Here is a 102,500-nt window from a genome sequence, read left to right as displayed (position 1 = left end):
TTTGAAATGGAGCTGTGACAATCCAAACTGTTGAAGCAATGACTGGTGGAAACTAAGCCTTTTTTTGTTTGCATGCAAGAATGCCTTGAGTACTGAAGGAATATACAAGTTAAACATTTGATTTCTGTGGGACAACTGAAGACATTGTGTTGTTATCTTCCTACACAGCTGGGATTTCTCCCACTGCTAAAGTTGGGAAAAACAAAGCTGTAAATTAATGTTCAGGGACATCCCAAGTTGGTTGGCGATGTCTCCTCAGTGCTCCATTCTGCACATTTTATGGTTAAGGTAAGATTGGAACAGATAAGAGGTCAGAGGTCACTTTGGTCCCACGGAACGTCAAGCTCTGAGTAAAACCAGTTTTAAGCAGTTTTGGAGACAAAGGAATAGCAACTTCACCATAGCAACGCATACATCACGAGGAACTGACCAATGTGAGGTTGAGGTGTCGTATGCAAATGTATAAATATGAACCCCGCGTTGCAACGGGGCCCTTCTTCATTGTAAACCTGGCCTATATACTTGGGTCTGCAAGGAAGAACGGTCCGAGCTCGTATAGATGTAAACTCTGATATATGGAATTTTGTAGCATTGTATAATCTGATATGCTTTATTGTAATCTCTTGTTTGTGTGATTATTAAATGCATTATTGAAGAAATTAACGCTCTCTTTCTGCCTCTCCTGGATCAAACGAACATGCAGGAATTCAGGAGAACACGGGTACGAATTCCAACAGTACACACAGAAAACTCCCCTTTTGCTATTTAACAGAGTGAAATTTAATCCATGTACAAGGGGAGCTGTGTGCAGTGTACACGTGCTATTTACAGCGAGAAAACCTTGTTAGAGCTGACGTGGCTCAGAATCAGACATGATGTCCTACTTCAGGACAGTTCACTATTCCACAGCAGGGTTTGTACTGGGAGTACTAGTGGTCTGGATGTACTATTTTCTGTCATGTTTTTCCGATTTATCAATTTTCCTAGGATATTATGTTTTTCTGTGGTAATGGAAATATTCTTGTGGGAAAATCTGGCATTAAAAACATTACATGTAAATTCACAGCAGCCATCAACAGGTTCTTTTCTTTTTTTAGATGCTGATTTGTGTGATTACTGGGTTTCCATGATTCTTAATCAAACCGTACTCTTTTCAGTGCTGGTAATGGTTAATTTCTGGATAAAATATATTCACCTCAGTGTGGTTTCTTCATTGATAAAATTATTCAGTCTTTAGATTTGGTCTATAAAATAAATGGATCTACAAAATTTGGCTGCCTAAACCCAACTAAATGACAATGAATATTGTACTTGTATTTTTTGGTATTTATTTGGATGAAAGGTCTCTGTGAAGTTTAGATGTTTTCCCGGTCAATATGTGGGTTTTCTCTATATGCTCCACTTTCCACTCACAGCCCCCCACCACCCCCACACCCACCCCAGCCAAAAGATTTCTAGTTTGCCCAGGGTGGAAAACAAGCCAGGTCTGGTTAAACTGGTGATATTTTACAAAAGAATGCTTTTCGAGACAAAGCAATAGTTCCCTTGTTAATTTATATGTTAAGTATAACTTATATTAACTTGAGCTCCTGTTGATGAATTGAACAACTACTGTTGATATCTGAAAACTGGAATCTGTCCGCCAACCGTTTGTATTACATAAATAATCACACATAAAATGTAGACGATGCTGATTAAAAAAATTCTACCAAATACAATTTTTTTTAAAAAGGAGCTACTTTTTGCATAATTTATTTATGTTGATCAAGCAAGATTGTTTTTTGATGAAACTACTTACTTTTCCCCTCTTTTTCCAACAATACTAATTCCAAGCAAATTCCTCAGGACCTATAGATCTATCTGATGAGCTGGGATGTATGTTTGATAGGTTGTTCGTAGTCTATTTTCCACTAATATAGTATTATTTTCCCCTATCACTTTGGGTATCTTCATTCTATAACTGTTGCGCTTGAGAATCCTGATGGATTATGGGTATTGTAGTATTTGGTATTTTGAAATCCTGAGTAAACTACAGTAAGGACAGCCATGTTGTTTTTTGCTGAGTGGATGAATTAAAAAATATTAGCTCACATTACATAAATACATAAATTCTTGTGTTTTGAAGATATATTTCTTACTTCAATATGAGATGTATTTATGTAAATATACTGTTAAATTTACTTTTCAGCTTAATTTGTATTTCTCCAGTTTAATTTAAAAAATCATCAAAAAACTAGAAATATATAAGTAAGAGACAGCTTGTCAATGTATTATTCTATAAAATGTGAAATGAAACAGAAGGACATCACGAGACAAATGGAATCTCCCAAATTAGATGTCATTATTGATTAAAGGTAAAGCAAATAACATTTTTCTTTAATTGCATTGTCGGTTATATAACTATGCATTCAAAATGTACTCCAACATACCTTAGTTCTCAGCCAGTCGAGGTCAGCAGTGATCACAGGTCTACGTCCAAGACTGATAACCAAAATCCTGTGGGTGGGGTTTACCTGTTCAACCCCTCTAAAAATCAGTGCTCATCTCCACTCCTCCCTACTTGATAAAAATCAGCCTTTCTTCATGCGCAAACAGAAGGTTATATGTGATGCTTCCTCTCTCTGTTGGGTGTGTGCTATGTGATGAGCTTCTTCTCACAGAGCTTCAGTCCTGACATGTTGCGATTTGATGAGCTCAGCTGCTGATTGACGAGTCTGTCAAGATGATGACCTGCACCCTGGATCACAATTGCAAGAGATGATAGTTGAAGCTGCTGAAAGTTTGTCTTCCAAAAACAAAAACAAAAGACAAGCAAGTGGAAGCATGAACCAGGACATTCCACTTTAATTACACCACCCACTTGTCTGAGGAAACCTGAAGCTATTCATTCTTATCTTTTTTTTTTCCTGTTGAAAAAAAGTTTTTTTTTAATTAAACAACATGCTAAACGGCTGTACATTTTGCATTCTTGAATTGGTTAGAACCTACCATCATTATTGATTTGTTTGTTGTATTGCTATTGGAGACGATGAATCTTCTTGCATACACAAAAAAATAATGCAGTCAATTACCCCACAGTTCTTTGAACAGGAGAAACTAGCTGTGCTTGCCTAACAAATTTATTTTCCAGCAACTCATTCCTTGTACCAGGATTTTCAGTCATATATTTTCTTACTCTAATGACGAAATACTAACGTGAGATGCATTACAAAAATCTGTATTTAAAAAAACAAAAAGAAATAGAAAAAACAACAACGACAAATATTTTATCAATCAGACAATAAGAAAGACAATGAATAGTGTTGGAATTATCATCAATTCCGCGCGTCCGTTTGGTTATGAAGAAGAGTCAAACCGTTGTCTGGATGAATTGCAGGAGTCTTTATTGTACTGAATGCATTCAGGGCAACCATACATGCACTACAAGAGTACAGAATAGAAGCCTCGTACTTTGACGGAGCATAAGATTTATACAGTTGAACCTGACCTCTTGACCTCGGCGGACCCCTTATTTGGTCTCAGAAGGTATTTCATGCTTGTGATTGGTCACAGTCAGATAGTGGTCTCTACATGAGTCAATGCATACGTCATGGCAAAGGTAAAGTTTTTGGGGAAAACAAGAGCTGGTTTGAGCCGGTTCTTCAAACCGAAAGTACCTGAGGTGAATGTGAGGACAGAGGTTAATAAGAGGACAGGGCTCTGATTATAAGAGGTAATACTGTGTTAACCCTTTCAATCCCCCTTTTGAGCTTATCAAAGCTCAACACAAGGAAATGTGCCTAAAAAATAAAGATACTAAAAAAATATATATATATATCCCTTTTTGGGCTTTGTCCAAAAATGTAACAATCACAACTGTCAAAACATCATTTTGAGACCTTATATTCAAGTAATTACTTCAAACATGATTATGATACTTCAATAGCGGAATAAACAGCGCAAATGTGTAGAGAGAGAGAGAGAGAGAGAGAGAGAGAGAGAGAGAGAGAGAGAGAGAGAGAGAGAGAGAGAGAGAGAGAGAGAGAGAGAGAGAGAGAGAGAGAGAGAGAGAGAGAGAGAGAGAGAGAGAGAGAGAGAGAGAGAGAGAGAGAGTACTATGGAGGTGGTTTGGCACACCACTTGTTGGAGAGGAGCACTCCTTCTCGCTCTCTTGGTGAAGGGAGGTCTTGCACCTTTTCCTTCCTGGGGCGTCTTCCGATCTCTCGTCCCGCCGAGGATCAGGGTGGACTACCTGATCCTTGATGAGCCACCAGAGGATTATTCTGCCTCTTTTGTTGAGGTGGTCTTTGGTTCCTCAGCCGAGGAGGTCCGGTCCTGCTGGTCAGCAGGTGTTTCACGGCGTCCGGTCTCTTCAGCCGAAGAGGGAAGCGCCGTTGTCGTGTGGGATAGATGGTACCAGGTGTCCCCCTTTCCTTGGAGTCGGACTGCATGGGAGGTTCTTTCGGTGACAGCGAATGGTCCGGTCCAGCGAGGTTCAGACCACTTTCGTTTCAGGGATTTCAGGTACACCTGTCCTTTGGGCAGGGCTGGTTGTCCTGTGACGTCAGCGACTGCAGCCTCGTCTGGTTTCGGGTCACCTGGAAGATCAGAGAGCCTGCAGAATTGATTAGCAACTTCTCTCGCTTGTGCATTGATTTTTCATTTGTGTACGTTACCAGTCGAGTCTGGGGACCTGGAAAAGGTCTACCCGTGCATGCCTCAAAAGGCGTCTGTGTCCTTATCCCACTTAGGGACATTCTGACTGACATAAGTGCCAGTGGTAAAGCCTGCAGCCAGTTCATAGAGGTGGAGTGAACAATCTTTCCCAGTTTGTCCTTCAGAGTGCGGTTCATCCGTTCCACCAGTCCCTGAGACTGGGGATGATAAACCGACCCGAACCTATGTTTGAGTCCCAACATTTTCTCCACTAATTGAAGATGTTTGTTTTTGAAATGAGTTCCATTGTCTGATTGTATCACTCTGGGGAACCCGTGTTGCGGGATGTAATGGTTCACCAAACACTTGACCACTGTGCTGGCGTCTTCACGCCTGGCCGGATATGCCTCTGGCCACCCTGACCAGGCATCTGTTAGTACCAGAAGGTACCTTTGTCCATTAACTGGAATGAGCATGTCGGTGTAATCCATTACAACAAGTTGTCCTGGTTCTGTTACCTGGGTCTGAGCTCCTTTACCGGGCTCTGGTTTAGTCGTTGGTTTGGAATTGTACAGTGCACACGTCACACATTCAGACAACACATTTTGACATACTTGCAACATGTAGGGATGCCACCAACATTTTTCCAACCTCCTCCGAACTTCCTTCAGGTTTGAATGTGATGGACTGTGTGCTTCATGTATCAGTGTTATCAATGTGGATTGTGGGACTGCAATCTTTCCGTCTTTTCTCCATATGCCCTTCTCATCCTTCTTTGCACCTTTTGATATCCAGCCGGATAGTTCCTCCGGGGAAACCTGGTGCTGTTCCTGTTCAGGTTCTAATTCAGAAAGTGTTTCTGAGGTTCTTAGAACCATCTGGGTGTCAGCTGGTTGGTACCCGGCGGCCATTTTGGCTGCCTCATCAGCTGCACGGTTTCCTCGGGTAATGGGATCTATCCCATTTGTGTGTGCTTTACATTTAACAACAGCCACTTCTTTTGGTAGGTTTATCGCTCGTAGAAGTCGGTGTATGTCTGGGAGATGTCTCACCTGTTCACCTCCAGCTGTAACAAAATCATTTCTGATCCATTCTGTCAGGGTTACATGTATTATTGTACAAACGTAAGCTGAGTCTGTGAAAATATTTACAGTGCAACCTTCAGCTAGCTCCAATGCTTCGCACATTGCAACTACTTCTGCTCTTTGAGCCGATTGTTTCCCTTCAATCTTTTTGCTTACTTTTATGTACAAATAGCCAGTGTCTTGTTCCTGTTCTACCACTGCACATGCTGAAACTAGTTCGTTTACTGTAAGATCTCTGTGACAGCACCCGTCGGTGTAGAGTGTGAGGTCAGGGTTTGGGATGGGTGTCGTGTGCAGTCCGTCTCTGAGTTTGTTTTCTCGTAGAGTCAGTTCTGTACAGTTATGTGGTTTTCCTTCCAACACAGCGTCGGCCATATTGATTCCTTCATGTGTCCATGTGATGTGTGGTTGTGTCAGCGCTTTGTCAATGTCTGTTTGTCGTTTTGATGTCATTGTGAAAGCTTTGCTGTCCACTAACTGAACTAGCTCATGTGAGCAGTGTATAGTCAGTGGATGTTGCATAACAACATGAGCTGTTTTTTTGTAGTAATCGAGTTGTTGCTGATGCCAGAGCTTCACACAGGGCGTGTCATGCCTCATATTGTTCATATGGTGTGGAGATGTACATTAGGACCTTTCTCTCTCCCCCTTGCTTCTGGTGCAACACACCAGAAGCACTGTTTGTTTTTGCTGAAACATCAAGGTGAAAAGGAAGTGTATAGTCAGGGAGAGCAGCATCAGCAGCAGAAGAAAGAAGTTGTTTAAGCGAGACAAACGCTCGTTCAGTATGTATGTCCCAGTCCAGCTTAGCAGTAAGGTTTCTCATGCCTTTTTCGTTTACCAGGCGCCGCAAGATATGTGTGCGTTCCGCATAGTCTGGGACATGGAGTCTGGAGAAGTTGCACAAACCCAAGAAAGAAAGCATTTGTTTGACATTTTCAGGTTTAGGATGGGAAAGAACAGCACAGCGGTGAGATGACAACATGCCAGAGCCGTTACAGGAGACTTCTCGTCCTAGAAAAGTCACGCGTGTGCGAGCACATTGCAGTTTGTCACGGGAACATTTCAGACCTGAAGCGTTAAGATGAAGTAGGAGATTGTGAGTTGCAGTTAGAGCAGATTCTTCAGTTGGTGCAGCCAGGAGGATGTCGTCCACATACTGGATGAGGAGGACACCCTCCGAGAGTGACAAAGGAGACAGAACCTTACGGAGAACCGCATTGAAAATGCCAGGAGACAGAACAAACCCTTGGGGCAGACGCGTGTAGGTGTACTGAACTCCCTCCCACGTGAATGCCACCATGGGCTGAACCTGCGAGGAGATAGGGACCGAAAAGAAAGCATTAGCAAGGTCAATGACAGTGAAAAATCTGTGTTCAGGGGTCAGTTGAGACAAGGCAGTAAATGGGTTAGGGGTTGGGAGAACAGGCGTGGTTACGTGCGCATTCACAGCTCGAAGGTCATGGACCATCCTGTACTTTCCTGGGCCTTTCTTTACTGGAAGCAATGGCGTGTTCCATGGAGAAGGCTCCGTCGTTGGTTGGAGTACGCCAGCCATCAAAAGGTTATCGATGGTACCTTGAATTGCTAACCTGGCTTCATTTGGGATCGGATACTGACGTTCCCACACCGGGGTGGGGTCGTGTTTCCAGGTCACCGGAGTAGTCTGGACATGTCCGACATCGTCTTTTCCTGTGGACCAAACAGATTCGGGCATGGAAGACAACAACGTTGCAGTGTGTTCCGAGTCAGTGGTTTCACGGCCATGTGATCGTGGGAGAAGATGATGTTCATAAATTACAGAGAATGTTGTGAGATGTGGGGGAACGGGGATGCGATAAGCCTGCAAGGATTTAGAATACATAAGGTCCAATCTGGTGGTTGTACACCAGTCTGTGGCCTTTTCACAGTCTGCTGCAAAAGGCCCTAGATCTTTGGCGGTGTGTTTGGGGCTAATTAGCAGTGTGACGTGTGGTGCACAGGGTACCATGGGTGGGGGTGGTGTCCGCATCATATACCACTCCCGTTGTTCTGTTGTGAGCGAGATGGATAAAGATGCACCCGGCGGACCTACTACCAGGTAGGTCGGGGTCATGGAGTCCATCGAGTCTGCAAGAGATTTGTCAAATGCATCCAAATAACAAGTGTCATCACATCTGTCATAGTACATAGTGCAATGCAGAGGGTCAGGAGGAGGTCTCAGGGGAGAGAGAGTCATCATCCATGGCGTCCAGCTGTTGACAAAATCAGTGACAGACCTCCAGTTTGGTGCGGTGATCTGCACAGCAGCCCAGTAGATGTCAGCAACTTGAGTCGAGTTACTGGTTTCCCACAACGGGAGCATAAGGGCAGCCACATCATCTGAGCAGTTCAATACAGTTCCATCAGGCAATGTCATTTGAATGCCAGCAGAATGGCATTTCAGCAAAGGTGTGAACACGGCCAGCAGGTCTCTTCCCAGGAGGTTTACTGGACACTGAGGAGCATATACAAAAGAACAGGAGTGTGTCTGTGCACCCAACTTTGTGAGGAGGGGTTTTGTGAATTTGCAGGAAGTTGATTGACCCTCAAAACCAGTGAGTTCAATAGATCTTTTGGAGAGAGCAGCCTGGCGTGGCAGTTCGTTCAGAGTGGATGTTCCAGCACCTGTGTCCACCATAAAAGAAAATTGTTGTTCACCGACTGTCATAAGAACTCTGGGTTCCTGCAACCCAGGTTCCAAAACTGGTTCCGGGCCCCGTCATTGTGGATAACTGCCTCCTCGCGGCGGTTGCTGTTGCTGCGGGGGCATGTGTTGTTGGGCAGGAGCCTCCCATGTGCCTGTCGGCCATGACGGTTGTGGTGGCATGAAATGAGGTTGCATCACCTGATTCTGACCAGCAGGTGGCGGCATCCGTGGAGGACCTCTCCAGCCAGATGCACGGCCTCTCCCCCTTTGCTGGTTGTTTTGCGGGCAGTTCCGGGAGATGTGGCCAACCTGACCACATACCCAGCAGACGGCGGTGCTGTAATCAACACCTCCAGGTGTCATCTGTCGTTGTGGCGCCGGATAACGACCTCCTCCCCGTCCACCAAAACCTCCGCGACCCTGAAACATCACACTAGACATCACAGGTATTATTGAAGCACTTGAATCGTCAATTTGGGTCGGAGGGGATTCTTTAGGCCTAACTGGAGCCTGTACTTTCTGTTCCTTTTTTAGCTGCATGTGAAGCAATTTTTTCTGAAGGATTTCAGTTTCCTTGCCTTCCTTGCGGTTTTGATCTACATATCTTTTTAAATGATGTGTGACGTGCAACTTCCATGTTTTCAACGGACGGGCGTTGTGTTCGGGGTCGTCTTGTAGCTTAGTAAGAACCTGTAACGGGAGTCCCTTCTCTACTCCTAGTTTATACATTAGTCCGGTGGTTGCATCCTTTGAGGGGTGTGAACCTGTTTTACTAATAAATTCACTCTCCGTTCGTTGTATAAACTCATCAGCGGACTCATTGTTTTTTAGTTCAAAAGTGAGATCCTCCACCGAACAGGGAGGAACAGGGAAGACGTCCTCGAGGGCTGCTGTAAGGGAAGTGAAGAATGTTGTGGTCAACTGAGTATCGAGAGACAGACTTCCTAAGCCTGAGCGGCTAACCACTGCTTCAAACTGTGTCTGAGTGCAAGCTCTGCCTATGGCTCCTTTCATGTCCCCCCATGCAAGTGTCATGCCGGTGCAATGTTTCAGTACCCCATTCAACCAGCGGAGGCCCCCCTCCGCGATGGGAGGCAGGGCATCCACTATGCCCTGTACTTCTAAGAAAGTCCAGGCCTTGTACGTGCTCACCTGACCATTGGGTCCCATTTTTGTGAACAGCGGAAATTGACTACCTTTGTCGCCTGCAGGTTGTTTTTTTCTGAGACTCATGTCATGTCGCCGTGGTGTGCGTGATGTAGATTGGGAATCGTCTCCCCATTCTGTGCTTTGTTCGTCGTTGTCGCTATCTGCGTCAGTCTCCAGCTGCTTCATCCTAACCCGTCGTTGCCGCAATGACTGCTGTAATGAAGCAAGGAGTCCCTGTGAGTCTGGTCGATTACGTGGAGTCTCAGTCTGGGATTGTGATGGTGTGAGCGCTGGGGTCAGAGGTGGTTGTAGTCGGCGGGGGTTGTCAGAGGGAGTCAGGGGACGGGAGGAATGCGCAGGGAGGGGGCACGGGGGGAGGTCAGGAATGCTGTCAAAAGACGCTGTCGGGGCCAAAAAGTGGTCAAGAGGATAGGAGGTCTGGGGAGAAGTCAGGGTTGATGGTTTTCTGTCTCGTGTTTTGGGTTTGGCATCTGGGGTCGGTGCCAGTAGGTATGGGTAAATTGGATCGGCTGAAAGCTTTGATCTTGGCTGAACTGGTGGCTTTTCAATCACGTATCTACCCGTGGGAGCCCCTTTGTCATGAAGTTCTCCTTTTAACACTCCACTCGTAATTTCAAATGTGGGCATGCAGGTGGTTCGGAATGGATTGAACGGATTGGGTGGAATGTCTGACTGTGGTAGTTCATACTGAGGTGGAGGATCTATGTTGACGTGTGGTGCAGGTAATGTGGGGTACAGTCCAGAGGAGGAAGGCATTGCATCAACATTAAAAGCAGGAATCTCACTGAGACAGACAGCCGGCGCGCTGAGGGGCCCCCCCCTCCTTTCTCACTCCGTCTCTTTTCCTCTCCCCCTGAGTCTTCAATTTTTTCACTTCTGCATCTGACTTTCTCTTATAATTTTTTTCACACACCAGTGCAGTCATGTATAAATTCCTCACAATGCCCTTCCACTCATTGATCTTACTATGCGATACTCTCCTTTTTCTCGCACCCCGAGAGAATCCGACCAGTCCCTTTTCTTCCAAAGATTTCAGCTTTTTCAAGTAACATTGTTCAGCTTTACCGCATATTCCCATCAAACATTTACTTGAACTCTTCCGAGATATCCAACCTCCTTTACCCATCTCCTCAAACCAATCTTCTGCATTTTTTCTAACCTTATCTCGTTCTCTCTTGGTATAATTACCCACATATATATTCACCGCATTCTTGAATTGTGTTTCAAGATTCTGTCCATTCTCGTTTTCTGCAACATCATATATGTCGAACCAGTCCTCTTCCCTGTCAAATTCACCTTCCATCTTATCTCTCTTTTTTTTTTTTTTTTTTTTTTTTTTTTACTTCACGAGACCCAGCCGTCACGTAACTTCAAGCCCAAATTTCTACACGAATACAATTATTTTGAGTCTGACCGTGACTCGCAACACGGATATCTTTTCCTGCCCTCCGCGTACGGGCCGGTCATACAATAATCTGGTCAAGATCTGCAGTTATTATTCCGCCCACTGCTGGGCGACCCATAATACAAATTATTTCACACAATAATCTGGTCAAGATCTACAGTAATTATTTCCTGCCCACTGCTGGGCGACCCATAATACAAATTATTTCCCAATTTCCCATTCAAACAGACAACAGTATTTTATCAAAATTACAGATTACTTATCTCAACACACTGGAAGAGGACCTTGAATTTTTGAAGGATAATACCTTCTTACCTTTTATTCAGGTGGCCGGCCCAAGATCGTCTATCAGTGTGAAGAAGATTTTCATCCGAAGTATTTACCTCTTCATCACGTCGGGGTCACCAAATTGTTGGAATTATCATCAATTCCGCGCGTCCGTTTGGTTATGAAGAAGAGTCAAACCGTTGTCTGGATGAATTGCAGGAGTCTTTATTGTACTGAATGCATTCAGGGCAACCATACATGCACTACAAGAGTACAGAATAGAAGCCTCGTACTTTGACGGAGCATAAGATTTATACAGTTGAACCTGACCTCTTGACCTCGGCGGACCCCTTATTTGGTCTCAGAAGGTATTTCATGCTTGTGATTGGTCACAGTCAGATAGTGGTCTCTACATGAGTCAATGCATACGTCATGGCAAAGGTAAAGTTTTTGGGGAAAACAAGAGCTGGTTTGAGCCGGTTCTTCAAACCGAAAGTACCTGAGGTGAATGTGAGGACAGAGGTTAATAAGAGGACAGGGCTCTGATTATAAGAGGTAATACTGTGTTAACCCTTTCAATAGGTACTATGTGTATCAAACTCTTTCAAAGGACTTTTAGTACATTTTAGTAGTATACAATAATATTTGATATGGACCCTCAGGAAACACTTGCATTTAGATGTGAAACAGATGGACACCACATTTCAGATGTGGATTTTGATGTCCCCTGTGCATCCTGGTGCTTTGCATCACCCTGTGCTTTCAGCCATGACAATCCAGTGGGCTGTGGCATCCAGGAACACACCAGGGACTAGAATATGTCTTCTTCTTCTCCTGCTTCCTTGTCCCACAGTGACTGGAGGAGTCGGACGGCTTCTCTCGTGCTCCTTGTTCTTTTATCTTTTACACCGACTTTCTATGACGTATGACTTCAGTGTGTGAAGCTTCATGTTTTCTTGGCTCATCATACTACTGTCATTGTAATCTCTGCAGCAAGCAGGCGGCCACAATTCTCATGTCAATGAGGTGGAACACGAGCCGATAGTATCAATTTGATTGATAATCAATCTGATTTTGTTGTGGTACAGCGCAACGAGGGAATCCTGAAAATCCACTCAACCCATGTTATTGTTGTGCTCTCTCACAACTGTGTTACTCTTACTGTTTAATTCACACTATTGTTCACCAAAATGTTATATTTAACTTATCTATACATTATGGTTATTTATTTGTGAACTTATATCTGTAGTTCTATGTAAAACGTTGCTCAAATAAATATTGGTGTCACTGTAGGTACCCATTATCACATCCAAAAATAAACATCATTTTTAAAATGGAGCTTTGAAAAGCTGTTTTTAAAAAAAAATCTATTTCATCCTAAGTTCTGCTGGTGTATTTGGTCAAATGCACATTGATGTATCCCATAATTCCATTCTACTACAAAAACAGACAAATGGGTCACACATGTAAATGTTTATTTGTGTTTTTCCCATTGACAGAAATATGTTATCAGTAAAGTAATCACTGTGCAATATGTTACCCTGTACCAACCATCACAGATCAAGTGTTACTTAGATTTGACTGAGCATTCATAATGCAAATGAAAGTAATGGGAAATAAAACAGATTCTTCATATGAATGTCTTCTAACGTTGCCCTGAAAATCATGAATTCACTGATATGCTGAAGAGGTATGACACATTTACAGTGCAGCAACTACACAAAGAAAAATCAGTACCAGTTACAAAATAAAATAGATGACAGCCAAATAAACCATTGTTGGAAATGTAAAGCGTTGTAGAGCTGCTGTCTCTCTGTCCTGCCACTCAGCCAATAATTAGATTCAGCAACAAGCATGAACCAAAGCTGTGGTCCCAGTGATTATACCATATTACCATTATCATTTACTTAAGAGCTGATTCAATATGAAAGAGAGATCCCTATAAGTAACTGAGCTTGTATCCACACCACCAGTGAAAAATCAACAGCTTTGACTAACTTCTTTAGGTTTGTTCATCTCAGTTGTTTTTTTGCTCTTTCCTCTCCATGTCACGAGTTCATGTCTACACTAAACTTCAGCTGAACTTAATAAGTGAATAAAACATTAGTTTGACCCCTGCCGTGCTGATAGCTAATATATCTCTGTGTTAACTTAAAAACCATAACAGACAGAAGAGTTACTCCCTTAATTAACGGTGTAACTGTTCATTTACATGAATTTCATCACCTCATAAGGTGACCGTTTTATATATAAATGCTCACCTGCATCCCTGAAACTCAAATTGTAACCAATTTTAAATAAAGCTGCTGAATAGAATAGTTTGGAATTTACAGAAATGCAGTTCCTGTGCAATATAGTGAGAAAGTTTGAACAGCAGAAAGGCTCGTGATAGCCGCCCTTCTATAATACTTGAAGCTGAAGCCATGAATCTGCCCTGAGCTCTGAGGCGGTTCAGTCGAACTCAACCATCGGGTGGTCGTCCCAGGGTGGCAGCTTGGAGACTTTCTGCTCAGTGGCTGCCTTGATGGGCCAGCCCCAGGCCCTGAAGAAGCCACACAGGTTCATCCCCACAGTCTCTGAGAAGGTCTCGGCATACAGGTTCATCTTCTGATCTTTGTTGTTGGGAACATCGGCCATCTTTCGGTAGGCAGCATTCACCTTTTTATAGGCGCCCCAGCCAAACCGCTCCTGAAGCTACACAGTAAGAAGTAAAAGCAATGTTAATTTACCTTATTATTAACATGCTATTTTCATATGATGTGGTTGTTTTGTATATATTTCTTATAGGTCTTACTGGATTAAATAGACAAACAAACTTTTAAGAGGAAATGACCATATTTTGGGATTTAGTAGCTTTCAATTTGAATGCTTTGATGTTCCTTTCACCTGCAAGTAGGTCTCCAGGGCCGTCCACATGTTCCATTTGTTCAGACGCCTGCCTGCGTTTACAAATGCTGCTGCACGCTTGTGTCGAGTTTCTTTCAAGAGGGTTTTGTGAGCCTGCATGAAACACAAGTAGAGGGGATGATTTTAAACACGGCCATGGTGTCACACACTTTCTCCTCACAGCTGAAATGTCTAATATTTATGTCCTGATATGCCTGTCTAAGCAGAATTTGCATGTTTCTTCCATTGTATGTGTGGGTGACCCTAGCTTTTTCTTACATTTGGGGCAAATTGGTGTGCGACTGTCTGTCTTAAGAGTTGGATTAAATCGTAGGCATTACACGAATATACACATTTTGTAAGGTAAGAAATAATTTCTGTAGCCTGCGAAAACACACTTTTAAAATGCCTAACCTTGGCCCTGGGGACTCCCAGCAATTCCTCATTCACGTACACGGACCACAAGTTGCATGTGGCCTCCGTGGTGTGTGGTGGCAACTCCCACTTGCGTTGCTGTTGGTTGTGTCCAAGTTCATGAATGACGCCCCACATCCCTTTTTCTCTGATTGTGTTGGCATTGACCAGCTTCTTAGCTACACCACTGTGCGCCATGATGGGATAACCTGCATGCATGAAGCCTAAAGAAGGGACAGAAAAAAACAAACAAACAAATAAATGCATAATTCCTGTGTGACAATAGCAGGACACAACAAATAACACTGGACCATCTCCTGTTTATAGCTATAACAATGAAAAGAAAATGGCTTCAGGAAAATGTGTGCTGGCTTCAGTGAACTTATAGACAAAGCAACTCACCGTGAGAAATCTGCACGTCTGTTACGAAGCGCTCCTTACGCTTAAATTTGGCCGGCTTGGCAGACAGGTCAGCGATTTTCCTCATGATCTCATCCCACAGCGCCGCCAGCTCATCGGGTCGCTCCAGATCACGAACGGCGCTCGACGGTACACTGAAGATGATGTTCTCAAACTCCAGCTCTGCCCAGGGCGAGGGAGCTGTACGCAACAGTGACCACTCCTCTGGTGTGGTCACACCTGAAAAAACAAATGGATGATAGATTCATATCAGAGAAACTACTAATTTCTCATCAGGATCTGAATCTGGGAACAAAACGTGACTTTGTTTCATCCCTCAATCGCTTGACTGCTTGAAAATGAAACACTCATTTCACACAACCTGAGAAAAACTCAAGATTTAATCATGGCGTTAAAGACATTTCTTTGATAGTATATGTTGTACACACTGCATGTTCAATATTGACGACCAACCTAAATCGGAGTTTGATTTACTGCATTCTTACCAGATTTGTAGTATGGTGCTGGTACACCCATCTGGATTGTGACCTCCGCCCCCTCTACTTTGGTTTGTTTCGGAGACACCAAGTAGATCAGTCCCCCCCAGAGGTTGGAAACCTGTGTCATGTTTGAGGTGATGGGAGTACTACAGCAAACTTTCCGGGGTCTCTTTAGCACTTCCCCTTTCAGTGTGTCTGTCTGACAGCCTATCTGAATCTGTGGATGAAAAACAAAATTAGCATAACTGTTTTGTGAGTGGGTTTTCAAAAGTAATTCATTCAATTTTGGGACGAGTACCTTCCATTGTTTGTTCACCAGCTCTGGCGGAGCGGCAACATAGGTCTTCATGCCGGGAGAGAGGTAGAGGCCAGTACTGATCCACTCACGTCCTGGTGACACACACAACCACACAGAGAGGACATCATGAGCTCAAAGACGATTTATGATCTACAGTTTACTCATCTTAACTTTTTCCTTTGTAATATGTAAAGAGCTGACTCGTGATCACTTAATGGCAAAATATTTTAAAACAATACAACAATGATAATGATAATGATAAAACTTCAATACCCATTTAAAGGCTCCTTGAGCAACTAAGCAGCTAATTCAGCAAAATGAAGAAGGACTGAATTCTCAGGAATGAGGATGCTGTTTTTCTACAGGGAACAATGTTGTTATCAGATTCTGATTTAAATATCTGTCAAATGTCAGTATAGAATAGAATAGAATAGAATTAATAATTAATAAATGGTGCTCCTAAGCCCATGCAGGAATCACTGCATGGTCTTAGGAGCACTTTTTGAATACTGTTGTCTAAATACACAGGTACCAGTTAAAACTAAACAACAGCAAAGGTGGAACATACATAAACAAAATGCAGCAATGTTGCTGTATTTATCAAATTGGACCGAGATTATCTTTTCTTTTTCTTTTTTTTTAAGTTTAAGATCAAAAAAGCCAACTTGTAAATTCATGAATGATCTTCCCTCCTGGCTGGAAAGGAAGAAAAATATGCAACTTTTGCTGAGTGTGGATTTAAAAAGCCAGCATGTGCCATGGTAATGTGATGAATCTCATGACATGTCATGTGTGACTTCTGTATGTTTAGTTGAAGTTTATTATATATATATATATATATATATATATATATATATATATATATATTTGCAGTTTTGGAATTCAATGCATTGTTTTTAAATGATTCCGAAATGATTTACTCATTTCGAACCATTCTGACCAAACACAGAGAGCTTTCAGACCGTTTGTGTCCACATCAATCTTGATCTTCTGGTTGTAGACCACCGGCATCATTGGATTGTCCCCGATAAGAGAGGACAGGATCTCCTCTTGATTTGGGCAAATACTGTACAGCGATGTGCCCACAGAGTGGATCAGATGTTCTTCGGGGTGCTTTAAAGGGCATTTGCCACTCACCTGGACAAAAGAAGAAATAAAATCCTTTATCACAGAGATGCGAGATGCTGACTACAGCCGTGTCCTTTTTATGCAAAGCATCGATGGAACAAAGTGTTTTATTCCCCCTCCACCCACCGGCTTGATGTGTGACTTCTTGAAAACGTCAGCGAGTATGGACACCACCTGCTTATAAGAAGGGCAGTCGTGTGCCTTCATGCTTAAGTAGATGTCGCAGTGAGTGCCCATCTTTCTAAGGCAATCCTCCTCATGCTTGGTGAGTTTGTCACCAGCGTTCACATGACAGGCAAAACGGTGTAGTAGATGGCGGAAGTGATACGTTTCCTGAAGGGCGTTCCTGGGCTCAGGGGCCTGGTAAGTGCCTCCTTTGAAGTGTTGCCCCAACAGGCTCAAGCCCATGTGGTTCAGGACCTTGTTTGCTGAAAAATTGCAACAAGAATAAATTATTAATGGAAGTAAACCGGACACCACAGCACTCAAAGTTTGAACCACATATAATTCACGTAACCCTGCAGCCTTTTCATGTCACGCCACTCATGGATATTTTCTTTTGCGCCTTGCAATTCTTGCACCCTCCCTCTTGGTGTCCTCAGTGCCTACCTAACGTCTTGAGGCTCTTCACAGGAGGAGTTTCTCTCCCTAGTGTTACTGTGTTTGTGCAGTAGCTTGCAAGACACTCCCAGTCCTCAAAACCCTGCCCTTCTCTTTTGCGTCCCTTTATCATAATAACTTACTGTCTGGATGTACTTCTGTTTACCTTTTATATAAGACTCGACCTCCTGATTTTGATCTGAAACATCCAATCTGATCCAATAATTTGCTGATTTCATGAAGTTCACACTGAAAAAAACAAATTCACTATTTCATGCCTCATTTTTGTTAAATTCCTCTTCTTGCCTTTTTAAAACTCATGGTCCAACCCTAGAGTTAATCTTCTTGCTGAGCAACATTTTGGATTTGCTTTATGTTTTCTCAGCCACACCTTAAAACCTGTCTAGTCGGTCTAAACCAGACACGGGAATCCACGGGCCACATCAGGCCTGTGAGAATATTATGATGCAAGGAAGAAGATCATTGAGAAAGAGCTAAAACCCATCAAATCAATTTCAAGTAATCTGTGATTATTATGTAAAACTTACAGAATTACAAATGGGAATTGATCAAATACATGCATTTTGATTCAATGAGGCGAGCAATCGGTATTGTGACACCACAACACATACAATTATTGGCTCAAGTCATTCTTATTTGTTAAATAGCCTGTTACTATTTGGTTCATAAGGTTTAACTTTGAAGAAACATTAAAGGAATGCAAGAATCAGTAAGCATAATTTCCTGCACCACCAAAAGGAAACTCTGACAGGAAGAGATGTGGCAGACATAAAATCACAACAAAACCCGAGCTTTGTCCAGTCAAGCTGAAATAAAGGTTGCCCTATATTGTTTTTGGAACCATGTCAAATATTTCATGACTGCACGTAAGCAAGGCTTGAATTCAATAAGAATGCATAATTAGTTTCAGAGAGTGTTTCTCCTGTGAAGCAACAGTATTCCTCTTTTAGCTTGATTGGATGTGTGTGTTGGATGTACGCAATTAAGTGGTCATGTTGCAAACAGCGAGCCATCACTAAAAGTGCAACATAAGTAAAAGAAGTTTGTTAATAATAATTTGGTTCTTTTGCTTTTACTTAATTGTTCAGGCAGCTATATAAACCAGTCACTCTCTTCCTCTATAACTTCTGGTTATTCTTCCTTGTTGTTTTAAATGCACATTTAATGGTAATGATGTTAAACTTTGTGATTCAATAAAATTGTTTTGTTTCTTTTAAATTTCACCCATACCACTTATTGTTTCTATTGAAATCACATGTCCTTATGCTGTTGAATCACACCCATTATGTGGCATTTAGAACCTGATATAATTGGCTTCATTAAACTGAAGTACTGCTGTTGCCCACTCCCATCCAAGAACAGGAAGTCAGACGACCCCTTTTCCTCGTCCTGCATGGTATTAGTCTTTTAAGACCCATTTTAAAACCAAATTTTTTATTTTTTTATTTTTTAGATGCATCTTCCTCTTTTAGTACTACAATGGCATATGATGATTTGCCTTGACAGGTATCAACATTATCTTGCAATAAATCATCATACCTGGGAAGTCATGCATTATGTGATGATTTTTGTGAGTTGTCGCCCAATTCCAGGCATGTCCTGCCACCAGCAGTCCTCCGCCCTCCGCTACGAAGTTTACGATTTTTTTGGGCTTGTCAATCTTCGGTAATGTCACATACACACTCAGGCCATCCTTGAAATCTGTCTTCTGGCACTTTAACCCTGACCGGTTCAAGATTTGGCGCCCATGATTGCCATTAATTCCAACAACACCATTGCGGCCTTCGTCCAACCAGAGAACAGCGTTCTTCCAAAAGGGAGCCAGCTCCTACAGGAATAAGCATATTTTGATACTCGTATACTTTGATAAAGATTCCACAATACTGTATTTCTGTTGTACTTTAGACAAATGGAGGCAAACACGATGCTGTTTGACTGACTGAGACAACCTTTTATTTTCTTTTTAACAATAATGAAATGTTGGATATACCTCTTGTTTCAGAAGACCTTCATGTGAAGCCACGATGACTCGTCCCTGTCCATAGTAGCCTCCTGCCAAGAACGTTCCCTTATTTTCCGTGCATCCAATAGAAAACGCCAGCGGGCCGTGGACCAGAATATCAGAGACTGTGAAGTTCGATGGGAATTTAAACTCTGAGACTCCCTGTAGCAGGAAACGCAGGTCATCCTCAAAATCCTTTCCAAGTCTGAAAAGAACAGAGACACAGAAAGCTGGTGAAGTACCTCCATTCAGGCAATGGAATCCTGAGACTCAACACCTGTGGCAGCATGGTGCAAACTTAAGATTTTTATGTTTTCCTTTACAAAAATGGCATCTGTCACACACATTTTGCTTAGAATACTCTTCTTTCAAGCTGAGAAGAGATGTTTCAAGACTACAAATATCATCTACACATTGCATCCTGCCTTAATAACCAAACATGAAGAGAAAAGGGACTAAACACTCACACAACGGCCATCCAGGAAGAAGGGATCTGTGGGTAGACTGGCAGGTTCTCTTTCTCAGCCGTATGATCAGAGAAGTAGATCCCTGTAACGCCGGCCACTTTATTCCCATCAAACTCATGCAGTGTGTTTCCCTTGCGGTGCTGTGATGCCCAGTTGAATGCTTGCCCCGCAATCAGCACTCCTCCACCATCTTTCATGAACTTCACCAGGTCTTTAGGGTTGTCGCCCACGCTGTACGCATCCGTCACATACACTGCAGCCCCCAGTAGTTCACTGAAGCCCCCCACAACTTCTACTTTGAAGCCAGACGTTTGGAGGTCATTGGCGACCGCTTTGACGTTCTTGTGCACCCCTACGGTGACGTTGTCAGACCCTTCACCTATCAACCAGGTCACTGCGTTTTTTATCACATCAGGAAGAGTATTCAGGTACGTCTCGTGTCCCAGGACGACAATTCTACCCTTGTTGTAGAAGGAGGCAGCCATCGGGATCTGGCCCCGGCTGTTCATGGCTATAGGAAAGGCATGGTCTCCAATCAGCACCAGGTCACATAGAGCTGGGTTACCTCGGAAGTCCAGCTCCTTCAAGCCTTGCGTCAGAGACAGATAGGCCTCTTCATGCTGGTCTTCGTTTGGTTGATGAGACATGTTGTTTCAGCCCTGTCCCAGCTCGTCCTGTAAAACAACAAGATGGAAATTAAAGCTCTTAATCTTCCACAAGGGGCAGAGGTGCGTCACTTCATGACATCCAATGAAAAAAAAGGATGAGAGCAAACTGATGATTACCACACAGGAGCTGAAGAGAGCAGCTACCAACAGGGAAGAAGAACAGAAATGAGAGCAGGAATGGGTCTTCAGCTGAGACAACGACAGGGTGGATCCTCCTCCTGGCAGTGTTTTAATGAGCACCTGTGTTGACAGTGTTGACAACACTGTCAGTGCACACATCTCTTTTTTACTGGCAGGCGCAGTAGAGTACACACCCCCACTGAGAATTTGCTCATCGTGTTATCTTTACTCAGCAAAAAGGAAGTTAAAAAACAAAGAACAGATTAGATGTTCCAAAACTAAAAAAGGGCAAGTTTTATTGTTCATTGAAGCCTTTTAATAATATAACATAAAATTAGACATTTCTATATTACAAACCTGTCCTTAAAAAGCAGTTTGTTATATAAGTATTTAGAACGGCAAAATAGACACAATTCAACTATGAGATAATATGAATTTAAACACAACTTAAACATGACTATAAATGTGGAAGCAGGAGACATCTTTGTCAAAATCCTGAACAACTGTAAAACCTGAACCGTCAAATAATTTCCAGAAAATTATTTTATTTTTCTAACTGGGATTTTAAGGTCAAATAAGAATTGAACCTTGTGACAATTAAAACATCTATATATCAATTTGTATATTTAAATACATTTTTTAAATCATGTTTGATACAAGCACCATTTTGGGGCAATATATTGCTGACATTTGTCTTTGTTGAACCAATTAAAAACCATTTAAAACCCAATAAAATTAGATTTTCCTCTGATAATTTTTAAACAATGAAGAGGAATTTTTTTTATATATTTTTCTACATCATGCAGATTATGTACCTGTTGCATTAATCACACAATTAATCACATCAAATCAGCAAAGTTGAAGATGAATGTCTTTGTCACCACACAAGCTGGAGTTAAAACAACAGTTGTTGTCATGGGATTTTAATATACAAGTCAAAACCATTTACCATTACCATAAAGACCAGGCCCAATGTTCACCAAAAACATGTGATGGGCGTGTGGAATAACTTGTTCTAGACAGTGAATGTCAGTATAGAAATAGCAGTGACACATACTGCTAAAATTTAAATGCTACTCCCTCTATTGTATTTCCTCCAGGACAAACCATTGAAAGTATTAACTGCAGGTTTTGGTACAATCAAGCAACTCCCTTGTAATTGCTTTGTATAGCTGTTGTGGTTGTGGTTGTTCGGATGAATAACACACATGAGAAAATCCTTTTCTCATCATGTATGCACAATGCTGACTGACCTCTGGAGCAGTGGTCAGCCACCGTGCATTACCCATGGGGCATCCTGGTGATCAGGGCAGCAGCCAGAGATAATCAGTGATGGGATCTGAACCCAGACCAGCCTCTCTGTCAATAGGATATCTATTTATTGTGCTGCAGTAACATCTATTGGTGTTAGGAAACACGGAAACCACTCCACTTTCACACACCTGCAGCATTACGCACTTTGTGCTTTCCATGGGAGAGTTGATTTTTGCCTGTTCGTGTTTCATATACTGTAGTTTTACCCGCAGTATTTATGCTTTTCTTTTGTATTCTCCATCTTTTGCCTATTTTGCCATTTTTTTCGTGTTCACAGAGCCTGGTGGACAGTCACTGCATTTCACTGCCATACTTCGGGCTGAATTTCTTATTAGTGTGAATATGAGTGTGTATGGTTGTGTGTGTGCGTTTTTTTTTTTGTGGATAGATTGGTGACCGGTCCAGGTTGTACCCTGCCTTCACCTCACAACTCTGAATTAAATAACGAGGATTAGAAAATAGATAGATGCAATAGAACCGGCCCAAAAAAGCTAAAAAAAAGAATGTTTTAAAGAATTTTGAGCACAGTTAACACATACGTTTTCAGACAGATATTGGGAAGGATGTGTGTGTTGAAGTAACCCAGAGAAAAGCTTTCACACACAGCTAAATGTATCACGACATGTGTGATGGTAACATCAGTGTACTCATGTCAGTCATTCTGAATACGCCTTTATTTACCTTTGGAGTCACCCACACTTGAAACTAATGACAGACAGATGAGTGAATACATACATCGGAGGTATTTAACAATCTACCAGGCAATGGTTTTTTTCATACTGATTACATTTGGGAGACTAAAAACTCAAAGCTTCCCAGGTGAAACCAAAGAATTAGCATTTTGCAGTAAAAAAAAAAAGAAACAATGAGACTGGAGAAGTCAAAAAAGGTGATGCTATTGCTGAAATCATTTACTCATGATTAATTTCCATAGTCATAAAGAAGTTAAAGTCAGTGTAAATGTGTTTTTTCTTTTCCCCTTTCAAAATATTTTAAAAGAAAATTCAGTGTGATACAAAAGATTCTAAAAATTTAGTTTTTTTGCATGACGTACATTTAATTAGCAGAGTTCATTTTTTCATAGCAGCATATATTTATGTCATGACAATGAACTATGAAATTCACTTTCAGGATTATGTGTTTCACTGAGTGTGAGATATTCATATAAAGACCTGGCAAAGGCTGAAAAGGAACCAGTTAAAATGTCAGATTTCAAGTTAAAAGAAGTGCAATGAAGATCGATTTAAACAATTGTTTACTTTACAAAGTAGATGACGTAGTGTGTCTCTCTGAATGTTGCAAATAAATATAGGTAAAGTGCACCACCAGCAAAGCTACAGTAAAGGCATTAAAGTGAATTCCCTGTCCCATAGTTCATGCAATAGCCTCTCATTAAAGCCATATTAGCCAAACTGGACCAATGGGTGGTCGTTCCAGGGCGGCAGGTTGGAGAGTTTCTGCTCAGTGGCGCCCTCGATGGGCCAGCCCCAGGCCTTGAAGAATCCACACAGGTTCCTCCCCACAGTCTCCGAGAAGGTCTCGGCATACAGGTTCATCTTCTGATTTTTTTCCTTGGGAACTTTGGTCATTTTCTGGTAGGCGGCAAACACTTTTTTAAAGGCGTCCCAGCCAAACCGCTCCTGCAACTATACCAAATGAGAAAGAGTTAATGATGTTATAATTACACTTTTAGTCTAATTTGCTTATTTTAAGTGTTGTTAAAAGAGTTATTGTCTTCTACCTGCAAATACGTCTCCAGGGCTGTCCACATGGACCACTTGCTCAGTTGTCGGCCCCCCTTAACGTACTCCTCAGTTCGCTTGCTTCGACTTTCGGGCTTCACAGCGTTATGAACCTGCATCAAACAACAGGAAATGAGAGGAACTGTAATTCCAGGTAAAACTTAAGAAAAAAAAGATTGGTTGGAAATGATGTGGGTTTGACAGGCACCTTGTCCCTTTTGAGCTGCAGCACCTCTTCGTGCACATACACCGACCACAAGTTGCACGTGGCCTCCGTGGTGTGTGATGGGAACTCCCAGGAGCCTCTCTGTTGATTGTGACCAAGCTCATGGATGGGGCCCCACATGCCTTTGGTCCTGGCAGTTTGAACGCTGACCAGCGTGGCTGCAGAGGACTTGTGTGACATAATAGGATAACCTGCATGCATCCATCCTGAGGGGAAAGAACTAGGTCATTAAAAATAAAACAAAAGTCGAGCTGTGACTAGAAAAAAACATGCCAGATTAAAGGAAACTCGTCACTCATTTGTTGAATTTTTGTTTAATCCACAAGCAGTGTGATGAAGCAAACAGAACATCTTGTATCCTTGATAGGCATTGTCCAACAATTAAACATCTTAGCTAGTGGTGGTTTATTTTGAGTTAAAACTGCTGTACCTCATTTAGCAAATGACTGACAATAAGCCAAGTGAAACATATGTCCAGTGTTTTAGTTTCCTTTAGTTTTCGAGGACGAAAGCCCACTTCAGTTAGACAAACGGGTTCAGTGAGAAGATCAACATCAAAGAAAGCATGTTTGTTAGGTATTAGATTTAAAACCATGCTGCACCCGTCTCCGTTGACGTGACTGCCACAAACATTTGTGCTCTGATTGACAACAGGGTGAGTCACGCAAGTTTGACCGCACACACACGCTTAACTTCTAGAAGAAGAAGGAACACTGGATTCATCTTGCTGGGATTATAAAAGAAAAAAGGTGTAAGTAGTTACAGGTACTATTCCTACCGTGAGAAATCTGCACATCGGCAACAAAGCGCTCCTTGCGGGGAAATTTGTGTGGTATGGCAGCCAGGTCAGCAATGCCCCTCATGATCTCACCCCACATCGCCGCCAGCTCGTCGGGGCGGTCCAGGTTACGGACGGCCTCTGACGGCACAGTGAGGATGATGTTCTCAAACTCCAGCTCTGCCCAGGGTGAGGGAGCGGTGCGCAGCAGCGCCCACTGCTCTGCTGTCGTCACCCCTGAGATGACAAAGAGATTTCAACCTCATTGCCTTCTCGTCTTATTGTTCAATGCACTGAAAATTCTACCAAAAGGTTCTCAGAAACCAGCTAACCCTAACCCGTTTAGACTGTTTACAGGACAATACGTTTATTTTAAGAAAAGCTTGATAAAGTGATATTATTTCACTTTAAATTTCAATGAAAACTAAGGAGATTCTCGAGGTCTTACCAGACTTGTAGTAAGGAGCGGGAACAGCCATCTGCACGACGACCTCTACCCCCTGTACCTTTGTTTTGGGAGGGGCCACCAGGTAGACGAGTCCCCCCCAAAGGTTCCACACCAGCATCATCTCGGAGGTGACAGGGAACCTCTCGTGAACGCACGGCGCCCTCTTCAACTCATCAGATTTCAAAGTGTCTGTCTGACAGCCTATCTGAATCTGTGGATGGAAAATGAGGTGCATTGAAACAGAACTCAATAAAGACGTTTGGCAATCAGAAAGACAATAAAGTCAATATCGGTTAGTGAACAGTACCTTCCAGCCCTTATTGAGGATCTCTTTTGGTATGGCCAAGTAGGTTTTCATACCAGGAGAAAGGTAGAGACCTGAACTGACCCACTCAGACCCCTCTGGAACACACAGACAGCATCGGTTTCAGACCAGTGCATGGACGAGATCAGTATAAAGTGGTCTCCTCATCACTAAGAACAGCGAATGCCGACCTGCCGTGTCGACATCAACCTTGATCCTGTAGTTGTAGACAACTGGGAGCAGTGGGTTGTCCTTGATGAGGCAGGGCAGGAGCTCATCGGGATTTCTGCAAACCTTATACAACTCTGTGCCCATATGGAGGAGCGCTCGGTCCTTCGCATTCTTAACTGGGCAACTGTCGCTGACCTGGAGTAAAATACGTCAATTTCTGAGGTGCGATAACTTGGTGTACACCGTGGTCACTAACAGCATTGTTGTATTGAAAGTAGTAGTTTTAAATAATTCAACACACCTGTGGCATACCCGACTTCTTGAAGAGGTCGGTGAGGATGGACACCACCTGCGCATAGGAGGAGCAGTCATGTGCCTTCATCTGCAAGTAGGTGGAGCAGTCATGGGAAAGCTTTTTCAGGCAGTCCTCCTCGTGCTTGCTCAGTTTTTCGCCCACGTTCACGTGGCAGGCGAAACGATGCAGGTGGTGGCGGAAATGATACATATCTTTCATGGCCTGGCCGGGATTCGGGGCCTGGTAGTTACCTCCTTTCAGGGTTGCCCCCAACAGGCTCAAGCCCATTTGGTTCAGAACTTTGTTTCCTGGAAGACATTGAGGCAGAGAGGACTCATTCTACTTTTGTAATTAGAGTGTGGTGTTAAATAATACGGACGACGAGATAGGGAACTAGGTTGATATGTAGTCGAGTTCGTGGTTTGTTTGGTAGGGGTGAATATCAGTTGGTTGGTCAGTCAGTAAGGATGGTACACAGTTAGTTGGATAGATCTGTTGGTAGGCTAATACTTTCAGATTGTCAGTCGATAGGCAGATCATAGGTAGGTGGGAAAATCAGTTTGTAAACTGATCATCTGGAGAGTTTGTTGGCCAGCCAGTCAGTAGCTAGTTCTGTGGTAGAACGGGTCGTTTGACTGGTAGGTTGGTTATACAGTAGGCAAGCGGGTTGGTAAGTCAGCAGAAGGGTTAATTTATATACTTAGAAGAAATAAATGAGTAGCTATATCTTGAATCCATTCCTTGATCCTTTGGATATATTCCTGTGTCCACGTAATATAATATCCATTACTTCTCCTTTTGATGTTCACAGTGGATTCCTGTTTAATGTATTAAACAAATGCAATTCCCCTTCTTTTGTGGTCACAGTATAAGCAGATTACTAGTTACCTCTTGCCAGTATATCTTTCATATGGCCAGCTGTATTTACTTTCTTCTCTGTGTTATTTTTGTTTTGGTGTGGCCAGCAGGAATAGACCAGTTACACCAGTTCAGCCTTTTCACAACAAAGAACTCATATGCAAATTTCTAAAAAATGGGGTTTCTCAAAATCCTGTTTTTCAAGGTAATTTAAAGAGGAGTTGAAGCGCTTCCCAGTTCAACAAGCTTTTAATTACAGCTTCTTAACTCTTAAGCAGCTTTTTTAAAGTCATCTACTGCTGCACTACTGAAAAGTAGTGAGAGGAACATGTCCGACATGCATCACGCTATGTTAGCATGGGGTAACTTGAAATAGAAATAGGTGAGTCATCATACCTGGGAAATCTGTAAGAGGACGTTTGTCTTTGTGCGACTGCGCCCACCACCAGGCATGGCCGCCCACCAGGAGGCCTCCGCCCTCTGCTACGAAGTCAAGGATTGCGTTTGCATGTTTACCGATGTTTGCTGGGCTCACAAACACACTCAGATGTCGCTTGAAGTCCGTCTTCTCACACTTCAACCCGGACTGGGTTAGGATTTTGCGGATTTTATCATCCTCTGCGCCGACAACCCCATTGCGGCCTTCATCCAACCAGAGGAGGGCGTTCTTCCAAAATGGAGCCAATGCCTGCAATATTAGTAGATATTTTGAGAAAGGCAGTATTTTTTCAATCCCATGAAAGAATGTATTTTTAGTGCCCTGGAGACCGCCACTTCCTGACAGCCAAATGAGTAGCTCTACCTCATGTTTCAGAAGACCTTCATGTGAAGCCACAATGACTCGTCCCTGTCCGTAGTAGCCTCCCGCCAGAAACGTCTGCTTATCGTTTGTGCACCCGATAGGAAAAGCCAGTGGGCCGTGGACCAGAATCTCAGAAGCTGTTAATCCTTTTGATATATCAAACTCTGAAATCCCCTGCAGAAGGAATCGTAAGTCGTCCTCAAAGTCCTTTCCTAGTCTAGAGAGAGAAAACAAAAAGTCTCAAATTAAAAGAAAACATTTTTGAACTAATTCCGACTGTTTAAAGAAACAGCTAACTATTATTTTTGACAGTTATAATATATATGTATTATTAGTTTTATAACTATGAGCAGTACCCAGTCTGTTAACGATCACATTTATTGTCGGATTCAAAGGTAAAAATACAAACTAAAATCTAAAAAACAGTCATTGAATTTATAAATTGAATCATGCTGTTTTATTACATTCTATCAACTTCACAAAACTTATTTTGCACTAAAAAGAGTGGTACCTTCAGTATTGATACTAAAAAAGACTGTGTAGAGATGTTTTCAGATTAAATATGATCAGAAAAATATCCAAAAATGTGCAAAAAGAACCAAGCACTCACACTACGGCCATCCAGGAAGAAGGGATCTGTGGGTAGACAGTCAAGTTCTCTTTCTCAGCCGTATGATCAGAGAAATAGATCCCTGTAACTCCGGCCACTTTATTCCCATCGAAATGATGGAGTGTGTTGTCTTTGCCATTCTTGGAGGCCCAGTTCCACGCTTGCCCCGCTATCAGCACTCCTCCACCTTCTCTCATGAACTTCACCAGGTCCTTCGGGTTGTCGCCCACGCTGTACGCATCAGTCACATACACTCCAGCCCCCAGTTTGTCACTGAAGCCCCCCACAACTTTTGCTTGGAATCCGGACTTATGGAGGTCATCAGCTACGGACTTGAGGTTATTGTGCACCCCTACGGAGAGGTTTTCAGAACCATCGCCTCGCAGCCAGGTCACAGCGTTTTTTACTACATCGGGAAAGGAACTTAGGTACCCTTCATGGCCCATGACCACAATCCTACCCTTGCCATAAAAGGATGCAGCCATCGGGACCTGGCCCCGGCTGTTCATGGCTATAGGAAAGGCATGGTCTCCGATCAGCACCAGGTCACAGGGGACAGAAGGCCCTCGTAGGTCCAGCTCTCTCAAGCCTTTCATTATAGACAAGTAAGCCTCTTCATGTTGGTCATGGATGGGTTGATGAGCCATGGTGGTGTCAGTCCTGTGGACACAGAAAGACACAGATTCAACATTGAATCCAATATTAATTAATCAAATGAAAACAGAAAAGGAACAAGTGCAGCTTTTTCTATTTAAAAAAAAAGGTACAGCAGTCACACACAAGTCCTCAAGTTTCATGAACAATCAAAACCTGAATAATAAAGCCATGTTTTGAATTTTACCTGCACGATTTCAACTCTCTTCCTTGTGATATGAGCAAACAGCAGCTGAACAGCAGCTTTCAGACAGGTTGCACATTAAGAGCACAACCCAACTGGACAGAAGAATAGAGGAGGAGGAACCTGAGGAAGGACAGCCCAGTAAGAAAACAGCACGACTGAAAAGCAAACAGATCTTTAGAGTTTGTGAAATTATGGTAGTGGAATATACAAAGGCATTGATCGTGATAAGCAAAGAAAGACACGTTTGTGAAAACAAGAAGTGAATCATCCTGAACCAGAACATCAAGTCACTCTGTTGAACTCATTGAAATAAATCATAATAAATAAAGTAATAAAATATAGTTTTATCTCGTTAAGTAAACATTACTAGAGCAAAAATAAGCATTTAGTTAAACCAGATACGTGTGTGATTATAGAACATACCAATTTTCTGTTATTTCCGCACTCCTCCTGGATTGTCATTCTCAAGTCTCCACCGGTGTTTCGGATTAAGTGGATTCCCTGTTAAATTGTGACCTTTGCAAGAGCCCCGCCCCCTCGTTGTCGTTTCCCGACGTTGACTTCTCGGTAACTGAGCGCGTACAGCTGCGTGACACTCACAAAATGCATAACATTTCGAAACGTCATTAAAAATGCAGTGAAACGGTGTTCAGCAAAGCAGCTATGGATAACTTACAAGTTTTTATGAGTACTTCTTTATGAACTTTATGAACGTCGAAAGTAGTCGGTCACTAATTACCAGGGAAACCAGTTCCGCCGAAACACCAACCCAAAGTGTCACTGCGTACTAAAATGTCATCTGAAATATGTGACTTATCAACACACTATTAAACGAATAACGTGCATAGTCGAACCCTCGTAAATAACTCACCGTTAGTAAAAAAAAAAAAAAAAAACTCCACAAATAAAGTCCTCAAATTTACAGGAAGACTCTACCTATTGGCAGTTCGGATAGGAAAGTTTAGCGGGAACGCGTTTCTACACGGATATATTTTTCTGATGTACCGCGGATACGCTGGGAAACAGTCTGTTCCGGTTTGTGTTGCGAGAAAACAATCGCTCTAAAAGACTTTAAAAGGAAGGAAACTAATCTAATATTAAGTTGATCTCGTAACGCCACGTTCACCGCAATCTCCACCATCTGTTTCTTTTTCCTTCTGTTTACTTTCTGCTCACAAACACGCAGTTTGTTGCTGAAAGTGAAGCCCCTACTGATGTCCTGTACGCTGGTGTCCCCCTCGGGGGTCCGGGTCCCTCTGGAAGACGGCCGAGCTGTGATTCTGGGCCGGGGTCCCGACACCGGTGTGGCCGATAAGAGATGCTCCAGACACCAGGGTGAGGCACATGGAGGATCTTTTTGATTGTTCAGTTTTCTGTTTGAATTATTATTATTATTATTGTGTTTTTTTTAAGGAGATCTTACTCACACATTGTCTTGTCGATCATTTTGAAACAATCAGTAGCAGTCTACACACACACACACACACACACAGATATAGATTGATACTTTATTCACAGCAGCCTGTCACTGAATGGATGCAGTGGGTTGTCCATGATTGACAGGAGCCATTGCCAGCGCCTGTCGCTGAGATACAGATGTCAGACTGTCCAGTTCTGTGCCAACCATAGAGCCTGCCTTCCTCACTATTTTGTCACTATTTTGTCCAGATGTGTGGCATCCTTCTTCTTGATGCCTCCCCAGATGGGTGTGTCCACACCCATTTGTTAGCTGTTACACTACTACTACTGTAATACTCAAAATATCATAAAAAGAATTATCTTCTTAGCTGCCTTTGAATAACATGTCAGGTTTTTTGTTTTTTTTTACACTCCTTCTGTTTCTTTTAGTTAAGGTGGTGGCTTGCTATGCAGACCAGGGTGTGGTTGTTACTCAGGTATGAACACATTTTACTGGTGCCTCCTCGCCCAAGATATAAACCTCTATAAACACTGTAAATGATTCAGTCCAATGTCCATATGTGTCTCCTCAGCTCGGTCCCAACCCCTCGTCCCTGGACGGTGAGCAGCTCAGCCGGGGCCAGTCCGGGAAACTCTCCAACGGCTGCACTTTGTACCTGGTCAATCAGAGTCACCCTTTTAAAGTGAGCTACTCCGCAAGCTCCAACAGACCTGCTGCCTCTCCTGCGCAGGGAGGGCTGAAAGCCACAGACAAGACAAAAGGAGGGAGGAACGGGGAAGCGAAAGACACACAGTCCAGCCCGACACCCAAACGCAGCATCAAGGATTTCTTTTCTACTTCTCCAATGAGGGTAACTCTGTCAGGACTGTTTTGATTTTAACATGAAACCTGCATAGTTAATTTGAATATTTTTCTTTTTCTTTTTTTTCTCAGCCAAAAAGACGTCTGTGCCCGAAGGAGGAGCAAAGTGAGGCCAAGCGCAAAAAAAACGATGAGGAAGAGGAGGATGAGGAGGAGAGAGCAAACGAGGAGAAGCTGAAGCGACTCCAGGAGTTTGCCGAGAAGTCGGTGGCCGGGGAGGGCAGCAACAGTAAGCCTGCCACTTCCTCGTCACATGTGAAGGCGTGTCCTCAGAGCAGCTGGCAGCAGGTGGGAAACCTGCTGCTTTACACTGCCGCAGGGGTCAAAGGCAGTGATAAGGTGAAAGCTCTTGATTTCATACAATTCTCCATCTAACAACACTTTGTAGTTCTGCTTTTTCTCAATCAAATCTGGTCAAATAGTTTCATTTTAGGCTTCAGCATAGAAAGAACAAAAAAAGGTTTGAATGCATAAAGACACTCACGCTGTAAAAAGTGTTTTCTACCACTGCACACTTCTAACATAATGACTGACAGAGAAAGAGCGCTGTTAAATTGTGCCTGTGTTTTATGCTTCACTGATCTCCTGAATCATATTTTCATTCATATTAATTTCTATTTGCACGGTGGTTTGTTGCTCTCGTGTCATTGGTTGGGGACCGCGCAGCTGATGTCTTCACACTCTGCCTGCAGGTTGCCGGGTTCGACATTGACGGCTGTATTATCACCACCAAGTCTGGCAAAGTGTTTCCAACAGGACCGGATGATTGGAGGTGAAGCTGCTCTCGTCAAGCCAGCAAAAGCCGAGAAGCCTTTTCTTCTTCTTTTTTCTTTGGTGACATTTGTGGCTTATTTCACCTTGTTTTCGCTCACCAGGATCCTTTACCCCGAGATTCAGCCCAGGCTGGCCAGTTTGCTCAAAAAAGGTTACAAGGTAAAGAGGAACCAAGCAAATTGTGTTCAAACCCGGTGAGATACAAGCCAGCTAAACATAGATTTGTTCCCGTAGGTGGTGTTTTTCACTAACCAGATGGGGATCACGAAAGGCAAACTGAGACCAGAGGTGTTCAAGTCCAAAGTGGAGGATATCCTGTCCACCCTGCAGCTCCCCGTGCAGGTTCGTCGACGTGTTGCAAGCTGACCGCCGTCGTCTCACCTTCACACTGATCGTTAAACCGTCTCCTTTTCTGCTGTCGGCAGGTGTTTGTGGCGACCGGTCCCGGTATTTACAGGAAACCTGTGATGGGAATGTGGAATCACCTGTGTGAGAAGGTAAAAAAAAAAAAGCCAAGGAAGAAATTGAAACACACATATATTTTAAAACACCACACCTCATTTAATGTATTTGCGCTGATGTATTAAATATTCAGTACTTATGTTTTCTTTTCAGGCCAATGATGGCGTGACTGTTGACAAAACCCAGAGTTTGTACGTGGGCGGTAAGAAATCCTGGTTGTGGAGCTTTTTGCTCCTTTTATTTTATAAGCCTGTAATTACACTGAACATTGAGCAAACAACTACAAACCTTCCGCACTCTTTCAATTTGAAGTTGCCTTGTGCATGATGTTTATTTTCTGTGTAATAAAAATTGTAATTATTATAACAATTAAAATAACATCACTAATGAAAATTTCTCTGTAATGTAAAGTGATTAAACTTCACCAGCAGACCGGACAAAACATTTCAAATTTGAAACTTACATTAGTTACTCTAGACAATAGCTTTGTTCCTCTACACAAAACTGGACCAACCAGTAATATAAATCAAAAAGAGCTGCTATTTTCATAAACAAAATCAAGCTCTGTTTTCCCTGTAATTTTCACCCTGTTAAAGGTCAACCAGCAGACTGGGTTGAATCCTCTTGTGAGCTTGTTTTGGCCTCCGGGCCACATGTTTAACACCCACGCTCTAAATTCGCACACATTATCTTCAAACCAATAAAGACGTTGAGTTAGATTTTTTTTTTTATTTCTTGTATTTTCACATTGTAAGATTTTGTTAATGGCCGACGCACCTGAAACATTTCTTACGGTTTTGCTTTTTAGATTGTCTCCATAACATAATCACATCTACTACATTTATTTTCTTTACTGAAACATGAATTTGGAACGACATTTTAGCTCTTTAACCTTCTATTATTTTTGACTTCCTGCCTCTGCTCAGACGCTGCAGGCCGACCAGAGAACTGGGCCCCTGGGAAGAAGAAGAAGGATTTCTCCTGCAGCGATCGACTGGTAACACTTCAATTAAATATGTCACGATCACTCCGATGCTTCTCGGTGATACTGAATGAGATGGTCTCATAAACCTTGTTGCAGTTCGCTCTGAATATCGGGCTGCAGTTTCACACCCCAGAGGAGTATTTTTTGGGCTGGAAGAGCGCCCCCTACAAGCTGCCTGAATTTGACCCTGTGAGTACCGAGCGGTAAAGCGTGTGTGCAAATGAATTAGCCAGTGAGGCGACGTGGTTTGAGATTTATTTTCTTCCGGTTCGTCAGAGGAAGCTCGACTCAAACGCCCGACTGTACGACCCACCGTCCGCCTCTCTCACCTCCGACAAGACGGAGGTCATTGTCGCCGTGGGCTTCCCGGCATGTGAGCATCCTGCCTCCCTCCTTCACGTTTCCTCTCCTCGCACCGACACTTTATTTATTCTCGGTCTGATTCTTTCATCCACAGCGGGTAAATCCTCTTTCTTCCAAACCCACATTGTTCCAAAAGGCTACCACTATGTCAACAGGGTGAGTGGATCTTTTAGGAACTGACTCCAGGCCCTCCACAACACCCGTACACCGACAAGCCATAACAATATGACCACATGCACTATAATGTGGAGGTTCTTCTAATGCCGGAGTAGTTCTGACCTCTTAACCTTTCACCAGTGACCAGATGTGGTTATTATCTTCGGTTTCTTTAAAACATACTCTTAAACTAACTTGATTACAAAATACACAAATAATTCGGAAACTAACAGATTTTGCTCGAAACTAGTATTAGTAGCCCTCAAAATGAGAAAAACTGTTTACTAACATCCAGTGAGAATTATATTCAATTGGAAGATGTTGTTGATTATACGTTTTGAAAAAATGTGATGTTAGACAATTTCCTTTTTATATTATTTATAAATAACACATTGGTGCCCCCATAACATGAGATAACACTTTGTTCATCCCACAATGGAAAATTGAATAGCTTGTTCACACCAGGTATGATTTTTTTAGTGAAATATGGATTTCAGTTCAGAAAATTAGGACTGATTGGCCAAATGTATTGTTGACATGCTGAGCCCAAATGCACACTGTATGGAGACTTAATTCACTTCGATATGGTTATTATAAATTTTGATATTGCAGTAACATTATCCAGACATGATACTATCATCGAGACATCTTTATCTATTAAAACGCACTCAAATACTCACATTTGCAATTTGTCACTAGTCAACTTTTAGGGCAAAATGTAATGTCATAATATAATCGCTGATCAGTGATCGCTTCATTGTATTTTGCAGTTTTTGAAATAATTGATCCACTTGGATTTGCTTAATTCTTTTGCATATTCCATTTATTTCTGGATGTTTTTGTTTTTATTAATTTGATGATAAATTAATTTAGTATTTCCCAGCCTCTTCATTTCAGTTCCATGCCTGTCAGCTATGTTCCTCAACTCTGTTTGTGTTTCGTACCAGGACACCCTGGGTTCATGGCAGAACTGCGTGAAAGCGTGCGAGCGCGCGCTGCAAGATGGTCACAGCGTCGCTGTGGATAACACCAACCCGGACAAAGAGTCCCGCAAACGGTGAGGCACAACTGTATCAGGATTGTGTATGTGTGTGTCTGTGTGTGTGTGTTGGCACTGGGTACATCAACAGGTTTATATTTACAGGATCTGCTTTATTACTTTCTGCCTTGTTTATCTTTGAGTCACGTACAGTTGAAGGGAATTACACACAGACCGGCAAGTAAATTTACACAGAGGGTGGAGGAGTTCAGTCTTTGAGCTTAAGTCTCATTTTAAGATTTGAATACACCTGCAGACTCACTGGTTCTTTCAGCCCTAATTCAAGTCCACATTTGGGGCTTCTTCTTTTTTTCTGTGACATTTGCATTAATGCATGACTCTTCTCCTTGTACTACAATTTCTCTTTCTTCTTGTTGTCATGATTTCATCAAAAGTGATGGTCCCGCCGGGGGTTGGGGGGGTGGTGGGGGGATGGCCCCCGGGGGTGCGGCGGGCTCCGCTGTCGGGGCCGGGGGGGCTCCCTGCCCGTGTGGCCTGGGGGCGCTGCACTGGCCGGTCCCGGCTTGGCGGCTCGGTCGGGGCCCGGGGCTCTGCACCCTTTATCCTTCTCCTGTGGGCCCCTCTGGCCTGGGGGGGGTCCTCTCTGCGCGCTCCATCTGGTGCCTTCCGGGTTGGGGCGTGGCTCTCCGGGGGGGTTTGTCGGGGCCTCCCTGGATCCGGCGGGTCGCTGGGTGCCGGAGTGGCGGCGTCCGGCCCTGGTGGCCTTGGGCTCCGGGGTGGTGCTGCGGCCCCCCCACAACAGTTCCATTCACATCCAGAGGACAAACCACACACACACACACACACACACACACACACACACACACACACACACACACACACACACACACACACACACACACACACACACACACACACTTCCACTCCTCATTGACGAGATTGTTCTGTTAATTATCAAAACCAAGTTGTTGTTTGCTTTTGTTGTTGTTGTGTTTGTTTGTTTGTTTTATTTATTTATTTTTGTTCTATGTCCTTTTTGTTTTTGCTTTTGTTATAATTGCTGTCATTATTTAGGTCTTTTGCTCTGTTGTTGCTCAGGCTGGTCTTAATCTCATGGCAGTTGGAAAATATTTAGATCACTGTGGTTAATGTATTATCAAAAAAAAACAACAACAAAAAATAGTATGTAGCACTAACAAGGGTATTGTATGTATTTTGTATTTTGTATTTTTTGTATTTATTTTGTTTCACCAAGCCTTTCTCTGTCTCTCCTCTCCTCTCTTCTCCTCTATCCTCTCACCCCAACCGGTCCGCAGAATGCCGCCACCTCTGAGTCTGGTTTCTGCAAAGGTTTCTCCTTGTTGAGGGAGTTTTTCCTTTCCACAGTCGCAAACACACCTGCTTGCTCATGTGGATATGTTGGGCTTTTCTATTTTCTCTATAACAGCAAATTGGAATGACTGTAAAGTATTTAAAAAAAAAAAAAAAAAAAAAAAAAAAGTGATGGTCCCGCCCCACACTTTGAGAACTGCTGCATGTTTCCCATGATGTTACGTGCTGCAGGTTATGCACGAGCCTGCCGCTAATCCTGTGTGTTTCTCACAGATACGTGGATGTGGCTAAAGCGGCGGGAGTGCCGTGTCGCTGCTTCCAGTTCTCGGCCTCCCTGGAGCAGGCCAAACACAACAACAAAGTACGAGTCACACTTGCGCTCCCACGCTGTTTGGGTCTGATCCTGGATTTGTGTTTTTTTTTTTCTATTTACTCATGAATGAGAGTTGTATTCTCGTTTAGTTTCGCGAGATGGCTCCGTCAGACACCAAACACGCCAAAGTCAACGACATGATCTTCCACAGCTACAAGTGAGTGAAAGTTAAAGAGGAACCACTGACGGGACAAACGTTTGAATGAATGCATATTAAGTCAAGAGTCACTGGTGGGTTAGTTGGGTTTTTTGATGCATTTCTGGAACCTTTTTAATAGTTTGCCCTGTTCTGTTGGAGTAACATTGGAATTACCATATTATATTATTATATCGAGGACTGATCACTGTCATCCTATTTTGAGTTTAGAAGCCTGCTGCTCCTTCTATAACGCTGCGATGTGGTGGGCTTCATTGTTCTACACCCCGGATCTAAATCTGTCTTCTCCGTCTCCCTCTGGACAGGAAACACTTTGAGGCGCCGGCTGTCTCTGAAGGCTTCTCCGAGATCCTCCAGATCCACTTTGTTCCAAACTTCAAGGACGACGCATCAGAAACTCTGTTCAGACAGTTTTCTGAAGGCTGATTGGATGAGCTCACATTGGTGAATGTTGTTTTAATAATCTGACTGTCTATTAATAAAGAAGTCCGAGGTGAGACTGGAGACACGTTCTGATGAACGTCCAGGTTGTAGTTTAATTTTTGCATATTTGTTTAGTTTACAAAAAACAAAGTTGATGTTTTTTTTTGTTTTGTTTTTATTTCACAATAAAACTACTGAAACATCCTCGGTGTTGTTGTGTGTGTGTGTGTGTGTGTGTGACTCTATTGGGAGAAGATATTGTGCGTGTCGTCTCAGAGGACGCCAGGCAGGAACTGGACCTCCTGACTCAGGTGCTCCTTCAGCCACGGCATTATCTTGAAGACGTCAATGTGAAAGTCTCGTGCGTCGGGAGGCGGACTGTTGTTGCTGTACTTTCGGGACCTTGAGGTGGCGGTACAGGTGTCAATGTTACCCCAGCTCACAACGCCCACCTGAGAAATCAGAGCGAGATGCAAAAAAAAAAAAAAAAAATGCCCATGTGACTCAGATTTGATGAGGTGGGATTAGGAAATCCAGGAGTTTTCGCGAGCCATCACCCATAATGAGACGAGTTCATCTCCAGCACTGGGTTAGATGAAGCCGAATAGATGGATGGACAACACAGCAGATCACAAAAATTAATGTCAACGCACACAGGTTGTGTCCTGCAGCCCCATCTAGTGGAACATGAGCAAAACTAAATCTCTTTTCCACACAGAATTTCAGCCTGCGTCTCGCATTCACGGATTGATGTGATTCACTAAACCTAACTTGTGTCAAGGATTGTAATTATTTCCCAAGAACTAGGAATTCTCAGTAAATGTAAATTTTTTACGTGCGTGTTTGTCAATGTCTGGTGGCGTGTCCAAGTTGCATCCTTGCTTTCCTCCAGCAGTATAAAAGATTAATGGATACATATTTCCCCAGTTACTATTTCAGGTATTATTCAACACAATAATCATTATCAAGGTCTCTCTCTCTCTCTCTCTCTCTCTCTCTCTTTCTCTCTCTCTCTCTCTCTCTCTCTCTCTCATGATTTCTGATGACGAGAGCAGAGAGAACCTCATTTAAAGTTAAATCCAGCAGTGAACAGGAAAGTGCTCAGTCACAGCTGAATGAGTGGTATTTTCCCCTCCTGTCTTTCACCTTCAGAAACAGGAAAATAGACCTTCAGTTATTTGACAAATTGTTCACACAGGCTCCATCAGACGTCCAAAGGTAACTGCCCCCCCCCCCTCTCTCTCTCTAAATTCAGTTTGTCTTTTTGTGATTTTCAGTTTTTTCAGTGTTGTGCCCCCTAGTAATACATAGATCTCTGAAAAACCCAGTATGTTCTCTTAAATAAACCATGGCATAATAGAGTGGGTCAAGAGAGTGAAGAGAGAAAACTGTGGTCAATATTCAGAAGATTTATGTCATTAGGCTGGTCAGCCCATCTTGTCCACCTCCTTCTTCTGAGTTAAAATCAAGAGGACTGGAGGTCATTGAAGCCGACATTGAGCAAATAGTTGAATACAAACTAGAGGCAGTCTGAGAATTAGAGGGATGACTCGGGTTGAACAGATTTTTTAAGGACTGCTTTGTGTCTGTAGTGGAAAATACTGTCCACATTGTGGAAAAGGGAATCTACACCAGAATACAGAGGATAAAGAGACATGTCTCACCTGAAAGTAACGCAATCTTTTCTGCAGGAACAGGGACCCACCAGAATCACCTGGACAAAAAAAAAAAATTAAGACTTTTATGTGAATCCCACCTTGATGAAATCGGCCATTATGGCTTTTGTTGTGGTCAGACCTTTGCAGGTGACAGCGTCCTGGTATCCAGCAGCGCCCCCGGAACAGAGGAACCTGTCTGTTACGTACTCATCCAGAGTTACATCACTCGGCTCCTTAAGTGTTTGCCTGGCTTTCTCCACACAGTCAGGCCTCTGCAAACATGGAAAAGCACAATGCGACAGATCTGTTGTTGACTCCGTGTGAAAGACGCAACGGGCTCGACGTAGGCAGCGCTCACCTGATCATCCAGGTGAATGTGTGTCGCTTTGCGCTCCGTTTTCTTGTGGATGAAAAAGGCCGCAGTTGTCTTGTGTGATAGTAGTTCCTTTCCTGTTTACAAACATAATTTCACTCATGAGGAGAAACAATCCGTTTCCCTTCAAGTCTCAGCACTTAAAGATACACTTGTTTTGTATCTTGTCACACATTATCCATATATCCACATGGGTTAATGCATAATACAGTCACATGTGCAAAACAGGTTAATCACAAACCATTGTTTGTTCTATAAAAGGTAAAAGTGACGTACTGTGTTCTTCACAGGTAGACTTGATTTTCTTCATGGCTCGGGTGGCTGGTATGGTGCATGGCAAGCAGATTGGTCTTGTATTTGAAGAAATAATAGTAATTAAGTAAAAATGGTTCTATGAAACTTACAGTTTTTAACCTGTTTAACGTCAAACATATTAATGGTAAAAAAAAAAAGAAAAGTGAAAGCCATCTAAAATGTATATTTATAGCCCATTTTAAATCAGTTTCTGTTATTATCTCACATAGATGACACATAAAACTATATATTGTATTTATTTGTACAACAGAATTTGTTTTTTTGTTTTCTGGAATGATAATGGAGCTGTATTTGATTTCATTCAAAATTAATGAAGTTATACTCCTGCATTCAAGTTGATAGTCTTGGTTGAATTTGTTAATGTAGATGGATAATTTAATTAGACAAAGATGTTCCTAATTAACTTGGTCCACTGGTGTTTTTCTCTGTATCACAAGGTCCCTCGGCTCAACGCTCCCTCTCTGTGTTGTTCCGTGTCTTATGTCCAACTGTCAGTCATAGACATCAAAACTAGCAACAGTTTTGAAACTGAAAGAAATAATAAAGCAGGTACAGATGTTTGTGTTCAAATAATTTCATCAGCAAACAAACCAAAAAAAAAACATATCTAATTTCATACTGTATTTGTACTTCATTATTTCCAACCTCTGATTTTGATTCATTACACAAGTTTTGATGCATCCTACCTGGCGGACCTGGACAGTGGGATGCTCTCATTCACCTGCACCAAAGCTACATCATAGTCATAAAACTCAGACACATTTCTGTGCTGAAGTGCGTAGGTGTTGTACCCGGGGTGCATGATTACTTTGGTGGCCTTTACTGAACCACCACCTGCAAGGCATAAAAAAAAATAAAGAAGTTATTTCACCATGAAATGGACTGAAGTCAACACAGTTAACTTCAGTGACAAAGACTAATGTGAGGAGTTGGAGCCAATGTCAGCCAACCCAGGTAGGATAAGTGCAACCTGAATATGTTACTAATCCATAAAGTCAATTGTAACTTGTAATCAATACTAAAACCTGGTGGTTGTGTGTCACCCTGTCCTCAGCTAACCATAGCAATTACCTTTTTATTTTTTCCTATTTTCTGTGCATGCTTGGTTTTTTTTCTCCACCTACATATTGACCACTTCAGCAACATTCAAGTGTTTTACACAGTCACATTGATCCATACAAGGGGCTCTATTTAGTTCAATATCTTGCACAAAGACACTTGGATTGGCGATGGAACCAAACAGATGATTGTCTCCACCAGGTGAGCCAGAGTCTCCTTCGGGTACTCCAGTTTCCTCCAAAAAGTCCAAAAACACTAATTTGAGATTGACTCTGAATTTGAGGTGACTCTGAATTTGCCCATAGGTAAAAGAGTGTGTGTCCAGTACCCTGCCTTCATGGATTGCCATCTGAATCTAGCTGTATCAGTGATGGATGGATGGATCATTAAATAATGCGACATGGAACTTGACGTTTGCATTTTGGTTTTTTTTATGTCAAAATTCAACTCCAAAATATTAACACTTACCATATTCTATGAACACCTCCTTTGGGACTCTGCCGTTGCTCACTCTGGCGAAGCAGTGAGCGGCCGTCAGCACCCAGCTCTGACTCACAATGGACCCGCGGCAGTTCTTGTCAGGCCCCCATTCAGGCTACATGGGAAAAGAGTGGTCGTGTGTGAAAAATCCCCTCTGACATGTCAAACATGAAAACAAACAAGGAGGAGAAATCTCTCATTAATTCTCTCAGTGAGAGTGTGAAGCTCTTACAGAGTTCAGAGTCACGTGCCAGGGCTCGGTGTTGGCTTTCACGCCGCCCTGCCTCTGCTCCTCGGTGATACTCTCCTGAGCTATTCCGCACATCGTCACGCTCTCATCACCTGCGTATGAAATACAAATAATGGAATGGTGCCAGTAACCAAAACACAAAAAAAATTTTGTGAAAAAAACACACACAAAAAACATCCTTTCTGGTTCATAATCTAAAAGATTGTGTCTTTAGAGGGTTTTTGCGATGAATCTCCAACTTACTGATTATGCTGTTGAACATATTTCCCAAAATGTCAAAGTTCTCCAAGACAAAGAAGTGCTGCTCGCCACCCTTCTTGGATGCCAAAGAGTTTAACTCCTCCTTGTTCACATCTTTCCCAACACCAAAGACATAGATATCTGAAAAGATACATATGAATACACCAGTAAGTGCACGACAAGAATCTTACAATGATGACAAACAGTGAAGGGACCCACCCACCGTCACCAACATGTGTAAGCAGTAACCCCCAAAATATCTGCTCTCGTGCTTTATAATGGGTTTATTTGACATGTAAAAAGAAAATGTTGTCTTCTGTGATTTCTGGATCTCCAGGTGAGGGCTCGTATAGCTCAGTGACAGTGGCTCAGAACAACATTCCTGGACACTTTCCTTTCCGTGTGATTACCAAGCATTGTTTCATGTGTGTGATCTTGGGCTGAGTCGCTGTAACCCAACAGCTTCCTGATCTGCTTGAGGGCGTTCAAAGGGTTGGTCCCCGTGTTGGAGTAGCCTGCGGAAGATTCAATGTGTTGAAAGGGTTGTTCGTTGTAGGTGACTCAGCAGTGAGCTCAGCCCACTCCCATTTGGACTTTACCATCTGTCTCGATGATGATGATGTTCTGGGTGTCATTAAATTGGTTTTCATGTCTGTTTTGCTTGAAGATGCTCATCATCTCCTGGACACGGTGTAAGGCACCGTGGAGGTTGGTGCCAGTTTTACGCCCATGGCCTGCAGAAGAAAAGTCCTTGAGAACATGAACTGGTTAAAATGAGATTGTCATGAATGTATTTTATTTTTTCTTAACTTTTTTTTTTTTTTAAACTGGAATACATTGCAAAGCAACAATAAAAGGACAAACAAATGAAAACTGCAAATGATGAATCCTACTACGATAGTCGAAACCCATCAGATTCCACAAGACGTCCTCGATGCGCCCGCTTATGTCCGTATCTGTGATGTTCACAATGTCTTTAACCTTGCTGGCATATGACAACACATGGTAATTCACCTGGACTTCATAGCTGTCAAGCTGGAAATAAAAGAAGAATATGTATGTTTCACATCCATTGAAAGAGGGACTCACAAATCAGCAGGTCAAAGATTAAAAAAAAAGAATTATAGGTTAAAAAAAAAAATTTATTTAGCAATTTTTGTGGTTTTAAAAACAATTTCTTTATTTCATTTTGACTCAGTTTGTCACACGTGGTGCAGACCTTTTTAATCAAAGCAGCAGTTGCTTTCCTTGATAATTCAAAGGCGTCCTTATCGATGCTTCCTGATGTGTCTAATAAGATGTAGACGTGCATCTGACCGACATCAGCCACACGGATGGTCCGGCCAAAAGTCACATCTTCACCTTGCAAACACGAAATAAAAGTTTTTGTGTTTTGTGTGGCTGTCGATTCCTTCAATTTTATGCAGAATCATTTCAAAATGTTCATGATGTGCGTTTACTTTTTTTTTTGGCGTCTGCTGAGAGTACATCCATCACTCCCGCAAACGATCCTGCCATGGCTGCAGCGACAGAGCTGGGGGTATCAAAGGTATTCGGGCCTCAAAAAAAAAAAAGAAAAGAAAAGAAAAGTACAAAGACTTCAATTGATGGATGTCCAATCACAGTTTAACAACTTCCACTGAGCTTTCATAGCGCTTATTCTATTAGCAGTTTATGCGGATTTAGTTGTGAACACTATTGAATGTTTTAAGCCAAAACAAAATTACCTGAAAGACTTTCAAACATCAGTATTTTCTTTTTTGAAAGTGGTAAAAGGTAGTGCATGATAAACACCTTGGCACCGCGGTGTTGAGCCACTCCACTCTCTGTTTTTCAAGCAAACTCTTTCAGCTGAGCCCAGCAGATCCAGACCAGTCTGACACCAGTAGGTCAACTTCTCTCCAATATGAAAATGACCGGCCGTCCTCTCAGCCCCTGGTGGAACCCCTGGATCATCGCAGCCATCAACTGAATCTAAACACACAAGCGAAGAGACACAATGACCACTGAACAAATACACAAAGCTCAAAGTGTAATGTTTTCTTTCTTTTTTTTCCCCCCTCACCATGGTTGTTACAGATGGGAGTGGCTCCTGTCCACTCTCCAGAGAGAGTGCAGTTTCTCTGTGCGGACCCGTACAGGGTGAACCCGTCCTGGCAAGAAAAGCTCTGTATCGTCCCGACACGAAACCACTGCTCCCGGGGCCAGAAGTCTCCATGAGCCAGCTGAAGCTGGGCCGGACACAACACGTCTGCATTTCAGCAGAGTGAAAAATGTGCGGATGATGAAGGTGGCCACCAGCACCGCACCACAACAAAATGTGCATTCAAAACATTACCTTTGCATGTGGCTCGAGACGCAAGCCTCCCACTGGCAAATCTCATGGGCGACCAGTCCCCGCTGGCCTCGCACAGTCTGTAGCTGACAGGGAATGGATATTGCCCCGGAGCACAGTGATAGGTCAACATGCTGCCCTTCAGCCCGCCCTGAGGAGGAAACATGGTTAATCTATGCGACATGATGGTATCCCTGTCATGCAGGATGCTTCTGTTGGTTCACTGTCTGTTTTCCTTATCACAAGTAGGAACTTAACTTAATGAGAGTTTTGTCAGCAGACAAAGTTTTTTTGTCGTGATCAGCATTTTGTCTCACACTGGAACTCTCCACAGCTTGAGTCTGTCTTTCGACGCCTTTCTATGTGGAGTTTTCATGTTTTCCCTGTGTATGCAAGGGTGTCTTCCCATAGTCCAAATGCATCCATTTGAGGTAATTGCTGTCCTTAAAATATATCAAATTGAAATAAACCTATACATATACATACACACAATTTTCTTATCTTTCTGAGTTAGCTCACGCCTGTATGTTTTTCAATCTTTTCTTTTAATGTAATTTTATATTTGGACTGAATACACTTGACGCCACTACACAAGAACTAAAACACTTATCCGTCTGCTATAGTTGTTGCAGGGTGGCAGTGGATGACAGATGATTCCAGCTGATACATTTAAGAAACAGGGCAGGTTGCCAGTCTATCCATGGCTGAGCAGAGTGACGGACAACCACACGCACACATATTCACACCTACAGTACAGTCAATTTTGGACATGTTAAAGTATGTATTTTGATTGAGGTCTTGCACACTTCAGAGTCAATGATTGACACGCGTGCCTCTGGAGTGAGTGATGAAGCCAGAGTACTCAAAGAAACGCCACGCAAGCAAAGTACACAAACTCCTCGCAGAAACGCTCAACCATCAGGTTTAAAACAGGAACATACGTGAGTCTGTTGTGAGAAAATGGTACTGACCACTGTGCTGCTCTCTACAACATTGAAGCCATCCTTCATGACACCACTTTGACATAAATGCAACATACAAGCCTTTTATTTGCCTCCTGAAAAGGCAATGGAAAATGAAAGTGCGCAGGAATTATTGTCACCTGAGAATAGGAGACATTTCCACCTTTGATGCTCTCCGTTACTGAGCAGTTCATAGGCTGTTGATCCTCGTAGTAGTATGCCTCGTCGTAGGTGTAGTCATAGTCCTTCAGGGAGACTGCAACACAATCTGTACAAATGTTTACCTAATAAGATGTCACATCTTCACACACACACACACACACACACTGAAATGGTCACACAAGTTATGTGGCATCAATCTAAAGAAATGAGATCCAGTCCAGTGCACACGAAGCTGTAATGCTCACCGTCTCCAATTGAGAAAAAGAGTAAGAGCCACAGTATTGCTGTGACGGGCATATTTAGATCCCTGCAGCAGCTGGATGGTTGTAAAACAAACCTCGACAAGATCGTCTCTATATACCTAAAACAAGCTGCTTTATTTGATGACTGATTACCCATTAACACAGGGGGATTGAGCAATTTAGGAAAGAACACAACTCCACTTTTGACAGCGCTATCTCTTCCTCTCGCTCCGGGGTTTTGTAAGGCCAAGCACTTTGGGGGAGTGGGGGTGACAAACTGACCATAATTATAATCCAAGATTGGGTTTTAAAGCTTTTTACGCCACAATTTCATGAGCCAGCTTTTGGTAGCTCGTGCAATTCTTTAAATCCAGCAATCGCTTTAGCACATTTTGCTCTTATTGACAATTCCAGCACTGCCACTGCTGTTGTTGTTTATTTCTTAATATCCAATCACGTAGAATTACACATTGATTGGCACTCATATGCTTCTCTGCTCCGGCTCAGCCACCACAAAAGTGTGTGTTTCACATTTTCAAAGATCGTTATGAGGATTATGGAGATTTAAAAGGGACCCCCAGTTCTAAACCCCACCCCCCCAGGGGCTCAGTCCTCTCAGCTGACTCGGCTTTGTGAAGGAGGGTCTAAAACTCTTTTGTAACTGCTTTCACAAACCCAGTGAAATGCACCTCAATGCCTCCTATGCAGAAGAGCAACAAACATGGATATTTTGTTGACACTCATCTGAGATACATTTCATGCAAATGTGTTTTTCTTCCTTTATTTTTCTGTCTGGATAGTGTGGATGGATTACCAGCATTGACTTTTGCTGTGTCGGAGGATTTTATTACAGCCTCAGTGGGAAAATAGTGAACAATTATGAGAAAACTGAAGAGAAGAGCTTTTAGACTGCCCATCAGACACACAGCGCCATTCAAGACATCGTCCTGGATGGTTTTATCACACTGCCGGGCCCTTTGAGAAGAGGAGTGCTGTCCAGAGTCCCTTTAATGACAGAGTGGAAAGCAGACTCAAGATGTCTGACCTCAGCCAAGTGGCTGTGTACTCAGACTCCTCAGATATCTATAAGGTGAGATGGACAGTTACAAAGTAGGATTTGCTTCTTCATGTGGGGCTCCCATGTTTTAAAAGAGGGCCTGGCTCTGTCGACGGATTTTTAGACTGAAGTGAGTCAAAGTTTTAAGCCCGTTGAAGCCAAATTTCTCTAATGGATCGAGTTAATCTGTTGAGAGATCCTATTTCACCATCTCAGTTTTTGTTTTCTATTTATTTATTGTCCCTTATTAGCAATATTATGTAATATCATAATAGTGTGCTCGGTGTGGAGTCAATCTTCAAACTGACCTCAGGAGGAAAGCTTATAAATAAAACTAGGCGTTTAACAAACTTTTTGTTTTGCCCCACATATTAATCCAAAATTGTGTCGTGTAGTGGTGAAGTGGTTCTCAATCTGCCTCACAGTGAGAGGACTTGGGTTCGAAACTTGCCTCGGGCCTTTCTGTTTGGGGTTTGCGTGTTCCCCCTGAGCCTGTGTGGATTTTTAATGACTACTTCAACAATAAAAAGACACACTTCTTCGATTGAGTTGATGAATAAATCTTGATGACATTGAGTTTCTTCCAGCAGCGTTAGCTCTTCAATCACTCCTAACTTAAATAAAGCCAGACTAAAAAGTGTAAGGTTGCAGATTTCTAAAGCATCAGTTTCTATATATTCAAAATCTCAACTCCTGCAGTATGTTGTGGAAACCTCTTTGCTAAGCTGCTACAGCTGATGTCAGTAACTTTCCTCGAAGCCTTACTCAGCAGTGAAACATTATGTACATTCTTAAAGATTCCTTACAGTCACGCGGTTTGAAACGCCCCTAATTGTTGATGGATAGGAAATTATCTGAAACTGAGGCCTGCATACTCATTCAAAGCCTTCATTTTGTTCCTCAAAAAGATTGACTATTGTTTTAAATTGGTACTTCCGGCAGTCTGCAGTTTTTATTTATCCCCCGCCGTGGCTGATAGGCCCCGAAGGGGGATCTTGAAACAGTCTCCGTACGTCCGTACGTCCGTCCGTTTGAACGTTTCTACCTATATCTCGGCAACCCCTGGGCCCACAGTGACCAAACTTCACATGTGGATACATCTCAGAGGGGGAAGGGATACTATGGTGACCTTGACCTAATTTGCATATTAAGTAGGTCACAGGGTCACGAAGTGCTTAAAAACACATTTTGGGCTCTGGAGGCCTAGGTTTTTGAGCTAGGGCTCTGAAATTTTATACACACATGCTACACACTCCAGGGATAACCTCCAGTACGCCAAGTGACCTGACCTTGACCTTGAAGATTGGTAGGGTCTGAAGTTTGCTCGTCATGGTTGCACAATACATGTATTTTCATATAAACATTTCTCCTCATTTCTCAGCAGTTCCTGGGCCCACAGTCACCAAACTTCACACATGGACACTCCACCTGGGGAGAAGGCGCACCATGGTGACCATGACCTAATTTGCATATCAGGTCACAGGGTCACTAAGTGCATAAAAACACCTTTTGGGCTCTGGAGACGTATTTTGACATGGCTTATGAAGAAGACCTTTCAGATTCTACATAATTATCTACTAGGACCCATGGAACACCCTCTAGTGTACCAAGTGTGCTGCCTTAGAGCTGGCTTTGTGAGAAAATATAAAGCCCTCCGGCGGGGGATTAGCCGAGCAACGGCCTTCTTGTTTATTAAACAGCTAGTTAAGACCTATTTACATGAGAGGTTTTTTCCTTTCTACAGAATGTTTTCTGCAACCCTGCCTTTGAGCTGGAGGGGGAGAGAGAGGAGAGGGTGGAGGGATTCAGGACTTCCTCTTCCACCCCTGAACCCATCAAACCACCTGGTGAGCCGGCCAATCAGCTACCTGCATTCTGTGACCTAACTGTCTTCGATTCAGCTCATGACCGCAATTTCAATATTGTTCCACACACTGGGGAATTAGTATTATTGTCCATTGTGTAAACACACCGGAAGTGTCATATGTGTTGATGAGGCTATGGGAGTGAGTGATGCCAGCTGAGAGTTTTGGGTTTTTCTCAATAGCGAAAGTCTTAAGCTGTATGTCATCAACAACTTGGATTTAATTTGTGTGAATAGTAGCTTCAGTTTTTTGATGAAAATGTATAGTCTCAACACATTTCAGTATGAAAAAATTATTGAAGAGTTTTTGTTTGTCCACTCACTGGGGTTGCACAGTGCTATAGCGCTAAAGACTAATGCATCACATCAAGGTATGACAACCAACCTGTGCTCTGTCTGTTTGGAGTTTCTATGTTCTCTCTCTGTCCATGTGGTTTTTCTTCTGGGACTCAAACTTCATTGAAAATACCAAAGACAAACATGTTGGATCAACCGATTGACTCTGAACTCGCCGTTCAGAGACAGACACACACAGTAATTCACCCTCAACCCAGAGAATACCCATGGCCACACAGTGCAATGTGTGCATCGATGTCTGTGTGCTATGATTCAGGCTTCGTCCGCCGGGGTCTCTTTGGGGTCTGTGTTATGCGTCTACGAGGCCCTGGGTCCGGTTGGGGGTTGGTGGTGGTCACTGCTGCCACACTGCTCCTGTTAGCAGCCCTGGGATTGGCCTTGGCCCTCATCCTGACACGTGAGTCCATATAGCATCGTGGTGAAAAAGGATCTGACAACTGTACTGATCCATGTGACATCTTTTGTAGTACGTCAACTAGAACAACCTGATCAGAAAAAGGAGCGCTTGTCTTCATTTCTCATTGTGTTTCGGTTCTGATCCAGAAATAAAAAAACAGGCAGTGGAGGATCATTTACTGCCCACCGGCACTCCAGACCTGCAGGGTGCAGGGGACGGAGCCCCCCATGTTTTTCCCACAATCCCAACCAACAGCAGTCAAGGGGGTGGTACTGCAGCCCCTCAACCTGCTCGGATCCCTCCCTCTGAAACAGGTAGGTCCATCCTCACCCAATAATATTTCCTCTCTGTAGCTTCTTCTCTCTTGGCCTCCCCAACCTGACGCAAAATGTTCCCCTTCTACCTGTCAGGTTGTGGTGGTGTTCTGACCGACTCTGAAGGCACTTTCAGTTCTCCAAACCACCCCGGCTCCTATCCCCCCAACTCACTGTGTGTGTGGGTGATCCAGGTAACTCCCCCCTCCATGGTCCAGATTCGCATCTCTTCCCTGACTGTGGAGGGGCCATCGCCATGTTTGTTTGACTGGCTGGAGGTGCAGGAGCAGGTCGATCAGAACACTGTGGTCACCAGGTTGGTTCTTATCCTCTTCAAACCACTTTATCAAATCAGCTCCTTCACATCTCAACGATACAAGCATAAAAGTATGTCCTTACCTAAAAATGGCCGATAGATGGCGCCAGAGATCTTGAGATGACTAGAAAGCGTCTTTGAACTGGAGGCCTTTCCAGCCATTCCATTGTATGGGAATAATTCAAGCTCTGTGCTTCCTTATATTCTTTAGAGGTGCTGCAACATGATTAATGAATTTCTAGGGGGGAAAAAAAACATGACATAATTCCTGCTCTGAATCCTTTAAAGAATTTATAGTCAGACTCAAAGTTCAGTCCAAGGCTGTGCTGAGGAGGAAGAGATTATTTGGTTATCCTTCTCTCCTGCAGGTTCTGTGGGAACGTTGCTCCACCAACAATCAACACAAACAGTAGCACGGTGTGGGTCACTTTCCACTCTGATGGAAGCATCGCAGGCAACGGCTTCTCGGCACAGTACAGGGCCACAATGCCTGGACACAGTCAGTGGAGTCTACATCTAGATGCAGATTGCACGTTCAAGTCAACTTTTTCAGCTATATAAATGGATCTTCTGTTTGTTTTCTCAGAGAGCTGCTCCAGAGACGAGTTCATGTGTGACGGCGGCCGCTGCCTGCTGCCGGTCTCTGTGTGTGACGGTCACCCAAACTGTCATGACCACACAGACGAGGCAAACTGCAGCCACAAACACAGAGGTAAGAGGAAGCTTGCTTTGATTGCCCGATCCCAAGGCTACAAACGTATTGTGTCTCCTTTGCTTATTCACAGAATGTGGTGGGAAGAAATTTGGGCCTTACGGTTATCTGGAAAGTCCCAACCACCCCAGGCCTTATCCTCACCAGCAGGTACACTCACACTCTCTGGTGATACTGGGCAAAAAGGCAGCTCCCATGCTGGTCAGGCTGTTTGTCCATCACAGCAAATGCACTGGACAGGAAGTTTCGAGCTGCCAATTTACAAACACACTTTGTCAGGAAGGAGCCAGAAAACCCATAGAAAACCTTCACATGGACCCACAGTTCTTCTTCCTGCCGACCATGATACCACAACATGGCTTCCAGACAAAGAGTAACACACGTATGTGTATGTTTCAGTTGTGTATATGGCAGATATCTGTCGAGGAGGGCCACATCATCACACTGAGCTTCAGAAACTTTAGCCTGGAGACTCAGGATGTTTGTGAGTTTGACTACGTGGAGGTGCATGACAGCGTCAGCACTGGAGCTGGGAGAGTGCTTGGACGGTGAGAAAAGCCTTACTCAGCCATTCATATATACTGCAGTTTTAATAATCGCTTCTAGCGTCAATAATACAGCTTCTGAGCTTCACATGGATGGTGTTCTGGAAGGCATGTTTTTGTTTCCTGTCTGCGTCCCAGGTTTTGTGGCACCACTTTCCCACCCGACCTGACCTCCACCGGACCCCACATGACTGTGGTGTTTGTGGCTGATGAGGGAGTCGCCGACAGCGGCTTCAACGCAACATACCAGGCCACATCCCTTCTGGATAGTGAGTTAAAAAGCTCATCTGTATTTGAAAGTTCATGATTCTTGGACTCTCTTTGTGTTCTCTCCTGTAAGACATTTTATTTTTGCTATTGTAAACTGTTTGATCATCCGTCCTTTCTTATCTCTGCTACTCTTTCCCCTGCATGACCTACATTTGCCTTTCAAAAGACTATTTTCTATCCAGTGCTCCACTTTTCTTGAAACGGTCTCCTGTTTGTTTTTGTTCTAGGGACGTGCGGACCCAGCCAGTTTACATGCGCTACAGGGGAGTGTCTTCAGCACCAGTGGCTGTGCGATGGATGGAACGACTGCCCCGACGGTGCAGATGAACAGGGATGTGGCAACTCCACCTACCCTCCCTTCAGTGAGCCCACGTTATCTCTGACCTGGATCGCAGCTTTTTTTTGTTCCTCGTAGTCATTGAGAGGAGGAAGTGAGATGGAAACAACTGCCAGCGCACAGCAAACAAGCACAGTCATGCAGCACATTTATTCATGTTGGGGCTACAATATGACCCAATTAGTAAAAGTAAACTAAATAAACCAAGGATTAAATGACAAATCTTATGAACCCTATCCTTTATAATACATATATAGAGAGAGAATTTATTGTCTTGGTCTGAGTGATGTGCCACTGCATTTTGCAATCGATTCCCTTGTAACAGTATCAGTCAGTACTATGACTGTGAATAAAATGCCCAATTTAGGGAGGCAGAGTTTCTCAGATGCACTGAGGTCACATAATCTGTAGGAAACTAGACATAAATATTGTGTTTCCTCGTAAAAAGAAAATACAAGGGCTTTGAAGAAAACATCATCCACACTGCATACTATCAAATAACTTAAAAGAAATTCAAAACAAATCTGCGCATGAAGAGTCGGGTATGACTGTACTGGAAACCACTGCATGGGCTCAGGAGCAGTTTAAGAAACCACTGTGAACACAGTTCACCAAGCAGTTATAACCATTTTCAAGCTGTGTCACCCATAGAGGTCATGTGTGAAGAGAAATATGCAACACCTCTGTAGTCACTGAGCTAAAGCTCTTCTTAAATTCTCTGGGGAAAAACATTAAATGGTTCCGTTGTCCGATGAAAAAGAAGAAAGAAACTGCATCTCTGATTACCAAGGGTTGTATTCCTGCTTCTGTTGTGGACAGAATACACTAGAATACAATAGGGGAAAATATCCATAAACGAGGAAGACGATGTTAAACCACAGTGCTGGGAATGCTTTACAATCATAAACATAGCCCACGATCAACCATTTTATTTGAGAGCGATGATTGACGAGATATTAAAGTTTAGTTTATATACCCGCCAATATTTTTAGAATGAGGATATAATGGCTGAATGTGTTATCATTTTTCAAAGTGGATTTGAAAGACGTGGCTTTCAAATGTTGATTTTTGTTTTTAACTCCCCCCACATGAAACCAGCTTCGTCTTGTGAGCTCATAGAGGTAGAGATGTGTCGAGGTCTCAGCTACAACCTCACCTCGTTCCCCAACATCTGGCTGTCCATCTCAGACCAGAGAGAAGCGGCCACGCTCCTGCGGCAGTATCGGGTATCTGCATTTTAAAAATGAAATCTGTGACAAAAAATATCCGCCGTCAGACCCAAGTTAATGTGATTTTAACTGTCGTTTTGTGGTTAAGGTGCTGATGGAGCTGGCGTGCTTCGAGCCACTGCAGAGGTTGGTTTGTGGGATGTTCCTGCCGCAGTGCAGCCCTCAGGGCGGCATCCTGCAGCCCTGCCGCTCAGTCTGCTCCTCGGCCGAGCGCCAGTGCAGCCAAGCCCTGGATCTCTTCTCCTTCAGCTGGCCCTTCAACTGCCACCTCCTCCCGGACTCACAGGACCCCATGGAGTGCTCGCTGCCTTGAAGCCCCACAGTAACGATGCACAACAGTTACCGTCATGGTGTCAACTGCACAGATCTTCATCCAGGAGATAACAGATTTTAGGCGTGAGGCGTGCGTGAGGACACCGCAAAGCCTACGTCACACACTTGAGCCCAGGATAGACCGATTGTGTCTTTTACATTTTTGGTGTTATGTACCAGAACTAATGCAGGACTTCCCCATTTGTGCCGACTGACTCAGTGACTCGGCCACACAGATCTGCACGTTTACTGGATGCAACTTGCAATAATGTAATAAACTGGAAGAATACAACCAGTTTTATTTTGCCACGGAATCCCTGCAGCTAGAAAGCAGCAGTCAAAAGAAAGCAGTTTTTTTAAAGGAGCATTTTCTAAACTACAACTTGAACTACAACTTGCTTGGTCATTTCCTTTATTTCTCAAATACATACAAATATATTCACCCACCCACCCACAGGAACCATAATTCTATTTATGTCTTTGTTGTCAATCATGTAATGGTATAAAAAATATGAATAATAAAGTAAGAATATGTTCAAAACAGATGTAATTGCATTGTTCTTTATTGCACTTCTAAATCTTGATGTGCTTCGATTATTTCACATTTATTCCTGTGTGAACTGACAGAAAACCCAGAAGGATTAAATCACACTTTAAATCACTTCACTAAGTTGACATGAGCAAATGTAACAGACAGATGTAAAAAACAAAAAAGTTAAATTACCTCAGTGATTCACCAATTTAACTTAATCGCTGGTAGAGAAAAACTGAAAATATATTTTAAGATTTGTGATTGTACAAATTAAATATGTTCTTAAACAAAAAAGAATCAAAAACCCTTGCCATTCAAGTGTAATATTGTTTTCACATTCGATTGTATGACTCACTCAAACCTTCCGATATCTCTCTTTTATACCAATAACATCAATATAGCAGGTTGAGATTGCACAATTATTGTTAAAGGTTTCTTGTCTCTTTAAATGCAGGAAAGAAATTTGATTTCTTTCCTGAATGACAGATCAAATTATTTTAAATAAATGGTACATGGACTTCACTTAAATAACACTTTTTAACTGTGTGAGCAGTCCCAAAGCTCTTCATATCATTAATCGTATTCACCCACACACACACATTCACACACTAATGGAAGTTGCGAGGCGCCATCACTCCATTGGGAGCAATTTGTGGTTCAATTGCCGCCCTTTATATTCAGTCTTTTAGTCAGTCTTGTTTCCTGAATTTGCTACTAAAGATAGAATGCATAATTCTTGTGATAATACTGAAAGTGTGTGACTGAGCTGCTACCGGGGGACGATGAGTTTCAGGGTGTGGTCCAGGGCGACCGCCGTCAGGCCCCACACCCGATGCTTGCCGTTGCGAAACACTGGAAGTGTGTATCCGTACTTGCTGCCGGTGCGGAAGTGTGTGTAGCCACGGTTCTGGGGGTCGCACAGGTGGGACAAGGAAATGGTGAAGATCTCTTCCACCTGAAATTAAATCAGACAAACGAAGCGTTTAGTCAAGCGGCATGACAACAAACAGGATGAAAGAAAAAAAAAAAAAAAAAAAGCTTTCAATTTCACGTTGTTTACACAAAGAATGTGGAATTCAGAGCTACTGCAGGACATACAAGGTGTTGTAGAATATCTAAGATGTGTTTGATTTCGGGCCTACGTATTCACTGATATTTATGACATCTGCCAGGTCACTGCCACCCCAGGCCGGTTACGTTGTTGTTAGATTTGAGCCCCTTAATCAACGTTGTTTTACTGGTGGCGCCAGCAACTGGCCTCGAAGGATGAGATTACAGGGAAACGACTTTATATACAACGGAGAAGAGTTTGTCGGGGGGGGCAGATTGTGCATGTCTGTGTGTGTGTGAGGATGGTTTGGGGAATGTGTCTTTGTCTGTCAGGTGTGGGAGCGCTCCGGCTTTACGTCTGAATAAATTCCACTCTAAGCATCTCACCCTGTGTCTCACTTCATCTTTCCAAACCTCCGGCCGTCACTGAGGAGCAGAAATTATCTACTACACAAGGCAATATTCAAAGAGCTTTGGTGGTGAATAAACTGGGGTAAACAAAACACCTCAGGGCTCAAATGTTCAGAAACTGCAGTAACACGATGCCACTTTTAAGTATATTAAAAACAACTGTACCTCTCCGGGGTTTGGTTTGAAGGTCAGCTCCTTCAGAGGACCGAGGTTTGCCAACACCGGGGCGACCATCATCCCCGTCTGAAGACACACGCGAACAAAACAACAGTTTCACATTTATTGTGCAATTTATTTACATCTAGAAATGCGAGGGTGATTCTGAGTTCTGTCTCAGATTTCTGATCCAGCTCAAAAATGTTAAAATAAAAGACTCTACCGTGATATTTGATCAGATTAGAATTATATGACAACGAAATGATCAAATGAAAACCAATATAAATATTCGGACCAACAACTGTGACTGTTCACATCGAGGTCAATTGGGAAAACAGACACAGTATGTATGCATCTTCCCATATTTCAGAACTTTAAATGAAAGTCTGATATACTTCAATTTTATTTGAACAATCAAATATGGATTACATTAGAAAAACTAAAAATCAGATGTGGTACACTTGAGCCTGCTGTGTGAGCGACGTCTTGTACATAGAGGTGCTTTAAGTACTTGAAAAAAAACAAAAGGATTCCCACTCACCGCGTCCCTGAGAGGTTTCAGGACACCCCAGACGTGCTCTGTTGCCACTGTAACACCGAGCTCCTCCCTGGCTTCACGCAATGCTGTGGTCACCACGTCGCCGTCTGATGGATCGCTCTTTCCTCCAGCAAAGCTACGCAATACAATAAAAGGAGAAAAAAAACCAAAAAAAAAAAGTCATTACACTAAATGATCATTATGGAACTGCATCTAATACCTGCCTCCACACTAACCTGACATCTCCCTTATGCCTGCCCTTCAATGTGCTGGAGCGCAGTGTGAAGACAAAGGCAGGCTCACCCTCAACAGAGCAGAGAGAGACCAGGATCGATGCCCACCGATTATTTCCTTGGCTCCGATTTACTCCTTTGCTGCCTTTCTCCACTTGGTACAATTTCAAGTTGGGCTCCATGCTCTGTCGACATCTGTCTTCATTGACTGAGGACAGGCAGTCTCTCCAAGTGTTTTCTACACGAGGAGCAACCTGATGTGCAGCTCTGGACTGGTGAAACAAGAAGCTGGGTTGCTGTGATCTACTGTGAAGATTTGAAATCCATGGCGCACGAGTTGACAAGCAGGCAGGTCTAACAAAATGCTGCATGTGATGTAAATAAGTCCTACTGAGTGGACGCTGGCAAAAGTCCCAAAACTTCCTCCTGCATCGAAGGTCAGTCACATTGAATAAACAGTCCAAATATGTGCTCACAAGGCCAGAGGCTTGTTTGGTTGTATCCTGAGGATGTTGATGATGGTTTGGCGGGATAGCATTGGAGAGAACGCTTTGTGATGAATTGTCTGTTGGATGATAGCGATCACAGTCTGAGGTGGAAGAAGACATCTGTGTCAAACAGCCAACAGTCCCCGCTGGCACATTCTGTTCTCTGCCACTTCCATCTACTTCTTCATTTCTCCTTTCTTTCACATTTCTCACTCCCAGCCATCCAGAAGCAGCCTGCTCGGAGAGAGCTGAGAGGTGCAGCAATGGTCTTGTGGGACAAGACCATGTCAGGATCTGAGTGTGCCTGAACATCCTGGAAAACAGAGAAATGTACAAATACAAGTTAATATAAAGTGATCAGACAGTCATATGGGGGTGAATTAAATGACAGTCTCTGCCAGCAGGTGAGGAGGGAAGTGATCAAGAATATAGGTTCAAGCTCTAAACTTTTTAGGGAAACTAGAATGGGCACTTGGACTCATACTTAATGTTTCTGGCTAAAAGTTTATCAGTCCCATCAAAACTTGCTAGTGTGTATTAACCAGCACTGATTTGTCAATTTCAGCAACATGACCAATGTGATAGCATGTCCAGAGTGTAAGGCAGAGCTGCGACAACCCTATTCTTGTGTGACAGATAAAATATATGATTTCACCTTCAATGGCGAGCTCGACAAGTCAACACACGCTAACTGACAGGGGCTAACATGCTAAGCTAACAAACATGGCAACCGGCTATTGTAACTCGCTTCGCGGAGCTAAACTTTGGATTTGACATTCGGTGAAAGACACGCATGGTCCACGCGATAACAGACAACCAGTTGGGGATTAAACTTTCCGGGGGAAGCTCGTTTTGAAAGCGGACAGCGCTCACCTTGAAAGTTAAGTCAGCCGCAGCTGGACTCTCGCTCTGCTCGCCGGCTGCCAGTAGTCAACATGACACCGGGTGCCTTCATGCGCGTCACTGTTGCCCTCACTGCGTCATGACGCCAAACTTATTTCACAACTGCTACCTTTGTTTGTTTTTTGCAAGAAGCTGAATGGCTAGCACGGGTCAGGCTGCATAATTCTACAGTGATATCACAGGAAATACCCAGAAATGTTAAATTTACTCAGGTCATAGTCTTGGTAAACCAGTCTGTCTGAGTATTGCCACACACCAAAAATGGCCGATTTCTTCTGCCTATGACAAAATTAATTATTTAATACAGATTTGTAGATTCACATGCCTAAAAATGGCCTCATCTTTGTAAAGTTGTGAGTATTAAAAGTGAGATTGTTTGATTTGCTAACAAAACCTCCCAGAAATTTTCGACTGACTCAGAAACACCAATGACGTAATCAGAAGAGACTCCTCGCCTCACCTGTTTAACCAGCTCCACCCCACCTAAAGCCTCAGTTTTTGAGCAGCATGTGATTCACCTGAACAGGCATTTCTGTCTTACCATCACCCTGTGACTACACCGACCAAGACACCAGCCTCATTTTGGGAAGTTTTTGGTCATCGATACAGATTTCCAGCTCAAACCTTCAGAAATTTCAATTCAACTACCTTGACACTTCCGAGCCCCACATGGCCTCTGCCTGGGCTGAAGAGGAGAGCTTCATGTGCTCTGTGTGTCTGGAGACCTTGAAGGACCCTGCCACTCTGCCATGCGGACACTCCTACTGCTTGGTTTGCATCAAGAGACACTGGGACAAGCGAGACAGCAGGGGTCAATACAGCTGTCCCCAGTGTAGGCAGGTCTTTAACCCTCGTCCGTCGCTGGCCAAGAGCACTGTGCTAGTGGAGGCCATGGAAAAGCTGAGAGCCAACAGCCTGAAGCCAACAGCTGCCCCATCCATGCCTGTCTATCTGGAGGTCCTGCCGGACATAGGGCAAAGACCAGGCAGCATATACCCACAGCTCCCCACAGTGGATCCCAGATCCTGTCCTAAACACAACAAGCCCCTGGACCTGTTTTGCCAGGAAGACAAGGAATGTGTATGTGCAGTGTGTTGTCAACATGGACATGAAGGGCATCGTGTGGTCAGCCCAGAAGATGAGAGGAAACAGAGACAGGTATGTCATCTTGATCTTGTATCAACTTGGTGTGGAAATGACACACAGATGAATGAGAAACTGTTTACAAATGTTCAGTGTTCCTAAAATGTAACATGCTGATGTGTGTTGCTGATTTTTGGTCAAATTAATCCATGGTTTATATGTTTGTGTAGAAAGAGCTTGGTGAGATGCAGGCAGAGGTACTTAAGAGAATCAAGAAGACTGAAAGAAAACTTAAGGAGATTCCACATGCTGCTCGCCAGCACAAGGTAGTTTCTTTCAGCATCTTTCTAACAAGTCACAATTTTTTCTGGTATTTACAGGTTCTGGTTTTGTTTGTTACTTATAATATCCTCTTCATCCTCTCTATTCTATCAGGCTTTGGTTCAGGCACTGGAGAGGGAGAGCACAGATTTATTCTCTGATCTGGTGAAGAATGTGAATGCCACAGGCGTGCAGGTTGGCGAGGTCCTCAGCACCCACGAGGGTGCCTTAGGAAGCCAGGTTGAAGGGCAGATCCACAGACTGGAGCAGGAGGTGGCACAGCTCCTCTGGAAAAGCGAGGAACTGATGAGAGTTGCTGGCACGCAAGACCACATCTGCTTTTTGAAGGTAAGGCACATTGCCGGCGGACAACTTGGCACTTGAATTGCAGATTTCAATCGTGAAACTTTGTGACTTCTATTCACCAGAACTTCTTCACCTTGAGTCCACTGGGTGAGACAGGTGCCACAGGAGACTCGGTTCTTGGTCAGGAGGAAGCGGTTGTGGCCTCCGTTCGATCAATCATGAAGGAACTGCAAGCGGGGATACAGGATCTTTGCAAAGATAGTTTGCACAAGATCACCACATTGTGTAGGTATTTTCTCATTTCAAGCTTCTTTTCTCTTTTATTTTCTTCTTCAATAATTAAAAATAAATCTACTTTTATTTATAGTGAATCAGGGCTCCACTGCTTCAGCATCCACTGATGTGGTAAGACTCAGCGGACCACAGGCTCATGACTCTTGTCAGGCCCCACTACAAAATACAGGTCTAGTAAATTCACATCATGCAATCTAATAAATTATCAAGCGAGTTTCATTCCACAGTAGAGAAAGGACTTTTTGACATCTTTTATTCCTCATCCTTCATTCTACAGTATATGAGACCATAACAGACACTCCAGCCCTTCCACCTGCAAGACCTGAAGGTGAGCTATTTTGGGTGTAAAGATGGTATTTTCTTCGTCTTAAAAAATGTGACAGTCAAAAAGTCAGACATGTTACCAATTTACTCATTGAGAGGGGTTTTAAGTACTGGGATCTTTCAAAGTTAATATTGTCCATAATCTATGTGTTCTTCCAAAGTACTGAAGCCTTCAAAGCCAGTGCGTCCTTCATCTTTCCAAGGTAACAGGTCCAATGCTTGAAATGGAGCATGAACATTTTGTTTACATTTGATTACATGCATTTAAAATGTATTTTGGTTTACTTGTCCTGTTTGTTGCCTTTTTTTTTCATCTCTCTGGACCAGGAGCTTCAGCGCCCCCTCTACTCATCCCTCCTCTTCCTCCTCGAGGCAAATACAAAGAAACTTACAAATTTTATTATTCTTAGTCAACTAATTCATCAACAGGAGTCAAGAGCATTCTGCTGGCAACCCTTGAGTCGTGATTTGAAGATCTTACTTGTCCTTTCTATGTGCTCCATAGCATCTTCTGTAACAACAGTGGGAGTTGTGCATCCAGAGCCAAAAACTAGAGAGGAAATGTTCAAATGTGAGTCGACCTTCCACTTTATATTGACGTATAGTTATAGATAGTAGCCTCAAAAGCCTCCCAAGAGTGTTGGAGCTGCTTTTGTTTAAAATAATTGATCTTCTTCTCTTAGTTCGTTTTGAACCCACGATGAATCCCAACACAGCGCACCGCCACGTGCAGCTGTCAGATGGAGGTTGTAAGGCCACCTTACGAGCCGAGAACATGAATCCACCCGACCATCCTGAACGCTTTCAATTCTGGAGGCAGATTCTCTGCAAACAGCCACTGGGAGGAAGCCCTTACTACTGGGAGGTGGAGTGGACTGGTCAGAAGGTAAAAATGTATTTTATTGTTGTTTTGTGTTCGTTAATGTTTTAAACACCTTATTTGTTGTGCGATCTGTTGATTCAGTTTTCTGTATAGGTCTATTGAGGAGAGCGGTGTGAAAGGCCACAATCAGATTGAAGACGACAAGAATAGAAAGGGAACTAGATAAGCAGCCATGAGGAGGTCATTGGTGGTTATTATGAGTGCTTTGTTACAGAAGCAGCAGAAACCAAACTGAAAATGCTCATACGGTTTACATTTGTTGAAGTTGAAGCAATGTCATCATAAAATGCCGGCGATGACGGCTAATGAATGACACACAGAAAGGGTTGGGTCATGCAGAGCCTCTCCTGCGCTCCAGACAATGCTTTCATTTAAACCAAAGAACAGATTTGGAAAGTAACGCATCAGGTTCATATCTTTTTTTTCTTTTTTCTCCCACACAATTTGCAGTGGCAAACCTGCTGCAAACTTCCTTCTATATTAAGTAACAATTAAAGCTATGTTTTCATTTTAGTTTTGAATCGGTTGGTTCAACACTAACTTTTAACCAAATTACTGATTGTACACTTTGGTCCAATTTAAGCTCCATATATTCCTCACTGTTATTTTCAGCAGCCAGAATTTGTTGTCTTGCCTCATGATGTATTTTTTTTCTTCTTCTTCCAATCCCACCATTCAGGTCACCATCGGTGTCACCTACAAAGAGATAGAGCGTAAAGGCTCTGATGACAAAAGCCGTTTGGGTCACAGCGCTCACTCCTGGAGCCTGTACTGGTCCGGCAGTGGCTTCTCCTTCTGGCACAATGGTCAGGAAAAACTGCTGGGCTCTCCTAAGGCCAGACGGATTGGCGTCTATCTGGACCAGCAGGTGGGGATTCTGGCCTTTTACAGCATCGCCAACAACAAGGCCAGCCTCATCCACCGACATCTGACGCAGTTCTCCGGTCCTCTGTATCCAGGATTCAGGTTCTGGTCTGGAGCAGGGGCTACAGTGACAATCTGTCAATTGGACTGAGTTGTGTAATTTTGATAGGAACACGATTTTAATGTTTATGAGTCGGAGACTCTTAGAATTATAGCACAAAACAAAAATTCTATATTGCTACACAAACAAAAAATGTTCAGTTAAGTTCAACAATCTATTCTTGTGATGTAATTGTTCGATGTTTAGAGACTAAATAATAAAAATAACAAGCACATATTCTGTTATTTCTTTCCATCAACAGTCTAATCTGTTGGCAGATGACAAGGCGATCAATGGTTCACGGTTTATTTATTATAACATTAAACATTAGCTTACACTTTCCTCATAGGTCATGGGTTCAAACACCAGTCCTGTGTAGAGTTTCCATGTTCCTTTGTGTGGGAACTCTAGGTTTTAGTTTCCCATAGGTGTGAGTGGTTGACTGTCTCTGCGTTAGCTCTGTGAAGGACAGGCGACCTGCCCTTGTCCATAATTAGCTGGGATTGGCTCCATGACCCTGAACTGGACAAAGCAGTAGAGAAGATGGATGGATGTGACTAATTGGAGTTGCGCCATTTCAAATTTATAGGATAGTCCATCAGCATACTAGGCTTTAATCTCACCTTGTCATAAAACTTACCTCAGGGCCTCTTCTAAAACTGATAGTATTACCAGTGCACAGGGGATGTGAACATTGATCAGAATTCTGATTCCTGGCTGCAAAAAGTTCACCCTCCATTTTGCAGTTATGACTAGCTTTGATAGTCACATGAGGATTTGTTCTTTGGTTTCCGTCTTTCTTCTACTGTTTGTGAACAAGGTGGTTGTCAATCTTGTGATAATAAAAAAAAAAGTCGTTGCTTCTTTCAAAAACATTTGACTCAAAATCAGACTTATTGGCTCACCTGGAACTGTTCTTGATGTCTGTTGTCTTTAATTATAAACCAGTTAACCCGTTTTCATGCTTTGTGCTAGTTGGAAATCTGATACTATTCACAGTAGCACAAGGAAGCTCTCGTTTTACAAGCAGCATTTACTGCAGGTTTGTGTCCTCTCCTGATTGAGAGAGATGAAACAATTAGATTAATACAATGAGAAATTGTGACACGGTCCTGTTAAGGCTTCACAAAGTAAAACATCTGTCTTAAATGGGAATTTTATTTTTGTGAATTTGGAAATGACACTGCAAATGTTTGAAGTGTGATTTAATTCTGGTTTGAATTGCATCGTGTGAACAAAACACAATTGTGCATGTATTGACTTAATTTTTTGCTTGTCAATAAAATTCTGGAAAAAAAAAAAAAGAACTTGAAATACAAAAAAAAAGTTTCTTGTGAGCTCATGGGAACTATAAATAATGTGGACCTATTGCCTCAGAGGATATATGATAGCCAACCTACATTGAAAACACAAAGGCCTGGAGGGTGTGAAGGTTTGTGAATCCCCCCATGGAGAAAAGAACCAAATTCTACTTTGCATGTTTGAGTGTCTCCTAAGTGGCTATATGGGAAAACAGGGAGGAGCTAATTCACGGGCCAAAGGAAAGGCATCTTGTTAAACCTATATATATATACATTCACAGTCATGGATTGTGATCATACATTTAGAACTTCTTTACTTCTCAAGCTATCATTCATTGCCAGCATCACCATGCGAGGTAAGACTGAATATGATTTAAAAAAAGTTATTTACTTGTCAGGGTTTGACGATCCAATTTTTAGCAATTATTTTTTTATGTTTCTTAACTCCTTAGTGGGTTTTTGTTCTTGTCTTCTCAGCTGTTGTATTGTTGTGCCTGTTGGAAGCAGTATTTTGTCGGGACACTTTATACTCATGGGATAAAGTTGGAGATGAAAATGAAGGGTTTACTTCCAACACTGATAATGGTAAGAACCTATTAAACAATCAATCAATCAACTTTATTCAATTAAGTCGGTTATCTCCTTGAATACAGTTATTTTTTCCTCAAAAAGCAGTTGTCTGTATCTTAATTGTGTGTGTGTGTGTGTGTGTGTGTGTGTGTGTGTGTGTGTGTGTGTGTGTGTGTGTGTGTGTGTGTGTGTGTGTGTGTGTGTGTGTGTGTGTGTGTGTGTGTGTGTGTGTGTGTGTGTATGTGTGTGTGTGTGTGTGTGTTTTCTCAGTGTGTCTCATGGATAAAGCTTCGTGTGGCTGCTGTTTGATGCAGCAACAGATACACAGGATGAAAACGTTTTTCAACATGAGCCTCAACGAGCTGGAGAAAGAGCTGATGAAAACCCAAACAGTTCTCAACAGCATCAGAGGTGGGAGACGTGCACAAAGTAGAACAAAACAAAAGGAACCGTGTAAAAGGAAAAACAAAATGATATATGTTACATTCGACTTTGTGAAAGTTTTTAACATGTGGAGACATTTTGGGCCATTTTGCTCAAATTAGGAGGTAGGTATTGAACATGATGATTTGTCCTCACTGGTTCATTTCACTGCTACTACTCGTCACACACGTACCTCTTCTCCTTTGTGACGTCTACTTCAGATGTTACAAGTTCCCAGATATTTCACATTAATTAGCAAGATGAGAATGGTACTCTGTCTGAACAACCATTGATATGTTATAATGCGACAAGGTTTCGGAAAGCCAGCATTCAGCTACAAGAATCTTTGATGAGCCATGGTCTACTTCCACAATTGATTTAACTGGCCTTCTTCAGTAGTCAGCCAGCACAAATGTCTCTGAGAGGTGGCAGTGGTTTGTTAAAGCTGTGTTCTGCCACCTGAATCATCAGCGGTTAATGAATGTCACAACATTACCTGTTTGTTCTTCTGCAGCCAGCCGCAGCGCCTTCTCTGTTGCTCTGACCAATGACGACAGTTTGAACTGCTTCGGGCCTTACCGGGACGATAAGCCCATTGTCTACAGGCACGTGTTCATCAACCTGGGAGAAGGCTACAACGTGCAAACTGGCATCTTCACTGTTCCCCGTTCTGGCGTCTACAGCCTCGCCCTCACCGTCTACAGTGACGCAGGCTCTCCGGGGAACACCCTGGCCGCCTGTGCCGGCCTGCGGGTCAACGGCCATTTGGTGGCAGGGCCACAAGAAAGAAACCTGCAAGACCAAGAGGACAGTGCAACTATTGTGGTGGCCCTTCACATGAAAGCTGGGGACAGGGTGACTGTCAACCTGCCCGTCGGGTGCTTCCTCTGTGATGACAAAAGCCACTATAACACCTTCACTGGCTTCCTGCTATATGCCACTGACTAAGTTATAGAAATGTAGCTGCCCTGTGCTTCGCCCACACAGGATTTGAATCTAGTACATGACATACTTCGATGTGACGGCCGTGTTTTGATTGGACTTAGCTAAGCTTCTTCACCTTTATTCGAGACTTTTCACATCTGGCTGTTGTTGTATCATTTCACCATGGGTGAAGTATGTGATGTTTAATGCCAAAAAATAAACCTGAATTCTGAGAGAATAGAGTCATTGTGAGGTTTTGTTCCTGTTTTTCTTTCCTGTATCGACCTCCACAAAAGCAACACTGGAAAGTAGAAAAAGAAGGATTTACAGGAGACATTGTTTTGAGACAATATAGAAGCATTTGTAACAGACATGTAGTTTTGACAGCAGTTGACACACGAGACCAAAAGACCGTCACCTGTCGATACAGTCTTTGATAGTGATCATCCAACTCACTGTTAGATTCAGCCTCATTACCTCAGACCAGGATGAGAGTGATGTTCTCATAGAAACTGATGAACACATACCTAGCATACTTATACTAAAAGGTTATCATGCCGGTGTAGGCACATCACCAGTGTCACGAGCACTGAATTTTGTTCAATCACTTATACACATTAATGTTTATTTCATTAGAATTAAACCATCACAGGATTCGCATAATTCTTCTTTTGCCCCGTACAAATATAACAACCAAACGTCGCACTATATCATGGATTAGTATCACAGTGTTCAAGGCATATATGTGCACATTACTCTATGCATTAATGCGCATAGCTTTTTCTGTCATTTCAAAATGACGGGGTGCACAGCTAATTTTTGCATATTGGCGAGTATATCAGTGCTGATGTTTAGCAGTGTAGAAGAAAAACAAGGCACCATCATTGAGAAGGCATTGTCCCAGGTGATAGATGATATCTTGGCAGATTCTGTAACACAGTCCTGAAAGGAGGGCTCCTCCTTTGTTGGGTGAAACTTTGGAAGTGAGAGCCCCCAGTGATAAAGAAACACATGTTCGCTCTTGATAGCTGAAAAAATAAAAATAAAAAAAGGAGGAGTGATGTTGAAAAGGATGAAATTCAGCCAAGAGATTGCAAAGGGAGGAGTTCTAGGATAAAATATATACACATAGCTCCTGCCTAGTGATCAGTCTGCACACTTTCCGTCATTAAGAAGCATCGTCGGCGTCATTTACCAACATGAGAGGTGAGCTGAGACACTGACAACATTTTAAAAAGGGAAACATTTTCAAAGCTTCAATGGCTTCAAAGTGAAAAAAAACATTTGATACACCAGATTCAGCTTGAGTGTCTTTTGAATATAGTGTAGGTATTTCATTAGTGATAAAATGGGTGGGTATTAAAAGCAGCTTATTCTGTCTAATGCATCAAATGATTTATTTTTTTGTTGTTGTTAATTTGTCTTTACTCTTGTTTTTCCTCCAGCAATTGCATTCCTGTGTCTGCTGCATGCAGTTTTTGATGAGACGAGTGGTAGCCCCTACTCCTGGAACGGTGCGCGCCAGTCTCAGTCTGGCGACAACAGTGTATCCGAGGGTGAGAGACCTTTAAAGAAAAGAACATTTAAACACGCAGTCTGTCTTCCAAACTAACTAATACGTGTGTGTATAGTGTGTGTTGCTGATAAGTCTGCGTGTGGCTGCTGTCTAATGAAGACAAACCTGTACAGGATGAAGGAGTTTTTAGCCCTAAACACTGAAGCCATGACGAAATGTCTAAATAAATCGAAGACGCTCCTCAGCAATATGAGAGGTGAGTGACAGAAACATGAGCACTGCATCAATCTTCTTCTTCTTCTTCTTCTTACTGGATGGTTTCTTCTCTGTGTCTCCAGACGGCCGCAGTGCTTTCTCCGTCTCCCTGAATAACGACCAAAATCTGACCTGCCATGGCCCCTTCGTAAATAACAGCATTGTCGTCTACAAACATGTCTTCCTCAACTGGGGAAACGGCTACAATGCCAGCACCGGCATTTTCACAGCCCCCCGTTCAGGTGTCTACAGCTTCGCCGTCACTGTCTATAGCACCAATTCCACTGGTCAGCCCGAGAACACCTGTGCCAACCTGCAGGTGAACCACGTCGCCACCAAACTTCAGGAAAAGTCCAGCGAGGACCCCGAAGACAGCAACACAGTGGTCGTAGCCGTGAAGCTGGTGGCTGGGGACCAGGTGGCTGTCAACCTCCACCAGGGATGCATCATCTGCGACAACAAGAACCACTATAACACCTTCACTGGTTTCCTGGTGTATGCTACAGATGAAGTGAGCTAAGAGTTGCTGCTCTGGGCTTTGTGTGTCTGTTTATGCCTGGCTACAATCCTGCACAAACGAGAGCCTGTAGCCTTCAACTGATCGTAGTCTGAAGCTATTGTCCTGTTTATTATTTCTCTTGTATATTCTCCATGAGACCATGCTGCACTAATTATGGTAAACAAATAATTTTCTGTGTTTTCTGTCTGTTTGCAAGCTCTGTTTTTGTCTCCTTATTTCTGTTAAAGGAGCAAATTCTTTATCTGAATATAGTCTGTGAAGTCTCTGAAGCCTGATATCAAAATAAATCCAATTTATATACAGACAACTTGTGTCATGTTTGGGTTTTTTTTTTGTTCTACTGAGATGAAGACACTTTTAATGTCAAATTATAATTTTAGATTACTTGTGGGAGGGCTCTTTTTCTTTAATATATGTGGGTTAATAAGTGTAATAAGATATGTTGTTCATGTAATTAATGTCTTTGATGGCAGCGAACAAAATTCCCTGAGAAGAACAATAACCTTTCATACTCAGACATAACTCAGATTATCAGTCAACTTGTGCGAGCAATATATATAATTTTAATTATTGCGTAAGCCCTGTAATTTCATGGGGTTAAACATATAATTTTTTTCATACAATGCGCAGATAAAGTGGCTATTTTTTTGCCTTTCGTCATACAAACAAAATGTGTCCATAATGAGTAAAATGCACCTGCCATCATGTAAATACATCTTATAGTGTAAAATAGATAACATGGAAGGCACAACTGTAACTTGTAGGTGCACAGTTTAAGACCTCATGACATCCCTCAGTGAATCAGATTTCAACCTGTTACTAAATACGTCTTTGTGACTCATCTTTATCAAGCATGTAAATACATTTTTTTTTTAAACAATACGTTTTTGATTTAGTTGTTTTTGTTTTTCCTACAAGATCAGAAACAGCAGCATAACATGATACACACAGTTTGAAATGTTGCTGAAGACATGAAGGACTAATTGACATGGAGCAGAAGCGCAACAATTGCCTGTTTAAAGTGATCATACATGACTAAAAATTTCTACCTGCCACACTTTTTTACATTGGTATTACAGAGTGAGCCTTTAAATTGAGATAGTTAAACACTTCTGCTATATTGTATAGTATAGTTGTATAGTTGTGTCTCGATTTGTTTCACATCATCTCCGTTTTACTTTTTCATGATCATGGTTATATCCATCCACCTTTTAAACCACTTCAACCTGCTCTGGGTCTCATGCTCAGTCCTGGATCCGTCTCCACTCCATCACAGGACAAACACACACAGAGAAACACCTACACTCACATTCATACCTATGGGCAATTTAAAATCAGCAGTTGACCTCAATCACATGTTTTTGGGATAAAACCCAAAAATGCACAGAAAGAACCAGCAGTCTGCAAACAGAAATGCCCCTCGACTTGACACAGAGATTACACACACCATTACACCCCCCTGCTATTTAACTTTTTTAAACACCAGCTTGATGTTGTTCTTGTCATTTTAATATTTCTTATTGTTTACATGTTTTCCCAAAAACCTTTTTAACGTGCTACTTCTTTTTATGTCAGTAATCACCCAAGTTTACCTGTTTTTTCTCTACCAAAGTATTGGTTGACTAACTTATCACATTTTGAAAGGTTGTCATTCACAGTTCAAATCAACAAGCCAGAGCAACAATGGAGCAGCCGATCGCACTGAAACTGTGGGTATACAACAACTCATTACTCCCCGTTAAGCTCAAGTTACAACCGGCAAGTCAAAATGTATTAATCAATACAATAATGACAGCGAGGATGATGATTAGCATTCAAATTGTCGTGTAGCCCTGAAAAACAGATCACTGATGCCTCATCCCAGACGACAGATGATACCAGGCCTGCAACCACAACAACAAAGCCCTCATGGGCGTGTGCTTTCTCCTGTCTCGTGATTTTAGAAAGTGAGAGGTGGTGACCGTAAAACATGTGCAGGATGGCAGCTATGAAGGTGGACAATTAAAAAACAAAAAAGGTGGAGGAATGAAACTGAGAAGTAACACAGGGAGGAGCTTTGAGGAAAAATATATACCCACAACTCTACGGGTCAGTCTGTCACACTTCTGAGGCAGCCAGCATTCAACGTCAACATGAAGGGTGATGATTAAGCGTCAGACAAACCGCCAAACTAACTACAAAGCTTCCTTTGCCTGTATTTTTATGCATCTTTTCACTCTTTTCTCCCCAGTTGTGGCTTTGCTGTGTTTGTTTCTTCAACCTTCAGTGCAGTACGGCTGGAATGGAATTCCAACTCGAGCATCAAGAATGATCAGACCCACAACTCCAAATTACCGCTGGGAAGGACCCACCGGCACCACCACCACTCCAGCCCCCGGTGCAGGTAGCGGAGAGACAACTCGAAGTTAGTGGGTTAAAGATCGTCAGCAAGTTGCGCTGACATGCCTTTGTGTTCAGTGTGCGGCATGGACCGGTTCTCGTGCGCTTGCTGCGCGATGGTGCAAGAGGTGAACAAGATGGAGGCGCAATACAACACAGTCCTGACTGAGCTGGAGAAGGAGTACGAAGAAGTGAACCGAAGTTATCACATCATCAGCAGTGAGTGATAGTGTGCACCATCAAGCAGAGAAAATGTTTTTTCAGTGGTGATAATGAACCAATGGCGTTTCTTGTTCCAGGCAGCCGAGTCGCTTTCTCCGCCTGCCTCTACGAGGTGGACACGCTCAATTGTGAGGAGCCCAATTCCGTGAGCAACATCATCAAGTACAAACATGTCTTCCTGAATCTAAGAGAAGCCTACAAGGAGTCCACCGGTGTTTTCACCGTGCCCTACGCCGGCCTCTACAGCGTGGCTGTGACTGTCTTCAGTGATTCAGGCTCATCGGCCATCACACTGAATGTGTGCGCCAGTCTGCAGGTGAACGGCGTGGCAATCGCCGGTGCCAGGGACAGAAATAAATTCGACCATGAGGACAGCGCCACCATAGCTGTGATTCTGCACCTGCAGGTTGGAGATGAGGTCTCAGTCAGGTCGACGGTCGGCTGTCTGCTGTGCAACGAAGGTCGCTACAATACTTTCAGTGCCTTTCTGCTTCATGTCACGGGTTAATGTGGGGACGCGTCTGTCATTCCAGCGCTCAAACGTCAGTGATCAAATCTTCCGTGGGTCCCTGTAGATCTTCATGTGATTGCGATCTGCTGTTTCAGGGTGAAGCATGATTTTAAATTCTTCAAATGGGGATTTGACTGAAGGATTTAGGAACACTGACAGCCCTCAAAGCTTAAGTATATTTGGTCTGAAGTAGGTCATGTTTGTCTTGATGAAATGATGTGATGTAAAAGTTGGGAGAAATACACAAAGTACTTAAATGTTTCTGCAGAAAGGATATGTGTAAATGTGTCTCTGGTGAAATTATAATACAAATAAAGTACTGAAACATTTCTCTTTTTTTATCGTGTCTTAATTTCATCATTCTGACTTACTGAAGCAAATAAGATAATGTGTTTTTATCTAACATTTGTCATTTGAGTAATGTAATTTTGAGACATTGTGTGCCTCCATTCTCATAATTAAATACACTGTAAACAGCATGAAAAACATTCTCTTGAAATAATGACTCAAATGTCCACCACTCGCATAATACATTTAAATCTCTATGAAAAAATAAAGTTTCTATAACCACATTATAACTTTAGGCACTACAATATTGAGACAAAATACAACCAAAACGTCTTCCGTGACTTGAGCAAACTGCTGAGCAAACTGCTGTCGGCTGTATGTGATTCTACTATTCACTTGGACAAAATAACAATGTAAAGAGACTTGAGAACATCCTGGAACATTTTGAACTTTTACAATATGTAACAAAGTTCGGAGGTTGGAATGAAGGATTTCTGATTTCTGATCATTACTTCGTTTCATTTAAAGTCTCCATCTGAGTGGACGGCAGCAGAAGTAAAGCAGAGTTGGTTAGAAAACGTCACATTGATGAAAACATACTTTACCCAGTCACACACCAGCTGTCAATGACCTTGTACATAACTTTTCCTCGAAATGTGTCAGAAACTTTTGTGACTTAATCCAGAAAAAAAAAATGGATGTAATTACTTTGAGCTCAAAAGAGAAAAGGCTAAAAGTCATCTAGACTCCAAGTCACTAAAAACAACAAAAAACATGAATATGTGCAATTAAGGACTAATACCTGAAATTCAACAACCACATTAAGACAATAACAAAATGAGATTACTGTCATCTGAAAAATATTGCAAAAATTCTGTTATTTCAGACTGAACAAGATTCAGAGAAACTTATACATGCATTTACTTTCAGAAGGCTAAATTATTGTAATTATTGTAAATTATTGTCTCAGTTTAAAAAAAAAACAAAACCCTGACATACAGCTGCAGCTCATCTAAAACCAACTGTCTATAAAATGTAATTCCTCATAGATTAAGAGTGATTAAGAGTAATTTCCTCTAAATTCACGTTAATTTCACACACCATTTTTCAACTAATCAGGTGTTAAATTTTGGATTTTTCCTGTGAAATTGGAAGCTATAGTGTCGTCAACTGGAATATCTGTCACATACATTATTGTGTTAGATTTTATTATATATGAACTGGCAACGAGTCCAGGGGCCGTGCAATGGATTGACTAAGGATATGATTTCATGAGCATGAGATCATTACATTAGGAAATGTATTGACTAAGACCTGACTCTGAAATATTTGGGGTTTTTATTGCTTTCATTTCCTCCCTTTCCTGTAAACTACTACATAAGACTGGTCAACCAGCAACAGGACTGTCCGTGGTTATTTGATGCACATGATAACAGGGAAGTGAAGGCTGCACCTTGAGGTTGGATACATCATAAGGAAGTTAATGATGGTGATGGTATAACTAGCGATAATAGAATCCTACAATAACCCAGTGTGAGTACCAATCCACTGGAAAATTGTGGAACACAGCCTGGGTGGATCAATTCCCATGTATGTCATATGATTTGCTGCAGGTGTGCTCTGCCTCCCTGGAGGACAGAGGTCCGGGTTCAAATACTGGTCGAGGCCTTGCTGTGTGGCGTTTGTAGGTTCTGTGTGTGTGTGTGTGTGTGTGTGTGTGTGTGTGTGTGTGTGTGTGTGTGTGTGTGTGTGTGTGTGTGTGTGTGTGTGTGTGTGTGTGTGTGTGTGTGTGTGTGTGTGTGTGTGTGTGAGGGTTTCCTATGGGTGCTCTGGAATTTCCCCAAGGTGGAAGAATAAAATAAAACAAAATAAAATAAAATAAATGAAATGAAATCAGCAATTTCAGGTTCATGTTCTTTTAACTTGTACAAACCAAACTAATCTAAGTGCAACAAAATTGACTTTCATTTGGCCTTTAAATCTTGATCCAACTGAAGGTCAGTCTTCTACAAAATTCAAATCACCGGGATCGGCCAGTTTCAAAGAGACGTGATCACATGAAAAACATGATACTTCCTGGCCTCCATCAAGCAGATAAGAACACAATATGAGAACAAGTAGGTCAGCTGACTAGAGACTCAGGACACGCAGGTGGCTGACAAAACCAGAGACAATGCTGCAGTAGAGACTTTTAAAGTCACGGTCAACACAGGCAACTCCCTGTTATCTAAGAGGACCAAGGAGGGATGACTGAGCACCTTTATGTTGTAAATAACATGCAGAGACTCACTACTTGTAATGTGATGTAGATGAAGACAGCTTCCATTACTGAACTTTCATCATGACACATTACGCCAGGAGGTTTGTTTGTGGTACATACAGTTATATGGAATGGGAGAACATGTCGACGTCACCTGAACGACATCAAATAAAGGACTTGTATGGATTGTTCTCAATAATCTGACAGCACTTTAAGGTCTGATTTAATCATTTACAGGCTGAGTGACTCATCTACAAAATCAACAGAAAACAGCCTGGGAATACTGTATGTAATCAGTTGGGAGAAAATCTCTCACCAAATAATTGAAATGAATTCCATTTGCATTATAGGGGAAGTTTTGAGCAAGTATATCATCATTATCATATCTCAAGTTTGGCAAGCCTCTTTTTAACTACACAGCTTATGCAGTGGCATTTTTGATACTGTTCACACACGAAGCAATAACAATATGATATCAGGATCAAAAAGTCAGATGATGACTCCTTTATGGAGTTTACATTCCTACAAACTTGAATGCAACAGGAGAATACATTTTCTCGTGATAGTTACAGGCTTTGGATTTAAAAGCTTTCAGGTGTAGTTTGCAACAGTTCTTTTATTTTTTTTATTCTGTCGTCGGCTGCCAATTGAATCTGGAGCAACCAAAGGCCCATTTGGCTTCTTGTCTTAAGAAGGTTTAAAGTTTCTCCCAGCTTTGTTTTCAGTCTACTCAAACAAGTTGTTTCTTAAAAATGAGCCTCTCCTTGAATGTACCACTGGGAAAACCAAGTGTGGGATATAAAATCATGTGGCCATTCTTGTGAATGGATTGTGTGTCTTAAGAAAGTAGTTTTTTTTAAAGACTCAATTATGAAATCAAGTGACTATCAAATAACTCAGCGAGTGTCAGTGACAACCAAATGACACAGCTTGTTTTCAAAAGCTATTGATGGACCGATAAATGTTCTCTTGTCTTTGTGTCTTTGTATGTCGGAAACCTGGCAACTCCTTTATGTCAACCTTTCTGCACAGAAATTAGACACTGCCGTCATAATGAACAGTATCATAGTCCAAACAATATGATACAAGGGGATCGTGTGTGTGTGTGTACGTGTGTGTGTGTGTGTGTGTGTGTGTGTGTGTGTGTGTGTCAGGAGGTGGGGTTACTGTCATTCACCTCCTTGAGTTGGGAAGGATCACCTGAATAAGAAGGTAAAGCCACCGTGCTTTAAAATCTCCATTTCACAAAGTCACGGGAGAAATATTCCTTCAGATCAAGCAGAGGAGCAAAAAAACAGTAAGTTTGATGATTCAAATCTTTTGTACAAATTAAATACATCAACTTGAACATATTGTGGTACCATCATCAGATGCAATGAAAAACATTCATATATAGTTCATATTAATTCTCTACTATTTTCTGAATTATTGTGAGACATTAAAAAAAAAAAACATAGGCAGCTATATAATTACTTTATTGTATCAGGAGTTTGTGGACTGTGTTTTAAATTGTCGCCTTAAGCGATATTGTGAGTTAAATTAAAGCATTTCAGTCATTTCAGCTTGTACTTAAACAAAATGCTGTATTTCATATACCAATTCAAACCCAGATGAAGCCCCCACGTGATAAAACAACTTTAAAAACTATAAATGTGTCCTAATATTGTTAAAACTTAAATATTTAAGTCAAATTAATGTCTTCTGAGGCATCCAACAGACCCAAAACAACAAACATTGTTGTCGTGGATGTTACAATTATGAGGTCATTTTTATTTAGTCTAAATTATTACAGTTATTGGTAGAAAACAGAGCTAAACGAAGTTAAATTGTTTCTATATTTGCATTTTTAGGAGCACTTCTGAAAGCATACATTTTGTCAGCAGGAGAAAAAAAAAGATTCAGGTGACAAAAGAATATGAAATGAGCTGGAAATGGGTTTTTATAGAATTTCTGCAGGAGTACATGAAGTTCTAATTTCTATGATGTCCATGTGAGCCACTTCATGCTCAGTGTGTTGTTTTGGTGGAACGACTGAGCTGTACGCCTGTATTTGTTGACGTGGAGTCAAATCAACTTTGTTGTTTTTGTTGGGTTGCCAGCCTGTGAGCTTCTTCACTTCATCCAAACGTCAGAGTAATGAAAAGATGACTTCATGTACAATCTTAAGATGTAACATATATATACATACATATATATATATATATATATATATGTATATATATGTATGTATACCCTCTTTGGTTGTCTTCCTCTCAGATGGATGTGTTACCAGCTCTGTTCCTGTTGGGGTCACTGTTTCTGTGCAGCCATGCAGAGACCGCCGCCTCTGTCGTGGACGGCCTGAGGGTCGCAGCACGTAAGTCAAAAACAAACTGTGACACATAATCCTCTTCACCCACCGTCCCAGCACGTGTAAGCTTGTTTGGCACTCATACTCTGGAACCAAAGTATGCAAAGATGAAGATGACTCCACTGACACACTCATAGCTCTTGTCTGCTGGTTTCCACGGGGCCTCAGTCCAGTGGAAGGGTCCGATACCCTGTGACACCTGGGACTGCAACTGTACGTTCACCCGCCAGCGAGGCTGCTGCTGTGCAGCCAATGAAATGTACCAAGTGGAAGACCAAGCTTTCGAAAGGATCCTGGCTCTTTGGTACAATATCAAGGTTGTGCACCACAAAGTGATGGCGCTCTCAGGTGAACACATTCTTTTCAGAAAATCACAAGGATTTTGTCTTGAATAAATCTCTTCAAAGTATCTGTATTGTCTTTGTTGCTGTGTTTCTTACTCTCAGACAGTACCAAGATTGCCTTCAAGGCCACCATGAACTCCAACATTGCCAGCCCTCAGAGCGGGTTGACGGTTAAATGCTTTGGTCCTTTCAACATCGACGTGCCGCTTCCTTTCTCTGACGTCTCTCTTAATGACGGCATGGGATACAACCCCGCTTTGGGTAGGAAGCGCGCACACACCGAACGATCTTCAACAGCCTTACGTTGCAACGTGTGAAAAGACAAATATCTTTTCACCTTCTTTCATTCTTACAGGTGTCTTCACTGCCCCGACTGCTGGCGTCTACGTGTTTTCTTTCACAATCTACTCATACGTGGGAGCAGGCAAGCGCCTCTACCACAAGGTAAACACTTTGGTCCTGTAGTTGTACAGTCCTGCGTAGAAGTAACCAAATTATGATATTTTTACCCTCAAATATTACTTCATCAAAAGATAAATGACACATAAGTGTGACGGATCTTGAGGGTTCATGGTTTGATTAATGCATTTGAAAAAAGGACAACTGATATGAGGAAACATTAAGGACTGAAGCGTACAGAAAGTTTGAAAAGCCCTAAAAACTGCGCTCTCCCTCTACACTCATTAGTACAGGTCATTTAGTGGCAAATAAAAACAACAATTGAATGGTTTAAACAGGTTTTTCTTTCATCTTTTTATCCTCATAATTGGACACACTTTGAAGAATAATAAAATATTTGAAAATCCTGTTTGATCCATATTTCTTTTTACAAGAAAGTGACTGGCTGAGATTGGTTGTATAATCAGCACATGGAAGAGTCTGTGTTTCTCAGGTTCATTGTTGCATTTTAAGGTGATACTGCTGAAGAATGGAACAAAGGTGGTCAGTGTGTGGGAGGCCAACCGAGAGGACGGGGAAGACAGCGCCACTCAGGTGAGAGGGAGTAAAAATCTGACTATGAATCACCACCAAATGTTTGTTATACAAGTCTATATGTAAAACATCCTACTGATTGGACCCGTTGAATGCAACACCCCTCCGTCTGCTTTCATCAGTCAGGTCACATTAACTAAGTGTGTTCAATCCCATATTCCTTTATTCTCAGATTGTGATTCTGGAGATGCGGCAAGGTGATCAGGTCTACCTGGTGCTCATATCCGGGAGGAAAATCTGCAAACATCTGGAGTACAACATCTTTACTGGTCACATGCTGTATCCCTACGTGGAAGATGCACTCTCCGACGACGATTAAGACAAAAGTGGGAGATGGAAGACGTTCGAGATTTCTATCTTTTCCTATCACATAAATGAAAGAAGTGTGAGCCTGTGTAAACGTGGGCCCAATAAAAGTTGATTTGACAGGTGCTGTAGCTTTATTTCCAGAAAGCTCCATGCACGCGCACGCGCAGGCGCACGCACACGCACACACACACACACACACACACACACACACACACACACACACACACACACACACACACACACACACACTATAAATCAGCCATGAATGCAAGTAGGTAGCCCTCTTGGTTGTTTTTTTTTATGTAACTTCAGGATGAGGACAGTGGGTAATAATGCTCCTGCTGCTGTGCCGATTCGTGGCCTATGACAGCATAGCATAACACTATAAAACATTGGCTGTCATGGAAGCACAAATAAACAATAAACTGCTGCCAGACTGAGTAAATTCCTTCATCTGGACAAGCACATGACGTCGGAGCAGTTCACACACATGTTGAACACACATTTACACACATATGCAATCAGGCACTGGGAGTTCAGACATACCAGCCATTCTTTTAGGAAGCGTCTGTGAGGCCAAGGGAAGCACGGGCCAGTGGGTCCACGCTCCTTTAAAGGGATACGATGGGATCATAACATTTATTTACATGAGATTAGAAGATTTGTTGGGTTTCTGCTGACTTATCATGGACCGCCTGCTTTGACTGGGATCATCCCATAAGAATGACTTGTTCAGGTCCTTTCATATAGGGTGGCGGGGTTTACCTCAGCTGTGTTGTGCAGGCGAGAGTAAAAAGTTGCATATTGCTCTAGTTTTAATCACTTCACTATGTTCGTGTGTCTTAATAATGTGCACTTAGCTGCTGTGCTGTAAATTTACAGTGGCAGGTCAGTTGAAAAACCACTGGGTGTCTCATTATCAAGAGCTTCATGCTGACACATTCCTTAGATTCAGGTGTGTTGGAGCATTAAACACATGGAGTGTCCACTTCGTTGACTCCATTTAGGATTATTAAAGTCCAGTATTTTTAACTACATGTGCTCCCACAAGAGGGAAATCGTTTTCAGCTGACATGTAAGACTCTGCATAGCACCTGTTCTACATAAATGAAGTAATGACAACCAGAAGGAGTGGCAATGAATCAAAATGGTTGGTGGGGGGGGGGGGGGGGGTTCCTGAAGTGGTGAGGAGTAATGAAACGATTCTCCAATGAGACAAGTTATAAAATGTATGTTAGAGATCATAAATATCCACAGAGGTGTTTCTGTGGCTCCTTACAATTCAGTTTTACCATCAATAGTTGTTCCTCAGTCAGCTATCAAAGTAAAATCCTTCACATAAATACACTCTCCAATAGAACAAATGGGGAAAAAAGAGCATGGCAACATCTGGCTTTGCTTTTTTTTTTTTACAGCTGATGGAGGCCAGGTTAGATGAGGAGAGAGAGCTTGTAAAACTGTTAATGTGTTGTTGAAATCTCTAAGTCATTTAGAGGCAAACGTTTATAATGAAGTAATTATCGCTAATAGCCATCAGTTTAATCAGTTTGGATGGTAACACCGGTTCCTGAAATCTAATATTCTCCTGAGCAAATAATTCCCAACATAACTTCAAAGACAAAGGAATGTGGGAAAAATCATTTTCAATAAAACCATCATTAAAACTCTAGTGTGGGAAGAAGTTAGTTCACACTTGGCCTCTGAAGTAATTGATATATATATTTTTTTGTTATTGCTTGTGTAAATCCTACAGTCTCTGACATCAATTGTGGATTATTTTAATCCTGTGCTGCTCTTGTATTGAATGGAGCATTACTTAACTCTTCGTTTCCTCATTTTGAAGCAATTCTCAGTGGATATCCAAGCATTCTTGGAAGTCCCCCCCGTCGGGGCAAACTTTTAGTTGAACTAAAGATTTGTGTCAGATTCCAACACATTGTCTTCTTGTTGACCAGATGCAGTAGTTTAAATCAGCTGCTCAGTCCCAGAGCTGCTTTTCTATATATAACCACTACGACTCCACCTGGACTTGGGATCAAAGATGGATTTCTAGACTTATTTTAGGTGACAATCTGTGTATTAAAAAATTTCACACTGACACCAACACTATCCTCAGAGTGTAAAATGTGTGTGTGTGTGTGTCCCCACATGTTTAAGAAAGTCTGTTTAAGTATGAAATTTTCTTCCTGCGTGCGATCTGTTTAACCTCAGACTTTCCACTGACAAGATGTCAGAAACGTATACTCGTCACCTCCAATCCAAACAGCAGCCCGGTGCCAAAGAGTGTCCCTGAAAGAAGAGAAGTGACGGCAAGATGGTGGATGGTGGAGGGAACGGGTTTTACACACATACACACACACACACATACACTAGGTAATGGACTTACATGGAGTTCCCTGTCTGAGTTGTTCGAAGTGTATTTTGTCTTCCTCATGTAAAATAGTCACCTCTGACATCATACCTTCTCTCCAATATGAACACAATCCTATTTCTCTGTCACACATCCACATTTCACTTTTGTTTTTTTTTGTTTTTTAACTTCCCTTCCATCCTCCCTCCTTGCCTCCATCCAGCCACTTTAAACAGAGAGGGATGCGACAAAAGTATTTGGAGAATTTGCACAGCGCCTTGCTGCTGCTCCTCTCCTCTACATGGAGCGGCTCTACCCAAATAAGGCTTGACGTTTTTAACCAGACGCTCAGGGAAGGGACGTACCGGGCAGGGAGAGGGAGCTGCTGAAAGGCCATGCCCTTTTAAGGATGAAGTTTCCTTATTTCCTTCCCCTCACTCGCCTAAGCTTATCCTGCCTGCTCCCTCCCTCTCTCTTTCTCTCTCGCTCTCTCTTTCCCTCAAGTAGAATAGTGAAGTCATCTCACCTCATCTGCTCCTTTTAAGCCGGCATTTTTGAGAGGGAGGTCCCGGCCAGGCATATACAAACACTCAGTCAAGCATCCTCACTCACCCGTACAGCTGCACTAGTGGCCAGCAGAGAGCTCACCTTTTCCTTCACACAGTGAGTATATTTTTACATTAATTCCTCCTTGTAGTATTGAAGCGACAGAAAAAACAAAACTGCAGTTGGGATGTACTTGTGAAGCAGGATGCTGATGAGGTGAATGACGCTGTCATTAAGGCCTTCTTGACTTCTTATCACAAAGTGTTGACAGTGTTTACTGTCATGTTTGCCTCGAATTTCTGTGCCGACGTGTCATATAAATTATGGATTTATGGCTGCAAATAATAGAATCATTGTTGATTGTTGACTGTAAATATATGTAAGAATTAGTACAAGAGAATTAAAAGAAAAGCCTAAAAAGATCGGAAGAATAAATGAATAGGTTTCACTTTATTAGGTTTTTAATAGGTTTCTTTCTTGTTTCTTTCAACGCATTGCTTTAAACTTTCCTTTCATTCAGGAATAGACATAAAACATGTCCAATATTTAAAATATCTACAAAAACCTGGGTGGGGAAGGTGTAAGGAAATGAATAGGATTAATAAGCATGGAAATTCAAAATCCTTATATTGGAAGAGACAATAAACTGAATCTGGAGGGTGTCCACTGTTGCTGTTGTGGAATTGATCCACAAAGACATTTTTGATTCACAAATGTATCACTTTCAGGATGTCATGACCACAAGTGCTTTAAATTATTGGCTGAAAATGATATAGTTTCCCTCATGGGAATGGGTGTTATTAAACTCTACAGAGCAATAACCAGAAAAGCATAAGGAACTTAGCTCAACATGAGATGTGTGGGTTTTATTCCACATAACTTAATTCCCACAGACTGCTCTCCTTTCGAGATCGGTGAAATAATCCATCACCAGTACAGTTCCAGTGTTACTGGAGAGTTGATGTGTTTTCCATGTGAAGCGAGTCGAGGAGACGCAGACAGGCAAACCAGTCAGGGCTGGATATGCAGAACTGAGATAAAATGATCGGCAATGCAAAGTCATGAAAGAGTGCATTGTAGATGCACAGAAGAGCTCGACTACACTGGAATCATGACGCCTGAAACCGCCGTCCACGATGCATGAACTTGAAAATTATTGAAGTTGGCAGCATGCCCGTTGCAGGACAGAGAGGGAAATGAGACGCCAGTGGACAACTTGGTTACAGAACAGCAGCAACAGGAGCAGATAGCACTATCTGTTCTGCCAATCCTGTGGGAGCACATAAACAAGGCAGATTTCCATGAGACTATTCCTCAGAAAGCCAGGAAACTGAGCACATCAGTGCATAAAGGCGGGGTGCTCTGGAGTCCCAGAGTTAAATCGGGCAGAAAAAACCATCAGCTCAAGCTCAACAGAAGTTACAAAGTTTGTCAGGATAATTGTAAACACGAAGGGCTTTGGCAGCGATTTCAGAAAAACTAATATTGTCCTCTTAAACTGTCTGGCAGGCCTGAGTGAAGCAACAGTTGTGCGTGTAGCTGAACCAAGACAAAACCAGAGCTGTGTAACAGTGAAAGGAAAAAGAAAGACACAAACTTTAAGAAACGGAGTCGACCGGCTCGCTCCAACCGGATGACCCAGCTCAGTCTAGCACGAGCAGGGCTTAATTACATATTCCACGTAAAGCCCAGCTTCGACCACTTCACACCAGACCCTGATCTCCGACACACGCAAAGAGCACAGAAGTCATTCACTCACACTGACTTGCAGGAGATTATTCATACCACACTGTTATATGGTGGCTGGCTGGTTGGAGCTGCAATGACGCCACGTCCCCTCAGACCACCACAGTTCGCCGCAGCCCTCGCACTGGTTTCCTGTTCTGGCATCGGCGAGGGGTTACCATGGTGACAGAGAAACAGAGCAGCAAAAACACGAGCGAATGGGATGGAGAGGATGAAGTTATGTTTGGGGGATAAAACGCTTTTGGACTTTGGAACTTGAGGCTTTTTTTTTTGTATTTCTAAAGTATTTCTTGCCTGTTCTCGTTGTTCATGATGTCTATTTTCCTATCGCCCCCTATATTCACATCAAATCTTGTTTCATGCACCATTTTTCTCAGCTACAGAGCAGCAGCGACAAATTAATTTGGACCATTTGCTTGATAAATAGGTATATTTCCCTTTATAGATCCCACCTTTAAATCTTAAGAAGCGCGTTCTTTTTTTCTTTTAAGAACTTTGTCAGCAAATAATACTGAGTTATTGGTTATGGGCTGGACTCCAAGCATAATGAAAGGCCTCTGGACACACATAAATGCCAGAAATAGATGATCGGGGCCCTACCGGGACAAACTTAACCTCCAAAAATATTTTGTGATCTTTTGCCTGTCGTGAATCACTGCAGCCCTCTCTTTCCTCTCGTCTTCACTTCCTTTGAGGTTTGAGTTTGTGGATTCGCTGTATGGCCCAGAGAGCTGTTTAAGAAACTAACAGCTCGAGGCCAGAGGGGAGAAAAAACAAACTAACGTACCAGACAAACATTACTCTGCTTTAATGATTATAATGTGACGCATGTAGGTGAGAATAACATGGTATAGTCAGTGTGTGTGTGTATGTGCGTGCGGGCCAAACACAGAGTGACTCTCTGGACTTGCGGTCGGTGTGTAAGTGAGCGTGTTTGCCCTGCATGTGTGTTTGGTTTCTCGCGGTTCTGGAAACACACCGCAGGGAATGCAAAGAATATTAAACAGGGTTGTTGGTAACACACTGTGGGCAGGAATCCACTCCTGTCCCCGACATCTCCCATTCTCACGTTGCATTTCATCTTTTAACACACATGGATTTCATCGAGTTCATCATCTATATCTCCACATTAGCTGAAGTGAAAGTGGTTTTCAGCTATCATTCAAGCAATAAACATAATTGGAATTGGATTAAAAGTGGTTAAAAAAATGTTTATTTAAATTAAATCAGTTAAAAATTCAAATTAAATAGGCGAAAAGAAGGAGAGGTTGACGGAAAAGAACTGTTACTGTCCGACTTGGCCCAGCTTTGCATTCTTTCACTTTCTGCAGTAAAAACTACATCCAGATCAAACTAACAGAAAAGAAGAGTTGTTCATTGTTCTTATGCGTCCTTCAATCTCGGCCAGAAGCAAGTCCATGTCCCAACTTAGCTACAGGGTTTAACCTTTGACATTTTAACTCTGAACCCTCTTCCAGGAACAGGAAGTTGACGTGACCTGACATCAAGATGGCTGCAAAGGTTGGGTGGTGCAGACAGCACTTTAATATGGGTTGTGCACTTGGCTGTGGGCCCAAAGGCAATAATGAAGCAAAAAAAAAAAAAGACCCCAAAACTGGTGGATAAAAAAAATTGCTGGCAGAATGTATGCGATGACAGACAGCAAAAGTCAAAAGTTTAAGCGTGTGTGTGCTAAACTGGAGAATCAAAGCTGAAATGAGCTGCCTGGAGCTCCCACTGCACACCGTGAAGGTGCACACGAAGAGACGCAATGCTGTTAATGCCACTGCTCAGGGCAAGTGTTGAAACTGGGCGCTGGGCATTTACGCTTCCATACACGCTTCTGAACTGCATGATCGGCATTTGTATTTGTGTTGAGGACAAAAGCGGCAAATAAATAAATAAAACTGAGCGACCTGACTGTTAAATGAATCTGTCCATTTCTCCACGACTCAGAGTGTCGGCATGGCAAACAAAGGCCCCTCCTACGGCATGAGCCGGCAGGTTCAGGACAAGATCGACAGCAAGTACGACCCTGACCTGGAGCAGATCCTGGTGGAGTGGATCACTCGTCAGTGCAGCTCCAGTGTGGGGAAACCCGAGCCCGGAAAAATGGGCTTCCAGGCCTGGCTGAAAGACGGCTGCGTGAGTGGAAATAGTAGCTCCCTCAGTTCTTAGTTTAGTTTTTAAACATTTATTTCCTTTGACTGACTTTTTTAGTTTTCGTCTTCTTTTTGATCTCATCCGCTCAGATCCTAAGCGAACTTATCAATAGTCTATTTGCCGAGAACAAACCCGTGAAGAAGATCCAGAGCTCGCCCATGGCCTTCAAGCAGATGGAGCAGATCTCCCAGTTCCTCAACGCCGCAGAGAAGTACGGCGTCACCAAGACCGACATGTTCCAGACAGTGGACCTTTGGGAAGGTCAGAGAGGCGTCACGGCTCTTCAAACATTTGATGTTGAATTGCTTGAGTCTGAGCTCTCTGGTTTGCGCCAACAGGTAAGGACCTGGCGGCGGTGCAGAGGACCCTCTCGGCTCTGGGCAGCTTGGCCGTCACCAAGGACGAAGGCACATACAATGGAGACCCAGCCTGGTTCTTCAAGTGAGTCCGAACTAAAACAGATTCTTGGCTCCCCTCTCAGACCACCACTCTAACTAAGTGTCAATAAATAGGAATAGATGATGAGAAAATGTTTTTACAAAACACTGGGTTAAAATGTAGCAAATGACTCAACTAATGTTTCCACTTTGTGAGGTTTTCCTGTCAGGCAGTACGTTTGACACCCCGGGTCCAGTCGACTTTTCCCACCTAACTGTGACTTTTAAAACTCTGTCTTGCAGGAAAGCACAGGAGAACAAGCGGGATTTCAGCGACGAGCAGATGAAGGCGGGCAAAAATGTGATCGGCTTACAGATGGGTTCCAATAAGGGAGCGAGCCAGGAGGGCATGAGTTACGGCCGACCCCGGCAGATCCTGTAGGTCTCCCCCCCCCCATTTTCACCCCCAGTACTCTCAACCTCTGCAGCCCACCCTGCCACCTCAAAGCCCCTGATGCCTCTCAAACCTCTGACTGGTCCACTACAGCTGCCTTTATGCTTTCCTATTACAAAATATAGATTTTTCACCCCCCCCCCCCCCCCTATCACAAGTCTGAACCCATGATTTACATGCTTGCTGGTAACCCTCCGCAGAAGTCACCGTGCTCTGTCTTCCAACTGCAGTTGGGATGGATACAACAGAATTTTTGTAGTCTGTACCAGCAACCACAGATTAAAACAATTATCTTGGACGAATACCAAACCAAAGAGAAGTTGTACTGAGGGTGGAGTGATTCCTTCTTTCTCCATGAGGTTTATTAGACAGCATGGTGTCTCTGCTTAGCCACCAGGTTTCATCTCAGACACAAAAGTCTGAATTCTGGCATCTGTTCCCTTGATTTTAGCCACATTAGATCAGGACTCTGACATGAATATTGATTTGTTTACATCATTTGTTTCCAAATCGACAGCTAAAGACACATTATTTTACCAATCACTTCCCTCATCGCTAAGCCTGCTGTATCAGCGCCAATATTTTTGTACATTGTCTTATTAAATGATGACTTTGAAATACATCTGCAGTCTGAATTGACTTTGTGATTCTGTGTATGTGACTTTTGCAAGGTTAAGACATCAGAGTGCCTAAAGTGAACTGTAGATTCAAATGACACAGCTACTATCCATCCATATATATATATATATATATATATATATATATATATATATATATATATATATATATCCAGTTTACAGTCTACTTCTCAATATTATTTCATAATTGTTCTGGTGTGAATAATCTGTTTTGAGTTTATAAAAACATGCATAATGCAGCCATAGGAGGTTTATTTTTCCTAATTTCACTGTATTTTGCACCAGTTGCTTAGATGTAAATTACAAAAAAGCGTGCCTTTTTGCAATTTAATGATTTCATTTGCTTGACGGTTGCCCCATGAAGCCAGAATTCATCCCAACAGCCACATTACATATATTCTCCCTGTTTTGCAAAGTATGTTAATAGAAATTTTTGAGATTCTCAGTTTAGAGTGATGTTAGGTTCGCCAGCCTTTTTCTTAGTTGCACAATAAGCCTTTGATCACAGCGTGTTTTCTGTTGCATTTTACAGTGGCCTTCATCACATACAGATTTTTTTCTAACAAGCAGTAAAAGTGCACAATGTTGACCAGGTGTGTCTAGTTTAGGCCAGATTATTTCTTTCTGAAGAGACTGAATCCATACAGATGCTAGAAATGTGAAGTCACGCTGACCTTTCGCTATCAAACCAATTCATTCTTGTGTCAGAATAAGCACAAGGCTGAGACATTACAAAAAGATGCTTTTAAAAAAAAACACACAAGACCGTTTTAAATTCCTTATCATGATGCCACACCACAAAAATGTCTCCGTAAAGCCACCAGCACCAGAGGGATAAATGTGGTTGTGCAGGCCAGAAAACAGTAGCAGAGTAAAATGACACTCCATCAACTCCTTTATTTTCACTCCGATCACCTGTGACTTGCACAGCAATACACAGCGTCCAACTTCAGACCAAACACTCCTTTAACATAGAAAAATTATAGTTCTGTATGACATTCTTAAAAACACTTTGTAGAAATCCTTGAACACAGTAAACCTGTACAGCAGGCACACTTATATATATATATATATATATATGTATATATATATATTAAATCCCACACTTGAGAACCCTACTTCAAGTAATGATCAGTAGTTGTTTGATAACTCCCAGAGAATAATCCCAGACTGAAAATAACACCTCAGAAAATATCTTCTGATGAAAATACACCAGTACCCTCCTGAGTCCTCACATTTTCCAACACTTTTTGCATGGAAGACCTTGTTTATCTCACGCACACACACACGCACGCACGCACACACGCACGCACACACACTACATTGTATCTCTCTCAATAGCGCACGTCCCTTCTCATCAGGCACGTTCATGAATGACTGGGAAAAGGGAAAATTCAAGACATTCCAGTGGGGGGGGGGGGGGGGGGGGGACCCCCCAACTAATCTCAGCCAGACTTTATGAGTCTGGCATGGATAATTACAGATAGTTCTGATTTTACACACATTTAATCTGTTTGCTCATCTATTTGGATGAAAACAGCATTGATTGTCAATTATCTGATGTTTTGTTGATGGGCTAACTGATCCAGGAAATTCGATTTTTCCCCAACTGGTAAATTTCCCAGTTCTCAGTTGCATGAAGGAACCATATTTCCACAGTTTATCCCACCAGCTTGTAAACTTTTTCCTCCTTTGGGTGCACGTTTCACACACAGATGATGATGTAAATACATTCATAGTTCCACACAGGACTCTGCTGAGTTCTCATTTGACTCCGCCGAGGCCCTTTGATCCTGAACCACAGCCATGTGGGAACTTTAAGCCCACGACCGGCAAAATTCCAGTGTAGTTTTTTTTGTTTCCTTATAAGAAAATATGTTAAGGGGCAAGTGTACAGTAACAACACACACTTGTCACGGCACCAACACATACAAGGCCACTTCATCGGGGGATTGCAGAGCAGGACAAGTGTCCATTCAAGTTTATCTGCAGTCATCTTGAGGACCCTCCAACCAGAAGCCCCCCACCTGCAGGGCTTGGAAGCAGGGTGGAGACCGTGAGAGGGTTCAGTCCTCTGGCTTGGTGCTATGTTGCCAGCCGTTCTTCAATAATGAGCGGCACTTTGACTTCAGAGTCCAGCACTGCCGTCATCTCCACCTCGGAGTCCCCGACCCCGTCCTCGTCCTCCCCCTCCTCCTCCAGCAGGGCCTCCTCCACCCCCCTCATCCTCCGGCCCCTCCTGGACCTGCTGCGTCTCCTGGGCAGGCAGAGGAGGGCTCTGAAGTCGAGGTGGGCGAGGGTGACCTCCAGGGTGTAGTAGAGGGACCAGAAGAGAGCGATGCAGCCCAGCAGCAGGAGGAACTGGAAGGGAGCGGAGAGAAAGACAAGACGAGACAGAGGAAGGCGAAGGAAACAGAAACATAGAAGTCACCGAGTGTGTGGAAATAGTCAAACTCCCTTAAGACGATCAAGTCTTCAATCTCCACTTATTACCAACCACAACCCTTGTTAATGCGTGATCAGAGTCGTTTCCTGAAGGCACAGGCTGTGCACATGGATGATACCAACTCTAGCTGAATGGACAGTGGCATCAAGGAATCTAACTGCACTCAATTTGAAGTTTGCCCGTTATAGATATGTGAATATAGTCACCAAAATATTAGAAAGAAAACAAAACGCTTTTCAATACAGTGCAGCGACAAATCACTTTACTTTTTTAAATAGGGAAACATGCCACTAACATCACTTTCAGTGCTATCATAACATCAATTACTTTTCATTATTGGGGAAAAAAAAATAAAACAAGCATAGATGATGGAACAAAGCCACTGCAATGATAAACGTTTGATGTATGTGCGTCCTCCGTACCTTGAGGCTGTTGGAGGTGAAGGGGCTGATGATTTCTGGGGGGATGTCCAGGCCGGGCGGGCAGGGGAGAGAGAAGCCGCTGTGCAGGAACTTGCCGCTCATGGCCTCCTTCACGAGCCTGTCGAGCGTCACACAGCCATTTTAGTCGAACCATGAAGTCATCAACACTACGATTCTGGTCAGAGGAAACTGCACCGATGAGCCAAATCATTATGACCACCGATCTAATATTGTGTATTGCGAAACTACTACCAGGACCTGCACTGACTGCTGCAGCAGCTCATCGGTAGAAGTGTGAAGCCCACAGGGATCGATGGGATGATATCGATGGGATACATACCACGGCAGAGGGGGAACCCCCCCCTCATGAGTTTCAGAGATGACCAAGCCCTTGAGCCATTAGTCAGTCGGCAGCTAACATCCTCACAGTTCTAGGCTCATCCGTTCTAAGCTTCTTGTACATCAACTTGGTTAACAAAATGTTCACGAGCAGCCTAATAACAATGGTACAGCTGATCGGACAGTTGCTTGCTTGGCTACCTCTGTCTGTCCTTGACTTCATCGGAGCTCATGGACGAGCCGTATAAAGTCAACTTCCACTGCTTCAGCACTCCCACAGTGGCGCACTGTTCCGACGATCCCTCTCCTGGGGGAACAGAACGGTGTGAGGAATGAATTGAATGCAGAATCTTCCACACCTTCACTGCCACAACAGTGTTTGTTATAAGTGTGTATCTTACGGTGGTCGGATAGCTTCAGGGTGTACGGTCCTTTGGCACTCTCCCCCCAGCAGCGCACAGTGGAAAAAGTCCAGTCTTGGTAGCCGGCCGCGTCTCTGAGTGCAAACAAACACACGCACAACAACCCAAACTTTTATTGTGGTCTACATAGATTACTTTCATCGAGATCGATTCGACACTTCGCTGCGCTTCGAATGAACAAACCTGTCGATGGCCCGCCGAGCCCCGATGACGGACGCCATGCCGCTGGGACAGACCAGCACAATCTCCAGGTTGCCCCGGCAGGGGTGGGTGATCGTCACGGTGACGGCCACGTGTTCCAACGTCTTCATTCCCGACTGAGCCAAGTCGTCAGCGGAGACTGAGAGAGAAGAGCACAGCTCAAGTCAGCTGTGTGCGAAGGAGTGTGCGCCCATTTTCCATGTAACAATGTGGAGAAAAAAGAAAAAAAAAAACATTCCACCTTCCAAAATGTGTGTATTTTGCATTACTGTTATACCCCATCACCTAAAATATAGAAACAGGAGGATGGAGGATGAGGATAGAGAAGCAAAAGGAAGAAGAATTCCTTCTGATGATGCTGCGACATCTCGTGCATGTATGTAAGGTTAGTAGCATAGAAATGCTTTGATACACTTTCATCTATGGAGCAAGAAATCCACTTAAAAACAATGAGAAACTGTAGAGATTTTATTAAAATGCAGCTTGAACATAAACTTAGAACATGGAAACCGATATGTATTTCTCAAGGGCTGGAAGACATCTTGAACGTACTCTCAGATTTAAAAAAAAAAAGTGCCTATCAGAAGAAATAAAGCGAAGTAAAACGTTATTCAGTGCTACCAACCCTGACTCCACCTGCAATAAGGGCTGTGCACACAGACACATTAATATGTCACATTTTTAATATATATGGGCAGGACACATGGGTTATTTCACTGTGATTATATAAATTAAAATGCAGGACAAACAGGCTGAGAAACAGCTTTTTTATAGGTTTTAATATTTATTATTGTTGATATATTTTATTATCAATGCACCGTCCAGTGGCAGCGATTTACATTTTCATTGTGCTACCATATCATGTATAATTACGATAAATCTATTCAATTATGTCGGCCTGTCTTCTTTGCTTTCCTTCACTTCAAAACAGCATGTCCCTACTGACATAACTGGTGCTCCGTGTAATGCAAATACATAACTTTCAATCAGAAAAGGTCAAACACAGCTCTGCAGCTGCTGCCTCGTTTAAAAAAACAACTCGACCCTTTTGCCCTGCTGGCGATTTCAACGCCAAATCCAGTCACAGCGCGCACGTAACATAAACACAGCAGCTGTGTGTACACTGTCGCGTTCTGTCAATCTGACTTAATTCTTTCAAATTGAGCCATCAGATTTTCCTGTTTACATGGACACTGAACAAAGAGATCAGGTTGAGTCTCCCAAACATTTAATATCCGATGTGCCATTTACATTGGCTGATCTGATAATAAAAAAGGATTAAAGCACATCATTCGGGCACTTTGTAATTTTAATCGGATAGTTCCAATCTAGTCAGACAGAAGTGCTTAGACATGGTTCTAATCAGATTTGTTATCGTCCATCTAACAGCCACTGACAAACCGTTAGCTTGATCTTCACATGGGCAGCAGAGAATGTGAAATGTTGAAGGTTTGGTGTGCGAGCCAGCTAACAGAAACTACGACAACAAACAGTGAACCGTGGGACGGGGCAGGTCTGGCAAGGATCTCAGAGGTTTAAAGGAGAAAATGTGGAAGGAGGGAGCCTGATGTGATTTCATTTCCTTTTAGAAAAGAAATCCAGACACACTTTGTCACCGCGATGTGTAACTTTCAGCAGAAAGGAAGAAAAAAAGGAAAAAGAAAAACACACTAGACTCTGGGCTTGGCTCCCAAATGTAAAAAGGCCATAAAAGACGGAAGATAAAAATCGAGGGAGGAGAGGAAAAGACATGACGGAGAAGGAAATGTTTCTGCTTGAATGAGGTCACTGTGAGGATATGTGAGAAAACGTGTGAGGGAGCGAGATTGCTTAAACAGATAGCGCCACATAAGAGATTTAGATAGGTGAGAAGAGAGCAAGGACTGAAAGGAGACAAAACAATGAAGGTACTTTGTGTAAAAAAAAAAAAAAAAAAAAAGAGGGGGTGGGTGGGTGGGAAGGAGAAAAATCTGGAAAAGTCTCACACGACATTACCGAATAAGGACAGAGCGACTGTCTGAGGAGCGGGCAGGGTGGGAGGGAGGGTGGAGGGAATCAGCCACAGAGCGCAGTGCGTAAACTCGGCAAGTAACTGTCCAGAGCTGCGGGGGCGAGGGAGAGGAGCAGACTCTTACCGTCCCAGGTACGGACCAGCTGACTGGGATAGGTCAGGATGGACAGTTCCTCCTTCATCACTGAGCTCTGATAGGACACGAGGAACGGCACCGACTCCCACACCTCATTTTAAAAACAAAAAAGAAACGAAAAGAAGAAAGAAATCTTTAAAGAAACCTACGCCCGGTCCAAAATGATCCAAAGATTACAACAGATGCGAGTCTGGATGTACCTTTGCCGCATTAACGAGTCTCCAGGCGTTGAGCAGACCGAAGCCGTGCTGGTGGCTGTGATGAAAACCTGCTCCGTTCACCCTCCAATCTGCACTGCTGTCACACTAACACGACAACACATTACGTTATGGTGTCGGCTTCCAATACACCATTAAACTAATTCAGTCAAACTTAAGTCGGGGCTGTTCAACCTACTCCAGAACAGAGTCTGCCTTGTTTGTTTTCAGATGACTATACATTGAGAGATTTTTGTGGTCTCGGTTAAAAGATGAGCAATCAAAAATATGTCTTTTGACAGCTTACCGATTCTTAAGGAAGCAAAATGCTGGACTCTACATAACTGCTACGAGAAGGATGACATTCTCTGAGAGCTTCAAATATTGATTTTCTGAAGGAATAGGGGCATAGATGGCATCGAGGCTAATGTTGTGATTCCTCAAACGTACAACCGTAACCAAATTCATCAAATCCATGTCAACTAGTCCAACACATGCGCACCCAGTGCATGTACGTTTTTGTTAAGGATCCATTCATTACAATTCGACATGCTGGAGCAGAGTTGCAGCTAAAACAGGGCTGTTTGAGCTCGTCCACCTGCAGTGGAACTTGTTTTTGTGTGAATTTTGTAGCTGTGTAAGCGTCTCATCAGATATCCCACAGCAAACATTCAGAAATGCGTCTTTCATTATCATGTTGCTCTGATCATCAAAGACTACCATCTCGGATTGAATAAGAAAGAAAAATAAAACATGTAAGAAGACAGATTACACTCTTGACAGAATTCACTCATTTGAACTTCAAAAACTGAGGGGGTCTTCTTCAGATACTCTGGTTTCCAAAAACTTGAGCTTGAATTTGAATGTTGACTCCAAAATGTTTGTGGGTGTGAATGTATTTGTTTCCCTTGCTGTAGACATGACAGTTGGATAAATACTGTAAGAAAGACGGAGCCCCCCCCCCTTAGAAACTGAAGCCAAAATGTCACTATCACCCTATGGTGGTAACAACAACGATAACGGTTCACTCACGTAGGGGACATGAGGCAAAGTAACACTCCAATAGATTTGGACAAAATACGTTCTTTTCAGGTACTTTTTAAATCACGACGACTAAAACCATTCTTATTCGTTTAATTTTAACCATCCAATAAAAGCACGTTGAGGCGTGATGACTGACCACACCCACACATGACTGAGGCAGACTCCCGTTGCAATCGGGAAGAATGTGAAGTCTGAGGATTGCCGAGAGGAAATTGAGCAGGCTTACCTCGGTGGCAGTGAAGGTGATGATGTGCTGGACATCCCTCCAGCTCAGGCAGGGCCGGACCTGCAGCATGAGAGCCACCATTCCGGCCGCCAGGGGGGCCGCTGCAGACGTGCCGGTGTGGCCCTCCGTGCAGCCCGTCCCTTGCTGCATGGACCAGTCCGAGGTCACCTACCAAACCACACGGACGGATGCATGAATTGAGCGTCTGACATACAGTTTAGAGAATTACGCAGGTCGAGGTGGTACAGACTCGGGCAGGCGTCCAAATGTAAACAGCAATAAGTCTCCACTCTGGTGTAGTTAAGAGACGGATACATGGCACAGCCTTTCGAGGGCATAACCAAAACGAGTTGAGAGCGGAGGTTTGTATGCATAAACTGACATGTTACTCAGGCGCCAGCGCCACAGAGCCTGCTCGACAATTTGACATATTTACTGCGGCTGGGCACAGTTCATCAGTGTTGGTGTACAGTAAATGGAGTGCATTAGGGATGTATGAGAGCGGGTTAAGGCCCCGGGAGTGTTGAGCTTTAAGAAGATAAAAAGAAGTAAAGAGAACGTAACAGTCATAAAAAAAGAAGGATAGAACCACTTAAAGAAAGTAGAAACAGAAGAGTTTGAAAGACTGACATTTATCAGCAAACTAAAAAAAGACCCTTAAAACACTGTAATTCAATTCTGTTATACATTACTGTGTGTGTGTGTGTGAGCTCTATTGGGCAACTCAATCCAGTCGTACATGTGTCTTCCACATGTGTGAGACAGCCAGCTGCCTCACACATTAGTGGCAACCTGTTTGACAGGACCACAGCGATGTGGGCCCAGGTATTCCCGATCCTGTTTACATGCAAAGGCAAATGTGGGCCTGGTCCAAAAGCTGCTCCATCCAAGCAGATGGTTTCCAGATGCCATAAATTATCGGAGTGTACTGGGATTCCCAAGAGGACAGGCCCTCCTCATTCATCGCAGCTGTCTCATGTGGCGACGGTGGACGAGTACCATTAGGGGACTCTTACACAGCTTGTGCGCAATAGCATCGGCGAGAGGAACGGTGGTTAAAATCCTGCAGCTCCCAGATTCACCTTAATGAATCATGAGGAGACATGCAAAACCTCTGGTTAAATATTCAAAACCACAACTTTTGAGTTTTCCTTCGACTTTTCCAGACGGCCTGTAAACGGACTGTGGTCTGGCTCTCTCCAGAGAAGACCCGATCACGCCTAAGTGATCCTCAGCATTGCGATGACATCCCGGTCCAAACTGGGTTGCCGTGACGATGCTCTCAAACAGCAGCAAACAGAGGTCATAGACTCCTGTCGCCAGCATCAGAAACATCATTTTGAGATGGAAATAACTGCTGAGCATTCAAAGGCTCCCGAATAACGGCTCCTCCTCCCTACAAGTTATGTTTTAAAGCATTCTCGGGTTCTGTACTGTGGTGCAAATCAATACTGTTTTACACAACATGTTTGGTTAAACTCAATAAAGAACAAGCACCCTGAAATCAACGGTGGAAAAACCAAGCTTAGCGACACCTTTAAATTTTCAGTATTTAGTCATAGTTAGTAGTAATCTCAAACAAATCTGATTCTCTTTTCACAAACTAATGCTACAAGTCAAATTCTGTGAGATCACAGTATGTAAAAAAGGATTAAACAAAGACTTCAAAACAACACTATCATGAAAATAAATATTTGATTATGCTCCAGACACAATTATCAGCATATTTAACGCTGAAAGCCTCTGAACTTTTTCCATCTGGAATCTCCCTTCACTGATATGGCGGCACCAGAGATCAAACTTTTTCTAATCAGCCATTTCCTCGTGCAGCTGAATGTCATTCCTTTGCTTAGAGACCAAAGACAACCGTCTTTTCTATCACTGGTTCAGTTCACATATTTCAAGCTAGATTTTCTACCGTTGAATACCACTGGCAGTGAGGCAGCCTGAGAGCATGATGGTGCCGCCACCTTGTTGTATGTGTGCGTGTGTGTGTGTATGGACTCGGAACTGAGATTTTCTTGGGTATGCAACAGTTTTGGTTAATTTGAAATATGATTCATGATGATTATAGCTCAATTTTTTTTCTTTCTTGGGCAAAGATGTTTAGCCTTAATAAAAAAAATTAAAAAAAGTCAGTGCATGTATGTGTTGTGATGACCTACAATACTCCTCAGCCTGTTTCCTCCACTGCTGAATGTGACGGCCAGCATGGAGGCACACTCCTCGGCATAGAAGGGCATCCTGCCTTTTTCATCGACAGCTCCTGAAAACACACGCACACACTGTAATGGTTTCTATGCATGAGACCACTCCCAAACAAAGGTTATATGAAACAAAACACATCCACACCCAAATCCAGAGTGTGTCTTCATAGAGATGCAGTTGACTGTTTATTCATTGTCTTACCGATTGTGATCGTGTAGATAGAGTTTGCATAGCCGTCGTAGTTGCAGTTGTCATCGTACTGGCCTCCGTTGCCACTGGCAACCACAAAGATACTGCCAAAGCCTCGCCTGCCTGCGATCACGCCGTGCTGCAGAGCTGCCTGCGGATCAGATAGAAATGTTTAGGAAACGAATGAAAAGAACACAGTAAAACGAATCGGTTCAAATTGTGGCATGAAATGTTCTTCTCCAGATCAACAATTCATTCCTCTAACCCAGTGCTTCTCAAATGGTGGGGCGAGCCCCCCTGGGGGGGCGTGGTGGGGTGTCAGGGGGGGCGTGAGGCAGGCGCAACTTTCAGTATTAGTGTCTTTATTCATGCTTGAACGATAAAAAAAGGGCCTCCAGCTCATTTTATTAATTTAATTTGATAATCAGGCGATTGTATGCAGAATGCTGGTGCCAGCAACTCATACAGTGGTCTATACAGATAAATAAATAAATATTATCAGGTTCTCAATGGTAGTACAATTCGAGGGGGGGGGTGAAATTTTTTTTGTCCTCTAGGGGGGGCATGACAGAAAATAATTGAGAACCACTGCTCTAACTGATCCTTTGCAATTTGCTTCCCCCTGCTGGAGAGAATTACCCACCTTGCCCAGAGGATGAGGTCCATCAACAGTATGTCCATCGTCATCGGGTCCCCAACTGTAAGTAAACAAAGTGTATTGGTTTACAAAACTACTCAGTGGATTAAAATCATTTAAAAAAAATTCCATTCTCAAACCACTAAACTTTATGATTAATGAAGAGGGAGTCGAATAGACAGATTGAATGAGTGTCGGCTGTAGGGTTGCGAAAGATTTTGCCTATGACAAAAATAAGAGCAGTAGAAGGGAGTATGTACACCAGATGTGTGTAGAACCCCCCCCCCCCCCCCAAAAAAAGCAAATTACATCCAGTTTCTAAATGTGTTGTAACTACTGGGGAGTACTAAACGGGAGAAGAGAAAGACATTGAACCTGCAGCTGTAGATGTCATTGACTTGGTAGTGCTTGTTGAAAGCTATGGCCTCCAGGCTGTCAGTCAGCGGGCCATCCAGCACTCGTATACCTTTGAACAAAGTATTGAATTCGATTTCCTTCTGCCCCCCACATGCACATTTAATAACTCATTATCTATCCTGGACATGATGAACAATGATTTTGTTATCGGCAAGAAGAAACGTAGACGACCCTGTCCACACCTGCCACCTTGCTGCCATAAGCCACCCCGACAGCACAGAAGCGGTTATTGGGAACGGCTGCGATCTCTCCGGCACAGCGAGTCCCATGGTGGTTGTCGCTGTGGACATCCGGGTGAGGCATGGGATCCGGGTCATTGGAGTTCAGGTCATAGCTGCCCTCTGGACTCTACAAAAAATTTAATAAATAAATGAATGAATAAATAAACAGAATCACTCACCGAAGAATGTGGCTGAGATGCCATGAAGGAGGCATAAATGGCAGCTCAGAGGCTGCAAATGATTTGCTTCACGGTGTAACAATACATTATGGTCATTTTATGCAGGTTTCAATCAAGCATCAATATAAATCAGTCCAAATGACTATTACTGGGTGTTCTCAACATGAATAATGCCAAATACATGTATCGAATTAAGAGACATCTGCTTAAGCCATTTGTTTCACATAAATCCGTTTGGTACTTGATTACAAGTTTGATCTTTGGGAGTGAGGATAAGGTTGTCATGGTCTTCACACCAGTGAAAGTAGCCCATCCCAGCCCTGTATTTTCAGTTGGGGGGGGGGGGGGGGGGGGGGGGGGACAGGCTCAACGGGATACCATCCAGTCTTGCAGGATCAAAAGCCACTGCGAATGCTGGAATTCTATAAACACATTTACTACACTCATGGAAGGCAGAAGCAGCCTCTTAATTGCGGTCTTCCATCACCGTGGTTTTTCTGGTTTGTCTGCTATCGTGAAATTCTAAGGTCTAAGGACTTTGTCAAAACTGCCTTCCATTGTTTGTGAGTCACACTCTCTATACACTATCTTTCCTCTGTTGAACACACCTCAACAATATTATTTTCTTTCTTTAACATTCTTAGCATTCTTGCAAAACAAAAAAGAAAAAATTATGCTGGCTAAATATAAACACCACAGCTAAATAAAATGACAAGATATATATCACTCATTACATTTCCATGACAAATAAGAAAGAACACATCATTTCTTTGAATCAAAACTAAAACTTGACTTTAACTGATTGTAAATATCATTCAAAGGAAATGGAAGTTTTCCAAGTCAGACTAACACACCCAGATAATGAGATTCTCAGTCAATCTCCTCTTGCATGGATACAGAAATACAGGAGCTCAAATAGAAGAAGCTGGCAGACTCTAAACTCTAAACATGACAGATCAGGTAGAGATTATTTTAGGACATATACAGAAATACAATTCACGGTGTTGTGAAGTATATCATCAAACAGAAATGGCAAAAAAAAAAAACCCTGCCAGGCTCAGAGTGCGTATCACTAAGATGTCTTCAAGTCTAAACCGATTACACTCCCACACATGTAAAATGGGACAAAGACATTAGTCTAATTAGGTGTCTTTGTCAAGTTATAAGTCTGGCCTGACTAAGATGTACAGGTAAACATAGCGACAGATCCCGGACGCAAAATTGCCGTTGGAGTTTTGACCTACATAGTTAAGCTGAATGTCCTTGTGAGTGTGTTCCACCCCGTCGTCAACAACCACCACGGTGACTCCTTGGCCTGTGATGTTATGCTCCCACACTCCCGTCACGTTGATATCCATACCCTTATTGACTTTGTTGTGCTGCAGAAAACAAAACGTTTGACATGGAGTGAGATAAGCAGCAGTGAAGAGGGATTAACAGCATTAAAGTTCTATTAATTGGTTTGTCCCTCGAGACACGTTTTGTGTCAAAAGGCCACAACGCTGAAGATAGTTCTCACCAGATGCCACTGTTTAGGGTAGTTGGGGTCGTTGAAAGCCAGAGATCTCTTGGAGCGGCTGAGCACGCTCTCCTTAGAGTACCACAGGACATGAGGGTGGGCAGCGAGAACGTCCCCGGGATGGACACCGTCTCTCCACAAACGCTCCACAGTCTCGGCAGCAGGATTCCCAGAGCATAGCAGGTAGTGGCCTTCGAGCTGCCCGATCTGGCCCCGGTTCTGCAGCCCAGCCTGCTCTGCTACCTGTGAGGGAGAAAGTCAAATTAAAACAGGATAACGCTCAGCTCACTGATGTTACAGTCATTTTAACAGTAGAAATATTTTCTGAGGCGAGTTCATGTCATAATGCAATCTTTCTAACTTTTTGCTGGACCTGAGATAAGACAAGAAACCAAAACGTGAAGGGCAAAATTTAAATCAAATAATCTCACAAAAAAGCAAATATTCTAGGATTGTCTTTAAATCATCCCTTCATATCAACCCTTAGGGATTTGTTCTTTTGACATTTCCACACATAAATTAAGTCTGAATGGAAAGGTTCCCGAACTCAATTCAAACAGGTTTTCAATGTATCTGGCTTTTGTGTAAATATTTGTTTCAATACTTCAAATTTGTATGTAAATGCAATACAATCAAAGTATCAAGACAAAAGATTTAGACTCTTTATCTGCAGTGGGATTTCAACAAAAGCATTGCTGCTTTTGCTGTTTTGATTATGAATTCTTTTTTCTTTTAAATAAGATGAAAAAAACAAGTTTGTTTTTATGAAAACTGAGGAAAATAAACAAATAGAAATAAGTCATCATGGGTCTGTGAGCTACCCTGTTGGCGATGACATCCAGGTGCATGGAGCCCTGATTGTTTTCACCGTCATCTTCTTCTTCTGTGTGGTGTGAACCAGCATGGAGGCGGACAGCCCAGGACTGACCAGGACCGCACGACAGGGACTGCCATGATGAGGGGTGGGAAGAGGACATGGAGGGGATGGAGGGGGTAACCGAGGGCAGGAGGGTGATGAGCAAGAGTGTAAAGGAAGAGAGAAAAATCAGGAAGAGGAATGTGGGGAAAAGGGGAGTGGCCATAGCAAGGACACAGGGTCAGCCAGGCAAGCCCTCCTCATCTGAACAGCAACCTGGACACGAGACAGAAAGGACACTTTGAGAATGAGAGGCTGGATATTTATTATGTGTGTGCGGCTTTCGGAGGTAACATATTCAATTCACAGCATCTTGCTAAGTGGGGAGGGAGGGAGGGAGGGAGGGGGAGAGGGAGAGGGAGAGAGAGAGAGAGGGAGAGAGAGAGAGAGAGAGAGAGAGCCGTGGCACATTTGATCAACACTGTGGTTGCATCAATACTAGTGTGAAGAGGTTTTCAATATTGAATGTCATTTTATGGAAATTAATGAATGTGACAAACAAAATCCAACAGCAACATCAAAGGAAAGCTAGTAGGAACTGGAAAAGAAGGTTTGGCAAAAATGTTCATGGGCACAGCCTGCATATTATGCTCAGGTGTCCATCCCACAAATGGATCCATCCATCTTGTATACAGCTTAATCCTGTGCAAGGTTACACCCTGGATATGCTACCAGTCTGTTGCACGGCAAACACGGAGAGCTGTACAACAACCGACACTCACATTTACACCAAGGAGAGATTTAGGATGACTATTTAAAATCGCATGCATGATTTTGGAATGTGGGAGGAAATCCGAGTATCAAGAGGAAACCCACACAGATACGGGGAGAACGTGGAAACTCCACACACTGGTATTCGAACCCAGACCTTCTCACTGTGGGGCGAAAGTGCTAACCTCTGCACTCCATATGCATGTCTCTTTCAAACATGGCACCATTCAAAAGGGACACACCTGGCCCATAGTATAAGATCGTGATGACAAATACATAGTATATAGATAACAGCAACTGCCCTTCGCTTTTGTGTAATTAAGTCAACTGAAGAATAAAATCTACAATAGTGAAAACATCTTTGCATGGACATTGATTGCAACACACGACTCACTTAAGGGAGGATCAAGAGGAACACTGCCGATTGTCTCAACAGCTTTTAAAATGTTCGATTAAACTACTCTGACCGACTTATTTTACCTGAAAGACGAATATTAAACCAAACTTTACCAACAAATACAACTACACATAAACTAAAGACAATAAAAAGTGAAAAAAAATAGACCTTCTATTTAACAAAACGACGAGGCAGTGCCCGTTGCTCTTATCGTATGACCCTATAATTCAATATTTGATTAAACATTTTAACAGCTGTATGCCGACCAACAGGTCTATCTTTAATTTCGACTAGATTACGTAATTACAGCGGATGTTCGAACTCATTTGTTCAGTAACAAAAATGAATAAATCACAATAAAAAGTAGAGCTTTGACTTCCTGACAGCGAACACAACACGATATGTCACTTTTGGCTATTCTTCGCTTTCAATCTTACCTGATAATCAGCAAATCGGGCACGAAGTTGTGTTAAACACGCCGGGTGTTTTAAATGACTTGAACACTCTAAAAAGGAGGTGCATGTATGTATACATTACAGCCAACAGAAGACAAACTAAAGTGGGAGCCGCGTTTCAACGGGAGCGATGTTGTTATTGTAGCTCGGTTATGTTAGCAAGCGCCGCGACGCGACGTTAGCTGTCCGTCGGCGTTTGTTTTGACGTTTCCGCCCCGTGGTGACATAAAACAGCAGCGGCGACACAGGTCAAGCTGGTAAAGCTCACCGTGCTGCGGTTGATCTCACCTTTCCACGGTATTTGTGCTCCGTCTCCGCCGCTTCTGGAGTTCGTAATAAACGCTGAGCTTGTCATCTCATTTCCGTAAGCGATCGACGCGTGCTGCCTACGTTACTACGTCACACGTTCCCCGAGTCACGGCCGACGTCACACGACGCTTCACTTTTACAGGGCTTTGCAAGGCCTTCTATTTACTAATGCGACTTGATGTCAGGATATGTACAACGTTGTGTCATTTTCATCCTCTGCAAATTCTTACATGGGAATCTTGTGTATGTTTGTACTCAAGACCACATAACCCGAGACCAAACGTGGTCTCGAGACTTGAGTACCATACAAGTATGTTGACTAAATTTAACAGAGATCTCTAGTAACGTTTGCACCCCGGTTTTCTGTTAAAAACCATTGTTTTTTTTAACTTTCTATATCATGGAAAGACAGGATTTAATGATTAAATGAATGGATAATGGCTGCAGCATGCACAGTAAAGGTCGCAACTTTACCGTTGTCATGATTTATATTGCAACCACCACACAGAATGTGACTATTTGTTGATTATATCAGCTGAAGGAGAGCAACATTAACACAATTTCTATGGACAAACCCCATTTTGTTAGTGAGATAGTAGTGGTTTCAGGTGTGTAGATTAGTAATTTGCAATAAAGAGCAGAGCTTTATTCCTCACCAGGGGGAAACACAAACAAAATGCACAGACACTAAGTTATACAATCGTTTAAGGCAAAATACAACGTTTTCCCAGAATTGACAATGACAGTCTGAAACCTTTATAACAGTTACAATAAGTACTTTATTGGTTCAACAGTGCTGCCAGCGCCTGACAGATAAATAGACAGTTCTGAGTAGATCTATTTACAGCTTGCTCAGAGACAATACAAAGTGTCCCTTATAGATATACATCGTGTTCTTTTAGTGTCCAGTATAACGTACTTTGGGCTGGTTTTCCTTGTCAAAGCATATATGGTCCCCCATTGAAAGATGCCGGGAATTAGGCCTGTGTGTCTGTGAAAGGAGCCCTATTAAGTTTTGGTTTGTTAACATGTGATGTGTTACATGTGCAAGTTGTCAGATGGATGGTGCAGCAGTAGTTTAAGTGAGATTAAGCACTCTTGGTTTGTGTGTGCCTGCACAAACAGAAAATCTGGAATGGACAATTTTATATACACTAGATAAATTCAAGCTATAATATAAGAGGGAAATTGACATCTGATAAGACTGTACTCCAGTCTTTGAGTTTCACACTGAGTGAAATAAACTTTACACTGTATATGCAGTTACAATCTGATATTTCATCCTCTTGGTGCGTACTTGTTTTGCATTGCAGAATTCTTTGCCGGAAAGTACAACATAGTGTGGTTTCATAGATGAGTGTCACTTCCTCATTTCCATTGAACCTTTCTGTATACTCATCACTGGACAGTACAGCTGTGTACACATATATGCATGCTCACACATATCCAACTTGTTTCATTCGTTCATAAAAGCCACAAAGATTCGTTAGACACAACATACGATCGTAAACCAGCAAAATCGGGCCCATCCATGCGACTGGATCCCCACTTTAGTTCGTATTAAGATTTATTTAAGTATGTTTATAGCTTTGCTCTTCCAAATCTATGTTTCTTCCTGTGCAGAAGTGGAACGATCTTTCAAAATTCCAAATTTAATCCATATCTGCCTTATTTTATACACTATTTATAATAAAGAGAGGAGTTAGTCTGTCCTCTGTTCTTCTGGCTCTGCTGATCTGCATAGATAACTTAAACAGGC

General features: G+C 42.7%; 11 protein-coding genes across 14 annotated transcripts in view; 5 read left to right on the top strand and 6 right to left on the bottom strand.

The window, feature by feature from the left end:
• LOC308140662 (TRPM8 channel-associated factor homolog) overlaps positions 1 to 2,476 on the bottom strand; it is a 20,983-nt gene extending 18,507 nt beyond the window's left edge. The window contains exon 1 of the mRNA XM_080510539.1: positions 2,430 to 2,476. The gene's annotated coding sequence lies outside the window, so the exon portion shown is untranslated. The remainder of the gene's footprint in view (positions 1 to 2,429) is intronic.
• Positions 2,477 to 12,695: 10,219 nt separating this feature from the next.
• Positions 12,696 to 20,756, bottom strand: LOC308141448 (TRPM8 channel-associated factor homolog). Its single transcript, XM_080511616.1, has 12 exons — positions 20,731 to 20,756; positions 19,946 to 20,619; positions 19,467 to 19,683; positions 19,016 to 19,304; positions 16,982 to 17,283; positions 16,690 to 16,864; positions 15,728 to 15,819; positions 15,436 to 15,646; positions 14,933 to 15,169; positions 14,531 to 14,754; positions 14,117 to 14,230; positions 12,696 to 13,924 (listed from the first exon to the last, which is right to left on the bottom strand). The coding sequence occupies exons 2-12, from the start codon at positions 20,590 to 20,592 to the stop codon at positions 13,682 to 13,684; spliced, it is 2,751 nt and encodes a 916-aa protein (XP_080367742.1). The 5' UTR covers positions 20,593 to 20,619; positions 20,731 to 20,756; the 3' UTR covers positions 12,696 to 13,681.
• Positions 20,757 to 22,728: 1,972 nt separating this feature from the next.
• On the bottom strand, positions 22,729 to 30,057 carry LOC308141434 (TRPM8 channel-associated factor homolog). Of its 2 annotated transcripts, XM_080511597.1 has the most exons (14): positions 29,799 to 30,057; positions 29,546 to 29,717; positions 29,123 to 29,242; positions 28,282 to 28,941; positions 27,672 to 27,888; positions 27,266 to 27,557; positions 26,018 to 26,319; positions 25,737 to 25,911; positions 25,549 to 25,643; positions 25,242 to 25,452; positions 24,794 to 25,030; positions 23,998 to 24,221; positions 23,789 to 23,902; positions 22,729 to 23,693 (listed from the first exon to the last, which is right to left on the bottom strand). In XM_080511597.1, exons 4-14 carry the CDS (start codon positions 28,926 to 28,928, stop codon positions 23,451 to 23,453), a joined length of 2,757 nt encoding a protein of 918 aa, XP_080367723.1. In that variant the 5' UTR covers positions 28,929 to 28,941; positions 29,123 to 29,242; positions 29,546 to 29,717; positions 29,799 to 30,057; the 3' UTR covers positions 22,729 to 23,450. The 2 variants fall into 2 exon arrangements, with proteins under 2 accessions (XP_080367723.1, XP_080367724.1); XM_080511598.1 differs by lacking the exon at positions 29,123 to 29,242 and having other exon boundaries at positions 29,546 to 30,057.
• Positions 30,058 to 30,133: 76 nt separating this feature from the next.
• On the top strand, positions 30,134 to 37,632 carry pnkp (polynucleotide kinase 3'-phosphatase). 2 transcript variants are annotated; one of them, XM_080514053.1, is made up of 17 exons: positions 30,134 to 30,457; positions 30,971 to 31,017; positions 31,114 to 31,392; positions 31,476 to 31,742; positions 32,096 to 32,175; positions 32,279 to 32,336; positions 32,412 to 32,519; positions 32,603 to 32,674; positions 32,793 to 32,841; positions 33,566 to 33,636; positions 33,721 to 33,813; positions 33,901 to 33,997; positions 34,082 to 34,143; positions 35,091 to 35,200; positions 36,749 to 36,836; positions 36,938 to 37,005; positions 37,311 to 37,632. In XM_080514053.1, the coding sequence occupies exons 1-17, from the start codon at positions 30,337 to 30,339 to the stop codon at positions 37,429 to 37,431; spliced, it is 1,791 nt and encodes a 596-aa protein (XP_080370179.1). In that variant the 5' UTR covers positions 30,134 to 30,336; the 3' UTR covers positions 37,432 to 37,632. The 2 variants fall into 2 exon arrangements, with proteins under 2 accessions (XP_080370179.1, XP_080370180.1); XM_080514054.1 differs by lacking the exons at positions 36,938 to 37,005; positions 37,311 to 37,632 and having other exon boundaries at positions 36,460 to 36,830.
• A 68-nt stretch (positions 37,633 to 37,700) lies between these two features.
• LOC308140654 (complement C2) lies at positions 37,701 to 45,661 on the bottom strand (the record flags this gene model as incomplete). Its single annotated transcript, XM_080510529.1, has 19 exons — positions 37,701 to 37,880; positions 39,093 to 39,142; positions 39,226 to 39,358; positions 39,445 to 39,536; positions 39,736 to 39,809; positions 40,461 to 40,608; positions 41,302 to 41,428; positions 41,546 to 41,655; positions 41,807 to 41,944; positions 42,214 to 42,318; positions 42,403 to 42,537; positions 42,697 to 42,838; positions 43,023 to 43,165; positions 43,264 to 43,362; positions 43,598 to 43,771; positions 43,869 to 44,054; positions 44,142 to 44,289; positions 45,241 to 45,356; positions 45,658 to 45,661. 19 exons carry the CDS (start codon positions 45,659 to 45,661, stop codon positions 37,701 to 37,703), a joined length of 2,304 nt encoding a protein of 767 aa, XP_080366655.1.
• Positions 45,662 to 46,540: 879 nt separating this feature from the next.
• mfrp (membrane frizzled-related protein) lies at positions 46,541 to 53,215 on the top strand (the record flags this gene model as incomplete). The annotated part of the gene is made up of 13 exons (XM_080507264.1): positions 46,541 to 46,594; positions 48,306 to 48,408; positions 49,039 to 49,179; positions 49,326 to 49,493; positions 49,590 to 49,809; positions 50,178 to 50,308; positions 50,396 to 50,521; positions 50,595 to 50,671; positions 50,921 to 51,069; positions 51,205 to 51,335; positions 51,564 to 51,698; positions 52,772 to 52,899; positions 52,991 to 53,215. 13 exons carry the CDS (start codon positions 46,541 to 46,543, stop codon positions 53,213 to 53,215), a joined length of 1,788 nt encoding a protein of 595 aa, XP_080363390.1.
• A 483-nt stretch (positions 53,216 to 53,698) lies between these two features.
• On the bottom strand, positions 53,699 to 57,554 carry nudt8 (nudix hydrolase 8). Its single transcript, XM_080508804.1, has 5 exons — positions 57,496 to 57,554; positions 56,138 to 56,935; positions 55,905 to 56,037; positions 55,373 to 55,450; positions 53,699 to 54,701 (listed from the first exon to the last, which is right to left on the bottom strand). The coding sequence occupies exons 2-5, from the start codon at positions 56,932 to 56,934 to the stop codon at positions 54,516 to 54,518; spliced, it is 1,194 nt and encodes a 397-aa protein (XP_080364930.1). The 5' UTR covers position 56,935; positions 57,496 to 57,554; the 3' UTR covers positions 53,699 to 54,515.
• Positions 57,555 to 58,194: 640 nt separating this feature from the next.
• Positions 58,195 to 62,226, top strand: ftr86 (finTRIM family, member 86; the record flags this gene model as incomplete). The annotated part of the gene is made up of 9 exons (XM_080510515.1): positions 58,195 to 58,683; positions 58,839 to 58,934; positions 59,044 to 59,277; positions 59,358 to 59,520; positions 59,603 to 59,698; positions 59,807 to 59,857; positions 60,359 to 60,424; positions 60,537 to 60,739; positions 61,416 to 62,226. The coding sequence occupies 9 exons, from the start codon at positions 58,195 to 58,197 to the stop codon at positions 61,749 to 61,751; spliced, it is 1,734 nt and encodes a 577-aa protein (XP_080366641.1). The 3' UTR covers positions 61,752 to 62,226.
• Positions 62,227 to 63,849: 1,623 nt separating this feature from the next.
• cbln20 (cerebellin 20) lies at positions 63,850 to 64,942 on the top strand (the record flags this gene model as incomplete). The annotated part of the gene is made up of 2 exons (XM_080510501.1): positions 63,850 to 63,982; positions 64,509 to 64,942. The coding sequence occupies 2 exons, from the start codon at positions 63,850 to 63,852 to the stop codon at positions 64,940 to 64,942; spliced, it is 567 nt and encodes a 188-aa protein (XP_080366627.1).
• A 14,763-nt stretch (positions 64,943 to 79,705) lies between these two features.
• tagln (transgelin) lies at positions 79,706 to 85,121 on the top strand. 2 transcript variants are annotated; one of them, XM_080507574.1, is made up of 6 exons: positions 79,706 to 79,878; positions 82,986 to 83,028; positions 83,464 to 83,652; positions 83,760 to 83,931; positions 84,009 to 84,111; positions 84,351 to 85,121. In XM_080507574.1, the coding sequence occupies exons 2-6, from the start codon at positions 83,017 to 83,019 to the stop codon at positions 84,487 to 84,489; spliced, it is 615 nt and encodes a 204-aa protein (XP_080363700.1). In that variant the 5' UTR covers positions 79,706 to 79,878; positions 82,986 to 83,016; the 3' UTR covers positions 84,490 to 85,121. The 2 variants fall into 2 exon arrangements, with proteins under 2 accessions (XP_080363700.1, XP_080363701.1); XM_080507575.1 differs by lacking the exon at positions 82,986 to 83,028 and having other exon boundaries at positions 79,707 to 79,878.
• A 918-nt stretch (positions 85,122 to 86,039) lies between these two features.
• On the bottom strand, positions 86,040 to 100,817 carry pcsk7 (proprotein convertase subtilisin/kexin type 7). The gene is made up of 17 exons (XM_080502692.1): positions 100,721 to 100,817; positions 98,775 to 99,085; positions 97,954 to 98,196; positions 97,679 to 97,813; positions 96,217 to 96,382; positions 95,993 to 96,083; positions 95,624 to 95,678; positions 94,993 to 95,131; positions 94,749 to 94,849; positions 92,584 to 92,751; positions 91,317 to 91,421; positions 91,105 to 91,207; positions 88,952 to 89,108; positions 88,748 to 88,842; positions 88,548 to 88,653; positions 88,008 to 88,125; positions 86,040 to 87,500 (listed from the first exon to the last, which is right to left on the bottom strand). Exons 2-17 carry the CDS (start codon positions 99,033 to 99,035, stop codon positions 87,225 to 87,227), a joined length of 2,319 nt encoding a protein of 772 aa, XP_080358818.1. The 5' UTR covers positions 99,036 to 99,085; positions 100,721 to 100,817; the 3' UTR covers positions 86,040 to 87,224.
• Positions 100,818 to 102,500: the final 1,683 nt, after the last annotated feature.

The sequence above is a fragment of the Blennius ocellaris genome (assembly GCF_963422515.1).
Source record: "Blennius ocellaris genome assembly, chromosome: 2".
Classification (NCBI taxonomy): Eukaryota; Metazoa; Chordata; class Actinopteri; order Blenniiformes; family Blenniidae; genus Blennius; species Blennius ocellaris.
Note: the sequence above shows the minus strand (reverse complement) of the source record. Positions and strands in the feature narration are given on the sequence as shown.

Coding starts and splice junctions, on each gene's coding strand:
- LOC308141448 (XM_080511616.1), bottom strand. CDS start 20,592: ATGTCTCATCAACCAAACGAAGACCAGCATGAAGAGGCCTATCTGTCT. Junction 15,820..16,689: donor GATTGATGTGGACACAAACG/GTCTGAAAGCTC, acceptor GTGTGTCACCAG/GACGTGAGTGGATCAGTACT. Junction 15,647..15,727: donor TGGTGAACAAACAATGGAAG/GTACTCGTCCCA, acceptor TTTCATCCACAG/ATTCAGATAGGCTGTCAGAC.
- LOC308141434 (XM_080511598.1), bottom strand. CDS start 28,928: ATGGCTCATCAACCCATCCATGACCAACATGAAGAGGCTTACTTGTCT. Junction 26,320..27,265: donor TCCTCTTACAGATTTCCCAG/GTATGATGACTC, acceptor AATGTCTTCCAG/GAAACAAAGTTCTGAACCAA. Junction 24,222..24,793: donor CGATGTGCAGATTTCTCACG/GTAGGAATAGTA, acceptor CTTTCCCCTCAG/GATGGATGCATGCAGGTTAT.
- pnkp (XM_080514053.1), top strand. CDS start 30,337: ATGTCCTGTACGCTGGTGTCCCCCTCGGGGGTCCGGGTCCCTCTGGAA. Junction 31,018..31,113: donor AGGGTGTGGTTGTTACTCAG/GTATGAACACAT, acceptor GTGTCTCCTCAG/CTCGGTCCCAACCCCTCGTC. Junction 34,144..35,090: donor GCTACCACTATGTCAACAGG/GTGAGTGGATCT, acceptor GTTTCGTACCAG/GACACCCTGGGTTCATGGCA.
- nudt8 (XM_080508804.1), bottom strand. CDS start 56,934: ATGTTCAGGCACACTCAGATCCTGACATGGTCTTGTCCCACAAGACCA. Junction 56,038..56,137: donor AGGCATAAGGGAGATGTCAG/GTTAGTGTGGAG, acceptor TGTATTGCGTAG/CTTTGCTGGAGGAAAGAGCG. Junction 54,702..55,372: donor TCAAACCAAACCCCGGAGAG/GTACAGTTGTTT, acceptor ATTTAATTTCAG/GTGGAAGAGATCTTCACCAT.
- tagln (XM_080507574.1), top strand. Junction 83,932..84,008: donor GACAGTGGACCTTTGGGAAG/GTCAGAGAGGCG, acceptor TTGCGCCAACAG/GTAAGGACCTGGCGGCGGTG. Junction 84,112..84,350: donor GACCCAGCCTGGTTCTTCAA/GTGAGTCCGAAC, acceptor TCTGTCTTGCAG/GAAAGCACAGGAGAACAAGC.
- pcsk7 (XM_080502692.1), bottom strand. CDS start 99,035: ATGGCCACTCCCCTTTTCCCCACATTCCTCTTCCTGATTTTTCTCTCT. Junction 95,132..95,623: donor GACCTCATCCTCTGGGCAAG/GTGGGTAATTCT, acceptor TCTGATCCGCAG/GCAGCTCTGCAGCACGGCGT. Junction 88,654..88,747: donor CCTGAAGCTATCCGACCACC/GTAAGATACACA, acceptor CTGTTCCCCCAG/GAGAGGGATCGTCGGAACAG.